The sequence below is a fragment of the Sorex fumeus genome, unplaced genomic scaffold, assembly GCF_029834395.1.
Source record: "Sorex fumeus unplaced genomic scaffold, SorFum_2.1 ptg000273l, whole genome shotgun sequence".
In the NCBI taxonomy this organism is placed as follows: domain Eukaryota; kingdom Metazoa; phylum Chordata; class Mammalia; order Eulipotyphla; family Soricidae; genus Sorex; species Sorex fumeus.
Genome location: NW_026606330.1, coordinates 2,362 through 144,755, shown reverse-complemented (window position 1 = coordinate 144,755; position 142,394 = coordinate 2,362). Strand labels below are relative to the sequence as shown.

The 142,394-nt window shown below is 57.2% G+C and overlaps 1 protein-coding gene across 1 annotated transcript; it reads right to left on the bottom strand.

The window, feature by feature from the left end:
• Window positions 1-45,704: 45,704 nt before the first annotated feature.
• Window positions 45,705-125,746, bottom strand: LOC130018813 (vacuolar protein sorting-associated protein 33A-like; the record flags this gene model as incomplete). Its single annotated transcript, XM_056109504.1, is given in 16 exon segments — window positions 45,705-45,866; window positions 47,595-47,741; window positions 48,792-48,849; window positions 95,991-96,026; window positions 98,412-98,448; window positions 98,451-98,555; window positions 98,558-98,570; window positions 99,737-99,874; window positions 100,520-100,657; window positions 101,286-101,353; window positions 101,985-102,105; window positions 111,826-112,037; window positions 114,918-115,092; window positions 119,174-119,290; window positions 124,292-124,478; window positions 125,625-125,746. Coding segments are annotated over 16 exon segments (1,836 nt in total), but the record flags the coding sequence as incomplete, so codon positions are not given.
• Between the last annotated feature and the right edge of the window lie 16,648 nt (window positions 125,747-142,394).

The window sequence follows — 142,394 nt, the reverse complement described above, 5'->3', positions numbered from 1 at the left end:
TGCTGCCGACCCCAGGGCTTAGCTCCGTGGCACACGCGGGCCGAGGGCTGGGCCCCGCGCCAGGGCCGCCCCGTGCCCATACCGACACTCGGCTGCGATCCAGACCGCTGCTGACCCCGGGGCTTATATCCGCGGCACCCGCCGGCCGAGGGCCGGGCCACGCGCCGGGGCCGCCCCGCGCCAGTACGGACACTCGGCCGCGCTCCAGACCGCTGCCGACCCCGGGGCTTAGATCCGCAGCACCCGCCGGCCGAGGGCCGGGCCGCTCGCCCGGGCCACCCCATGCCCGGCCCAGCCCTTGGCCCCACTCCGGGCCGCTGCCGACCCCGGGTTTTAGCCCCGCGGCATCCGCCGGCTGAGGGCCGAGCCGCGCACCTGAGCTGCCCCACTCCCTTCCTGACCCTCGGCCGCGTTCCGGGCCGCTGCCGACCCCGGGGCTAAGCTCCGCGGCACCCGCGGGCCGGGGGCCGGGCCGTGTGCCCGGGCCGCCCCGCGCCGGTATGGACACTCGACCGCGCTCCAGACCGCTGCCGACACCGTGGCTTAGCTCCGCGGCACGCGCCGGCCGAGGGCCGGGCCGCTCGCCCGGGCCACCCCACGCCAGGCCCAGCTCTCGGCCCCACTCCGGGCCACTGCGGACCCCGGTGCTTAGCTCTGCGACACCAGCGGGCCGAGGGCCGGGCCGCGCACCTGGGCCTCCCCGCGCCCACCCCGGCCCTTGGCCACGCTCCGGGCCACTACCGACCCAGGGGTTGTTGCCGCGGCACCCGCCGGCAGATGTCCTGGCCGCGCGCCCGGGCCGCCCGCACCTTGCCCGGCCCCCGGCCCCGGCACGGGCCGCTGCTGACCCTGGGGCTTAGCTCCGCCGCACCCGCGGGTCAAGGGCCAGGCTGCACGCCCGGGCCGCCCCGAGCCCAGCCCGCCCTCGGCGCTGCACCAGGCCGGTGCGACCCTGGGGCTTAGCTACGCGGCACCCACCGGCAGAGGACCGGGACGTGCACCTGAGCCGCCCTGCTCCCGTCCCGACAATCGGCCGCGTTCCGGGCCGCTGCCAACCCCAGGGCTTAGCTCCACGGCACCCGCCGGCGTAGTCCCAGGCCGCGCCCCTGGCCGCCCTGCGCCCGGCCCGGCCCTCGGCCCCGCTCAGGGTTGCTGCCGACCCTGGGGCTTAGCTCCGTAGCACCCACTGGACAAGGGCCCGGCCACGCATATGGGCTGCCCCGCTCCCGTCCCGACACTCGGCCGTGCTCCGGGCTGCTGCCTACCCCGGGGCTAAGCTCCGCGGCACCAGCGGGCCGAGGGCCGGGCCACGTGCCCGGGCTGACCCGCACCCGGCCCAGCCATCGGCCCCGCTCCTGGCCGATGCCGACCCCGTGGCTTAGCTCCGCGGCATCCGCCGGCGGAGGACCAGGCCACGTGCCTGGGCTGCCCTGATCCCGTCGGGACCCTAGGCCACGCTCCGGGCCGCTGCCGACCCCGGGGCTTAGCCCCACGGTACCCGCCGGCACAGGGCAGGGCCGCGCGCCCTGGCCAGCCTGCATCCGCCTCGGCCCTCTCCCCGCCCCGGGCCGCTGCTGACCCCGAGGCTTAGCTCCGCGGCACCCATGGTCCGAGGGTCGGGCCGCGCGCCCGAGCTGCCCCGCTCCTGTCCCGACCCTCGGCCGCGTTCTGGGCCGCTGCCGACCCCGGGGCTTAGCTCTGCGGCACCCGCTGGCGGAGGGCTGGGCCGCGCACCTGTGCTGCCCCATGCCCGGCTCTGCCCTCGGCCCCGCTCCGGGCCGCTGCCCACCCCAGGGCTTAGCTCCGCGGCACCCACGGGCCGAGGGTCGGGCCGCGAGCCCCGGCCGCCCTGTTCCCGGCCCGGCCCTCTGCCCTGCTCCGGGCCGCTGCTGACCCCGGGGCTTAGCTCTGCGGCACCTGCGGGCTGAGGGCAGGGACGCGCACCCAGGCAGCACCGCGCCCGACTTGGCCCTCGGCCCCGTCCCGGGCCGCTGCCTATCCCGTGGCTCAGCTCCGCGGCACCCGTGGTCCGAGGGCCGGGCCGTGCGCCCGTGCCGCACCATGCCCGGCTCGGTCCTCGGCCCCGCTCTGGGCCGCTGCTGACCCCTGGTCTTAGCTCCGCGGCACCAGCGGGTCGAGGGCGGGGCCGCGTGCCTGGGCCTCCCCGCGCCCGGCCCGGCCCTCGGCCACGCTCCTGGCCACTGCTGAACCCGGGGCTTAGCTCCGCGGCACCCGCAGGCCGAGGTCCGGGCCGCGCGCCCGGGCCGCACCGTGCCCGTCCCGGCCCTCGGCCCCTCCCCGGGCCGCTGCCGACCCCGTGGCTTAGCTACACGGCACCTGCCAGCAGAGGACCGGGACGTGCACACGAGCCACCCCGCTCCCGTCCCGACCATCGGCCGCGTTCCGGGCCGCTGCTGACCCCAGGACTTAGCTCTGCAGCACCCACCGGCGGATGGCCGGGCCGCGTTCCCAGGCTGCCCCACGCCCGGCCCGGTCCTCGGCCCTGCTCCGGGCCGCTGCCGACACCAGGGCTTAGCTCCGCGCCACCCGCCAGCGGAGGGCCTGGCCACGCACCGGGGCTGTCCAGCACCCGTTCTGGCCTTCAGCCCCGCTCTGGGCCGCTGCCGACCCTGGGGCTTAACTCCGCGACCCAGGCGGGCCGAGGGCTGGGCCGCTCGCTGGGGCCGCCCCATGCCCGGCCCTGCCCTGGCCCCGCTCCGGGCCACTGACGACCCCGGGACTTAGCTTCGCGACACCCGCCGGCGGACGACCAGGCTACGTTCTGGGCCGCTGCGAACCCCAGGGCTTACCCCGCGGCACCCGTGGTCCGAGGGTCGGACCGTGAGCCCGAACCGCCCCGCTCCCATCCTGACCCTCGGACCCGCTTTGGGCTGCAGACGACCCCGGGGCTTAGCTCCATGGCACCCCCCGGCGGAGGGCTCAGCCGCGCACCCGGGCCGCCCTGCGCCTGGCCCGGCCCTTCGCCCCGCTCCGGGCCGCTGCCGACCCCGAGGCTTAGCTCCTCGGAACACGCGGGCAGAGGGCCGGGCCGCGCCGGTGCCATCCTGCGCCCGGCCCGGCCCTGGCCCCGCTCCGGACCACTGCCAACCCCGGGGCTTAGCTCCGCGGCACCCGCCAGTGAAGGGCCGGTCCGTGTGCCCGGGCCGGCTGCGCCCGGCACGGCCCTCAGTCCCGCTCCGGGCAGCTGCCGCCCCCGGGGCTTAGCTCCCCGGGACCCACTGGCCGAGGGCCGGGCCGCGTGCCCGAGCCGCCCCGCGCCCGACACATCCCTTGGCCCCGCTCCGGGCCGCTGCCGACCCCGGGGCTTAGCTCCGCGGCAACCCCCGGCCGAGCGTCGGTCCGCACGCCCGAGACGCCCCGCTCCTGTCCCGACCCTCGGCCTCGTTCCGGGCTGCTGCCGACTCCGGGGCTTAGCTCTGCAGCACCCGCCGCTGAAGGCCGGGCTGCGCGTCCAGGCTGCCCCGCGCCCCGCCCGGCTCTCGGCCCCTCTCCAGGCCGCTGACGACCCCGGGGCTTAGCTCCGCGGCCCTTGCAGACCGAGGGTCGGGCCACGCACCCGCTCGGGGCCCGGTCCTCGGACCCGGTTCGGGCCGCTGCCGACCCCGGGGCTTAGCTCCGCGGCACCCGCCGGCCGAGGGCCAGGCCTCGCGACTGGGCCACCCCGCGCCCTGCCCGTCCATCGGCCCCGCTCTGGGCCGCTACCGACCTCGGGGCTTAGCTCCAGGGCACGCGCCGGCAGAGGGCTGGGCCGCGCGCACAGGCTGCATCACTCCTGGCCCGACCCTCGGGCCTGCTCCGGGCCGCTTCCAACCCCAGGGCTTAGCTCCATGGCACCCGCCGGCAGAGGACGGTGCCGCGCGCCTGGGCTGCCCCGCGCTCTGCCCGGCCCACGTCCCTCCTCCGGGCCGCTGCCAACCCCGGGGCTTAGCTCCGCGGCACCTGCCAGCGGAGGACCGGGCCACGTGTCCCGGCCGCCCCGCTCTCGTCGGGACTCTCTGCCGCGCTCCGAGCCGCTGCCGACCCCGGCACTTTTTTCCGCGGCACCCACCGGCGGAGGACCGGGCCGCACGCCCGAGCCGCCCCACTCCCGTCCTGAACCTCGGTTGCGCTCCGAGCCGCTGCAGACCCCTGGGCTTAGCTCCGCGGCACACGCAAGCCGAAGGGCGGGCCGCGTGCCTGGGCTGCCCCACGCCTGGCCCGGCCGCGCGCCGGGGCCGCCCCGCGCCTGGCCCGGACCTGGCCCTCTCCAGGCCGCTGGCGACAACGCGGCTTAGCTACGTGGCACCCGCCGGCGGAGGAGCGGGACGCGCACCAAGGCCGGCCGCGCCAGGCACGGCCCTCGGCATCTCTCCGGGCAGCTGCCGACCACCGGCCGAAGCTCCGCGGCACCCGCGGGCCTAGGGCCGGGCCGCGTGCCCAGGGCGCCCCGCGCCCGGCACGTACCTCGGCCCCGCTCCGGGCCACTGCTGACCCCGGGACTTAGCTCCGTGGCACCCCACTGCCGAGCGTCGGGCGGCCGGCCCAAGCCGCCCCGCTCCCGTCCCGACCCTTGGTCGCGTTCTGGGCCGCTGCTGTCCCCGGGGCTTAGCTCTGTGCCACACACTGGCGGAGGGCCAGGACGCGCACCCAGGCTGTCCCGCTCCCGTCTGGACCCTCTGCAGCGCTCTGGGCCGCTGCAAGCCCCGGGGCTTAGCTCTGCGGCACCCGCCATCGGAGGGCCAGGACGCGCACCCGGGCTGCCCGGAGCCCAGCCCGGCCCTCCGCCCAGCTCCGGGCTGCTGCCGAACCCGGGGCTTATCCCCGCAGCACCCGCTGGCCGAGGGCCGGGCCACGCGCCCGGGCCGCACCGCACCCGGCGAAGCCCTCAGCACCACTCCGGGCCGCTGAGGACCCCGGGGCTTAGCTCCGTGGCATACGCGAGCCAAGGGCCGGGCCGGGTCGGGTGGCGGGGCTGCCCCGCACCTGGCATGGCCATGGACCGGGGCCGCCCCGCGCCCAGGCCGGTACTGGCCCCGCTCCAGGCCACTGGCGACAACAGGACTTAGCTCCGCAGCACCCGCTGGCGGAGGACCGGGACACGCGCCCAGGCCGGCCATGCCCGGTACGGCCCTCGGCACAGTTCCGGGCAGCTGCCAACCGCCGATCTTAGCTCCGCGGCACCCGCTGGCCGAGGGCAGGTCGTGCGACCGGGCCGTTCCACGCCCGGCATGTCCCTCGGCCCCGCTCAGGGCCCCTGCTGACCCCGGGGCTTAGCTCCGCGGCACCTGCCGGCGGAGGAGGGCCACGTGTCCTGGCTGCCCCGCGCCCGTCGGGACCCTCGGCCGCGCTCCGGGCTGCTGCCGAACTTGGGGCTTAGCTCCGCGGCACCCGCGGACCGAGGGCGGGGCCACGAACCCGGGACGCACCCTGCCTGGCCCGGCCCTCGTCCCCTCTCCGGGCCGCTGCCAACCCCAGGGCTTAGCTCCGTGGCACCCGCGGGTCAAAGGCTGGGTCGCGTGCCCGGGCCGCCCCTTGCCCGTACCGACACTCGGCTGCACTCCAGACTGCTGCCAACCCCGGGGCTTAGCACCGCGGCACCAGCCAGCGGTGGGCCGGTCCGCGCACCCGGGCCCGCCGCGCCGGGCCCGGCCTTCGGCCCTGCTCTGGGCCGCTGGCAACCCCGTGGCTTAGCTCCACAGCACCCGCCCAGCGCCCGACCCGTCCCTCGGCCCCGCTCTGGGCCACTGCCGACCCCGGCGCTTAGCTCCGCGGCCCACGCAGTCCATGGGCCTGGCCCGCACCGGGCTGCTTCCGACCCCGTCGCTTAGCTCCGCAGCACCCGCCAGCTGAGGGCCTGGCCACGCGCCCGGGCTGCCCAGCGCCCGGCCCGGCCCTGGCCCGCTCTGGGCCGCTGCCGACCCCAGGGCTTAGCGCCGCGGCATCCACGAGCCGAGGGCCGGGACGTGCGCCCGGGCCGCTCCGCACCCGGCACGTTCCTCGGTCCCGCTCCGGGCCACTGCCGACACCTGGGCATAGCTCCGCGGCACCCGCCGGCCGAGGGCCGGGCCGCGGGCCTGTGCCGCTCCGCACCCGTCTGGGCCCGCGGCACCGCTCCTGGCCGCTGCCGACCCCGGGGCTTAGCTCTGCGGCACCCGCGGGCCAAGGGCCAGGCCGCATGCCTGGGCCGCACCACACACGGCCCGGCCCTCGGCCCCGCCCTGGGCCGCTGCCGACCCCGGGGCTTAGTACCGCGGCACCCGCCGTCGGATTAACGGACCGCGCGCACTAGCCGCCCAGCTCCCGTCCCGACCCTCGGCCGCGTTCTGAGCCGCTGCCGACCCCGGGGCTTAGCTCTGCAGCACACGCCAGCGGAGGGCCAGGCCGCGTGACAGGGCAACTCCGAGCCCGGCCCGGCCCTCGGCCCCGCTCCGGGCAGCGGCCGAACCCGGGGCTTAGTTCCGCAGCACCTGCTGGCGGAGGGCCGGGTCGAGCGCCAGGGCCGCCCCAGCCCGCACGGCCCTCGGCCCGCTCCGGGCCGCTGCCCACCCTGGGGTTTAGCTCCGTGGCAACCGCGGGCCAAGGGCTGGGCCGCGCGCATGGGCCGCCCCGCTCCCGTCCCGACACTCGGCCGCGCTCCGGGTCGCTGCCGACCCCGGGGCTTAGCTCCGCGGCACACCCCTACGGAGGGCCGGGCCGCGTGCCCGGGCCGCTCCGCGCCCGGTACGGCCCTCGGCCCTGCTCCGGGCCGCTGCCGACCCCGGAGCTTAGCTCCATGGCACCCGCGGGCCAAGGGCCGGGCCGCGAGCACAGGCCGCCCCGCTCTCGACTCGACACTCGGCCACGCTCCGGGCCACTGCCGACCCCGGGGCTTAGCTCCGCACACCCGCGGGCCTAGGGCGGGGCCACGCATCCGGGCCTCACCACGCCTGGCCCGACCCTCAGCCCCACTCCGGGCCGCTGCCAACCCCGGGGCTTAGCTCCGCAGCACCCGCGTACCGAGGGCAGAGCCGCACGCCCGGGCCACCCCGCGCCCGGTACGGTCCTCGGCCGTGGTCCGGTCCGCTGCCAACCCCGGGGCTTAGCTCCGCGGCACCCGCCGGAGGAGGGCAGGTGAGCGCTCCCGGGCTGGCCGCGCCCGGCAAGGCCCTCGGCCCGCTCCAGGCCGCTGCCGACCAAGGGGCTTTGCTCAGCGGCACCTATGGGCCTAGGGCGGGGCCGCGCGCCTGTGCGTCCCGCCTCCTGCCTGGCCCTCAGACATGCTCCGGGCCACTGCCGACCCCGGGGCTTAGCTCTGCGGCAAACAACGGCGGAGGGCCGGGTCAATCGCCGAGGAGGACCGGTGCCCGGCTAGGCCCTCGGCCCCGCTCCGGTCCGCTGCCGACTCCGGGGCATAGCTCCACAGCACCCACCGGCGGAGGACCGGGCCGCGCGCCCGAGCCGCCCCGCTCCTGTACCAACACTCGGCCGCGTTCTGTGCCGCTGCCGACCCCGTGGCTTTGCTCTGCGGCACCCGCCGGCGGAGGGCCGGTCTGCACGAATGGGCAGCCCCAAGCCCGGCCCTGCCCTCGGCCCCGCTCCGAGCCGCTGCCGACCCCGGGGCTTAGCTCCACGGCACACACCAGTGGAGGACCGGGCCACGCCCCCGAGCCGCCCTGCTCCCGCCCCGACCCTCGGCCGTGTTCTTGGCCGTTGCCGACCCCGGGGCTTAGCTCCGCGGCACCCCCCGGAGGAGGACGGGGCAATGTGCCCAGGCCGCCACACTCCCGTCTCGACCCTCGTCCCCGCTCCGGGCTGCTGCTGACCTCGGGGCTTAGCTACGCGGCACCCACGGCTCAAGGGCCGGGCCGCACGCACGGGCCGCCCCGCTCCCGTGCAGACACTCGGGCGCGCTCCGGGTCGCTGCCGACCCCGGGGCTTAGCTCCGCGGCACACCCCTACGGAGGGCTGGGACGCGCGCCCGGGCAGCTCCGCGCCTGGTACGGCCCTCGGCCCCGCTCCGGGCCGCTGCCGACCCCGGGGCTTAGCTCCGTGGCACACGCGGGCCAAGGGCCAGGTCGTTCGCATGAGCCGCCCCACTCCCGTTCCAAAACTCGGCCGCGCTCCGGGTCGCTGCCGACCCCGGGGCTAAGCTCCGCGGCACACCCCGACAGAGGGCTCCCGTCTCGACACTTGGCCGCGCTCCGAGCAGCTCCCGAACCCGGGGCTTAGCTCCGCGGCACCCGCGGGCCGAGGGCGGGGCCACGCCCCCGGGCCGCACCGCGTCCGGGCCGGCCCTCGGCCCCGCTCCGGGCAGCTGCCGACCCCGGGGCTTAGCTCCGCGGCACACACAGGCCGCGGGCCAGACCGTGCGCCGGGGCCGCCAAGCGCCCGGCCCGGCCCTGGACCCGCACCAGGCCGCTGCCGACCCGGGGGCGTAGCTCCGCGGCACACTCCGGCAGAGAACCGGGCCACGTTCCAGGGCCGCCCCGCTCCCGTCGGTACCCTCTGCCGCGCTCCGGGCCGCTTCCGACCCCGGGACTTAGCTCCGCGGCACACTCCGGTGGAGGACCGGGCCACTCGCCCAGGCTGTCCCGCTCCCGTCGGTACCCTCGGCCGCGCTCCAGTCCGCTTCTGACCCCGGGGCTTAGCACCGCGGCACCCACTGACTGAGTGCCGGGTCGCAGGCCGGGGCTGCCCTGGGACCGGCTCGGCCCCACAACGGGGCCGCCCTGCGCCCGACCTGGCCCTGGACCCGCTCCAGGCCGCTGTCGACCACAGGGCTTAGCTCCGCGGAACACGCCGGCAGAGGCCAGGTCCGCGCGCCCGGGCCGGTCGCGCCCGGCACGGCCCTCGGCCACGCTCCGGGCAGCTGCCGACCACGGGGCTTAGCTCCACAGCACCCGCGTGCCGAGGGCAGGGCCGCGCACCCGGGCCACCCAGCACCCGGCACGGTCCTCGCCCGTGGTCCAGGCCGCTGCCAACCCCGGGGCTTAGCTCCGCGGCACCCGCTGGTGGAGGGCAGGTGCGCTCCCGGGCCGTCTGTGCCCGGCACGGCCCTCGGCCCACTCCGGGCCGCTGCCGACCAAGGGACTTTGCTCCGCGGCACCCATGGACCTAGGGCGTGGCCGCGCGCCCACAGCGCCCCGCCTCCTGCCTGGCCCTCGAACACGCTCCTGGCCACTGCCGACCCCGGGGTTTAGCTCCGTGGCAAACAACGTCGGAGGGCCGGGCCAATCGCCCAGGACGACCCGTGCCCAGCTCGGCCCTGGGTCCCGCTCCGGGCCGCTGCCGACTCCAGGGCATAGCTCCGCGGCACCCACAGGCAGAGGACCGGGTCCCGCGCCCGAGCCGCCCCGCTCCCGTCCCGACACTCGGCCGCGTTCTGTGCCGCTGCCGACCCCGTGGCTTAGCTCTGTGGCACCCGCCGGCGGAGGGCTGGTCCGCGCGAACGGGCAGCCCCAAGCCCGGCCCTGCCCTCGGTACCACTCCGGGCCGCTGCCGACCCCGGGGCTTAGCTCCGCGGCACCCGCCGGCGGAGGACCGGTTCACGCGCCCGAGCTGCCCTGCTCCCGTCCCGACCCTCGACTGTGTTCTTGGCCGCTGCCGACCCCGGGGCTTAGCTGCAAGGCACAAACAGGCCGCGAGTGGGGCCGTGTGCCGGGGCCGCCCAGCACCCTGCCCACCCCTGGCCCCGCTCCAGCCCGCTGCCGACCCCGGGGCTTAGCTCCGTGGCACCCCCCAGAGGAGGACCGTGCAATGTGCCCGGGCCGCCACACTCCCTGCTCAACCCTCGTCCCGGCACCGGGTCGCTGCCGACCCCAGGGCTTAGCTCCGCGGCACCCGCGGGCCGAGGGCCGGGCCGCACGCACGGGCTGCCCCGCGCCCGGCCCGGCACTCGTCCCAGTTCCAGGCTGATGCCGACCCCGGGGCTTAGCTCCGCGGCACCCGACGGCGGAGGACCGGGCCAAGGGCGCCCGAGCCACCCCGCTCCCGTCCCGACCCTCGGCCGCGTTCTGGGCCGCTGCCGACCCCGGGGTTTAGCTCCACGGCACACGTGTGCAGAGGGCCGGGCTGCGCGCTGGGGCCGCCCCGCGCCTGTCCCGGCCGCACGTCGGGGCCGCCCCGCGCCCGGCCCGTCACTGCCCCGCTCCAGGCCGCTGCTGACCCCGGGGCTTAGCTCCGCGGTGCCAGCCCGCGGAGGGCAGGTCCGTGCGCCCGGGCCGGCCGCGCCCGGCACTGCCCTCGGCACCGCTCTGGGCAGCTGCCGACCCCGGGGCTTAGCTCTGCGGCACCCGCCGCGGAGGGCCAGGCCGCACGTCCGGACTGCCCCGTGCCCAGCCCGGACCTCGGCCCCGCTCCGGGCCGCTGCCGATCCCGGGGCTTAGCTCCGCGACACCCGCGGGCCGAGGGGAAGGCCACGCGCCTGGGCCGCCCCGCGTCCGGCGCGGCCCTCGGCCATGCTCCGGGCCACTGCCGACCCCGGGGCTTAGCTCCTCGGTACATAACCATGGAGGGCCGGGCCGAGCGCCCGGGTCGACCCGTGCCCGGCTCGGCCCTCGGCCCCACTCCGGGCCGCTGCTGACCCCGGTGCTTAGCTCCGTGGCACGTGCCGGCCGAGGGACGGGCCGTGTGCCCGGGCCGCCCCACGTCTGGCATGGCCTTCGGCCCCGCTCCTGGTCGCTGCCGACCCCGGGGCTTAGCTCCGTGGCACAAACGGGCAGACGGCCGGGCCAAGCCACCAGGCCGCCCCCCGCCCCCATACCGACCCTCGGCCGCGCTCCGGGCCGCTGCCGACCCCGGAGCTTAGCTCCGTGGCACCCGCCGGCGGAGGGCCTGGCCGTGCGCCCGGTCAACCCACGCCCAACACGGCCCTCGGCCCCGATCCGGGCAGCTGCCGACCCCGGGGTTTAGCTCCATGGTATCAGCGGGCCGAGGGCTGGGGCGCGAGCCGGGGCCGCACCGCGCCTAGCCTGGCCCTCGTACCCGCTCCGGGCCGCTGCCGACCCTGGTGCTTAGCTCCGTGACACCTTCCGGCGGAGGGCTGGTCAACACGCCCGGGCCGCCCCGCACCCCGTCCGGTCCTCGGCCCCACTCCGGGCCACTGCCGACCCGGGGCTTAGCCCCACGGCACCCGCAGGCCGAGGGCAAGTCTATGTGCCCTGGCCGCCACGCTCCCGTCGCAACACTCGACCGCGCTCCGGGCCGCTGCCGACCCTGGTGCTTAGCTCCGCGACACCTGTCGGATGAGGGCCGGTCAACGCGCCTGGGCCGCCCCGCGCCCCGCCCGGCCCTCGGCCCCGCTCAGGGCCACTGCCGACCCGTGGCTTAGCCCCACGGCACCCGCGGGCCGAGGGCAAGGCCACGTGCCCTGGCTGCCGCGCTCCTGTCGCAACACTCGGCCGCGCACCGGACCGCTGCCGACGCTGGGGCTTAGCTCCAAGGCACCCGTGGGCCGAGGGCAAGGCCACGTGCCCCGGCCGTCCCGCTCCTGTCTCGACCATCGGCGGCGCTCTGGGCCGTTGCCGACCCTGAGGCTTAGCTCCGCGGCACACGCCGGCGGAGGGCCTGGCCGCGCGCCCGGACCGCCCCGTGCCAGGACAGCTCTCGACCCCGCTCCGGGCCGCTGCCGACCCCGGAGTTTAGCTCTGCGGCACCCCCCGGCCGAGGGTCGGGCCGCACGCCCGAGCCGCCCAGCTCCCGTCACGACCCTTGGCCTCGTTAAGGCCGCTGCTGACCCCGGGGCGTAGCTCCGCGGTACCCGCGTGCCGAGGGCCGGGCCGCGTGCCTAGGCCGCCCCGCTCCCAGCCCGGTCCTTGGCCCCGCTCCAGGCAGCTGCTGACCATGGGGCTTAGCTCTGCGGCCCCCGCGGGCCGAGGATCGGGCCGCGAGCCCGGGCCACCCCGCGCCTGGCACAGCCCTCAGCCAAGCTCCGGGCAACTACCGACCCTGGGGCTGAGCTCCAAGGCACCCGCCGGCGGAGGACCGGGCCACGTGTCCCGGCCGCCCCGCTCCCGTCGGGACCCTCGGCCGCGCTCCGGGCCGCTGCTGACCCCGGGGCTTAGCTCCGCGGCACACGCAGGCCAGGGCGGGGCACGCGCCCGGGCCGCACCGTGCCCGGCCCGGCCCTCGGCCCCGCTCCGGTCCGCTGCCGACCCCGGAGCTTAGCTCCACAGCACCCGCTGGCGGAGTGCGGGCCGTGTTTCCGTGCTGCCCCACGCCCGTACCGACACTCGTCCACTTTCCAGACCGCTGCTGACCCCGAGGCTTAGCTCCGCTGCACCCACCGGCCGAGGGCCAGGCCAGCGCCCTGTCAAACCCGCGCAAGGCCCGGCCCTCGGCCTCGCTCCGGACCGCTGCCGACCCCGGGTCTTAGCTCCGCTGCACCCGCGGGCCGAGGGCCGGGCTGCATGCCTGGGCCACACCGCGACCGGCCCTGCCCTCGGCCCCGCTCCAGGCCGCTGCCGACACCGAGGCTTAGTCCCGCGGCACCCGCCGGCGGAGGGCCTGGCCACGTGCCCGGGCCAACCCGCAACCTACCCGGCCCTCGGCCCCGCTCCGGGCCGTTGCCGACCCCGGGGCTCATTTCCGCGGCACCCGCCGTCGGTGGACCTGCCACGCGCCCGAATCGCCCCACTCCAGCCCCGACCCTCGGCCGCGTTCTGGGCCGCTGCCGACCCCGGGGCTTAGCACCGCGGCACCCGCCAGCGCTGGGCCTGTCCCCGCACCCGGGCCGCCCCGTGTCCTGCCCTGCCCTGGCCCCGCTCTGGGCCACTGCCGACCCTGGGGCTTAGCTCCACGGCACCCGCAGGCCAAGGGCTGGGCCGCGCACCCGGGCTGCGCCGCGCCCGGCAACGCCGTCGGCACCGCTCCGGGCCGCTGCCGACCCGGGGGCTTAGCTCCTCGGCACACTCCGGCAGAGAACCGGGCCACGTGCCCGGGCCACCCCGCTCCCATCGGTACCCTCGGCCATGCTCAAGGCTGCTTCCGACCCTGGGACTTAGCTCCACGGCACACTCCGGCGGAGGCCCGGGCCACTCGCCCGGGCAGCCCTGCTCCCGTCGCTACCCTCGGCCTCGCTCCGGGCCGCTGCTGACCCCGGGGCATCGATCCGCGGCACCCCCGGGCCGAGGACCGGGACCCGTGCCCGGGCAGCACCTCGCCTGGCCCGGACCTCGGCCCCGCCCCGGTCTGCTGCCGACCCAGTGGATTAGCTCTGCGGCACCCGATGACAGAGGACCGGGCCGTGCGCCCGAGCCGCCCTGCTCCCATCCCGACCCACGGCCGCGTTCTGGGCTGCTGCCCACCCCGGGGTTTAGCTCCGCGGCACACATGTGCAGAGGTCCGGGCCGCGAGCCGGGGCCGCCCCGCGCCTGTCCCAGCCGCGCGCCAGGGCCGCCCCGTGCCCGGCCCAGCACTGCCCCGCTCCAGGCCACTGCCGACCCCAGGGCTTAGCTCCGCGGCACCCTCCGGCGGAGGGCCTGACCGCGTGCCCGGTCAGCCCCGCGCCTAGACCGCCCTCGGCCCCGCTCCGGGCCTCTGCGTACCCCGGGGCTTAGCTCCGTGTTATCTGTGGGCCGAGGGCCGGGGCGCGAGCCAGGGCCGCACCGCGCCCGGCCCGACTGTCGACCCCGCTCTGGGCCGCTGCCGACCACGGGGATTAGCTCCGCGGCAACCTCCGACGGAGGGCCCGGCCAATCACCCGGGCCACCCCGCGCCCCGCCTGGCCCTCGGCTCCGCACCGGGCCACTGCCGACCCGGGGCTTAGCCCCACGGCACCCGCGGGCCGAGGGCAAGGCCACGTGCAATGGCCGCCGCGCTCCCGTAGCAACACTCGGCCGCGCTCCGGGCGGCTGCCAACGCCGGGGCTTAGCTCCTCGGCACCTGCGTGCCGAGGGCAAGGCCATGTGCCCCGGCCGTCCCGCTCCCATCGCGACCCTCTGCCGTGCTCCGGGCCGCTGCCGAAGCCGGGGCTTAGCTCCACAGCACCTGCCGGCCGAGGTCCGGGCTACGAGCCCGGGCCACCCCGCGTCCGGCACAGCCCCCGTCCCAGCTCCGGGCCGCTTCCGACCCCGGGGCTTAGCTCCGCGGCACCCAAGAAACGAGGGCCGGGCCACGTGCCCGAGCCGCCCCGCTCCTGTCCCGACCCTCGGCAGCCTTCCGGGCCGCTGACGACACCTGGGCTTACTTCCGCGGCACACGCCAGCGGAGGGCCAGGCCTCGCGCCTGGGCTACCCTGCTCCCGGCCCGGCCCTTGGCCCCGCTCCAAGCTGCTGCCAACCCCGGGGCTTAGCTCTGTGCTACCAGCGGACCGAGGACCGGGCCGCGCGCCCGGGCTGCCGAACGCCCGTACCGGCCCTCGGCCCCGCTCTAGCCGCTGCCGAACCCGGAGCTTAGCTCCGCGGCACCCGCAGGCCGAGGGTCCGGCCGCGTGCCCGGGCAAACCCGAGCCCGGCCCTTGGCCCCGCTCGGGCCGCTGCCGACCCCGGGGCTTAGCTCCGAGGCACCAGCCGGAGGAGGTCCGGGCCGCGCGCCCGGGCCGCCCCGCGCCAGTCACGGCCCTCGTACCTGCTCTGGGCCGCTGCAGACCCCAGGGCTTAGCTCCGTGGCACACGCCGGCAGAGGACTGGGCCACGCGCCCGGGCCGCCCCACACCCTGCACAGCCCTCGTACCTGCTCTAGGCCGCTGCCGACCCCAGGGCTTAGCTCCGCGGCACCAGCAGAACCGAGGCCAGGGCCGCGCCCCTGGGCCGCCCCGCGACCATACCGGCCCACGACCCCGCTCCAGGCCGCTACCGACCCCGGGGCTTAGCTCCGTGGCACACGCGGGCCGAGGTCCGGGCCGCTACACCGGGCCGCCCCGCGCCCCTAACGGCCCTCGGCTGCGCTCCAGGCCGCTGCCGACCCCGGGGCTTAGCTCTGCGGCACACGCTGGCCGAGGGCTGGGCCGCGCTTCCGGGCCACCCCGCGCATGTCCCTGCTCGCGGCCCCACTCCGGGCCGCTGCCGACCCCGGGGCATAGCTCCGTGGTACCCGCCAGCGGAGGGCCGGGCCACGCGTCCAGGCCGCCCCGCTCCTGTCCAGAACCACGGCCGCCTTCCGGGCCGCTGACGACACCTGGGCTTACTTCCGCGGCACACGTCAGCGGAGGGCCAGGCCTCGCGCCCGGGCTACCCCGCTCCCGGCCCGGCCCTTGGCCCCGCTCCGGGCTGCTGCCAACCCCGGGGCTTAGCTCTGCGCCAACAGCGGACCGAGTGCCGTGCCGCGCGCCCGGGCCACCCCACGCCCGTATCTGCCCTCGGCCCCGCTCCAGGCCGCTGCCGACCTCGGAGCTTAGCTCTGCGGCACCCGCAGGCCGAGGGGCAGGCCGCGGGCCCGGGCAACCTCGCGCCCGGCCCTTGGCCCCGCTCGGGCCACTGCCGACCCCGGGACTTAGCTCTGCGGCACCAGCCGGCGGAGAGGGGGGCCCCGTTCCCGGACCGCCTCGCGTCCTGCATGGCCTTCGACCCTGCTCTGTGCCGCCGCCGACCCCGGGGCTTAGCTCGGCGTCACCCGCCGGCGGAGGACCAGTCCGCGGGCCCGGGCCACCCCGCGCCCGTCACGGCCCTCGTACCTGCTCCGGGCCGCTGCAGACCCCAGGCCTTAGCTCCGCGGCACACGCCAACGGAGGAACGGGCCGCGCGTCCGGGCTGCCCGGCGCCCAGCACGGCCCTCGTACCCGGTCCGTGCCGATGCGGACCCCAGGGCTTAGCTCCGTGTCACCCACCGGCGGAGGACCAGGCCGCGCGCCCGGGCCGCCCGGCGCCCGGCACGGCCCTCATACCCGCTCCAGGCCGCTGCCGACTCCAGGGCTTAGCTCCGCGGCACCAGCGGAACCGAGGCCAGTGCCGCGCGCCCGGGCCGCCCCGCGCCCGTACCGGCCCACGACCCCGCTCCAGGCCCCTACCAACCCCGGGGCTTAGCTCCATGGCAAACGTGGACCGAGGTCCGGGCCGGTACACCGGGCCGCCCCGCTCCCTTAACGACCCTCGGCTGCGCTCCGGGCCGCTGCCGACCCCGGGGCTTAGCTCAGAGGCACCCACCGGCGGAGGACTGGGCAGCGAGCCCAGGCCGCCCCGCGCCCGTCACGGCCCTCGTACCTGCTCCGAGCCGCTGCAGACCCCAGTGCTTAGATACGCGGCACACACCAGCGGAGGACCGGGCCAGGCGCCCGGGCAGCCCGGCGACTGGAACTGCCCTCGTACCCGCTCCGGGCCACTGCCGACCCCGGGGCTTAGCTCCGCAGCACCAGCGGACCGAGGCCAGGGCCGTGCGCCCGGGCCGCCCCGCGCCCTTACCGGCCCTTGGGCCCGCTCCAGGCCGCTGCCGACCCTGGGGCTTAGCTCTGCGGCACACGCTGGCCGAGGGCTGGGCCACGCACCCGGGCCGCCCTGCGCGCGTCCCTGCCCGCGGCCCCACTCCGGTCCGCTGCCAACCCAGGGGCTTAGCCCCACGGCACCCGCTGGCCGAGTGCCGGGCCATGTGCCCTGGCCGCCCCGCTCCCGTCGCAACCCTCGGCCGTGCTCCGTGCTGCTGCCGACCCCGGGGATTAGCTTTGCGGCACCCGCGGGCCGAGGGCCGGGCCACGTGCCCTGGCCGCCCCGCTCCCGTCGCGACCCTTGGCCGCCCTCCGGGCCGCTGCCAACCCTGGGCTTAGCTCCGCGGAACCCGCCGGTGGTGGGTTTGGCCTTGCGCCCGGTCCGCCACACGCCCGAAACGGCCCTCGGTTCTGCTCCGGATCACTGCCGACCCCGGGGCTTCGCTCCGCGGCACCCGCGGGTCGTGGGACTGTCCTTGAGCCAGGGCCACCCTGCGCCCGACCCGGCCCTCGGCCCTGCTCTGGGCCACTGCCGACCCCGGGGCTTAGCTTCGCGGCACCCACCGGCCGAGGGCCGGGCCACGTGCCCCGGCTGCCCCGCTCCCGTCGCGAGCCTCGGCCTTGCTCCGGGCCACTGATGAACCTGGGGCTAAGCTCCGCGGCACCTGCCGGCGGAGGGCCTGGCCGCGCGCCCGGGCCGCCCAACGCCCGTGACGGCCCTCGGCCCCGCTCCAGACCGCTGCCGACCCCGGAGCTTAGCTCCGTGGCACCCGCAGGCCGAGGGTCAGTGCGCGGGCCCGGGCAACCTCGCGCCCGGCCCTTGGCCCCACTCGGGCCGCTGCCGACCCCGGGACTTAGCTCCACGGCACCAGCCCGCGGAGAGGGGGGCCCCGTGCCCGGACCGCCCCGAGTCCGGCACGGCCTTCGACCCTGCTCAGGGCCGCCGCTGACCCCGGGGCTTAGCTCCGCGTCACCCGCCGGCGGAGGACCGGGCCGCGTGCCCGGGCCGCCCCACTCCCGTTACGGCCCTCGTACCTGCTCCGGGCTGCTGCAGACCCCAGGCCTTAGCTCCGCGGCACACACCAACAGAGGACCGGGCCGCGCGTCCGGGCCGCCCGGCGCCCGGCACGGCCCTCGTACCCGGTCTGGGCCGCTGCCGACCCCAGGGCTTAGCTCCGTGTCACCCACCAGTGGAGGACCGGGCCGCGCGCCCGGGCCGCCCGGCGCCAGGCACGGCCCTCGTACCCGCTCAAGGCCGCTGCCGACTCCAGGGCTTAGCTCCGCGGCACCAGTGGAACTGAGGCCAGGGCCGCGCGCCCGGGCCGCCCCGCGCCCGTAGCGGCCCACGACCCCGCTCCAGGCCCCTACCAACCCCGGGGCTTAGATCCGCGGCACACGTGGGCCGAGGTCCGGGCCGCTACACCGGGCCGCCCCGCGCCCCTAACGACCCTCAGCTGCGCTCCGGGCCGCTGCCGACCCCGGGGCTTAGCTCCGAGGCACCCGCCGGCGGAGGACTGGGCAGCGAGCCCGGGCCGCCCCGCGCCCGTCACGGCCCTCGTACCTGCTCCGAGCCGCTGCACACCCCAGGGCTTAGATACGCGGCATACACCAGCAGAGGACCGGGACACGCACCCGGGCAGCCTTGCGACCAGATCTGCCCTCGTACCCGCTCCGGGCCGCTGCCGACCCTGGGGCTTAGCTCTGCGGCACACGCTGGCCGAGGGCTGGGCCACGCACCCGGGCCGCCCCGCGCGCGTCCCTGCCCGCGGCCCCACTCCAGGCCGCTGCCGACCCAGGGGCTTAGCCCCACGGCACCCGCTGGCCGAGTGCCGGGCCACGTGCCCTGGCCGCCCCGCTCCCGTCGCAACCCTCGGCCGTGCTCCGTGCCGCTGCCGACCCCGGGGCTTAGCTTTGCGGCACCTGCGGGCCGAGGGCCGGACCACGTGCCCTGGCCGCCCCGCTCCCGTCGCGACACTTGGCCGCCCTCCGGGCCGCTGCCACCCCTGGGCTTAGCTCTGCGGAACCCGCCGGTGGCGCGTTTGGCCTTGCGCCCGGGCCGCCACACGCCCGAAACAGCCCTCGGTTCTGTTCCGGATCACTGCGGACCCCGGGGCTTCGCTCCGCGGCACCCGTGGGCCGAGGGATAGGCCTTGAGCCAGGGCCACCCTGTGCCCGACCCGGCCCTCGGCCCTGCTCTGGTCCACTGCCGAACCCGGGGCTTATCTCCGCGGCACCCGCCGTCCGAGGTCCGGTCCGCGCCACCGGGCCGCCCCACGCCTGTACCGACCCTCGGCCGCGCTTCGGGCCACTGCCGACCCCGGGGCTTAGCTCCGCGGCACCCGCCGGCGGAGGATCGGGCCGCGCGCCCAGGCCGCCCCGCGCCCGGCACTGCCCTCGTACCTGCTCCGGGCCGCTGCCGACCCCAGGGCTTAGCTCCGCGGCACCCACCGGCGGAGGACCGGGCCACGCGCCCAGGCCGCCCCGCGCCCGGCACAGCCCTCGTACCCGATCCGGGCCGCTGCCGACCCCGGGGCATAGGTTCGCGGCACCCGTGGGCCAAGAGTCGGGCAGCGCGCCCGGGCAGCCTCGCTCCCGTTCTGACCCTCGGCCGCCTTCCGGGCCGCTGCAAACACCGGGGCTTAGCTCCGTGGCACCAGCGAACCGAGGGCCGGGCCGCGCGCCCGGGCCGCCCCACGCCCGGACCGCCCCTCGGCCCCGCTCCAGGCCGCTGCCGACCCCAGGGCATAGCCCCGCGGCACCCGCGGGCTGAGGGCTGGGCCGCGCGCCCGGGCTGCCCCGCGCCCTTACCAGCCCTCAGCCCCGCTCCGGGCCGCTGCTGACCCCAGAGCTTAGCTCCACGGCACCCGCCGGCGGAGGACCGGGCCGCGCGCCCGGGCCGTCCCGTGCCCAGCACGGCCCTCGTACCCGCTCCGTGCAGCTGCCGACCCCGGGGCTTAGCTTCGCGGCACCAGCGGACTGAGGCTGACGCCACGTGCCCAGGCCTCCCCGCGCCCTAACTAGCCCTCAGACCCGCTCCAGGCCACTGCCGACCCCGGGGCTTAGCTCCGCGGTACCCGTCGGCGGAGGGCCGGGCCACGCGCCCGGGCCGCCCCGCGCCCGACCCAGCCCTCGGCCTCGCTCCGGGCTGCTGCCGACCCCAGGGCTTAGTCCTACGGCACCCACTGGCCGAGTGCCGGGCCACGTGCCCTGGCCGCCCCACTCCCGTCGCAACCCTCGGCCTCGCTCCGGGCCGCTGCCGACCCCGGGGTTTAGCTCCGCAGCACCCGCCGGCGGAGGACCAGGCCGCGCGCCAAGGCTGCCCCGCACCCGGCACGGCCCTCCTCCCTACTCCGGGCCGGCTGCTGACCCCAGGGCTTAGCTCCACGGCACGTGCTGAAGGCTGGGCTGCGTGCCCGGGCCGCCCCATGCCCGTACCGACACTCGGCCGCTCTCCAGACCATTGCCAACCTTGGGGCTTAGCTCCACGCACACTCCGGAGGAGGACCAGGCCCTGCTCCAGGCCGCTGCCGAACCAGGGGTTTAACTCCGCGGCGCCAGCCGGTGGAAGGCAGGTCCGCGCGTCCAGGCCGGCCGCGCCCGGCACAGCCTTCGGCCCAGCTCCGGGCAGCTGCCGACCATGGGGCTCAGCTCCACGGCACCCGTGGGCCGAGGGCCGAGCCATGCGCCCGGGCCGCACGCGCCCGGCTCGGCCCTTGGACCTGCTCCGGGCCGCTACCGACTCCGGGGCTTAGCTCTGTGGCACGCGCCGGCGGAGGGCCGGACCGCGCGCCCGGGCCGCCCCGCGCCCACCCCGGCCCACGGCCCGCTCTGGGCCGCTGCCGAACCCGGGGCTTAGCTCCGCGGCATCCGCAGGCCTAGGGCGGGGCCGCGCGCCCAGGACGCACCGCGCCTGTACCGACACTCGGCCGCTCTCCAGATCGCTGCCGACCCCAGGGCTTAGCTCCGTGGCACCCGCCGGCCGAGGGCCAGGCCACGCGTCCGGGCCGCCCCGTGCCTGTACCGACACTCGGCCGCTCTCCAGATCGCTGCTGACCCCAGGGCTTAGCTCTGCGGCACCCGCCGGCGCAGGTCGGTGCCGCACGCCCGGTCTGCCCCGCGCCCTGCCCGGACCTCGTCCCTGCTCCGGGCCGCTGCCGACCCTGGGGCTTAACTCCTCGGCACACTCTGGCGGAGGACCGGGCCATGTGCCCGGGCCAAGCCGCTCCCGTAGGTACCCTCGGCCGCGCTCCGGGCCGCTTCCATCCCCGGGTCTTAGCTCCGCGGCGCCAGCCAGCGGAGGGCAGGTCCACGCGCCCGGGCCGGCCGCGCCCGGCACGCCCTTCGGCCCAGCTCCGGGCAGCTGCTGACCACGGGGCTTAGCTCCGCGGCACCCGTGGGCCAAGGGCCGGGCTGCACGCCCGGGCCGCCCCGCGCCCGGCACGGCCCTTGGACCCGCTCCGGGCCGCTACCGACCCTGGGGCTTAGCTCCAAGGTACACGCGAGCCTAGGGCTGAGCCGCGCCCTGGGGCCGCCCCACGCCCGGCCTGGCCCTGGCCCCGCTCCAGGCCGCTGCCGACCCCTTAGCTTAGCTCCGCGGCGCCAGCCGGCGGAGGGCAGTTCCGCGCGCCCGGGCCGCCCCGCGCCCGGCACAGCCCTCGGCCCGGCTCCGGGTTCACTGCTGACCCCGGGGCTTAGCTCCATGGCAACCCACGGCCGAGCGTCGGTCCGCATGCCCGAGCCTCCCCGCTCCCGTCCCGACCCTCGGCCTCGTTCCGGGCTGATTCCGACCCCGGCGCTTAGCTCTGCGGCACCAGCCGCAGAGGGCCGGGCCGTGCATCTGGGCTGCCCCGCGCCCGGCCCGGCCCTCGGCCCCTTTCCGGGCCGCTGCCGACCCCGAGGAATAGCTCCGTGGTCCCATAGGACCGAGGGTCGGGGAGCGCGCCTGGGCCGCCCCACTCCCGGCCCGGTCCTCGGCCCCGGTCCGGGCCGCTGACGACCCCGGGGCTTAGCTGCGCGACACCAGCGGGCTGAGGGCTGGGCCGCGCGCCTGTGCCAACCCACGCCCGGCTAGGCCCTCGGCCCCACTCTGGGCCGCTGCTGACCCCGGGGTTTAGCTCTGCGGCAGCCGCGCGCCGTGGGCGTTACGCGCTCCAGGGCCACACCGCGCCCGGCCCGGCCCTCGGACCACCTCCAGGCCGCTGCCGACCCCGGGGGTTAGCCCCGCAGCACTCGCCGGCGGAGGGCCGGGACTCGCGCCCGGAACACCCCAGGCCCGTCCCCGCCCTCGGTCCCGCCCCGGACCTCTGCTGACCCCGGGGCTTAGCTCCACGGCATCCGCCTGCCGAGGCCGGGCCGCGTGCCCGGGCCGCCCCGTGCTCGTACTGACACTCGGCCGCGCTCCAGACCGCTGCCGACCCCGGGGCTTAGCTCCGCGGCACCCGCCGGCACATGATGGTGCCGCGTGCCCGGTCTGCCCCGCGCCCTGCCCGGCCCTCGTCCCTGCTCCGGGCCGCTGCCGACCCTGGGGCTTAGCTCTGATGCACGTGCCGGCAGAGCACCGGGCCACGTGTCCCGGCCGCCCTGCTCCCGTCGGGACCCTCCGCCGCACTCCGGGCCTCTGCTGACCCTGGGGCTTAGCTCCGCGGCACCCGCCGGCGGAGGACCGGGTCGTGCACCCGAGCCGCCCCGCTCCCCTCCTGACCCTCGGTCGCGTTCTGGGCCGCTGCCAACCCTGGGGCTTAGCTCTGTGGCACCCATCGGCGGAGGGCCAGGCCTCGCGACCGGGCCACCCCACGCCCGGCCCGGGCCTTGGCCCCGCTCCAGGCCACTGCCGACGCCGGGGTTTAGCTCCTCGGCACAGAACAGCGGAGGGCAGGGCCGAGTGCCAGGGCTGACCTGTGCCCGGCTCAGCCCTCGGCCCTGCTCTGGGCCGCTGCTGACCCCGGGTCTTAGCTCCGCGGCACCCACCGGCGCAGGACCGTGCCGCATGCCTGGTCTGCCCCGCGCCCTGCCCTGCTCTCGTCCCTGCTCTGGGCCGCTGCCAATCCCGGGGCTTAGCTCCGCGGCACCTGCCGGCAGAGGACCTGGCCACGTGTCCCGGCTGTCCCGCTTCCGTCGGAGCACTCGGCCGTGATCCGGACCGCTGCCGACTCTGGGGCTTAGCTCCGCGGCACCCGCGGACCGAGGGCGGGGCCGCGCGCCTGGGCCGCCCTGCGCCCTGCCCGGCCCACGGCCCGCTCTGGGCAGCTGAAGACCCCGGGGCTTAGCTCCGCGGCACCCGCAGGCGCAGGACGGTGCCGCGCGCCCGGTCTGCCCCGCGCCCTGCCCGGCCGTCGTCCCAGCTCCGGACCGCTGCCGACCCCGGGGCTTAGCTCCGCGACACCCGCCTCAGGAGGACCGGGCCGCGCGCCAGAGCCGCCCTGCTCCCGTCCCGACCGTCGGCCGCGTTCTGGGCCGCTGCTGACCCCGCGGCTTAGCCCTGCGGCACTCGTCAGCGGAGGGCCAGGCCTCACGACCGGGCCACCCTGCGCCAGGCCCGGCCCTTGGCCCCGCTCTGGGCCGCTGCCGACCCCGGGGCTTAGCTCCGCGGCACCCTCCGGCGCAGGGCCTGGCCACGCATCCGGGCCGCCCAGAGCCCTGCCAGGCCCTCGGGCCCGCTCCGGGCCGCTGCCGACCCCGGGGCTTAGCTCTGCGGGACATGCCACGGAGGGCCGGGCCGCACGTCCGGGCCGCCCCGCGCCCGGCCCGGTCCTTGGCCCTGGTCGTGGCCGCTGATGACCCCGGGACTTAGCTCCGTGACACCAGCGGGCCAAGGGCCGGGCCGCGCGCCTGGGCTGCCCTGCGCCCCTGCCCGGCCCTCGGCCATGCTCTGGGCCGCTGCCAAACCTGGGGCTTAGCTCCTCGGCACACAATGGCGGAGGGCCGGGCCGAGCGCCAGGGCCGATCCGTGCCCGGCTCGGCCCTCGGCCCCGCTCTGGGCCGCTGCTGACCCCGGGGCTTAGCTCTGTGGCAGCCGCGGGCCGAGGTCAAGACCGCGCTCCTGGGCCGCACCGGGCCCGGCCGTGGCCTCGGCCCCACTCCGGGCCGCTGCCGACCCCGGGGCTGTGCTCCGCACCACCCGCGGCCCGAAAGCCGGGCCTAGTGCCCGGGCCGCCCCTTACCCGTACCGACACTCGGCCACTCTCTAGACTGCTGCTGACCCCGGGGCTTAGCTCCGCGGCACCCACCGGCCGAGGGCCAGGCCGCGCGTCCGGGCTGCCCCGCACCCATAACGACACTCGGGCACTCTCCAGACTGCTGCCGACCCCGGAGCTTAGCACCGCGGCACCCGCGGGACGAAGGCAGGGCCGCGTGCCTGGGCCAACCAGTGCCCGGCCCGGCCCTCAGCCCCGCTCCAGGTCACTGCCGACCCCGGGGCTTAGCTCTGTGGCACCAGAGTGCCGAAGGCCATGACGCGTGCCTGGGCCGCCCCGCGCCCGTACCGACACTTGGCCGCACTCCAGACCGCTGCGAACCCCAGGGCTTAGCTCCACGGCACACTCAGGCGGAGGACCGGGCCACGTGCCCTGGCCACCCCGCTCCCCTCGGTACCCTCGGCCGCGCTCCGGGCTGCTTTCTACCCCGGGTCTTAGCTCCACGGCGCCAGCTCTGGGCAGCTGCTGACTGCAGGGCTTAGCCACGCGGCACCCGCCGGCGGAGGGCCAGGCCACGCACCCGGGCCGCCCCGCGCCGGCCCGTCCTTCGGACCCGCACCAGGCCGCTGCTAACCCCGGGGATTAGTTCCGCGGCACCTGCCGGTTGAGGGCAGGGAGGCGCCTGGGCCACACCGCGCCCGGCCCAGCCCTCGACCCCGACCCAGGCCGCTGCCGACTCCGGGGCTTAACTCCGTGGCACCCGTGGGACGAAGGCCGGGCTGCGTGCCTGGGCTAACCTGCGCCCGGCCCGGCCCTCGGCCCCGCTCCAGGCAGCTGCCGACCCCGGGGCTTAGTTCCGTGGCACCAGCGTGCCAAAGGCCAGGCCGCGTGCCCGGGCCGCTGCCGACCCCGGGGCTTAGCTCCGCGGAACCCGCCGGCCAAGGGCCGGGCCGCGCGCCCGGGCCGCCCCGCGCCTGGCACGTCCCTCGGTCCCGCTTTGGGCGACATCTGACCCCGGGGTTTAACTCCTTGACACCCCCCAGCCGAGCGTTGGGCCGCACGCCCGAGCCGCCCCGCTCCCGTCCCGACCCTCGGCCTCGTTCCGGGCCGCTGCAGACCCCGGGGCTTAGCTCTGCGGCACCCGCCGGCGGAGGGCCGGGCCGTGCGCCGGGCCGCCCCGCACCCGTGCCAACCCTCGGGCCTGCTCCGGGCCGCTGACGACCCCGGGGCTTGGCTCCATGGACCCCGCCGGCGGAGAACCGGGCCGTGCGACCGGGCCACCCAGCCCCCAACCCGGTCCTCGGCCCCGCTCCTGGCCGCTGCAGACCGTGGGACTTATCTCCGCGGCACCCGCGGTCCGAGGGCTGGGCCACGCGCCCAGTCCACCCCGCGCCCAGCACGGCCCTGGCCCCACTACGGGCCGCTGCCAACCCAGGGGCTTAGCTCCGTGGCACCCGCCGGCAGAGGCCCGTGCCGCGCGCCAGGGCTGCCCCGCGCCTGACCCGGCCTCATCCCCCCTCCGGGCCGCTGCCGACCCCGGGGCTTAGCTCGGCGGCACCCGCCGGCAGAGGACCGGTACGTTTGCCCAACTGCCCCGATCCCGTCCCGACCATCGGCCGCGCTCCGGGCCGCTGCCGAACCCGGGGCTTAGCTCCGCGGCACCCACGTGCCGAGGGCCAGACTGCGTGCCCGGGCCGCACCGCACCCGGCATGGCCCTCGGACCCGCTCCGGGCCGCTGCCGACCCAGGGGCTTAGCTCTGCGGCACCCGCCAGTGGAGGGCCGGGCCGAGAGCCTGGGCTGCCCTGCGCCCGGCCTGGCCCACCTCCCCGCTCCTGGCCGTTGTCGACCCCGGGGATTAGCTCCGTGGCACACGCTAGCGGAGGGCCTGGCCACGTGCATGGGCCAACCAGCGCCCGGCCTGGCCCTCGGTCTCACTCCGGGCCGCTGCCGACCTCCAGGCTTAGCTCCGCGGCACCCACAGGCCTTGGGCAGGGCCGCGTGCCAGGGCCGCTGCGTGCCCCGCCCGGCTCTGGCCCCGCTCTGTGCTGCTGCCAACCCCGGGGCTTAGCTCCGCGGCACCCCCAGGCGGAGGGCTAGGCCACGCGCCCGGGACTCCCCGCGACCGGCCCGGCCCTAGGACCCGCTTCAGGCCGCTGCCGACCCCGGGGCTTAGGTCCGTGGCACCCGCGGGACAATGGCCGGGCCGCGCGCATGTGCCGCTCCACTCCCGTCCCGACACTTGGCCGCGCTCTGGGCCGCTGCCTACCCTGAGGCGTAGCTCCGCAGCACACGCCAGCAGAGGGGCTGGCCATGCACCTGGGCCGCCCAGCGCCCAGCCCGGCCCTTGGCCTCGCTCCGGGCCGCTGCCGAACCCGGGGCTTAGCTCCGCGGCCCATGTGGCTGAGGGACAGGCCGCGCGCTGGGGCCACCCCGTGCCCGGCCCGGCCCTGGCCCCGCTCCGGGCCGCTGCCGACCCCGGGGCTTAGCTCCATGGCACCCGCGTGCCAAATACCAGGCCGCGCGCCCGGACCGCACCACGCCCGGGCCGCTGCCGACCCCTGGGCTTAAGCTCCGCGACACCAGCCGGCGGTGGGGCCGGGCCGTCCGCCTGGGCCGGCCGCGCCCGCCACGGCTCTCGGCCCCGCTCCGGGCCGCTGCCGACCCCTGGGTTTAAGCTCCACGGCACCCGCGGGACAAGGGCCGGCTGCGCGCACCGGCCGCTCTGCTCCCGTCCTGACACTCGGCCACGCTCTGGGCCGCTGCCGACCCCGGGGCTTACCTCCGCGACCCACGCGGGCCGAGGGACGAGCTGCGCGCCGGGGCGCTGCCAACTCCAGGGCTTAGCTCCACGGCACACGCGGTCCAAAGGCTGTGCCGCGGGCCAGCGCTGCCCCGCACCCAGCCCTGCCCTGGCCCTGCTCTGGGACGCTGCGTACCCTGGGGCTTAGCTCTGCGGCACCCGCGTGCCGAGGGCCAGGCCGCGTGCCTGGGCCGCACCGTGCCCGGCCCGGCCTTCGGCCCCGCTCCGGGCTTCTGCCGACCCCAGGGCTTAGCTCCGCGGCACCCGCGGTCTGAGGGTCGGGCTGCGCGCCCTAGCCACCCCGCTACCGTCCTGACCCTCAGCCGCGTTCTGGGCTGCTGGCGAACCAGGGGCTTAGCTCTGCGGCACCCGCCGGCGGAGGGCTGGGCCACACGCCCGGGCAGCCCCGCGCCCGGCCCAGCCTTCGGCCCTGCTCCGGGCCGCTGCCGAACCCGGGGCTTAGCTCCGCGGCACCCGCGTGCCGAGGGCCAGGCTGTGTGCCCGGGCCGCACCGCGCCCGGCCCGGCCTTCGGCCCCGCTCTGGGCCGCTTCCGACCCGGGGCATAGCTCCGTGGAACCACCCGGCGGACGGCTCGGCAGCGTGCCCGTGGCGCCCCGCGCCCGGCCCGGCCTTCGGCCGCTGCCGTCCCCGGGGCTTAGCTCTGCGGCACCCGCGGTCCAAGGATCGGTGGAGGGCCGGGACGAGAGCCTGGGCGCCCCGCACCCGGCCCGGCCCACCTCCCCGCTCCGGGCCGCTGCCGACCCCGGGGCTTAGCTCCGCGGTACCCGCCGGCCGAGGGACGGGTCACGCGATTATGCCGCCATGCACCCGTCCGGCCCTAGGCCCCGCTCCGGGGTGCTGCCGACCCCGGGGCTTAGCTCCGCAGCACCCTTGGGCCGAGAGTTAGGGGCGCCCCGTGCATTGTCCGGTCCTCAGACACGCTCATGGCCGCTCCGGACCCCGGGGCTTACCTCCGTGGCAACCGCCGGCGGAGGACGCGGCCGCGCGCCTGGGCCGTACTGCGCCCGGCCCGTCCTTCGGCCCCGCTCCGGGCCGCTGCCGACCCCTGGGCTTAAGCTCCGCGACACCAGCCGGCGGTGGGGCCGGGCCGTCCGCCTGGGCCGGCCGCGCCCGCCACGGCTCTCGGCCCCGCTCCGGGCCGCTGCCGACCCCTGGGTTTAAGCTCCACGGCACCCGCGGGACAAGGGCCGGCTGCGCGCACCGGCCGCTCTGCTCCCGTCCTGACACTCGGCCGCGCTCCGGGCCGCTGCCGACCCCGGGGCTTACCTCCGTGACCCACGCGGGCCGAGGGACGAGCTGCGCGCCGGGGCGCTGCCAACTCCAGGGCTTAGCTCCACGGCACACGCGGTCCAAAGGCTGTGCCGCGGGTCAGCGCCGCCCCGCACCCAGCCCTGCCCTGGCCCTGCTCTGGGACGCTGCGTACCCTGGGGCTTAGCTCTGCGGCACCCGCGTGCCGAGGGCCAGGCCGCGTGCCTGGGCCGCACCGTGCCCGGCCCGGCCTTCGGCCCCGCTCCGGGCTTCTGCCGACCCCAGGGCTTAGCTCCGCGGCACCCGCGGTCCGAGGGTCGGGCCGCGCGCCCTAGCCACCCCGCTACCGTCCTGACCCTCAGCCGCGTTCTGGGCTGCTGGCGAACCAGGGGCTTAGCTCTGCGGCACCCGCCGGCGGAGGGCTGGGCCACACGCCCGGGCAGCCCCGCGCCCGGCCCAGCCTTCGGCCCTGCTCCGGGCCGCTGCCGAACCCGGGGCTTAGCTCCGCAGCACCCGCGTGCCGAGGGCCAGGCTGTGTGCCTGGGCCGCACCGCACCCGGCCCGGCCTTCGGCCCCGCTCTGGGCCGCTTCCGACCCGGGGCTTAGCTCCGTGGAACCACCCGGCGGACGGCTCGGCAGCATGCCCGTGGCGCCCCGCGCCCGGCCCGGCCTTCGGCCGCTGCCGTCCCCGGGGCTTAGCTCTGCGGCACCCGCGGTCCAAGGATCGGTGGAGGGCCGGGACGAGAGCCTGGGTGCCCCGCACCCGGCCCGGCCCACCTCCCCACTCCGGGCCGCTGCCGACCCCGGGGCTTAGCTCCGCGGTACCCGCCGGCCGAGGGACGGGTCGCGCGATTGTGCTGCCATGCACCCGTCCGGCCCTAGGCCCCACTCCGGGGCGCTGCCGACCCCGGGGCTTAGCTCCGCAGCACCCTTGGGTCGAGAGTTAGGGGCGCCCCGTGCATTGTCCGGTCCTCAGACACGCTCATGGCCTCTCCGGACCCCGGGGCTTACCTCCGTGGCAACCGCCGGCGGAGGACGCGGCCGCGCGCCTGGGCCGTACTGCGCCCGGCCCGTCCTTCGGCCCCGCTCCGGGCCGCTGCCGACCCCTGGGCTTAGCTCTGCGGCACCTGCCGGCGGAGGGCCAGGCCACGCGCCTGGGCCGACCAGCGCCCAGCCCGCCCCTCGGGCTCGCTCCGGGCCGCTGCCAACCCCGGGGCTTAGCTCTGTGGCCCACTCGGGCCGAGGGACGGGCCGTGCGCCGGGGCCACCCCATGCCTGATCCGGCACTCGGCCCCGCTAAGGGCCGCTGCCAACCCCAGGGCTTAGCTCCGCGGCACATGCCAGCGGAGGGCCTGGCTACGCGCCTGGGCCGCCAAGCGCCCGGCCCGGCCCTCGGCCTCGCTCTGGGCCCCTGCCGACCCTGTGTCTTAGCTCCGCGGCACCCGCCGGCCGAGGGCAGGACCACACACCTGGGTCGCCCAGCGCCCAGCCCGGCCCTCAGTCTCACTGTCGACCCCGGGGCTTAGCTCCGCGGCCCCCGCGCCCGAGGACAGGCACCATGCTGGGGCTGCCCCGTGCCCGACCCGGCCCTCGGTCCTGCTGCGGACCGCTGCCAATCCCGGGGCTTAGCTCCGTGGCACCCACCAGCGGAGGACCGGGCCGCGCGCCCGGGCCACCCGCCCCCGGCCCGGTCCTCGGCCCCGCTCCGGGCCAATGCAGACTGTGGGATTTATCTCCGCGGCACCCGTGTTCCAAGGGCCGGACTGCGCCCAGGCCGCTCCGTGCCCGGCACGGCCCTGGCCCCACTACGGGCCGCTGGCGACCCTGGGGCTTAGCTCCGAGGCACCCGCTGGCGGAGGACCGTGCCGCACGCCTGGGCTGCCCCGCGCCTGACCCGGCCTTCGTCTCCCCTCCGGGCCGCTGCTGACCCCGGGGCTTAGCTCCTCGGCACCCGCCAGCCGAAGGCCAGGCCGCACGCCTGGGTGACCCAGTGCCCAGCCCGGCCCTCGGCCCCGCTCCGGGCCGCTGCCAATCACTGGGCTTAGCTCCGCGGCGAACGCCGGCGGAGGGCCAGGCCACGCGCCCGGGCCGCCCCGCGCCCTGCCCGCCAATCGGCCCCGATCCGGGCCGCAGCCGCCCCCGGGGCTTAGCTCCGCAGCACATGCGGGCTGAGTCCCGGGCCGCGCGCCCGGGCCTCCCCGCGCCCGACCCCATGCTCGGCCGGGCTCCGGGCCGCTGCCGACCCAGGGGCTTAGTTCCGTGGCACCCGCAGCTGGAGGGCCAGGCCGCGCGCCCGGGTCGCCCCTTCTCCGGCCCGGCCCTGGGCCCCACTCCTGGCCGGTGCCGACCCCGGGACTTAGCTCCGCGGCAGCCGTGGCCGAGGGCCGGGTGCGCACCGGGTCGCCCCGCGCCGGTCCCGAAACTCGGCTGCGCTCCGGGCCGCTGCCGACCATGGGGCTTAGCACCGCGGCACCCGCCGTCGGAGTGCCGGGCCGCGAGCCCGGGCCGCCCCACACCCGGCCCGGCCCTCGGCACCGCTCCGGGCCGCAGCCGACCCCGGGCCTTAGCTCCGCGGCACCCTCCGGCGGAGAGCCGGGCCTCGCGTCCTGGCCGCCCAGCGCCCGGCCCCGCCCTCGGCCCCGCTCCTGGCCGCTGCCAATCCCGGGGCTTAGCTCCGCAGCACCCGCCGGCGAAGGGACGGGTCGCGCCCCCGTGCCTCCCCACGCCCGGCCCACCCCTCGGCCCCACTCCGGGCCGCAGGCGACCCCGGGGCTTAGCTCCGCGCACATGCGGGCCGAGGGCCGGGCCGCACGCCCTGGCCGCTCCGCGCCTGGCCAGGCCCTAGGCCATGCTCAGGGTCGCTGCCGATCCCAGGGCTTAGCTCCGAGGCACCTGCCTGCCGGGGTCTGGGCCGCGTGCCTGGGCCACCCCGAGCCCGGCCCGGCCCTAGGCCCCACTCCGAGCCGCTGCTGACCCCGGAACTTAGTTCGTGGCAGCCGTCGGCGGAGGGCCGGGCCCGCTCAGGGCCGCTGCCGACCCCGGGGCTTAGCTCCGTAGCACCCGCCGGCGGATGGCAGGGTCGCACGCCCGGGCCGCCCCGCCCCCGGCCTCGAATTCGGCCCCGCTCCGAGCCGCTGCTGTCCCCAGGGCTTAGCTCCGCTGCACCAGCTGGCCGAGGGCCGGGCCACGCGCCCGGGACGCCCCGCTGCCCCGCTCAGGCCCGCTGCCGAACCCGGGGCTTAGCTCCGCGGCACCAGCCGGCCGAGGGCCGGGCCACGCGCCCGGGCCTCCCCGCTCCCCCACTCCGGGCCGCTGCCGACCCCGGGTTTAGCTCCGCGGAACCCGCAGGCGGAGGGCCGGGCCACGTGCCCGGTCCGCCCCTCACCCGCCCATCATTCGGCCCTGCTCCGGGCCACTGCCGAACCCGGGGCTTAGCTCCTCGGCACCCGCCAGCCGAAGGCCAGGCCGCATGCCTGGGTGACCCAGTGCCCGGCCCGGCCCTCGGCCCCGCTCCAGGCCGCTGCCGATCACTGGGCTTAGCTCCGCGACACATGCCGGCAGAGGGCCAGGCCGCGCGCCCGGGCCGCCCCGCGCCCGGCTCGCCCCTCGGCCCCGCTCCGGGCTGCAGCCGCCCCTGGGCCTTAGCTGCACAGCTCATGCGGGCCGAGGGCCAGGCTTCACGCACAGAGCTCTCTGCGACCCCTCTCCGGGCCGGTGCCGATCCCGGGGCTTAGCTCTGCGGCACCCACCATCGGAGTGCCGGGCCGCGCGCCCGGGTCTCCCCGCACCCAGCCCGGCCACTGGCACCTCTCCGGGCCGCGGCTGACCCCGGGCCTTAGCTCCACGGCACCCGCAGGCCGAGGGCGGGGCCATGCGCCTGGCCGCCCCGCGCCGGTCCCGACCCTCGGCCGTGCTCCGGGCCGCTGCCGTCCCCGGGGCTTAGCTCCACAGCACAAGCCGGCGGAGGGCCGGGCTGCCCAGCACCCAGCCCGGTCCTTGGCCCCACCTAGGGGCGCTGCCGACCCCAGGCCATAGCTCCGCTGCACCCCCCGGCAGAGAGCCGGGCCTCGCACCCTGCCCACCCAGCGCCCGGCCTCGGCCTCGGCCCCGCTCCTGGTCGCTGCCAATCCCAGGGCTTAGCTCCGTGACACCTGCCGGTCGAGGGCCGGGCCACGCGCCCGGGCGACCCCGTGCCTGGCCCGGCCCTCAGCCCCGTTCTGGCCACTGCCGACTCCGGGGCTTAGCTCCGCAGCATCCGCCAGTGGAGGGACGGGTCGCGCGCCCTGGCCGCTCCGCGTCTGGCCAGGCCCTCGGCCGCGCTCGGGGAAGCTGCCGACGCCGGGGCGTAGCTCCGTGGCACCCGTCGGCAGAGGGCCAGGCGCGCGCCGGGCTGCCCCGCGCCGGTCCCGAAATTCGGCCGTGCTCCGGGCCGCTGCCGACCCCGGGGCTTAGTTCCGCGGCACCCGCCGGCGGAGGGCCGTGCCATGTGCCTGGGACGCCTCACGCCCGGCCCGCCTCTTGGCCCCGCTCCGGGCCGCAGCCGACCCCAGAGCTTAGCTTCGCGGCACATGCGGGCTGAGGGCCGGGCCGCGTGCCCCGGCCGCTCCGCGCCTGTCCAGGCCCTTGGCCGCGCTCGGCGAAGCTGCCGACGCCGGGGCGTAGCTCCGTGGCACTCATCGTCGGAGGGCCGGACCACGCGCCCGGGCTGGCCCTCGGCCCCGATCTGGGCCGGTGCTGACCCCGGGGCTTAGCTCCGCGGCACCCACGGGCCGAGGGTCGGGCGCGCACCGGGGCGCCCCGCGCCGGTCCCGAAACTCGGCCGCGCTCCTGGCCGCTGCCGACCCTGGGGCTTAGCTCCGCGGCACCCGCCGTCGGAGTGCCGGGCCGGCGCCTGGGCCGCCCCGCACCCGGCCCGGCCCTTGGCACAGCTCCGGGCCGCAGATGACTCCGGGCCTTAGCTCCGCGGCACCCGCAGGCCGAGGGCCGGGCCATGCGCCTGGCCACCCCGCGCCGGTCCCGACCCTCGGCCGTGCTCCGGGCCGCCGCCGTCCCCTGGGCTTAGCTGCATGGCACAAGCCGGCGGAGGGCCGGGCCGCCCCGCACCCGGTCCGGTCCTCGGCCCCTCCTCGGGACGCTGCCAACCCCGGGACATAGCTCTGCTGCACCCTTCGGCGGAGAGGCGGGCCTTGCGCCCTGGCCGCCCAGCGCCCGGCCCCGCCCTCGAACCCGCTCCTGGCCGCTGCCAATCCCAGGGCTTAGCTCCGCGGCACCCGCCGGCCGAGCGCCGGGCCACGCGCCCGGGCGACCCCGTGCCTGGCCCGGCCTTCAGCCCCGTTCCGGGCCACTGCCGACCCCGGGGCTTAGCTCCGCAGCACCCGCCGGCGGAGGGACGGGTCGCGCGCCCGGACCTCCCCGCGCCCGGCCCGCCCCTCGGCCCCGCTGTGGGCTGCTGCCGATCCCGGGGCATAGCTCCGAGGCACCCGCGGGCCGAGGGCCGTGCCACGCTCCCGGCCGCCCCACACCGGTCCCCACCCTTGGCCGCGCTCTGGGCCGCTGCCGACCCCGGGGCTTAGCTCCACGGCACAGGCCGGTGGAGGGCCGGGCCGCCACGCACCCGGCCCGGTCCTAGGCCCCGCTCCGGGCCGTTGCCAACCCCGGGGCTTAGCTCCGTGGCACCCACGGGCCGAGGGCCCAGCCGCGCTCCCGGGCCGCCATGCGCGCGGTCCGGCGCTCAGCCCCTCTCTGGTCCGCTGCCGAACCCGGGGCATAGCTCTCGCTTCACCCGCCGGCAGAGAGCCGGGCCTCGCGCCCTGGCCGCCCAGCGCCCGGCCCTGCACTCGGCCCTGCTCCGGGCCGCTGCCGATCCCGGGGCTTAGCTCCGCGGCACCCGCCGGCAGAGAGCCGGGCCGCAGGCCCGGGCCGCCCCACGCCCTGACCAGCCCTCGGCCCCACTCCGGCCAGCTGCCGACCCCGGGGCTTAGCTCCGCGGCAACTGCCGGCTGGGGCCCGGGCCGCTCGCCCGAGCCGCCACACGCCTTGCCCGGCCCTCGGCCCGCTCCGGGCCGCTGCGGACCCCCTGGCTTAGCTCCGCAGCACCCGCCGACGTAGGGCAGTGCTGCGCGCCCGGGCCGCCCTGCGCCCGGCACGGCCCTTGTCCCCGCTCTGGGCCGCTGCCAACCCCGGGACTTAGCTCCGCGGCTCCCGCCGGTAGAGGGCCAGGCCGTGTGCCCAGGCTGCCCAATGCCCGGCCCGGCCCTTGGCCCCGCTCCGGGCCGCTGCCGACCCAGGGCTTAGCTCCGCGGCACCCGCGGGCCGAGGCCCGGGCCGCAAGCCCGGGACACCCCACGCCTGGCACGGCCCTCGGCCCCGCTCTGGACAGCTGCTGACCCCGGGGCTTAGCTCCGCGGCACCCGCCGGTGGAGGGCCGGGTCTCGCTGACACGCGCCTTTTGGTTTACAATACGGATATTGAAAGTTTATTATGTGTATCTCTTTACCTACTTTCAACAACCAGTTCCTGTCCAAAGTGATTTCCAACCATTTCCAAGCATTATTGCCAGACTGGTCCCTTCTCTATCCTAACTACCCTCTGTCCCCGATGCTTGTGGGAGCTTCCAACCATTGACCAGTCCTCCTGGCCCCATTTTCCTAACCTTGGATATCAATCTCATATATATGTATGCATGTATATTATTATCATTTCTGCTCAGGGGACGCAGCTGTCAGCAAAACACCTGTGAGTGATCTCTCGCTGTGTGTGTGTCTCTCTCTCCCCAGAGTTCTGGAGCCCAGCAAGCACCGGACTGTCATCAGTGATCATCAGAGAAACTGGCTCCCTGCAGCTGCCCCATTTAGGGGCCCCCGAGAGCAAGAAATCAGACCTTCACCCGCACCCCTCAGCTCAGAATGCCCACGCCTGGCAGGGGGCAGGGACGTCCCAGACACACAGGCATCCATCTCGGCACAGCGGCACTCATCATGGAGGGAGGCACCCCCCCAGCACATCAGTCACACTCATGGGGGGCACTGGGATAGGCTGAGCTGGTGGAACGACAACGGTGACGGTTATTGAGGCAGCAATGGCAATGCCAAAGATTGTGGCGGTGGTGATGGTGGCAGGAATAGCTGTCGCATGGTGCTGTGGTGATGATGCTTTGGTGGTGAAAATGGCAGCTTTGTTGGGGATGTAGTTGCGGTGATGATGGTGACATGGTGATGCGGACAGAGCTGGCGGGACGCTCTGCCGATCAGATCATGCTGGTGATCTGGTGATCATGGTCTGAGGCTGGTCATGGTCATTTTCATGGTGGTGGTAATCATGATGTCGGGCATGAAATGAAGTCATGCACAAGTTTGATGAATCTTGGTGACGATATGGTGAATTTGGCGATGAGATGGCAAGTTTAGAGACTTTTGGCATGGCTATTATGGGGACATTTCCGTTTTGGTTGACTGTGGCACAAATTTGGTGAATTTGACAATGCTACGGCAAATTTGGTGACTTTGGCACTAGTGCTTTTGGGGTAGTTTGGTTTTGGTTGGCTGTGGCACAAATCCGGTGACTTTGGTGATGATATGGCAAATTTGGTGACGTTTGTCTCTGCTGTTTTTTGTATTTGTTTTGGTTGGCTGTGGCACAATTCTGGTTAATTTGGTGAACTGGTACATTCAGTGAAGTTTGGCATTGCTATTTTTTGCTATTTCTGTTTTGATTGGCTGTGGCACAAATCTGGCAAGTTTAATGATATTATGGAAAATTCGGTGATGTTTGGCACCACTATTTTGCTATTTGTGTTTTGTTTGAATGTGGCACAAATCTGGTGAATTTGGCACACGGTGCTAAAATTTGGTGAGGTTTGGCACTGCTGTTTTATATTTCCGATTTTGGTTGACTTTCACAGATCTGGTAAATTTGGTACACTGTGGCACAAACATGGTGAATCTGGTGTTGGTATGGTGAATTTGGTAAGGTTTGCCACTGCTGTTTTGGGGGAGGTGTTTCCGTTTTGGTTTGCTATGGCACGAATTTGGTGGGCTTGGTAACATTGGGACAAATTTGGTGAAATTTGGTGGCTGTATGGTAAACATGGCCATGATACTGGCAACGTCGGCAATCTAATGCAAGGATTATGATGTCTTTTTATCGAAAAAAGATTTTCAATAAAATTCTTCAGTAAAATGTTTTTATTGAAAGAAAGTTAGAGAAATGTGAGGGGGTGAGAAAGAGATCACGGGGGGCTGGATGAAACAAGGCAGACAGGGTCACCTGGGGGCAAAGGCAGGGGTGGCCGGCCAGATTTTGACTCCCCGGCCTTTGACTAAGCTGCAGTTCTCGCAAGCTGCCACAGGAGGGCGCGCTTCTCGCCGGGGGGGGGGGGGGGTGATCTGGCCAGATCTTGATTTGATCCAGCTCTTGTCTAAGCTGCAGTTCTGCCGAACTGCCACGGGAGGGCGCCCTTCTCGCTGGCGGGGGTGGCCCTGGCCTGATCTTAATGTTCCAGCTCCTGTCTTAGTTACAGTTCTCCAAAGATGCCACGGGAGGGCGCGCTTCTCTCTGGTAGGGTGGCCCTGGCCTGATCTTGATTCTCTAGCCTGCGTCTGAGCTGCTGTTCTCCCAAGATGCCACAGGAGGGCGCCCTCCTCGCTGGCGGGCTGGCTCTGGCCTGATCTTGATGATCCAGCTCTTGTCTGAGTAGAGTCTCCTGCCCCTGCGCCTGGCTCTCCTCATCCGGGCCCCTTGGAGTGGGGAGGGTTGAGTTTCTCTCCCCCCGCCCCGCCCCGCCCCGAGCAGAGCCATAGCAGCTGAGGACCTCTGGAGCCAGCCACGGCCATGCTGGGCCCACTCTCCACACGTCCGGACGGGCCTCATGCATGAAAGAACTGGCAGAGGAACCCAGGCATGCGGGTCCCAGGGCTGAGGTCTCCAAGTCTACTCAGATCGGGACTGGGCCTTCTCCACCCAGACCCCTTCCCCATCTTCCAGTAGGTAAACGTCACACCCACCAGCTGCCGCAAGGGCCAGGTTGGTCCCATCAACGGCCAATATCCAGAGACTATAAAACCCAGCTCCCGGAATAATGACATCTTATTATCGCGTTCTTACTTTGGAGAACCCGGCAGGATAACCGAAAGTATCCTGCCCACATGGCAGAGTCTGGCAAACTTCCCCTGTCGTACTCAATATGCCAAATACCAGTAATCATGACGGGGCTCATTCTCCTAATCCTAAAAGAGCATTGAAATGGCTCTTTTAAAATCTCAGGGCTAGGAAGAAGGAGACGTTACTGGTGCCTGCTCAAGGAAATCGACGGACAACAGGATGATCCTGATCCTGGTGTATATTATGGGCTGGAGCAATAGCACAGCGGGTAGGGTGTTTGCCTTGCACGCTCCGCCCCTCTCGGAGAGCCCGGCAAGCTGCTGAGGGTATCTCGCCCACATGGCAAAGCCTGGCAAGCTACCCATGACGTATTCAATATGCCAAACACAGTAACAAGTCTCACGATGGAGACGTTACTGGGCCCGCTCAAGCAAATCGATGAACAGCGGGAGGACCATGACCATATATATTATATTCCACAAAATGGGTGTTTACTTATATTTGTGAAGGGACTCGGGAACCATATCCAGCAGTGCTGAGGCTCCTCCGAGCTCTGCTCAGGCATCACTCCTGGAGGGGATGCTGGGGACCATATGAAGTGCCAGGGAAAAGAATCTGGGTTTGCTGCTTGCCAGGGCTCTCTCTCCAATCTAGAGTTTGCTGACTTACAACGTAGTATTACAGAATATACACAGTACGATGTAATATTTGGATATCCTGCAAAGTAACCATGATTCATGTATAGACCATTTGAATTCCCTACCATAGATTCTAAAGTCAAGGACTGCTATTGGGGATTATGTAGGCTAAAAGTGATGGTCTTGTTCAAGCTCTTTCTCCAGAAAAATCAACCTGAGGACACGTGCGTCAAACGTACAGGAGTTGGTGTTTATAAACATCTTTGGATCTGTTCATTTTGTGTTAAAAATATAGCAACTTCCAGTTTCTTTCCCAGATTTTATGGATTGATGCTGCTTGCACTGCATGGTGTCCCTTTAATTTCTTCTTGTGAAATAGCTATGGAGAATCACTGAAGGTATTCATTTTAGGCTACGTTGGTTAGGAAGCTTTGCAATAATACAATAAAGATTTTGTTTTGGTTTTTTTTTTTTTTGCTTTTTGGGTCACACCTGGCGATGCACAGGGGTTACTCCTGTCTCTGCACTCAAGAGTTATTCCTGGCGGTGCTCAGGGGACCATGTGGGATGCTGGGAATAGAACCCGGGTCCGCTGCGTGCAAGGCAAATGTCCTACCCGCTGTGCTATCTCTCCAGCACCCTGTGTAGGGTTTTTTTACCTTTAAACCTCACCAGTGGTTCTTTTTTTTCATTTTTTATAATTTTATTTATTGAATCACCATGATAGCAGTTACAAAGCTTTTGGGTTTAAGTCTTGGTCATAAAATGAAACACTGGTACCTTCACCAGTACCCATTCTCCACCACCAAAACCCCTAGTATACCCCCACCCCACACCCTCCACTTACCTGTGGAGGAGATGATTTCCACATTACTCTCTCTCTACTTTGATTACATTCAATATTTTGACACTGGATCCACTATTGTTATTTGGGATTTTTATCCCCAAAACTCAGATCTCCTGAAAAGGCAACAGTAGACAATTTGTTTTCTATTCCTGGTTATGAATAACATATGATGTCGTGTGGCTGTAGTAGTGCCTGCGATATTTTGAAATTCCAAAATTGTAACAATGAAATCTGGAGGGATTTCCTACCAAAACCTGCTGGGTTCCGAGACTTGTTCCTGAGTCTCGGGGATCATGGCCGTTAAGCAGATTGATCGGGGGCCAGAAAGGCCGTCAGTGGGCGGCGACTAGGGGTCTTGTTGGGATGGGGAGGAAAGGGCTGGTCCCACCCCCATCCCGTGAGGCTCCACGTGTCTCATCACTGAGGGCCCAAACCTGACTGTCCAGTGGCCTCTGGAGGATGGCGGCCACCGAGCTGCCAAGGGGGAGCAGGTGGAGGGACAGCACCCTTTCCTCCCCGGAATGGCCGGGCGACAGTAACCTACTGCAGGGTCTGGATGAATTTCTGCCAAAAGCCACTGGATTCCGAGATTTGTGTCTGAGTCTGTGGGATCATGGCCGTTAAAGAGATTGATCAGAAGCCAGAGAGGCCGTTTGTGGGTGACGACTTGGGGTCTTGTTGGGGAGGAAAGGGCCAGCTCCACCCCCATCCCATGAGGCCCTACGTGTCTCATAACTGTGGGCCCAAACCTGACTGTCCAGTGGCCTCTGGAGGATGGCGGCCAGCGGGCTGCCAGGGAGAACAGGCCAAGGCACAAAATCTATTCCCACCTGGGGTGGCCCAGCGCCTCTAACTTACTGCAGGGACTGGACACATTTCTGCCAAAAGCCGTTGGGTTTCGAGATTTGTTTCTGAGTCTCTGGGATCATGGCCATTAAGCAGTTCAATCAGGCCATGCCTCCAATTATATAGCTGAACTGGAAGTGGTTTGTGGGTGTATCTCCCACATACCTAACTTTTGCCTGTTTACTTTCTTGGTCAACTCTGCCCCAAGTTATTGGGGTCTGGCCAAATGCACGGCAGCAATTTGGGGGTACCTGGAAGTCTGAAGGCGCCATCAGGCTGCTGATGCACTCGCCTCACAGGTACAGACTGACCTGCTGGTGGCACCATACCCCCAACCCAGTGCTTCTTAGGGTTTACTCCTGCCTCTGCACTTAGAGATTACTCCTGCCAGGGCACAGATGACTGGATGGGATTCCTGCCATTGAACCCAGATCAGCCACATGCGAGGTAAGTACCCTACTCACTGCACTATCTCTTTAGCCCAAGATAAACGCTTTTAAGAAAATGGTTTACAGACCCAGAGCAATAGTGCAGCTGGTAGGGCATTTGCTTTGGCCAATCTGGCTTCAATCCCTGACATTCCATATAGTCTGCCTGAGCACTGTCAGGAGTGATTCCTGAGTGCAGAGCCATGAATAAGCCCTAAGACATCACGAGGTGTGGCACAAACATAAAGAAACAAAAAGAAATTGGTGTATCAGAATTCCATTGTAGAAACTGTTTGACTAATTTGACTCCATATTTCTTGATTGCTAGCCAAAAATCTTTTATAAATGAACCTGAGCATAATCAGTTATCACTGGCAAAAGGGAAATAATGTTATTAATGTAGATATAGAACACCTGTTTGCTCAAATTTTAATACTGCTTTACATAGTTTGTGAAACAATTTCAATCATGTTTATTACTAAAAATTTCAATAGTTTACAGATCTTTGACTGGTGAGACACCTGATAATCTCCAGAGGAAAATACATCAAAAGCATATATACAATTATAGAAGTTCTTATTATACATGTCGCCTGGATGGTACATTATTTATCACTTTTTACAGAACTAGAAAACATTCAAATGAAGATAAATAGATTCAAACTGGATGATAAACTTCTGATGGTTGAGGTCCTTCATTTAATTTTTTTGTGATAAGAAAATCCAAAAGTATTAATGTTGAATTTCTCATCATACATTCATCTAAAAGCACAGTGAAAAAAGAAAACTGTAAAGACAGTAAATTGGTTATTTTAGGTGTTTCACAAGTAGCTTGTTATCTCATGCATCAACAGCTGGAGATTTCTGCACAGTGCAGAGAATGGTGTGGCCGGGACGAAACTGTTGTTGTCATAATTGTTGAGGTCGTCCCAGTTCCCGTCGAGAGCCGCCTCGGACATCATCTCCACTTTCATCTTGAGGTTCTGATTCTTTCTTTGGAGCTCCACAATCACGGAATTCAGGAAATCAATCTGTGTTAAAGGAGAGCGTGAGATGGTGAGCCATCTGCGGGAGCCATTGGAGCCCACCACAGAGGTGGCTGGGCCCCGGTTCCAGTCCCTGCCCCAGGGTTTGAGGCAGCCAGAGCTCCCCTCTCCCTTCCTGAGCGCAAGCTCCTGGGTACCCCAGGGAAGACCCCAGGAGGACATGCTGGGCCCCCTCGGTTCCTCTCAGAGCAGGGAGTCAAGAGGGCCTTCCCTCTCCTACAAAGACAGACTCACTTCTTTAAAATCCACGGGGGGAAAAAAATCCCACTTTACAAAAGCAAGCATTACTGTAGGCACAATCATGTTTCATTTAAAAAATGGCGGGTTTGTGTCTGAGTGATAGCACAGCGGGAAAGGTGCTTGCCTCGCACTCAGCCAACCCAGGTTTGATCCTTGTCATCCCATAGGGGCCACCGGAGAGCTGCCAGGAGTGATTCCTGAGTGCAGAGCCAGGAGGAAGCGCGGAGTATCGCCAGGTGTGACCCCCAAAGGAAGTGTAAAGAAAACCAGAAAAACAGACTGATTCTTTTTCTCCCTCGGGGCAAGTTCTGATGAGGAGTCTCTGAGAGGGCCCAGGCCCTCCCACACTGGAGCCAAGAAACGATTCCCACTTCCTCCGAGACATGGTCCTGTTGGGAGCTACCGTTCAGGAAGAGGGAAAGGCCAGAGCAGGGATTCAAATCTAGAGGGGAAAGCCAGACACGCTTACACGTGGACACACCCGGACACACACACAGACACGCTCCCCAGTGCTTGCGTGAGCACACACACATGTTCACACATGCACACACACTCACAAATGAGGAAGATAACAAAGCATTTGCTGCTTAGGAGGAAAGTCTTGGCGGCAGCAGGAGGCACAAGCAGAAGCGGAGGCAAAGGAGAGAGAAAACAAGGCCAGCGGGTGCTTAAAGGAGAGAGAAAACAAGGCTCGCTGGGCTCCTCATGCCCAGGACAGTGAGACACCCCGGGCAGCTCCGGGCTCGCCGCCCCCACTGGGCAGAGCTAAGTCCCAGGAGCCGTTGGGTGTCTGGGACAGAAGCTGAGATGGCCCCTCCATTAAGCACAGGAGACATGAAGTCAAGTAGCCCAATATAAAGGAAATTTCAGGTGGAGCAATTCTGTTTCTAGGGGTTTATCCTGGATTAATTTCAAATTTGATGAAATTACAGCAATCCATAGAATAGAATAGTAAGCAGCTATTAAGAGAGCTAAGCTCAGACCATTTCATGTAAAATGAAAATATTTAAGTCAAAAAGAAAACATTTAGGGCTTGGCTTACATATGATTATAAACATATACATCTACTTTTATGAAAAAATAAAAAATGATGAAATAATTGTTTACTTGTCTGTGGGGTACTGGAGAAGGACAGTTCAGAGTGAGATTATATAATATACATAGACTTAACACACTGGCTAATGGTTTTCTTTTTTGAGCAGAAATAATTTTATTGGGAATGTCCAAATAGCTTTTCTTCTGAAACTGTGAAACCAAGAATCTTCCCTCCAGAAATACACAGATGCATGGAATGTGCACGGAATGCCCAAGGTTTCAGAAGCAGACGCTGGAAGGACACACCTCATCCTTAAGTCCAGTATCCCAGACCAAAAGGGCGAGGATTCAAGAATGAAGTGAATCGGGTGTTTGGAGGATCCACTTGGGTTGTGAGATGCATGCTGAAAGTAGACTATAGACCGAACAGGGTGGTGAACTCAATTCCTCTTTTGCAAACCACAAGATCCAAAAGGAGAGAGAGAACAAAAGGGAATGTCCTACCACAGAGATGGGATGGGGGGGATGAGGTGAGGGGGGTTGGGGGGTGGGAGGGTTACTGGGATCATAAGTGATGGAGAATGGGCACTGGTGGAGGGATGGGTACTTGATCATTGTATAACTAAAATCCAAGCACAAAAACTTGTAAGTCCACAATCGTACCTCATGGTGTTTCACTAATAAAACTTTAAAAAGAAAAAGAATGAGGTGAATCTATTTAATACTCATTGCAACGAAAACTCCTATGAGCAAACAAACAAAAAAAGCCCCCATTTTATTCCTAAATGCATAAACTTAAACATAAATGCATTTTATTTATTTATTTATTGATTTTTGGGTCAGACCTGGCGATGCACAGGGATTACTCCTGGCTCTGCACTCAGGAATTACTCCTGGTGGTGCTCAGGGAACCATATGGGATGCTGGGAATCGAACTCGGGTTGTCTGTGTGCAAGGCAAAAGCCCTACCCGCTGTGCTATCACTCCAGCCCCCATAAATGCATTTTAAAGAGGAAAAGAAGATGCTGAGATAATGGTCAATATTTAATGTTCAAATAAAAAAACAATCTGTCTGATTTGCGTTTCATTTTGCGAGGGATTGGGGGGTGGCCGTGCTTGGAGACACGGGGACCAAGTCTGGAGAGTCTCTGTCAAGACCAGGCCCGATGTCTCGATGCCACCCAGCCGACCTGCCAAACGGGCTCTTCCATCACCCCTTTACACCGCTCTAACGGTGAGAAAGGACAGGCCTGAGATCAGCAACCTCTGACCCGAAACTGGATCCTCAGACACTCGGACACACTGCCTTCGCCTTCATGCTGACGTTGACTTGCTCTGACCCTCGTCTTCACTCTGTTCTGAGACTTTCACACACCTCAGGAGGGTTCAGAAGTGGCAAAGTGTGGGTTGGCGATGGGGCCCAACATATCAGGTGCCTCCGTGTGTATGCATGTTGTGGGGGGGGGCACTGGGTTCCATCCCAGCCCTACACCCCAGAGACATCAAAAGATGGTGAAGTTCGTACAAATAACCGTGTCGAGAAACAGAACTCAAGCCCTTTAGTATAAAACAGACTCAGGAGCACAAAGTCATTCTTCCGGTCAAAATTCTTATTTTGGGTGGTGAGGGCAAAGTAGATTCACAATTCAACTCTTTTAACTATGAAAAGCAAAAGTGCAGTCGAGAGATGGGCTCAAGTGGTAGACTCATGTGGGGAACGGCTCCAGTGGCCCCAGAACCCCAAAGACTAAACTTGAACCCCATGTCGGTGGAACAGTTTCCTTCTTTCCTCTTTTTTTTTTCTAGGCCTCACCAGGCGGTTCTCAGAACTTGTTCCTGACTGCACTCAGGGGTCACTCCTGGAGGCCCTCAGGACCCTATGCCAGGCCAGGGATCAAAGCCCCATCAGCCTCAGGCAAGGTGAGTGCCCTACCAGCTGCTCTCCTAGTTCTCGGGCCCCCATGTTTGCATTGTAATCCACAGACAAACGCTTCGCGCGGGCAGGATGAACCTCTGGACCTCCGAGTCCAAGCTGCGCCTGGGAGCATGCAATCAGGCAGTTACGTGTTCTGGCTGCGAGGCTGATGCTGGTGGTGCCAGCTGGACTCACACAGAGACACAGTGGGAGGCGACAGGGAGGGGAGGAGTTACACCATCACAAAGCAGTAATAAGACACACTGGAAAAGGTCCCTTTTCCTTCTGAAACCACTCAGGAGACAGAGAACCGCAAAGCACATGCTGACTCCGGCATGGGCCTTCGCTCACACCCAGAAGTGTCACACTGCTGAAATGAGGCCTCTGGCAGAGCTCACCGCGGGCACCGCGGCTGGCCTGGGATGCGACTCCGGTTCCAGGCACAAGATGTTCTCAGACACAGCAAACACACAAGCCCACGGAATCTGGGACTCAGGCAGCTGATTTTTCTCCTGGTGCCATGGCAGCGGCAGCGGGGACACAGACAGGAGAGTGATGACATTTTTGCCAAATCAGAGCCTAAACCGAGGACATGGAAAAACAGGATAAAATATCAGAGGGACTGCATTAGTTCATACTTCACCCTGAACAGAGACAAAGCTTGTTCGTTATAAAAGCCAACAACTTCAGAAGTACTCGTGTAGGTCATTGAGAGAAAAGAAATGAGGACTGAGCAGTGCCTGCCCAAACAACCCCCCACAGCCACACACTCCCACAGTCCGAAATTGCTGCCACGGCCCCCATGGGCAAGACTCCATCTTCTCGGGGTGGACCCCGTGGAGAAATTAAATGGATGCAAACTCAGGTATACAGGATTTGTGACTGAAATCTCCAGGCTTTTTCAGAGTTGGGATGGGCTACCTCCCCCCTCCCCCATGTCCTTGTACTTCCAGAAGCCTCAGCAGCTTTTGGACATCCACAATCCAAAGCTGCCACCCAGACAAAACATCAACTCCAGTAGTACCTTCCCGACAAAAAGACTTAACTTTCTGACATCTCAAACTCTAAAACACTGATAAACCAGTAGTAGCACACCAGATTGGAGAAGGAACCAATCTCGGTTAACAAAACAAACACAGGAGGCTGAACCTATCACAACATCTTACAAGGACTCAATGTCCCCATAAGATACAACAATTTATTGGTTGGTCCATGGCTGGAAGCCTGCCCCAAGCGCTGGGGAGAAGGCAGTTGGGAGAGAGAAGGGATCATAGGACAGTGACAGGAAGAAATGATCACTGGGTAAGATCTGAGTGCTGAAAGTCCTGTAAGGAACAGAACACGATGACCTCTCTGTGCCTGTATTGCAAAACATCACACCCCAAAGGAGAGAGAAAGAAGAAAGGTGCCTGCCTCTAAGGCAGGGTGGAGGGGTGTCGGGAGGGAAACTGGGTGGGAAAGGTATGCTGGTGGAGGGATAGGGGCGGGAACATGGCGCGACTGAAACCCGATCTTGAACAGCTTTGCAATGGTGCATCTCATGGTGATCCTATGAAAGGAACTTCAAGAAAATAAGTGAGGGCTGGGAGGGTCGGCCCCCTGGGGTTTGCATGGGGCGGGGGATGCAGGTTCCACCCCGGCACCGCAGTAGTTCCCCCCATCACCGCCAGGGGTCCGTAGTGAGCGGAGCCAGGAGCAGTACCTGCGCTCCAGGTGTGCCCCGGTCCGCAATACAAAGAGAGAGAGATGAGAAGAGTGGGGTGGCCAGGGCGATAGGCGACAAAAGCCGAAGAAAAACAAAACAACAAAACAAAACAACAAAAAAACACCAAACTGCGGGAGAAAGGAAAACAGTCTGAAAGAGCCCGAGAGAGGGGGGTGCACCCTCTGCGCCCTCGGAGCCCCGGGGCAGGGCTCTGCACGGAGGCGGGCCTGCAGGCACGGAGGGAGATGGCCAAAGGGAAACAATGTTTTAGCGGGCAGGGCACTAGCCGGCTCGCTACTCTCAGCACGCGGCCCGCCGATCTCCCGGGATCCCTCTGGGCTGAGCTCTGTCCCAGCGCGCGGCACAGGTCAGCCCTGCGCGTCCTCGCGCTGCCCCGCCTGCACTTGCACAAAGGGCCACTCTGAGCCCCCGCGATGCCCCGCGATGCCCCGCGAGCGGGCACCAAAGGGACCGCGTGGTTTCCCGACAAGACCCCAGAAAAATCCTTTCTGGTCTTCCCGGAGCAGGGACTGCGGGTGGGGAGCGAAGGGGGTGGCGGGGGTGGGGAGGGTGGTGTTGGGGGGGATCTGGCCTTTCTGCAATTTCTCCAGGAGGGTCCAAAGCCCCCACTCCCCACCCCGGCAACCACTGGGTCAAAGTTCCCTCCCGCAGAGCAGTGGGGGTGGCTCCCTCCCGGGGCGCCAAGTTTTGGAACTCTGAGCTCCACCTGGGAGCTGGAGGGCGAGGGCTGAGTGTTGGCCCTGAAATCAGGAAAAGTTGGGGCGGGGGAAGGGGGGCGGGGGCAAGCAGCCTCCGGGGCCCTCCTGCGCCCCTGCCCGGCCCGGAGAAGTCCCCGGACACCCTCCACCTCGGCATGAGGCGTGACTCACGGGTGCCACCGGCCACCCCCCACCCCTCCTCCGGGCTGAAGCTGGGGGGCTCGCCCGCTCGCCCCAGGCACGCGGGGGTCACTTGGCCGGCCCGGGAGGGCACATGGGAATGAGCAGATGGAGCGGGAGCCCCCGCCCCCCCTGCCCCGAGGCGCGGGGAGGGGGGCTATGCCCTGGCCCTTAACGCAGCAGCCCCGTTGGGCTATTCTTCGGGCCCATCCCGGGGCGCTGGGTCCCGAGGAGGCCAGAACTGGCTAATGTTTTAAATGCTGAATGTCTTAGTCAAAAGTGAAGCGTCATGAAAACACAAGGGCCACCCTCTCACCGCCCACTTGGGGTCCTGGCTGTCACGCCCCTGATCTGCCTCCAGGCACCATCTCAGGCCATCAACAGCCTTGATCCTGAGACGCCCAAAGGAACCTCAAAATAGATTAGCTCCCTACAGAGATGTCTCTGGACCCTAACCATTTACAATTTTAGAATTCCAGAAGACCTCTCATGATATTCATAATAGGCAATAGAAAATAAATGATCTAGCATCTGCCTCTGGCAGGCAGGCTTGAATGGTGGTGGGGAAATTTGAAATAAGCGTGGTGAGAAGGTGTAAGAGTGGTGGGATTGGTGTTGAAATATTGAATGTCAATCAAATAATGTGAACAACCTTTTGAAACAACAAAAACAACAACAACAAAACCCAACAAGGGCCAGAAAAATAGTATAGGTATTTGCTTTGTACCCCACTGACCTGGGTTGGATCCCCGGCACCCCACATGGTTCCCCAAGCCTTACCAGGAGTGATTCCTGAGTGTAGAGCCTGGGGTAAGCCCTGAGCACCACGGGGTGTGGCCCCAAATTAACAACCAAAATAAAACATAACATGGAAGCAACACAGCAAAGAAATATTACCTGATTCTCCTGGGCCCTTTCGTCCTCATCTGCTTGAGAATCAGAATTACCTTTTAGTTGAAAAAAAAAAGAGTGAGTGTAGGTCTTTGAAAATATGCCTTTCTAGGGCAGAAACAGTTCAGCAGGTAGGGGCTTAGATCTCTGGTCCCCTGATTGTCCCCTGAGCAGGGTGATCCCTGAGCAGAGCCTGCAGTAAATTCTGAGCACTGCAAGGTGTGACCCCAAAACCAAACTGATCCCCATCCCCAAAGTGCCTTTTCGCCTTGTTTTGGGCTCTTATTTTGGCGCCGGTGCTTGCGGACCCAGGGACGCGACCGCGAGCCCATGCTCCGGGCAGGTGCCCAAGTTCACCCTCCTGAGCAGCCAGCTGGGGGAGGGGCGGCGGGGCAGGGGGGCTGGTGCCCCTGGAGGTGTGGGGGAGGGCGGAGAGCAGGCACCCCTCAGCGGTAGCATTTTACCTGCCCAGCTCTGGAGCTGCCTTTTATTCTCTTTGAGTTGAAGCTCCAAGATTTTGACCTTGAGCTCCAGCTTCACCTTGTCAGATTCCAGGGACTGAAAAACTGAATGTAAGGACTTGGTAGAGGCATTTTCTCCCCTGAGCAAGGAGACCTGCAACACAGGGGTGTGGCTTAGGCCCTCGTGGCCGTGGCTGTGACCCTCATGTGGGCGGGGCCTGGGCCGACATGGGAGTGGCTCAAGGCGGAGTGGGCATGGCTCAGGCCAATGTGGGCGTGGTTCAGAGTGAGATGGGCGTGGCTCGGCCCATGTAGGCGTGGCCCGGGCGGGGATGGGCGTGGCTCGGGTCCACGAGGGCGGGGCCGGGACTTGACCCCCATTTCTCAGCTTCTCCAGCTCTGTGTCCCTCTCCGTGAGCAAGGCACTGGTAATACTGATGAATTTCTGCAGGGAAGCTTTCTCTTCATCGGAGTCTCTTATGAACTCGGATTCTCTAAAAGACCAAAGTTTTCAAAATGCCAGAAATCAACCCAGAGAGAGGCCAGTGCACAACTGCCCTAGAATGGACGCTCAACGGCTCCTAGGACTATTACAGGGGGAGGGGCCCAGGCTTTTACGTGTGCAAAATATTAGTGAAATTTTACTGACTGTGAGGGAGAAAAAGTTTGCCTATGTGTACATGCCAGAACCTGCATATCATTGTGTCCATGTGAATTTAAAGAAACAAGTTAATAACTTTGGGAGATGGAGAACACAAAGAAAAAAGAAAAGAAGGACTTGTTGCATCCCCACCCCACGCCCCCAAAAAAGAATTCTTTTAAACACCTAATCCCAGGTTGAAGTGCTATTTCTTGAATAAATTATTACCAAGCAATGACAACAATGAAAACACACACACATGCAAAGCAATTATATGAATGTCATGCAGAGTGGCTTTATGCTGGGAGTATCCATTGGTTCTCACTCATTTCAGCAACTTTCAGCAAGTTTGGAGAATGTGTTTTTGAAACCTTTCTGAGCAAGAACGGGGCAAAGATTGTTACGACTAATCCAACAGAGAATGATTTTCATCCTGACTCTGGAGAGGACCAAAGTGAGTTGCTCTTAAACAAAATGGCAATTCGCAAAAGGCCAGAACAGAAAGATGAACAGGGTTTCTAGTAGAGGATGAGAGCTCGGGGCACACGGAGCATGTGGCCTCACACCCTCGGCCAGATTCTCCTCCAGGCTGGCTTGCAGAGGAGGAGATGGAGGACCTGGCCTGGGGAGAGAGGGGGGCAAGACAGGGAAGGAGCAAAGACACAACAGATACAACCCAACGGGTGCGTGTGTGGCTGTGTGTGTGTGTGTGAGCATTTACACCACAAAAGGATGTGTGTGGGGGAGCACAGGGCGGGGACGGACAGCCAGTCAAGACTGAGCAATGCCACAGTCTGGAAAGGACATGAGAGGGGACAGAAGTGTGGCTCCTGGGATGCATATTTGGAGAGAGACAGAGGTGTGTGTGAAGTGGGGAATCTCATTAAAGTCTGGGGTCCAGGACAGCAGTGGATGTTCGTGTCATACTCACTGGTTCAAATCAGTTCAATATTTGTTTTAAAATTTTTTAATAGTTTTAAAATTTTTTACTCCCACAAAAAAAATAAAGTCATCATTTGTTCCTTTGATTCACTGAACGTTTTTTTTTTCTTTGGGGTGGATGTGTGTACACCTGGCCATGCTCAGGGTTTACCCTGGCTCTGGGCTCAGGGTACCACATGGGGTGCCAGGGATTGAACCCAGCTCAGCTGTGTACAAGACATGATAGTACCAGTTCTACGACTTCCGCGGCCCCTGAAGGAGTGACTTTCCATGGATGGCTGCATAAACATTCCTGGGACATAGGGGGGCAAGGGGAACAGAGGTGATGAGACAGCAGAGGGAAATGGACAAGTGGTTAAATGGGCCATTTATTTTTTAAAATTTATTTGTGTATTTATTTTAACCGGGGGTCACGCCCAGCGATGCACAGGGGTTACTCCTGGCTCTGCACTCAGGAATTATCCCTGGTGTTGCTCAGGAGACCATATGGGATGTTGGGAATCAAACCCGGGTCGGCCGCGTGCAAGGCAAACGCCCTACCCCGCTGTGCTACCACTCCAGCACTAAGTTGCATGCCAAGACGAGTGTCTTAAAAAACAAAACCAAAATGAAACAAAAAACTGCTTCGCCTTCTGATGGATGGTTGCCTCCTCAAGCCAGGGCACCAGTCATGATTCTGGGGGGATGTGCGCTGTGGGGAGCGCAGGGGAGGATGGGACTCTGGTGTCTGTGTGCCCCCAACTTGGGAGCTGTCTCCTGCTAATAGCACCAGGGATGAACCGACCATTTCGGACCAGCTCTGGGGGGCTGGGAGGATGAGCGGATGGAAAGAGCCGAGACAGACGGCAACCATGAATGCGCAGCAGACCCCGACAATCGCCACTCAACAGTACAGAGGAGGGGGTCTCCCCGCAACCAGAACTCACAGTGGGGTGGGGTGGCGGGTGCGCTGTGTCACAGGGAATTACAGCACAGTAGAATTCATGGGAAACGCATTTCCCTTCCTTGTGTCCTCCATCTTCAGCAGCCTGGCAGTGGGCTGGCCTTGGGGATACTCCTGGCTCCTTGCTGGGGGCTGGGTGGAGGGAAGGAACTCTGCCTCCTGCAAAGTCTGTGCTCCCTGCGGCCCCAGACTTCAGAGCAAAGCTCAGATATGCTTAGGCCCATCTGCCTCTTTCTTTTCTTTTGTTTTGGGGCCGCACCTGGTGATGTGAGAGGCTTAGTCCTGGCGTTGTGCTCAAGGATCACTCCTGGCTGGCGGAGGATCCACCTGGGATGCCGGGGATGGACCCTGGGTTGGCCTCAAACAAGGCAAGTTCCCTGCCCGCTGTGCTATCCTGCAGCTCCCCTATTTGTCCTTTTCATTCTGACTTTCGTTTGCATTTCTGCAGCAAGTTCAAATTCTGGGTTTATCTGCTCCACCTCAGTTCAAGATGTTTTCCATCCTGTGGAACTATGTCTTTTTCTCCTGGTACTCTGGTTGAAGTTTTTGTTCTCCTGAGTCGTAACAGTAAATGCAGAAAACGAATCTGTAACAAGATAGTTCTTTTTGTTTGGTGGCACATTTGGCGGTGTTTGGGGCTTACTCCTGGCTCTGTGCTCAGAGAGCACTCCTGGCGGTGCTCGGGGGACCATACGGAGTGCGGGAATCACACCTGAGTCAGACAAAAACAAGGCAAGAGCCTTCCCGCTGTGATATCACTCCAGCCCCATAGAGTGATAAAAGTGAAAAACAACAACAACAATGTTTTTACATGCAAGGGAATATGTAGTTTTTAATTAAAATAACACTAGCACGTTACTCGTTTTTTAATTTTATTTTATTTTTGGCTTTTTGGGTCACACCCGGCGAAGCTCAGGGGTTACGCCTGGCTCTGCACTTAGGAATTATTCCTGGTGGTGCATGGGGGACCATATGAGATGCTGGGGATTGAATATGCAAACGCCCTAGCCGTTGTACGTTGTACTATCATTCCAGCCCCTAGCATGTCATTAAAAAAAAGAAAGAAAAATTTGAGTAGAGAAAAGTGGTTATTTTCTTCCCCTTCCAGATCTGGTCACTGCAGAATTTTTGGTCGTCACTTTTTTGGTTGGTCGTACGGTCTTCTTACTGAAGTAATAAGACTGCAGATTCTACTGCTGCCACTGGGTTCAAAAGTCTGTATTGCTAAATAATGTTTGACTTATAATTTTTTTTTTGCTTCTGTTTATGGGTCCTACCTAGTTGTGCTCAGGGCTTACTCCTGCCAGTGCTTAGGGACCACATGGGATGCCGGGGATTGAGCCCAGGTCAGACTCAGGCAAGGCTGGGCCCTCCCCGCAGTGCCATGGGTTCTGCCCCACGTTTAGACATTATTCCTGTCTTAGGCATCCTTTGTGCTGACTCTCCTCTCCTCTGCTCTTCCAGTACAATTGTCCAAAGCCTTTGCTTGGCAGTGTTTTAGCGCAGGGGCTGTTTCAAGAGCAGATGAATTTTTAGATTGCAATGCCAGACATCAAACCACGTGGGGCGGTGGGCGGGGTTATCGGTACTTCCACCCCCACGGTCCATGTTCCCTGACCCCAAGGTGCCGGGAACAAACTCAGGAATGTCTCGCACTTCCCCCATTGCTGCATACAAGAGGCTCTTTTCCAATAAATAAAGCCCATTTGTGTCAAACTCTTGTTCTGGGGCCCCACGGCAAAGCCAATGGGGTGAAGGGGTGAAGGTTGTTTCTGCAGCTCAGGGTCTTGGGGAGGGGGTGGGGCAATTTAAAGAGGAGTGAATCTGTGGGTTAGTTTGTTCTTTTTCTTGAGTGCCACTCCAGGTGATGCACCAGGCTTCCTCCTCCTGGCTCTGCACTCAGGGGTCACTCGCCGTGATGCTTGGGGGACCATGTGGGGTGCAAGGATGGAACCCGGGTTGGCCGCATGCATGACACACACTTTCCCCTGTACTGTACTATCGCTCCAGTCCCAAATTTGAGTAATTCTTAACTTAAAAAGAAAAAGGGAGATGGTAGCCCTGGCCTCCTAGCTTTGCGGCCTAGGTAAAACAATCCTTAAGCAACCGAGTAGATTTCTCTGCGGTCACATGCCTGATAGCATCCATCATATCAGCAGGAGGGGTTGGGCCGCTGAGTCCCACATGGCCCACAGCGTGACGCCTTTTTAAGCGAGTGACACCCTTCACTCGTGCACCCCGCCTGGAGAGCATTCCTACTGCTCGAGAGGGGCCGTGGCCGGGGCTGGCGCTGGGCCTGTCTGGGTCTGTGGAGCTCAGGAACGCTCCATGCTGAAAATGGGGATATTCTGCACCCCAGGAGAATTTTTTTTCTTTCGGCAAAAATAAACTGTCCTATTTGCCACTGTCTGTCCACTGGCCAGACTGCACCTGACTCAGGTGAAACACCTGAAGGAAAGGCGGTCAGCTCACTCCCCAGCAGGTGGGTGCCAGGGTGGAGTCGGGAAAAGTACCTCCAGGAGCCTGGGCCAGAGCACAGCGGGGAGGGTGTTGGCCTTGCACACAGCAGACCTGGGTTCCATCCCCGGCACCAGAGAGGACCCCCCCAACCCCACCAGGAGTGAAACCTGAGCGCAGAGCCAGGAGTAAGCCCTGAGCACAGCCAAGTGTAGCCCCCCCCCAAAAAAAATAAAATAAAACAATGATTTAAAAAGAGAGACCCTGCAAGGCCAATGCACGCAGATCCAATGTGAACGGTGTAAATAAATTCAAACAGCCTCCCATTATTGATTATTTCAAAATACACATCCCAAAATATTGGGGGTGGGAGTGGCATACACACAGCTGTGCTAGGGGTCAGGCCCAGGGTGGCTGCACGCAAGGCAAGTGCCTTACTCACTGTCGTGTGTCTTGGCCCCACTCCTCCCAAACTACTGTTCTTACAAGGATGTTACAAAGACTTCATCTGAGGGTTGCATTTCTGGTTTATTCCATAAAAGGTTGCGGTGACGGTGAGACTGTCTGTGTTGGCTGAACCCCATGCGAGCTGTCACGCTGACTGTGGGCCGATCCAGTCACCGAGGGATGGATCCATCTGTCATGCCTGAACACAACTATTTTTAACCTGCAGTGTCTAATGGGTGGTGGCGTTCGTTCGGCACCTTTCAGTTCTCTTGATTTATTAATTCCCATCCCCCATACTTTGCATACTAGGGTGACCCCATGAAGATTTAGGGGGTCAAATCCACATCAAAATGCTCTCAATGATTAAATTAGGCATGTTTCAGAGCTATTTATTTAGTGATGGGCGGGGGGAGGTATTTCAGGCCTGAGCTAATTAGTCATTTAGGAGCTGGGAGATTTAATTTTAATTATGGATGAAAAATCTCCCTCCCTCCCTTTCTCTCCCCCTATCTACATCTTCTGACAAATGAGCAGCTTTCACTTAGCAAATGGTCACCAGCAAACCTGGTTGCAGGCGGTGCCTGCTTTGGGGAGACTGCTCAGTCTCCCGTGGGAGCCACACAGTGACTCCCGATCCACTTGCAGTTCCAGAAGGATCTTTGGGTCCCCAAGGCCACCAGTCATCCCCTCAGCCACATTCGTGTCTCTAGTTCGCACGGAGCTCTGCTCCTGAACGCCCACGGGGAAGGCTGCCAGCGCCCCCACAGGTGTGTCCATTCCACTTTATGAACCTCCCATATATATTTTTAAAAACCAGCATTGGAGCTGGAGTGGCAGTAGGGCAGGCAGGGTGCTTGCCTTGCAGGCTGTAAACGCGCGTTAGATCCCTGGCACCCCATATGGTCCCCGAGCCGTCCAGGAATGGTGCCTGAGCACTACTGGGTGAGTCCCCCCCCCCAAAAAAAACAAACAAAAAAACCCAGCAATTGATTTCACTTTAGCTGCCTAAAATAAAGTGTTTTTTTCTCTTTTTTGGGTCACACCCAGAGATGCTCAGGGGTTACTCCTGGCTCTGCAATCAGGAATCCATCCTGGGGGTGCTCGGGGGACCACATGGGATGCCAGGGATTGAACCTGGGTCAGCCACTTGCAAGGCAAACGCCCTACTGGCTGGACTATGGCTCCGGTCCAAACTGAAGTGATTTAATTAAGCAATTTCTCTCATAGGACATAAACTTACATTTCTTTCTTGAATTCTTCCATCTCTTGATTCTCTACAGTCAGACGCTCTTTCGATTTCTTCAGCTCTTCCACATTCTTCAAGTTGTTTTCTTTAAGGGATCCAACTTCGAGACCAAGAGAAAAGAAACCTGGTCAAATGCTTCTGTTTTCCAGTGGCATGGATGGTGACACAAATCAGACGTGAAGACGCAAGTTTGAATAGCAAAGGGCCGGAGACACGTGGCTCAGGGGCGTCCTGCAGCGCACCCGTGCAGGAAGTCCCGTCTGTAGGAAGCAGACCCTGAGCACTGTTGGTGGTGGCTTAAAAGACCAAAAAAGAACGGACACTAGAGGCTCCTGACAGAGACAAAGAGGACTCGGAATGAAGAATGCTCCTCCCAAGCCCTGAGTGTATTCGCTGAGTGACTAAGGATATGGTTTTTCTTTCTTTTCTTTTTGGGTCACACCCAGCAATGCACAGGGATTCCTCCTAGCTCTGCACTCAAGGAATTACACCTGGCGGTGCTCAGGGGATCATATGGGATGCCGGGGATTGAACCTGGGTCTGCCGTGTGTGAGTCAAACGCCCTCCCCGCTGTGCTATCGCTCTGGCCCAGGATATGGTTTCTCTCAAGGCTGAGGCCGGGCCTACACAGCCCTGGTCATCACCATCAACCACCTCACTCTGCAACTTTGCATTGGTGTTCCTGGCGTCCTCCAGGGAGGCCAGAGTCTCTGTCTTCTCTTGGGTCATTTGCTCCATGAACTGTCTGGCATCTTCCGCTGTCTGCACAGCCTGGAGGGAGAAACCTCGTTGAGCCACGCCGGGGGGGGGGGGGGGGGGGGGGGGGGGGGGGGGGGGCAGGGAGGGGTTGGCCTCAGTGGCAGAGCACAGCGCGAAACGCCACACAAACCAGCCACAGTGGTTCCGGGCCCCGCTGGGCGCCGCTCACCCTGTGGGGACTCGCTGGGCGAGCCTGAGATTGGTCCACAAGCTGAAAAGACCCACTACTGCTGGGCGGGAGGACCCCAGAGCCGAGAGCATGGCTTGGCGAGGAAGAAGGAAGTAAGCAAGGGAGGAGGGAGGCTAAGGATAGGAAGGAGGGAAGGAGGAAACAGGGAAGAAAGGGAAAGGGAGGCGAGGGAGGGAAGAAAAGGTTATCTTTTTTTTTTTTTTTGGTCCGCTCGAGCTAATCGATGAACAACGGGAGGACAGTGACAATGACAGTGACCCTATGGGATCCTGGAGATCGAACTCACGTAGGACGTGTGCAAGGCAAATGCCCTTCCCACTGTACTATCACTCTGGCCCCCAAGATTTACTTTCTTGTAGTTTCTTTTTTTTTTGTTTCCATCTTTTTTATTTATTTATTTTTTTACAGTTGTAGATTTACAATTTTCTTTTGTGCTTGGGTTTCAATTATACAATAATCAGATACCCATCCCTCCACCAGTGCTCGTTTTTCACCACCATGGATAATATCCCTCCCACCCCCATCCCCCCATCCCCCCCTGCCTCTGTGGCAGGACAATCCCCTGTGTTCTCTCTCTCTGTTTGGGTGTTGTGGTCTGCAAAAGAGGCATTGAGTGGCAAACATGTTCAGTCCATAGTCTACTTTCAACATGCATCTCCCCTCCTGGGAGGATCCTCCAAACACCCTTTATTTGGTGCTCCCTTCTCTATCTGAACTGCCCTTTCCTCTAGGATACCCGGCTGGCCTCTAAGTTATGGAGTAATCCTCCTGGTGCTGATCTCAGCTATTCTTGGGTATTAATCTCATACTTTGTTACTTTATATCCCCCAGATGAATGCAATCTTTCTATGTCTATCCCTCTCTTTCTGACTCATTTAGCTTAGCATGATACTTTCCATATTGTACCACTTGTATGTAAATTTCATGACTTCATCTTTTCTAACAGCTACATAGTACTCCATTGTGTAGATGTACCAAAGTTTCTTTAACCAGTCATCTGTTCTTGGGCATTCAGGTTTCTTCCAGTTTCTGGCTATTGTAAAGAGTGCTGCAATGAACAAACAAGTGCAGATGTCACTTCGACTATACATTTTTGCTTCTCTGGGATATATTCCCAGGAGTGGTATTGCTGGGTCAAATGGGAGCTCAATTTCTAATTTTTTGAGAATCGTCCATACTGTTGTCCAGAAGGGCTGAACCAGTGGACATTCCCACCAACAGTGAAGGAGTGTCCCTTTCTCGCCACATCCACGTCAGCATCGGTTGCTTTTGTTCTTTTGAATGTGGGCCAGTCTCTGAGGTGTGAGATGGTATCTCATTGTGGTTTTGATCTGCATCTCCCTGATGATTAATGATGTAGAGCATTTTCTCATGTGCTTTTTTGCCATTCGGATTTCTTCTTTGAGAAAGTTTCTGTTCATTTCATTGCCCCATTTTTGGATGGGGTTGGATGTTTTCTTCTTGTGGAGTTTAACCAGTATTTTGTATATCCTGGATATCAACCCCTTGTCAGATGTGTATTCGGCGAATATCCTTTCCCATTCTGTAGACTGTCTTTGTATTTTGGTCACTGTTTCTTTGGAGGTGCAGAAGCTTCTTAGTTTAAGATAGTCCCATTTATCTATCTCTGTTTTCACTTGCTTGGCCAGTGGCGTGGCATCTTTGAAGATACCATTAGCTTCAATATCATGGAGGGTTTTGCCAACTTTATTTTCAATGTACCTTATGGTTTCTGGTCTGATGTTGAGGTCTTTAATCCATTTTGATCTTACTTTTGTACATGGTGTTAGGCAGAGTTCTGAGCCTATTTTTTTGCATGTAGCCGTCCAATGATGCCAACATAATTTATTAAAGAGGCTTTCCTTACTCCACTTCACATTACTTGCACCTTTATCAAAGATTAGATGATCATATGATTGAGGGGAGATGTCAGTGTATTCAACCCTGTTCCATTGGTCTGCAGTTCTGCCTTTGTTCCAGTACCATGCTGTTTTAATTATTACTGCTTTGTAGTACAGTTTGAAGTTAGGGAGGTTGATTCCTCCCATTTTCTTTTTCCCAAGAATTGCTTTAGCTATTCGTGGGGGCTTATTGTTCCATATAAATTTCAAGAGTGTTTGCTCCATTTCTTTGAAGAATGTCATGGGTATCCTTATAGGGATTGCATTGAATTTATACAATGCTTTCGGTAGTATTGACATTTTGACAATGTTAAGTCTCCCGACCCATGAGCAGGGGATATCTTTCCATTTCCTCATGTCCTCTTTTATTTCCTGAAGTAGCGTTTTGTAGTTTTCTTTGTACAGGTACTTTACTTCCTTAGTTAAGCTGATTCCTAGGTACTTGATTTTCTGGGGCACAATTGTGAACGGGATTGTTTTTTTCATGTTGCTTTCTTATCTCTCACTGTTTGCGTATAGGAAAGCCATGGACTTATGGACTTTTGGGTATTGATTTTATAACCTGCAACTTTACTATACGAGTCTATTGTTTCTAGGAGTTTTTTGGTGGAGGTTATTGGGTTCTCTAAGTAGAGTATCATATCATCTGCGAATAGTGAGAGCTTGATTTCTTCCTTTCCTACCTGAATGCCCTTAATATCTTTTTCTTGCCTAATCGCTATTGCAAGTACTTCCAGTACTATATTGAACAGAAGTGAAGAGAGTGGGCATCCCTGTCTCGTCCCTGATCTTCGAGGGAAGGCTCTCAGTTTTTCCCCATTGAGGATGATGCTTGCTGTAGGCTTGTGGTAGATGGCTTTAATTATGTTGAGGAAGGTCCCCTCTATACCCATTTTGGCTAGGGTTTTCAACATAAAGGGGTGCTGGATCTTGTCAAATGCTTTCTCTGCATCTATTGATATAATCATATGCTTTTTATCTTTTCTTTTGTTGATATGATGGATTATGTTGATTGATTTTCGAATGTTAAACCATCCTTGCATCCCTGGGATGAATCCTACTTGGTCACGGTGTATGATCTTTTTGATGAGTAGTTGGATTCTATTTGCTAGTAGTTTGTTGAGGATCTTTGCATCTGTGTTCATCAGGGATATCGGCCTGTAATTCTCTTTCTTTGTGGTATCTCTGTGTGCTTTTGGTATCAGTGTGATATTTGCTTCGTAGAAACTGTTTGGAAGTGTTTTTGATATTTCAATTTCATGGAAAAGCTTAAAGAGCATTGGGAGTAAGTCCTCCTTAAAGATTTGGAAGAATTCACTAGTGAATCCATCCGGGCCAGGACTTTTGTGCTTGGGTAGAATTTTTATTACCAGTTCAATTTCCTTGATGGTGATAGGTCTGTTCAGGTATTCCAGGTCTTCTTGGTTCAGCCTTGGGAGTCTGTAGGAGTCTAGGAATTTATCCATTTCCTCGAGGTTTTGATGTTCCGTGGCATAAAGCTTCTCAAAGTACTCCCTGAGGATCCTCTGAATTTCTGTGGTTTCTGTTGTAATGACCCCCTTTTCATTTCTGATTCGGTTTATTAGGGTTTTCTCTCTCCCTTTCTTTGTGAGTTTTGCTAGCGGCTTATCGATCTTGTTAATTTTCTCAAAGAACCAGCTTTTGGTTTCATTGATCTTTTGGATTGTTTTTTGGGTTTCCATCTCATTAATCTCTGCTCTGAGTTTTATTATTTCCTTTCTCCTGTTCGGGTTGTGCTCCTTTTTTTGGTCCTTCTCCAAGCTCTTAAGCTGTGAGGTTAGGTTACTTATGTGTGTTCGCTGCTCCTTCCTGAGGAATGCTTGTAGAGCTATAAACTTTCCTCTTAACACAGCCTTTGCTGTGTCCCATAAGTTTTGGTAACTCGTGTTCTCATTTTCATTCGTTTCTAGGAATCTTTTGATTTCCTCTTTGATTTCCTGTCTAATCCACTCGTTGTTCAATAGTGCACTGTTTAATTTCCAGGTGTTTGATTTAGTTTTCTGTTTTTGTGTGTGATTTACTTCTAATTTCAGCGCATTATGGTCTGAGAAGATTGTTGATACAATCTCTACCTTCTTAATTTTATGGAGGCATGTTTTGTGGCTCAGCATGTGGTCTATCTTGGAGAATGTTCCATGGACGCTTGAGAAGAATGTGTATTCAGCATTTTGTGGATGAAGTGTCCTGTATATATCTACTAAGTCCCTTTCTTCCATTGTTTCCCTCAAATGAAGTATGTCCTTGCTAAGCTTGAGTCTGGTTGATCTATCAAGAGGTGACAAAGCAGTGTTGAAGTCTCCCACTAGTATTGTGTTGCTATTGATGTCTTTTTCCAAATCTATGAGTAGTTGTTTTAAGTACTTTGCTGGTCTCTCATTAGGTGCATATACATTTATTATTGTAAGTTCTTCCTGTTGTACAGATCCTTTGATCAATAAGAAATGGCCTTCCCTGTCTCTTATGACCTTCCTCACTCTGAAATCGATGTGATCTGATATAAGGATGGCTACCCCAGCTTTTTTATGGGAGCTGTTTGCCTGTAGGATTGTTTTCCAGCCTTTGACTCTGAGTCTGTGTTTGCTTTGACTATTGAGATGTGTTTCTTGCAGGCAGCAGAATGTTGGGTTCAATTTTCTAATCCATCCTGCCACTCTATGTCTTTTAATTGGTGCATTTAGCCCATTGACATTGAGAGAGTATTGTTATGTGATTTTGTCCCATTGTTCTGTTAAAATTTGGTGTATTTGAGGGGCCTTTCTTGCCTTAAAGTAGCCCATTTAGTTGTTCTTGTAACCATGGTTTTGAGTCTATGAAGTTCCTGAGCTGTTGTTTGTCTGTGAAACTGTGTGTTGTTCCTTCTATTATGAATGAGAGTCTCGCTGGGTAAAGTATTTTTTGGAGAGGCATTTATTTCATTGAGTTTTTTCACTATGTCCCACCACTGTTTTCGGGCCATGAGGGTTTCATCAGAAAAATCAGCTGTGAATTTTAAGGATGCTCCTTTGTAAGAGATTTCTTTCTTCGATCTTGCTGCTTTCAGAATTTTGTCTCTGTCTAAGGTTTTGGTCATTTTGATCAGAATGTGTCTTGGGGTATTTTTATTCGGATTTCTTCTAGCTGGTACCCTTCGGGCCTCCTGAATGTGGTCACAAGTTTTCTTCAGCTCTGGAAATGTTGTAGCAATGATTTCTTTGACAGTTTCTTCTTCATCGAGGTTTTCTTCCTGTACCTCTGGGACTCCAATAATTCTTATGTTACACCTCTTGGTTTCATCACGATCTTCTCTTGCCATCTGTTCCCGAATTGTGAGTCTCTTTTCCATTTTCTGCTCTTTTCTGAAGAGTCTCTGAACTTCATCTTCGAGTTCACTGATTCTGTTCTCAGCAGCTGTTACTCTGCTGCTGAGGCCTTCCACTGAGCTTTTCAATTTGCCTACGAGATTTTTCAGGTCTGATATTTCTGATTGCATTTTCCTCATTTCTGCCTTCAGATCCTCTTGTCTTCTATTGGCATTGCTTTCCATTGTTTCTTTTAATTCCCTAAGCATCCTAAGTAGCTCCCTCCTGAATTCCTTGTCAGAGAGATTGTCTAACACTACAGTACTGTTGGTGTCATCTGGGCTAGACTCTTCAATATGAAAAATTTGGTGGGCTTTTGCGTTGCTTTACCATTGTGAGAGGTGTGGTTTAGTCCTTCACGTTCACTGTTACTATTCTGCTTGATATGCAGTGTGAGTTAAGATAGGCTTATGAGTTATTGGCTACTGTGTTTCTAGTGGCTGAGCTAAAATAGAAAAGTTTCCATCTAAGAAGGTAGCTTATGGTTCCTAAGGCATATTTAGTGGGAAAACATTTCGCGGCCTCCGGAAAGAGTCCCTGGCACTGGCAAGGAGTTGGGAATGTCTCCTGTTTGGAATTGGAGCCGTTCAGCTTTGTTACCCAGAGCTGGGCCTCCGTGCCCGTCCCGCGCAGCTCAGGGGTTGAAAACCGGCTGTCTAGGGGCTGGATCTACGTGCGCATGCCCAGAAAGGGTCCCAGGCCCTTGGAGGCGGGCTGTACCTGTTTGAAATTGGAGCCGTTCAGCTTTGTTGCCCAGAGCTGGGCCTCCGTGCCCATCCCGCGCAGCTCTTGTAGTTTTTTGTCTGTGACTTTAAAAGTTTGAGGGGTTTCAATATGAAAATTAAATTGAAGAACCTCTAATCCACTAGACAGCAGTCACCAGAACTTGATGTTTGTTACATCTTGATGTGAAAGTGGGTCAACTATCCCCTGCTGTGTCCTAGGAATTGATTCCCTTTGTTTCTGGAATGCCAGCTAAGGAGTCCTGAGTCCTGAGAGGAACTCCCGGGGGTCTCTGGGTCCTTCTGTTATGTCTGTCAGTCCTGTCTACAAATCCCACAGCCCTTCCAACTTGGCCAACAGAGAACTTTCTCCAAGCCGGGGGGGGGGGGGGGCTGGGAGGGCGCGTCCCTGCCACCACAATCCTATAGGAGGAAAAGGGCTCTTCTCAGGGCTCCTTGGTGAGAAATGCAGCTCGCTTGGCTTGGCCCAGAACTCACTCTCTTGTCCTTCCCCAGGGTCAGGGCTACTGATGTAGAAAAGTAGATAGGGAAATGCCCTTTGCAATGAAACACAGTTTCATGGAAGAAGAATTCTAGGAATGACCCACCTTGTGGATACAGAAAGCAAAGGCCTGATAAGACCATACACAGTCCCTCAGGATATAGGCCTCCCCATGAAATTCCTCTTTTTGGACCTCCCTGGTAATCTCCTTAGCAACCTGACTTTTACCCGGGAAGAAGTTTCACGTGGTGACAGGCTGGAGAAACCCTATAAAGGCCACCTGGAAGAAAGGCAGGGTGCGCACATGCTGCCTTAGCCCATGTGTGGTACGTCCACGTGGCTGAGCACATGTGTCGCCCGCATCTCCCCTCTTGAGATGTGTACTTTCATGCTTTTGTGTCGAATGCTGGGATGTGTGGAGGGGCTCTCTCCACCCTCGGAGAAGCCCGCGTTCTCTCTGGACTTGTTACTCTCTCTCTTACTCTCATTCCCCCGCTTATCTGCTTATCCCTTTCTCTCCCTCTCCAAAAATCCTCCAAATAAAATCTATTTGTTTCACTGCTTGTCTACTCCTGAAATTCCTTTCTGTGAGGCGAGACAAGTACCCAGTAACGCTGGGTCCCGGGTGGCACAGGCGGGTGGGGAGAAAGTGACCGTCTTTCTCCTCCCCACTTCACTAAGTCACCCTTGGGGACCACCGACATCACTACCATGAGAGTCCATGCCCGTGGCCAGCAGGAGGCCATGCTGGAAGGCGGACTTGGCCCAAGCACCCCTTAGAGGCTGAAAGGGCTGAAATCTCTGCAGGGCTGGGTGGGGGCTTGTGCTGCAGGCAGGGAGGGGTCAGCAATGAGAAATACCAAGATGGGCCACGTCACCAGCCCTGAGGGAGCTCAGAGGTTCAGAGGCATTGAGCACCAGCTGGAAACTGAGGCACCTCGGGGAGAGGACAGCAAAGCCAGTCACACGAGCAGGTGGTCAGCAAGGTCAGGGAAAGACCCCTGCGGCCAGCCTCGAGCCCAAGGGTCTGGGCGGAGTCGGCGAGTATGCAGGGGGCCCAAGGGGGGGGCAGAGGTTTGCTTTGGGGGCTCCTATCTTGTTTTCTCACTGGCCTTGTGAAGAGTTCTCAGTTTCAGAAAGACCCCAGACGGGCCCGATTAGCCGAGGCCAAGGCTAGCACGGCATGCGGGTGCTGGGGACCAATGACCGCCCCAGAATCGTGCCGACACATTCTGAGTCCCATCAGAGGGAACCGCACGGGACGTGACCGGGAGACCTGTCAGCACCAAGCCGGAACACGGCGGCGAGCACACTAACACACAGCATGCAGGGAGCGAGCGTGGAAGTGGGCGAGGGTGCCCGGGTACAAACCTGCCGCTCTCGGCCCGCTTTGCATTCTCTAACTCCTGAATCTGCCGCTCAACCACCTGGAGCTGCTGCCTGAGCTTCTCCATTCCCAATTTACCTCGGAATTGGCTTTCCAGAGCCCATCGAGCTGCAAGAGCTTCTGCTGGTTGACCTCTAGCTGCGCCGTGGCGTCGGCCAGGGCCTGGGCTTGCTGACTACACATGGCCCGCAACCCCTCCAGGTGCTTTACCTTCATCTCCCCCTCCTGCAGCTTGTTCAGGGCGTCCTCCATCTCCACTAGGTGCTGGTCCTCAGTCTGGTCGAGCTTGGCCCACGCGGCCTCCAGGCTGTTCTTCTGCTCCTGGGCCGTCCTGACCAGCCGCGACCTGAGCGTCTGCAGCTCAGAGGCATGTGCCGCACGCTCAGCCGCCAGCTGGGCCTTCAGGCTCTCTACCTCCTGCTGGGACTCGAACTGTAGCCTCTCCATCTGCATCTTGAGCTCGGCCAGCTCAGCCGCCTCGGCGCCCACGCCCCGGCTCACGGCCGCCTTCGGCTCGCCCATGGCCTGTTGGTGCGGGGCGATGGCCGTCTCCAGTTTGGACTTCCACGGGGCGATCACGTCCGCGTTCTCCTTGTTGGCATGGTCCAGTTTGGTCCTCAGCCACTTGCTCTCCTTGGCGAGCTTCTCGGAGGCCGCCTGCAGGGCCTTTGCCTATTTCTGGTGGGAAAACAAAATTTCTATGAACTTAAAACAGGAAGGAAAAGAAGCAGACATAGAAATTTTTCTTTTGCAAACTGACTGCTTTGTTAGGGTCGGAGCTCAGGACAGCCTCACCTGTCAAGGAAAACTCTGAGAGACCAAGTCCATGCAAAAGCAAGAGGTTTATTCGAGCATGCTCGGGCTCACAGCATGACCGCAAACTGTCAGTGGCTGAGAGCCCCGAGCCTCTTCAGAGGGAACTTTTTATAGGGCAACTTCCCGCCATCTCAGAAAAGCCAGCGCACAAATCACCCAATACCTTCGAATGATCACATTAGATGCTGCACGCAGGCAGTCAATCAGGCCTTCTCTGGCCCCATGACCTTATTTGGTGAATTCCAGGGGCAACAAGAAGAAGATGGGGGTCCTTGGTGCTATCCACAGGATGCAGCTGCAGGGCAGGATATGGGCTGGGACTTGCTTTTCTAGGGCCCAATTGTCATGGAGCTATCTTTTAGGTATTCAATTATGTAGGTTAAAAGTAATGTTCTTGCTCAAGTTCTTTTTCCAGAAAAATCAACCTGAGGACACATGTGCTTCAAACGTAAAGGAGTTGGTGCTTATAAGCATCTTTGGTTCTGTTAATTTTGGGTTAATAATATAGCAACTTCCAGTTTCTTTCCCAGACTTTATGGATTGATGGTGTCTGTACTGCATGGTGTCCCTTTATTTTCGTCTTGTCAAATAGCTATGGAGAATCACTGAAGGTATTCATTTTAGGCTACATTGGTCATGAATCTTTGCAATAATGCAATAGAGGTTTTATTTGTTTTGGGTTTTTTGCCTTTAAACCTCACCCAGTTGTTCTATTTTTTTTCATCTTTTATAATTTTATTTATTGAATCACCATAAGAGCAGTTACAAAGCTTTCGGGTTTAAATCTTGGTTATAAAATGAAAGACCCGTACCTTCACCAGTGACATTCTCCACCACCAAAACCCCCAGTATACCCCCATCCCACACCCTCCCCCTACCTGTGGAGAGATGATTTTCACATTACGCTCTCTCTACTTTGATTACATTCAATATTTTGACACTGGACACACCACTATTATTTGGGATTTTACCCCAACACTCAGAGCTGCTGAAAAGGCAACAGTAGACAATTTGTTTTCTATTCCTGGTTGTAAATAACATATGATGTCGCGTGGTTGTAGTAGTGGCTGCGCAATTTTGAAATTCCAAAATTTTAACAATTAAATCTGGAGGGATTTCTTGCCCAAACCTGCTGGGTTCCAAGATTTGTTCCTAAGTCTGTGGGATCATGACCGGTAAGCAGATTGATCGGGAGCCAGAAAGGCCGTTAGTGGGCGGTGACTAGGGGTCTTGCTGGGGTGGGGAGGGAAGGGCTGGTCCCACCCCCATCCCGTGAGTCCCCACATGTCTCATCACTGAGGGCCCAAACCTTACTGTCCAATGGCTTCTGGAGGATGGTGGCCACCGAGCCACCAAGGGGGAGCAGGTGGAGGGACAGCACCCTTTCCTCCCTGGAATGGCCCAGCAACAGTAACCTACTGCAGGGTTCAGATGCATTTCTGCCAAAAGCCACTGGATTCCGAGATTTGTGTCTGAGTCTCTGGGATTATAGTCATTAAGCACCTTAATCAGGAGCCAGAGAGGCCGTTCATGGGCGGCGACTTGGGGTCACATTGAGATGGGGAGGCAAAGGCTGGCTCCACCCCCATCCCATGAGGCCCCACATGTCTCATTGACTGTGGGCCCAAATCTGACTGTCCAATGACCTCTGGCGGATGGTGGCCACTGAGCCCCCAAGGGGGAGCAGGCGGAGGGACAGCACCCTTTCCCCCCTGGGGTGGCCCGGCAACAGTAACCTATTGTGTGAGCTGGATGCATTTCTGCCAAAAGTTGCTGAGTTTCGAGATTTGTTTCTGAGTCTCTGAGATCATGGCCGTTAAACAGCTCAATCAGAAGCCAGAGCGGCTGTTTGTGGGTGACGACTTGGGGGTCTTGTTGGGGAGGAAAGGGCCAGCTCCACCCCCATCCCATGAGGCCCTACATGTCTCGTCACTGTTGGCCCAAACCTGATTGTGGCCTCTGGAGGATGGCAGCCAGCGGGCTGCCAGGGAGAACAGGCCAAGGCACGAAATCTATTCCCACCTGGGGTGGCCCAGCGCCTCTAACCTACTGCAGGGACTGGACACATCTCTGCCGAAAACCATTGGGTTTCGAGATTTGTTTCTGAGTCTCTGGGATCATGGCCATTAGGCAGTTCAATCAGGGACCAGAGAGGCCATGCCTCTAATTATATAGCTGAACTGGAGGTGGTGTGGGTGTATCTCCCACATACCTAACTTTTGTCTGTTTACTTTCTTGGTCAACTCTGCCCCAACATTTTGCGGTCTGGCCAAACGCACGGCAGCAATTTGGGGGTACCTGGACGTCTGAAGGCGCCATCAGGCTGCTGATGCACTCGACTCACAGGTACAGACTGACCTGCTGGCGGCACCATACTCCCAACCCAGTGCTTCTTAGGGTTTACTCCTGCCTCTGCACTTAGAGATTGCTCCTGCCAGGGCACAGATGACTGGATGGGATTCCTGTGATTAAACCCAGATCAGCCACATGCAAGTACCCTACTCACTGCACTATTTCTTTAGCCCAAGATAAACACTTTTAAGAAAATGGTATACAGGCACAGAGCAATAGTTCAGCTGGTAGGGCATTTGCTTTGCAGGTGGCCAATCTGGCTTCAATCCCTGACATTCCATATAGTTTGCCCAAGCACTTCCAGGAGTGATTCCTTAGTGTAGAGCCATAAATAAGCCCTAAGACATCACCAGGGGTGGCACAAACATAAAGAAACAAAAAAAAAATTGGTGTATCAGAATTCCATTGTAGAAACTGTTTGACTCATTTGACTCTATAGTTCTTCATTGCTAGCCAAAAATCTTTTCTAAATAAACCTGAGAATAATCAGTTATCACTGGCAAAAAAGAAATAATTTTATTAAAGTAGATATAGGACACTTGTTTGCTCAAGTTTTAATACTGCTTTACATAGTTTGTGAAACAAATTCAATAATGGTTATTACTAAAAATTTCAATTGATACAGATCTTTCACTTGTCAGACAGCTGATAATCTACAGAGGAAAATACATCAAAATCATACATATAATTATAGAAGTTCTTATTATACATGTAGCCTGGATGGTACATTATTTATCACTTTTGACAGAACTAGAAAACATTCAAGTGAACAAAAATAGATTCAAACTGGATGATAAACTTCTGATGGTTGAGGTCCTTCAATTAATTTTTTTGTGATAAGAAAATCCAAAAGTATTAATGTTGAATTTCTCCAGAACCAGCTTCTTGACATGCTCCTCCAGCTGGCCACTCTCCTCCAGGCCTTTCTTACACTCGGCCACCAGGCTGCTCTTGCTCATCTGCAGCTCCTCCACCAGGGCCTGCAACCCCACCTTGGCGACCTGCAGTGACCTGCAGTGCTTCGTTCTCTGTGCGCACCCTCTGGAGCTCCTCCTGCACCGCCCTGCCCAATTCCAGCACTTTCTCTTTCTCCGCCTCGAGGGCTTCTTGGCGGAGCCCCTCCTCCTGCCAGAGCTTCTCTGCGGCCCACCTGGCCTCGATGACCTTCTCTTTTTCTAATTGAATCGCTTGGCTCAACAGCCAGAGCTTCCTCTGCTCTTCCTGCAGCGAAGAGTTTTTGGCCTCGGCTTCTGTTTGCTTCAATAGCAACGACCCTCTCTCTGACTTCAGAGAGAGCTTCTCCTTCGCCAGCAATTGATTCTCTGACCTCAGGGCCCTGCGATCCTTCGACATCAGCTCAATTTCCTCTGATGTTATTAGGTAAGTTAATGACTACAGAAACAAAAAGCGGGGAAGAATGGAAACAAGAATGAGATCAAGCAGGCACAAGCAAGCCAAGCACGTAATGTGGCCTAAATACCAGAAATGAAAATGGCAGAGTAGTCTTACCTGCACACGCGTGTATACGCACGCGCACACACTCACACACTCACACACGCACACACACACGCAGGATGGAGAGGCTCTAACACAGTTAGCTTCTTAGGGTTAACATAACTACCTACCTTTTTTGTGGATGGGGGCCCCACACCTGGTGGTGTTCGGGTCTCGCTCAGTGTTCTGTGCTCAGGGATCACTGCTGGCAGGGCCGGAGGACCATACGGGATGCTTGGGATCAACCCAGGGTTGGCCGAGTACAAGGCTGCACCCTACCCATTCTACTATCAGCCAATTTTATTTTTGAAATGCCATCTGAAATTATTCCTGACAGCTCCCCGGAAGTTTGGACAGTTGGATCTTGACAATGGGGCATAAGATTTTTTCCCCCCACTTCAATTCTTCTATTACAAAATCCATCACTCTGTCATAGAAGGAATGCATTAAAAAACTAGTTTTCAGTACAATTCAAAGAACTACAAAAAGTATTTTGTTTTTGAACTTTGTGCAGGAGGGGAAGGGAAAAGCAACCACTGCTTGCCAAACGATTTTCACAGGGACAAACAGAGGCAGGAAATGGACTTAGTCCCAAAAGTTTTACACTTTATAGAAAATCCAGACTAATCCACCAGATTTGGAGACTGAAGCCAACAGGTTTTGCTTGCGAAACACAGTAACAGCAAGTCTCAAAATGGAGACATTAGTGGGCCCGCTTGAGCAAATCGATGAGCAATGGGAGGGCAGTGTTTGCAGTAATTTGGGAGGGGCCCAGGGGCTCCAGGAGGAGTGGCCGCACACGGGCCAGAGTCTCCCTCACCTGCTCTCCCTGCCTGTCAGCAACGGGTTGTGCGTTTTTGTTTCTGAGTCTCAATGCACACCATAGTTTAACCGCCATGTACTTTCCAGAACTTTCTGCAGCAAGGGCTATCTTCTCTGTCCAGCTCAGCAGCCATGAGCTGCAGCAGGCTACTGGCATGCGCTGGGCAGCTGACCGCTGACGGTCAGGTTACCGGAATGGGACTGACCTGAGCATGCACACGAGGCTGCTGGCCACAGAACTGGGCCGTGCAGGTGGTCCAGAGAGGAGATGTAGCCCTGGCTCTGGTACGTGGTGGAAAGAGCCCGGGCACCAACACACACGCGGGCCATGGCCGCCACTCAGCAGCCCTGGTTTCCTCTGATGTAAGCTCGCTTCCGTTTTCTTTCCATTGGCTTATAGATATGTATTCACACACATATACCTACAAGCATATATATGTATAGGCATACACATATATGTATAAACTATACATGGGACCAAGCGTGTAAAACTAAAAATGTATCAAAATATGTACATATGAATTAAAATACACTTATTATATGGATATAAAGATGTACACATATGTACATGTTATGTATGTACACACATATATGTGTGTGTACATTATTTTCCTTCTTGTTTTGGGGTTCACACCCGGCAGAGGTCACGGCTTCCTCCTGGGTGCTTGGGGGACCCTGGGGGATGCTGGGGATCCCCCGGTGGGTCACGTGCACAGCAAGTGCCCTCTCACTGCACTAGTTCCAGCCGCTCTATTTCTCCCCACTGAGCTTCGAACCTTAACATTTCTCTGATACACTAAAAAATGCCTTTGAGCAATCAAGTGAAAACATGAAGGCCTGAACTTACCAAAAAAGCTAAAAACAAAACGGACAACCCAAGCTGGGGTCCCTGGGCTTCTATGTGCTCTGCCCGGCGCCCTGGGAGCAACCCCCTTCCGACTCTCACAGGCGCCCACGGGCGGAGGAAGTGTCTGAGGCTGCAGGCCGAGGCCCCCAACAGAGCCCGACCCCGAGACGGCGGCCTTGCGCCTACACACCTTGGCCTTGTCGGCTTGCGTCTTCAGCTCGGCCACCTCCCACAGCAGGCTCCCGTTCTCCGCCTGCACCGCCTGCAGCTTCTCCTCCGCCTGCAGCAGCAGCTTCTGCAGGGCCTGCAGCGCCTCCTCGTGCTGCGCCTGGCTCTCCGTGGTGGACTTGGCGTGCTCGGCCTGCAGAGCCTGGAACTGGCTGCGGCTCACATCCACCTTCTCCCCCTGCGGGGAGCCGGGGGCCACCATCAGCCGCAGGCCCCCTGCCTGCACCCAGAACACATGCGGACACGTGCGCGCGCGCGCACACACACACACACACAACGCACACAAACAAACATACCCGCACACACATGGCGACTCTGCTCTGCTCAACAGCACACACACAATGTTCATGAAAATGAACTTGCACTTAGAACATAGATATTGGGGCTGAAGGGCTGGCACAGGGTCCAGGTGCCCGAGAACAGCCAGCCGGTTAGACCCTGAGCCAGGAGTACCACCGACTTTGGGGGGAGCCCCAATAAACATGGTGATCATCTGGGGGCTGGGAGAGAGAAAGCACTGAGTAAGGCTACTTGGCCCCGGTCTGAATCCCGGCACTAACAGGAATATCCTGAGCACAAAGCCAGGAGTCGCCTCCAAGGACTGACAGGCATGCCACTAGTCCCCCACCACCACCACCAAAAAAAAAAAAAAAAAAAAAAAAAAAAATATATATATATATATATATATATATATATATATATACACACACCAGGGCCAGAGCAATAGCCCAGCGGGGAGGGTGTTTGTCTTGCACAAGGCTGACCCACCTTTGATCCCCAGCATCCCATAGGGGATGCACCATCAGTAGTAATTCCTGAGTGCAGAGTCAGGATTGACCCCTGAATGTCCCCAGCTGTGACCCAAAAAGACAAACAACAACAAGAACAACAAGAACAACAAGAACAAAAAAACCCAGAAAACAAAAATAATCCATCCCAAACTTAGTTATCAATGCCCAGTGTGTATCTGCCTGGCAAACATGAGTGAGTTGTGCAAGTATGTATGTACTTGCTTGCATGTCCAAGGACATGTATGAGTCTGCACATGACAGAAGCCCATGTGTGTATACTGGGGTGTGTGCATGGCTGTGGACACACGTGTTTACACATGTTCTCGAGCATACACAGATAGACTATGATGCTGCGTTGCTGGGCCCATGCTGCCCCGGCAAGGACGATAGGACGATTCCCTTGGAAACCTCCCGCAGGGTTCTGAATGGCTCCTTCAGGGCTCAGTCTCGGGTCCTGACGGGACCCCGTCAGTACTGTCTCAATGGAAAGGCCCAGTTCATCAAGGTCCAGCTCCGGAGTGATGGGACAGTGGGGAGGGCGTTTGCCTTGCACGTGGCTGACCCAGGTTCAATCCCCCGAATCCCATGTAGTCCCCCAAGCTCCGCCAGGAGTAATTCCTGAGTGCAGAGCTAGGAGTAACCTCTGAGCATCACCAGGTGTGACCCAAAAAGCCAAAAAAGAAAACAAAAACAAAAACAACCAGATACTTTAGGTGTTTTGCTTTGTATGTGCCCAACCCAGGTTCAATACCCAGCATTCCACGTGGTCCCATGAGGGCCACCAGGTGAAGGTCTCAGCACAGCTGAATAGTAAAAAGCCCAAGACACAAACAAACACGCACACACACACACACAAATCCTAAAAAGAAAACCAGAAAACACACTTTGATCCAGTGCAGGAAGGTGTCTGGAAGGTTCCAGAAAACCGGACTTACCAGCGCATGTCTCTCACCCCCTCCCCTTGCTGTGAGCCCCCAGTGTTCCCGGCTGGCAGGGGAGACAGAGCCGAGGGGGCAGGGGGCACGGGAGAGGAGCCTGAGGCGCTGCTGAGGGGAGGAAGGAGCCCGGCACTCCGGGAGCATCGCTGGCCACTCACTGATCAGGCAGAGGCGGAGGACACAGAGGGGACAGAGCAGCGCACCAACCTTTGCTGCCCCAATGGGGGCTCGCACAGCCCCTGGGGCTTTCTAGCTGACACGCTCGTGAGCCTCAGAGGCGATAGGGCTGAGCTCGCCTGAGGAGGCTTCGCTTTGCCCTCAGCAAGGTGAAGATCAGCGTCCGACTGGTACTCAACAAACTCCGAAGCTCTTTCTCCAAAGCCTCCTTCACTCGGCCGGCTTCGTTCAAGTTCTCCTGAAGACTACGAAGCGCTAGCTCCTTCCCCTGCAGCTCCTCGGCCAGGCTATCGGCCTACCAGAGTCACAAGGATGGAGTGAATGGACCAAGGGGAAGGGGAACAGAAACAGGAAGGGGAAAACAAAACAGAAAACACGTATGAGAAGCCCATGACCCAACACAACCCCAAAGAACAGAGGCGTGAGGTGAGCGTGATTGCCTGAAGCTCTCGAAGCCAAGGCCTTGGCGCCATCAGTTCTGGTGATGACTGTCTAGTGGTTACTGAAAACGGCTCAAACAGAGGCGTTTTCTAGACCTTAATTTGGAGCGACCAGAAAATAAGAAAGCCTATGAGAAAGACTGACTTTCCAGGGGTGGGGAGATGGCACAAAGGGCTGGAGTACACACCAGGCCCGAGTTGGAACTGCAGCACCACTGGGCGAGCCTGAGATCGGTCCACAAGCTGAAAAGACCCACTACTGCTGGGCGGGAGGACCCCAGAGCCGAGAGCATGGCTTGGCGAGGAAGAAGGACGTAAGCAAGGGAGGAGGGAGGCTAAGGATACGAAGGAGGGAGGGAGGAAACAGGGAAGAAAGGGAAAGGGAGGGGAAGGAGGGAAGAACAGGTTATCTTTTTTTTTTTTTTTGGCCCACTCGAGCTAATAGATGAACAATGGGAGGACAGTGACAATGACAGCGACCCTATGGGATCCTGGAGATCGAACTCACGTAGGCCGTGTGCAAGGCAAATGCCCTTCCCACTGTACTATCACTCTGGCACCCAAGATTTACTTTCTTGTAGTTTCTTGTCTGGACTTTAAAAGTTTGAGGGGTTTCAATATGAAATTTAAATCGAAGAACCTCTAATCCACTAGACAGCAGTCACCAGACCTTGACGTTTGTTACATCTTGATGCGAACAAGTGGGTCAACTATCCCCTGCTGTGTCCTAGGAATTGATTCCGTTTGTTTCTGGAATGCCAGCTAAGGAGCCCTGAGTCCTGAGAGGAACTCCCGGGGGTCTCTGGGTCCTTCTCTTATGTCTGTCAGTCCTGTCTACAAATCCCACAGCCCTTCCAACTTGGCCAACAGAGAAGTTTCTTCAACAAAGCGCACAGCGCCAGGGGGGTGGGTGGGGGGTGGCTGGGAGGGCGCGTCTCTGCCACCACAATCCTATAGGAGGAAAAGGGCATTTCTCGGGGCTCCTTGGTGAGAACTGCAGCTTCCTCGGCTTGGCCCAGATCTCACTGTCTTGTCCTTCCCCAGGGTCAGGGCTACCATGAGAGTCCATGCCCGTGGCCAGCAGGAGGCCATGCTGGAAGGCGGACTTGGCTCAAGCACCCCTTAGAGGCTGAAAGGGCTGAAATCTCTGCAGGGCTGGGCTGGGGCTTGTGCTGCAGGCAGGGAGGGGTCGGCAATGAGAAATACCAAGATGGGCCACGTCACCAGCCCTGAGGGAGCTCAGAGGTTCAGAGGCATTGAGCACCAGCTGCAAACTGAGGCGCCTCGGGGAGAGGACAGCAAAGTTAGTCACACGAGCAGGTGGTCAGCAAGGTCAGGGAAAGACCCCTGCAGACAGCCTTGAGCCCAAGGGTCTGGGCGGAGTCGGCGAGTATGCAGGGGGCCCAAGGGGGGGGGGCAGAGGTTTGCTTTGGGGGCTCCTATCTTGTTTTCTCACTAGCCTTGTGAAGAGTTCTCAGTTTCAGAAAGACCCCAGATGGGCCCAATTAGCCAGGGCCTAGGCTAGCACGGCATCCGGGTGCTGGGGACCAATGACCACCCCAGAATCATGCCGACACGTTCTCAGTCCCATCAGAGGGAACCGCACGGGAGACCTGTCAGCACCAAGCCGGAACACGGCGGCAAGTACACTGACACACAGCATGCAGGGACCGAGCGTGGAAGTGGGCGAGGGTGCCCGGGTACCAACCTGCCGCTCTCGGCCCGCTTTGCATTCTCTAACTCCTGAATCTGCCGCTCAACCACCTGGAGCTGCTGCCTGAGTTTCTCCATTCCCAATTTACCTTCGGAACTGGCCTTCCAGAGCCCATCGAACTGCAAGAGCTTCTGCTGGGTGGCCTCCAGCTGCGCCGTGGCGTCGGCCAGGGCCTGGGCTTGCTGACTACACATGGCCCGCAACCCCTCCAGGTGCTTTACCTTCGTCTCCGCCTCCTGCAGCTTGTTCAGGGCGTCCTCCATCTCCACCAGGTGCTGGTCTTTGGTCTGGTCGAGCTTGGCCCGCCCGGCCTCCAGGCTGTTCTTCTGCTCCTGGGCCATCCTGACCAGCCGCGACCTGAGTGTCTGCAGCTCCAAGGCGTGTGCTGCACGCTCAGCCGCCAGCTGGGCCTTCAGGCTCTCTACCTCCTGCTGGGACTCGAACTGTAGCCTCTCCATCTGCTTCTTGAGCTCGGCCAGCTCGGCCGCCTCGGCGCCCCCGCCCCGGCTCACGGCCGCCTTCGGCTCGCCCATGGCCTGTTGGTGCGGGGCGATGGCCGTCTCCAGCTTGGACTTCCACAGGGCGATCACGTCCGCGTTCTCCTTGTTGGCATGGTCCAGCTTGGTCCTCAGCCACTCGCTCTCCTTGGTGAGCTTCTCGGAGGCCGCCTGCAGGGCCTTCACCTCCTTCTGGTGGGAAAACAAAATTTCCATGAACTTAAAACAGGAAGGAAAAGAAGCAGAAACAGAAATTATTCTTTTGCAAACTAACTGTTTGCTTCTTCTTGTTTTAAGGAATACCTTCAAAAAACTGGGGTTCTAAAGGATTTGATTTGTGCTGCTCGACTGAAAATCAAAGCTGAGGCAAACTCGTAGACCCAACTGTCAGAACAAGAGAAAAACGCTCATCAACAGCAGCCTCCAGCCCCAAGGAGCAGAGGAGCCTCAGCCGGGCCCTGCCAGGTGCATGATCCTAGGTATCCCTGTCTGATTCGGAGTCTCCAGCAGAAGTGGTCCTGGCGGGGGTCGGCCAGGCCACCCCGCATCCTTGCCTGCACCCTGCAAGCCTCTGGGACCTGCCCGGGCTTTACCTCCAGGTCGCCTTTGGTGATGGACTCCTCTTCGACTCGGAACTGGAGGTCCTCCACTTTCCTGTGGGGGAGAGGGAGAGTTGTGAGGGGCCCACTGCTGCCCCCCATGAGGGCCACCATCCTGTAGATGAGCGCCCGACCCAGCCCCCGGCTCCACACACAGGAGGGCTGAGAGAGTCAGCGAGGGCCAGATCGAGAGTACAGCGGGCAGGGCGTTTGTCTTGCACGTGGCCGACCCGGGTTCAATTCCCAGCATCCCATTATGGTCCCTTGGGCAATGCCAGGAGTAATTCCTGAGTGCCGAGGCAGGAGTAACCCCAGAGCATCGCTGGGTTGACCCAAAAAGAATAAAAAGAAAGTCGGTGAGTCCCCTCGGCTGCGAGCACTGGGTGGGACCCGCAGGCTACAGGAGGAAGCTCTTTCGAGCCAACACCAGGCACAGTGTCATATCAGCCTTATCTGCCTCGCAGCTAACAGAGGTGGTTAAAGACTGACCCGGGGCACATACTAGTTCCTGTCAGCCAGCTCCTGTCCCCACATCGGGACAACAACAGAGCCCCTGGGGGAGAAGCAGCAAATGACTCGGGGCTGGGGGGGCAGGACGGGCTCCCAGGGGACGTGGAGTGTTCGGCATGTGCAGCTGAGGAGCTGAGCCGGGCACTGGCAGTGCCCCTGGACAACACACTGCCAGAAGACCATCTGAGAAGGCGGTCTTGGCGGGCATCCCGTGTCCGTCTCTCTGCAGCCAGGCCTGAGGCCCGCGTCCATCTGTCTGCAGCCTGGCCTGAGCCCTGCCTGTCTGCTGCCGTGCCCCATGGGTGCTGCGGGTTTCCTCCCGCCCAGGACTTAACCCCAGGGACTCCCACAGGGCCCCACTGGGATACGACAGTTCCCAGCCACCCAGCACAGGCCTCTGGAATACCAGGCCACGTGGACACAGCAGTGAGGGCCGGGGGTGCCTGGGCTCCAGTGAGCTTCCCCCATTCCCCCCGGTGAGGCCACGCTCAGGACTGGGCACCCGGTGGTTTCTGGTCCTCACAGCCCTGGAAGGCCGGGGGCGCCCCGCCCGAGGCAGTTCCCCAGCTTGGGGCACGGCCTCACCTCTTCTCCTCCTCCAGCTGGTTCAGCAGCTCCACCTTCTCCCGGTCGCTCGCTTCCAGCATGGCCCGCTGCTTGTCCATCTTAGCCCCTAGCTCCAGGACGTGCTGTGGAGGCAACTGCGCGTGAGTGTCCTCGCCCGCCCCCGACAGCCCTCTGTGGGCTGGCACCGCCACCTGCCACCACGGCACACTGAACGCATCTCCCACCTAAGCTGCAGCATTTCTGGAAGGCCGGAAGGGAACCACACCACGAAAGCACCAGCAGGGACAACTTGGCGCTCCTGGAACCCCCACGGGGTGAGGATAAGGGGTATGTGATAAAACCACGCGCCGGATGCCACCGCAATGACGGCAGACGGGGACCCACGGCCTCTCCCTGCACTGCCTGCACCAAGGTCGCGCCCAGCATTTGCCGCAAGCGTCTCTTGGGCCCGGCAATGTCGTCTGCACAGACGTCACCTGGTCGTGCCCGTCCCGGCCAGGGCCAGCTCCTGATCTATCACCCCCTCATGGCTCGTGGCCTTGGCCACCTCCACCCTCTCCAGGTCCCGCTGGGCCAGCAGCTGGTGAATGTGCTGCTGCTTCTCCTTCAGTGCCTCTTGGAGGGCGGTGGTGCTGGAGATCTTGCAGGCATAGTGAGAGGAGGTTTCTGGCAACTGCAAAGGAAAAAGAGACGTGAAGGGGGTGGGGGTGGCGGATGCGGGCATGCACACGGCTATCCTCAGCAAAGCAGATGGAGTAGCGCTGCATCCGTGCATATGGGCCAGCGACTCTTAGCAGAAGCGTCTTGAAACCTTCCCAAAGATCCTTGGACAGGACCTGAGCTCCACTGACGGGCTTCGTGGGAATCCAGAGACTCTTCTGGAGAGCCGGAGGCAGCCCCCTCCACAGCCTGCTCTGGCCTGAGCTTCCTTAAGGCTGAGCCCTTGGCATGAGCTTGAGGCCGGCTCCAGCATCTTCAGCCTTGCAGGTCCGTCTGGGTCTCCCAGGGCAGCCTGGCCCTTCTCTCTTCCTCTTCCTTCCAGCTCACCTCGCTCTCCCCAGCACCCGCCCCAGGCCTGAATAGCACTAACCAGAGACTCTTGTTTCTGGGAATGGCCCCGTGCCCCTGAGGGTCACTAGGTGTGACCCCATAAAAGACCCCTGTGCCATCTGCCTTCGAAAGTGGGGGATGAGAGGCTAGAATGGTAAAGTTGCGGGGAAGGCGCTGGCCTTGCACGCCGCTGACCCGAAATGGATCCCAGGTACCCACCCCATAGGGTCCCGAGCCCACCAGCAGTGACTCCTGAGTGCAGAGCCCGGAGGAAGTCCTGAGCATTGCTGGGGTGTGGCCCAAAATCCAGGGAAAAAAGGAACAAGTGGTGGGTGAGCATTGTGAGGGCTCACGCCCAGCGAGCAGGACAGCAAGGGCAGCTCAGGGGAAGACCAAGCACAAAGGAAAGGAGAGAAGAGACAAAGACAGTGAGGAGGGGAGGGGAGTGGGCTGGAGGGCCGCGGGGACTGGGGGTCCTGTCCGTTCTGTCCTGGGCTCGTGGTCACTCATGGTCGCTCTACAGACCCAGTTTCCTTGCGGCACAACGGCCCCTGCAGGCGGGGACACAGCGGGACCTGGTCTTCATTCTTCAGGCACACGGTGGCGGGGGCTGGGGTGGGGGTGGCCGAGGACGTCCGCTCCTTCTGCCCGGCCACGCCTGACCCATCGCCCTGGTCTTGCCGCTTCCCTGCATCATCTGAGCTGCTGCCAATTGCCTGCTGACTGACGGGCCCAGCAGGGCCCAGGCTGTCCACTGCTGCTTTGCCTGCTGGGAGCTCTCGAGCTACCTGGTTCTGTCCGGGGAGCAGCTCATCCTTGCCTCTGCGTAAGGATCTGGCTGTGACTTCCCAATACACTTAAAGTATATTGGTCAGATTAAAAGCCCGGCAAGCTACCGAGAGTATTCGATATGCCAGACACAGTAACAATAAAGTTTCCAATGGAGACGTTACTGGGCCCACTCGAGCAAATCGACGATCAACAGGAGGGCCTTTACTTACTTTACTTACTAAATGCTCTCCCCAGGGCCAAAGAGTCTATTGTGGGGTGGGGGGGGTGGGGGAAGGTACTTTCAGAGGTTCAAGATCCAGCAACATCAGGAGTGACACCCCCCCCCTGCAGAGAGCCAGGAATAAGCCCTGAGCACCCCTGAGTGTGGCCCCAAAACCAAATAATAAATAAATAAAATTTCTAGGAGCACACGAGCTCTCGGGCCCAGCCATGTGCAGTGCTGCAGTCAACTCTGATTTCAAGGGGTGGCTGGGAAGAACTTGACAGCTTTGGGGGTCTCCACCAAGACCTGGGCTCAAACCCCCTCCACCGGGAGCAGCCCCCAAGCACCACGCCTGGAGTCCCTGAGCACTGCCAGGTGAGCCCCAAAACCAAAGAGCAAAAATAAAAACTAGGAAAGGCGGGCGGCGGTGTTCCCTGAGCCTCCTGGCCTGAGTGGTGGGGCACGCATGCGCTTCCTGGGCCTGAGACAGCTCCCTGAGGAAACCAGCCCGGGAGCGAACAGCTTCTTTCAGCCAACCGTGGAGACGAACGAGACTGTGAGTTCAGGCGCCGGAGCAGAGAGAAAGCAGCACCCCTGGCATGGGGGGAGGCGGGCGCTGAGGGGCTGGGCAAGGTGGGGGCCACGAACTGAACTCAGGATGTTGATGCCAAAGCCTCTGCCATATGCGTGGTGTGTGAGGCCCCAGGCTCCATGCCAGCAAGGCCAGACCCTCTGTGGGAGCCTGGTACCTCAGAGAGCAACTCAGCCAACAAGCGAACCGAGAGGCTCCCACAGGGCACGCACGGACCTGTGTGCATGTATGTATGCATGCACGTACGTTCCTCTGGGCATGTGTACACACACCTGTGTGCACACGCGCATTGTGTCTATGCAGGTACGTGCCTGTGTGTATACACCCATAAGCCTGTGTATATACGGTATGCACTACGTGTACATGTATGAGTCGCTTTGTGTGTGTGAACGCTTGTGTGTGCATGTATGGAATTACATTGTCGAGGTATACTTCCATGAAGTCACACAGAATCATTCTATATTCCTGTCATATGTGCTAACGGTGACGTGCAGTGTAGGAGTGAGCTCCACCCTGCATAAAGATATGCAAGGCAGGGGCCAACGGGCTGGAGAGCGAAGCCCCAGCGCTGCCCAGGCTCAATCCCAGAGGCCCGCCAGGAATAATCCCGAGCACAGAAGCGAGAGAAAGCCCTGGGCTCTGCCAGGTGTGACCCCAGAACAGAACAAAACAAGACAGCGGGGGGAGGCTGGAGATACGGCTTAGGCGTGGGGCTCTTGCTCGGATGTGGGAGGCCCCGGCTCAACCCCAGCACTGCAAACGGCCCCTTGAAGCACTGCAGGGTGTGGCCCACAGTCAAGCAGAAAAACAAAACCAAATTCCACAAATGGGCTGGCTCGCAAGGGAAGGAGAGGGGTTTCTGAGTCTGCTCCCCTCCTGAATGGCGAGGCGAGGGGAAGGAGGAGTCGGACATGAGGATGGAGGCAGGGCAGGGAAACCTGGTGGTGGTCGAGCAAGACAGGACTGGCCCCAGGCCTGTGCCCACGGCGCGTGGCCTCCTGGCTCCCGTTCCCATGTCATCTGTTTTGTATCTTCCGTTGCACACACACTCACTCCCTCCTCTTCCGCATCGAGGGTCAATGCACGGAGCAGAGGAGGTGGCAGGAAGCGCAGCCCCCAGCAAAGCCAGCCACCTGGGACACGTCTCCATCGTGGGCCCGTTTCCCTGTGGACAATATCTCAGGACACCCTTGCACATTCGGACACACTTTAGTGTTTAGGACTCAGAGAGACGTGAGGGGAGAAGCCACGAGGCCCCAGCTTTGACTTGCGGCCCCGCAATGGACAGAAGTCGAGGCCCCTCTGCATGTCGACAGGGGTGCAGAGGGACAGGAGGGAGCAGGGAGGGACGGAGAGAGCAAACAAGCAACGCCAAGCACCAAGCGTTCCCCAGAGTCTCTGGGTCCCGCTCTGACCCTCCGAAGCCCCCTTCAGCTCCCCCACTTCATCCCTAAGGCGGCATGAGCCCTGAGCACCCGAGGAAAGGCCCATCCCTGCTCCTGTCACCGGTGGTGGCTGGGAAGCCACTCGGCTGCCCCCCCGGAGCTGCTCAGCCCACCCAGTCCTGCTCCGCCTCTCACCCCTGGGGCCGTGGGAGTCTGTGGGGGCGTGAGCACCGCGCGGGGTAGGGGGAGCTTCTTACTAGTCCCACGCGGCTGAGCCTGCTGCTCACGGATGAGGCCACGGAGCTCACGGAGCTGAGCGAGGAGGCCGACGGGCGGCGCTTCAGACTGGCGGGGGTGGTGGCCATCACATGCCTCATGGGGGCCGCCTTGGCCTTGGCCGGCGTCGTGGAGGGGAAGCCGATCTTGGTGACTTTGTGAATGGGAGCAAACAAGCCGTACTTGGGCTGAACTGGAAGTACCTGCGACAACGAGGAGGGGGGGACAAAAGACCCCTTTGGCAAGAGAGACAGGCGCCGACCGAGGCGTCCACTGAGTCCCACAGTCTCACACGCCCACAGACTAACACGCTCCCACAGCCCCACACTCCCACACACTTACACCCCAACAAACACTCCCACATTTCCACAGCACCACACTCACACACACTCACTCCGCAACAAACATCATACCCTCACACAGCCCCCCCACACACACTCTCACCCAACAAACACACACTCACACCCCAACCAACACAAACTCACACTCATACCCCAACCAACACTCCCACACACTCACACCCCAACCAACACACATTCACATCCGAACAAACACTCCCACACTCACCCCAAGAAACACACACACTCACAACCCAACCAACATTCCCACACTCTCACATTCCTACCCCAACAAACACACACACCACAACAAAGACTCCCACATTTCTACAGCCCCACACTCACACACACTCACTCCCCAACAAACATCATACCCTCACACAGCCCCCCACACACACTCTCACCCAACAAACACACACTCACACCCCAACCAACACAAACTCACACTCATACCCCAACCAACACTCCCACACACTCACACCCCAACAAACACATACTCACACCCCAACACACACTCACATCCCAACAAACACTCCCACACTCACCCCAAGAAACACACACACTCACAACCCAACTAACATTCCCACACTCTCACACTCCCACCCCAACAAACACACACACCACAACAAAGACTCCCACATTTCTACAGCCCCACACTCACACATACTCACTCCCCAACAAACATCATACCCTCCCACAGCCCCACACTCACAAACACTCTCACCCAACAAACACACACTCACACGCCCAACCAAAACTCCCACTCACACCCCAACCAACACACACTCACACTTACACCCCAACCAACACTCTCACACACACCCCAACAAGTACACACTCAGCCCCCAACCAACACTCCCAAACTCTCACACTCCCACCCCAAAAAACACACACTCACACCCCAACAAACACTCCCACACTCACCCCAAGGAGCACACACACTCACAACCCAACCAACATTCCCACACTCTCACACTCCCACCCCAACAAACACACACACCACAACAAACACTCCCACATTTCCACAGTCCCACACTCACACACACTCACACCCCAACCAACACTCCCACATTCCCAATGTCCCACACTCACAAACACACCCCCTAAAAAACACACTCACACTCACACCCCAACCAATACTCCCACAGTCCCACAGTCACACACTCATATACACACCCCTCATACATACATATTCACACCCCAACAAATACTCCCACATTTCCTCAGTCCCACACTCATACCCCAATAAAAATACACTCACACTCACACCCCAACCAACACTCACACACTCCCACAGCCCCAGTCACACACACGAACACCCCAACCAACACTTGCACGCTCTCAAACCAACAATGACACGCTCTCATTCCCTCACAAACATGCTCACACCCCCACCAACACTCACATGCTCATGCCCTCACCAACACTCTCACAGCCCCACACTCACATGCTCACATACACACACCCTCATACATACATATCCACACTCCGAAGCACACACATTCAAACATTCACACACACACACTCCCTCGCACGCCGCCCACCCCCACCGCGCAAACCAGGGGCGATTCCAAGCAGCCTCCCCAGCATCTGAAGGGCGACAGCAGGCCTGGGGGGTTCCTGCGGGCCGAGCACAGCTGCATGTGGGAGCCCCAGGCTGTCCCCACATCCCTGCAGGGTCCCCGAGTGCCACCGGAAGTGGCCCCGCCTAAGAACCAAGTGAAGTGGCCTGCAGTCCCCTCAGCGCCTCCCTGGCACCGTGCACTGCCCCATGCTGTCTGGAGGGGGGGGCAAGAGGACCCACATTGTTCCGGCCACGGCACCATCGTTCTTGCCCAGCGGCTTGTCCAGCTCCACGCCACACCAATCCCCCTTGGCGAAGTCCATATCCCCGAGGAAGCGCACCACACCGGCCTTCACGCCTCCCACCTGCCGGAGGGACGTGGGTCAGGCACCCTGGACTGCGCACAGTGCCCCCACCCCCGCAAAGGAACATTCTGGCTTCAGAGTAGGGATTTCCGGAAGAAACCCCAAAGGTCAAGGTGCCACTTCCCCCCCCCGCAACCCCTACAGCGTGAACAGATGCTCCTGCTCAGTATCCATGCAAGGCAGCAGCGTTCACACCCACTCGCTGACACCGGTGGCCTGTCTGACCATAACCCCGGGAATCTCTGACCCAGGCCAGCCACCTGGTGTGGCGAGGGGGTCGCTGCCCCGCGGGTGTGGGAGCAGTGCCGTGGCAATCCCACCGCTGAAGAACAATTAAGCCAGAAACCAGCTAAAGGAAAATGACTGTTCTCATATCTTAGCGGACTTCCATTTTCCAGTTCTCCTTCACTATGCCTTGGCTTCACGCTTGGCCCCTGGGACGCAGAGCAAAACAGAATCACAGCGTTGGACACTGACGGGAATGCTGACAAATAGGGCTGGAGCACTGGGGGAAGGGCACTTGCTCTGTGTGTGGCCACCTTGGGTTCAATCCTCAGCACCCAAGATGGTCCCCCTAGCCCGCCAAGAGTGATTCCTCAGTGCAAAGCCTGAGTGACCCCAAAACCAAAAAGTCAAAACAGAAAGGAGAGAGAGAGAGAGAGAGAGAGAGAGAGAGAGAGAGAGAGAGAAACCTCAACTAATAATGCCCGAGAGCGCAGTTTTCTTTTTTCGGGTCTGGGGTAGGACTGGGTTCACGTGCTAGGGGGTCACTCGCAGCACGAGGGGTAGCAGCGTCACCCAGGACTGTCTCTGCGAGTCCTGAAGTGCCATCTGCAAAGGCCCTGGCACAGCCTCCGTGGCCAGGCGTGGGCCCTGGGCACTGTGAGTGTGACAAGGAATAAAAGAACAAGAGACAGGTGGCTGGGGTGGCGGCCCTGCGCTGAGAAGAGGCTGCAAAGTTCCTGTCTCACAGCTGGTCATCGGCGAAGAATTTGGCACAGAACATTCCGTCCCCGACCTTGAAACAGCCTCCTCTAACAGCACAGCTGGAAGCCAGTCAATTCTCTCAAGACACTGACGTCATATCCTGGAAATATCATCTGCCCAAAACTGCTGCAAGCCTGTCTCCAGAACATTCTGTCAGAGCTCAGCTGGAGAGAAGGGAAGTGATCTCACAAGGTCAGGAGAACCACCGCACATCAGCCCGGAGAAGCTCTTCACGGTTGGACTCTGAGATGCCACAGGACGGACAGAGTGACCTCCCGCTCTGAGACACCATAAGACTGACCAGAGCGACTGACTGTCCCACTCTGCGACCCCTGCCTACTTGCGAGCACAGACGGGACTTGAGGTCAGAGCTGGGCATTTCCAGTGACCCCAATGAGGGTCCCTGAGTCTCCAAAGAGAACCAAAGTAGCACAAGCATGGGGGCAACCTGTCCACTGCCAGGGATGGGGAGTGCCAGGGGCAGGGGACCGCCTTCCACAGGCCTAAGTCTGAAACAGCTATGTCAGAGCCTTCGAAGGGCTCCTCGGAGATCAGTCCCGTAAACATCGGGGCCAGCTGGCGCAGAAACTAGACTTCCTGTGAGCAGGGAAGAATGGGGCAAAGGGCAGGAGGCCCTTTGGAGAGCCGGGAGGGCGCCAGCCCTGCATGGGAGCTTCGCCTCAGTGCCCCGAGGCCAGCCCCCACTCGCCACGGCCTCCTGACCACGGCTCCGTTAGGCCATGGAGCGCCAAGCAAACCTTCCTTGAATTAGGAAAAAGACCAAAGAAAGTGTTTGGGTTTTCTTTTTTACCCCTTCTTCTTTCAGAAAACAGCCATTATGCTGGTTGTGGTTCCCCCAAAAAAACCTCAAAAACTTTTTTTTGAAAGGCGTGCTCTAGCTGAGGTATGGAGCGATGGAACAGCACAGCAGGCAGGGCGTTGGCCTTGCACACACCTGCCCAGATGTGGTCCCTGAGCACAGGGCCAGGACTCAGCCCTGAGCACCACCACCAATAAATGAATAACTGATCAGAGTTATTCACCACAGAGCCAGTGGCGGTGTCCCCGCTCCCTTGTTCCAACGACATGGTGTCCCTGTGTCCGGGTGTGGACGGTTGTGAATGCAAGTTAAAAAAAAAAGTCTTTTTTCTTCTTTGGGTCTTTGGCTCACACCTGGCGATGCTCAGGGGTGACTCCTGGTTCTGCACTCAGGAATCATTCCTGTGATGCTTGGGGGACCCTATCGGATACCGGGGAACCCAGGTTTGCTGAGTGCAAGGAAAACGCCCTCTCTGCTGTACTAGTGCTCCAGCCCCCCAGTCTTTAAACCGTGAGTCTCCTCCAGCTCCAATTCCCTCCCCGTGTTACTCTTTGGCCATCCCCGAACCCCGACCGTGACCCTCCAGGACTCTCCGAGGGCCACCCTGCGCCTGCAGGTGGGTCACCTCACTGCTCTCCTCTCCGGCCTCCACAGCTCGGACACTGGCCTGGTGGTGGCCATCCCTCTGGTCCCCGGGAAGCCACTGGCTCCGGGCCAGCCCCCAGTCTGTCCAGAGCCGCCCGCCTCAGACGTCCCCGAGGGGACTTTTCCCGGCCGCTTCCCACGGGTTCTGAAAGCGTTAGTGAGTGCTTCTGCTGCGGGAGAACAGTTGTCTACAGCCAAGCGCCTCTGCTTTGGGGACCTGTGCAGAGGAATGGGCTTGGGGTGGACTGAGGATGCCACGTGCAGGGACCTGGTGACCCCCACCAGAAACTCATCTCATGGGGGTGCCCCTTCACCCCCACCTTCCAGTAGCTGCTCAGAGAAACACAAGAGCAGGTGCTGTGTCTGAAGATCGAGCAACCAAGACAGCAAAACATACTCCTGAGAATGTTCCGGAGACGGGTCCCGACCCGTGGCCTACTCAGGGTCCATCCCTGACACCCCAGATGGTCCACTGAGCCCTACCAGGAGTGATCCCTGAGTTCACCACCAGGAGGAAGCACGGCCAGGTGTGGCCCAAACACCAAACCACACACGTTTGGAGAGACGGCTCAGGGCTTGCGCACAGCCGGGCACGGAATGGCCCAGAGCGGCTCGGGGTGAGCCCTGTGACGCCCCAAACATAAACATCACAAACCAGAGAAATGGAACCGATTTCCAAATTTGTTCGTTGGTTTGTTTTCTGAGTCACAGTCAGAGTGCTCAGGGCTTACTTCTGACTTGGTGCTCAGGGATCACTACGGGATGTGCTTGGGAGACTGTACATGGGACCAAGACGTAAACCCCGGGTCAGAGGCGTGCAAAGCACGCGGCCTCCCCACGGCATGACCCCTCCACCCTGTTTTGGCTAAACTGGTAAAACTGGCAGCATCCCCGCACGCATCCATCACGCTGGAAACTGCAGGACCAGGCGTCCTGGCTGCTCGTCCTTCCACCCAAACCGCGAGTCTGCAAAAACTGATGGACCAGACAGGTGAATGGACACCCACCCGCGACCGCTGCCCTCGGCACTCACCAGCACCTGGTCCCCGAGCTTCAGCTCCTGCTCCCCGTTCTTGAGGGAGCCAGCCTCCGAGAGGTTGGAGATGGACTCGCTGGCCATCCTGGTCAGGTTGCTGATGTGAGGGGTGGCCGGTGCCTCCTTTGTGGAGGGCTGGGGCGCCTTCGGGGCGGCGGCAGGGGCCGGGGAGGCCAACAGGGGCGGTGTGACCCGGGAAGCAGGAGCTGGCTGCAGGCCGTTGGTCTCATCGTCGGCCTGCAAGCTCCTGCTCAGCTTGGACGGCCGGGTGAAGATGCCCTTCAGCGGCTCGCACTGGAAGTAGCGCACACCCGCCACCGAGCCGTCGTTCTTGCCGATGGGCTCGTCCAAGACGATCCTGGCCCACTGACCAGGGGCAAACTGGGTCTCCCCGAGGAACTGGATGAATCCAGGCATGTTCCCCTTCACCCAGACTCATTCCCCGACCTGGAAGTTGTCCACAAACTCCTCCTGCATCTCCGAGGAGGGGACGCTGGGGGTTTTCTCCCCAGGCACGAACTTCTCAACGGGAGCAGCCGCTGGAACAGCAGAAAGGGTCAGAAGGGTCAGAATGGTCAGGAAGGGCCTGTCCAGGTCCAGTTAAAGTGTGGTGGGGGGGGAGGGACACCCAGCAGTGCTTGGGGCTTCTCCCAGCCAATGCCGGGGGCTGCTTGTGGCGAAGCCTGGCCGGGCCCGCCGTGAAGGGGATGTGCCTACCTACTGCAGCATCCCAGGCCACAGTCATATTTGGGCAGCTGAGGGGAAATCTTTGGACACACCCCGTGATGCTAGGGACCAAGCCAGGCGAAAGCTCCAACCCAGTGTCTTATTTCTGCTGTGTCCACTGGCCCATCTTCTTTTCCTTTTAGGGGGGAGCACCCCAGCCAGTCCTCAGGGGCCTATTTCTGGCTCTGCGCTCAGGGTCACTCATGTGAGGTTGAGGCTGGAGAGTCCCATGGGGTGCCGGTTGCCCTCCCCACTGTACTGTGGCTACGGCCGGCAATGAGGCCCTTTAGTCCAGGTGAGTCCACCTCCCTCAGCCTGTCCCCAAGCCCGAGCGGGGGGGCTAGCAGTTAGGAGGGAGCGTGTTGGTCGCCTCAGCTGACACCAGTTGCCGTGACACTAAAGTCACAGAACGTGACACTCGTGTGTGAGAGCTGTCCCCAGAGCCATGAACGTGCCTACAGCTCAGGGAGCCCTTCCCGGGCTAAGGACTCGGGAGGGGGTTCCCGGGTGGGAATGAGTCTCCCCTGGCCCGGGCTGAGCGCACTTACCGGCCGAGGGCGCCTTCAGGGCCCAGCTCCCATGCTTGAGGATCTTGGTGGCGGCCTTCAGCCTGCTGGGCCTCAGCAGACTCATGGTCAGGTGGTCAGACGCTGCCGCGGCCACTACCGGGCCCTGACCATTGAGCCCACTGTGGGACCTTCTGAGGCGCACTCGTTCTCAGGGATAAATCTCTGAAGAGCAGAGGAGAGAGTCTGTCTCAGGGGAGCAACCACGGCAGCTTCCGGAGCCCAGAGAGCTGCCAGTCTGACACTCGCCACCCCGAGTGCGACTCCCAGCCTCCCGCACAGCCCCCTGAGCCCACCAAGTGTCATTCCTGCGCAAAAACTCAATCCCAAACAGACAAGCAAACAATTGCAGATTCGGGGCCAGAGGGCAGAGGGGACAGGTACTTGCCCTGCGGGCAGCTGACCCTCACGCCCTCCCTGGCATCACACCCACCCCCAAACACATTCAGGAGCCAGAAATCGTCCCTGAGCACTGCGTGTGTCACTGACCACCTCCCCGTCCAGACACTGACTAGCTGGGAGGCGACTCAGCAGTGATCACTGGACTTGTGTGTGAGTGTGTGCGTATGTGTGTGTGAGAGAGGCCCGGGGTTACACACAGAAGCTAAGGCAAGCAACACACACACTTTTTTCTATGGGCTGAGAACTGCCAGGGGAAAGGGCCCAGCAAGACTGCGCCAAAGGGGGGCTGGAGAGTGATAGCACAGTGGGTAGGGCATTTGCCTTGCACGCGGCCGACCCAGGTTCGATTCCCAGCATCCCATATGGTCCCCTGAGCACTTCCAGGACTGATTCCCGAGTGCAGACCCAGGAGTAAATCCTGTGCATCACCAGGTGTGACCCAGAGAGAAAAAAAAATTGCGCCAAAGGGGAGCGAAGGAGGTTTTGGCGTTTCCTTCGTTCCCTGTGACGCTGCCCAAGTTTGATAACCACAAGCCAGTATTAACTCCATTTCTTAACCCACAGAACTGAGGCAGACATGTGGATGGGGGAAGTGTAGCCATGGCCATGGAACTCCGAGGAAGTCAACAAAAGCTTTATGGCCACCAAAAGACCACCTGAGGGCACGGGACCCAAGGTCTGGTCAAAATTAACCCACATTAGGAGGCCCAGAGCAGGCTGGACCCCCCGAGGGAATAGGAACAAAGGCTAGGAAAGGAATTTCTAAGAGGACCTTGGACCACTCAACTCTACCCCCTTGGCAACCACCCTAGCAACGGACTCTAGGTAGCTAGAAACTCCCACCAGGGGCAGCCTGGGGAAAACCCGAGATTAGCCACCTTGAACCAAGGGAGGGCGCTCATGTGTGCCCGAGCCCAGGGACTGCTCTTGCCTACAAGGTCGGTCATGTCACGGGCTTCTCCCCTCCTGAGGTGTGGACTTTCTCGGACCGAACGCAACCTAGCAACCTAACGTGTTCAGTGGCTTTCTGTGCCTCTGGAGAAGCCGCACTCTCTCTCGAGCCTGTTACTCCCTCCCTCATTTCCCCTTCCTAAAAGCCTCCAAATAAAATGTTCCTGCTTCAAGCTCATCTCCTGAAATGCTTTTCTGCGAGAAGGACAAAGGCCCGGGGACCTGAGGAGGTCGAGAATCGACTCCCTTTCCCTGAAAAGGGCAACCCCTCACTCCGGCCCGAGACCCCGGGAAGGCCTAGTGGGCGTCGTGTGGCTGGTAGGGCTCGTCGCGCTCATCAGTGCCAGCGCTCCAACCAGTCCCGGGGGAGTGACATCTTCTCCTCTGCTTCTCATCAGCCCCCCATGAGGGCCCACTAACTTCAGAGTCATTCCATATTTAATAGAAAAGTCCGCAGGGGGCAGAGAGGCAGGACAGTGGGGAGGGCACTTGCCTTCTATCCAGTTGTCCTGGGCTCGATCTCCATCAGCACAGGGACGTTATCCGGCCAGGGTGACCCCTGGGCACAGCCAGGTATGGCCACCCCACCCCACCCCCCAAAAATATATATATAACTACTAAAAAAACTTAAACAAACTAAAGATTAAAAACTATCATACACTAAAGAACTGTTAGAGAAAAAAGCCGCCCGCACGTGGGCAAAAAGCCCAAAGACTCAGATTCACCTGTGTCACACTGCACTCGCAGCTTAGAGAACTGAGCTCTGACAAACAGGCTCGTGCCAGTCTCCTGCAGAGACTGAAAATGGCACTTGGAGTCTAGAACGTTCCAAGGTAGAATGAGAATTCAGCAAGGAGGAGGGCATCATGGGCCCTTCTTAAAGAGGCAGGCGCCACCCTTCGTGACGCCAGGGTCCGGCTGAGGCTCCGGAGGGCTGCCCTGCAGATGCCAGCACTAGCTGGCCAATGTGCCTCTGGTCCCTGCGGGGCCCAGTTCTGGACCCCTGGGCCCTGAGAAAGTGGTTTCAGAAAACGTTTGACAAATGTTTGGCAGTTACAGATCTCCAGCTGAGGTCATTCGGCATCCCCCGAGTGGGACCTGGACCCAGTGACCGTGCCCAGGGCCCTCCTCAGGAGCCGGGCCATAAAATCTGTGGATGGGAGGGGGGACGAGGGGCAGGGCGACAGGGCAGAGGCCCTGAGCCCGACCCTGACAGCCCTGCTCTCTGTGACCCCAGTGCTGTGAGCAACACCTGCCGCACCGTGGCCAGGGAGTGGCCCGGCCCACTAAGGCCTGAGAGCTGTACAGAGGCATATGGCCTGGCCTGCTCCGATTGGGAGCACAAGCTGAATGAGTGCGGGTCCCCTCGAGGATGAGTGAGCAGGAACGGGGGAGTGGTGGGGAGTAGGGGAGGGCGGAGTGACCTAACCTAGGGGCTGAGGGCCGACTCTGATGCAGTCATCGGGGCTCATCCTGGCAGGACCTGGCGGGGGGGGGGTGACGTACAGGGTGGGGTGGGGTCAGCCACAGGCAAGGCAGGCTCCTTGGCCCTGGGCTACCCTTCTGGGCAAGGATACCTATTTTCTTTCTTTCCTTTTGTTTTTTGGGACACCCGGCAGTGCTCAGGGTTACTCCTGGGTCTGAACTCGGGAATCACTCCTGGCGGTGCTCAGGGGACCTATGGGGTGAGCCATGCACCAGGCAAGCGCCAAGTCTTGATGCCAAGGTACCCACGAAACACAGTGTGCAACAAGGGACTCTACAGAGAACGTCAGGGCCAGCAAACGCTACGAGGAAGTCAATCAATTCTGAAAAAACACAAAAAGATGCAAAAGGAGGGGCTGAAGTGAGAGCACAGTGGGGAGGGGTTTGCCTTGCTCTCGGCTGACCAAGATTCGATCACCAGTCCTGAGCACTGCCAGGAGTAATTCCTGAGCATCACTGAGTGCGACCCAAAAAGCCAAAAAAAAGAAAAAAACAGCGCGAAAGAAAATGTGTTTGAGCTTCACGCCCTACTGAGCGGCTCTCCGGCACGGCCACGGCCCCAGAAGCACAAGGACTTAACACAGAGAACCAGCAGCTTGGAGCAGAAAAGCAAATGGACTATGTGTTAAACCGCGCCATCATGACTGACCGGAGGGGAAAGGGTGTTGCCCCCTTCGCCCTCTCCTCTCTGGAAAGAAAGGTGGCGGCCGCACGGGAGCCTGGTGGACAGCAGGTTTGAGCCGGGGGTCGGGGGCGGCAAAAACCTCACAAGAAGGGGGGCGTTCTGGCCCGTCCTTCACGCCCTACCAAGGTCGCCAGTTGCCCCCCACGAGCGGCTCTCCGGCACGGCCACGACTCCAGAGCACAGAAACCAATCTCTTAATTATCTAACTTTTAATAGAAATACTTCCAGGGTTAATAAGTAAAATAGCAGATATCCAAACCCAGCTGTAGAAAGCAAATCATTTCACAATGCTTTTTCAGCATGTCTGATTTGGGGGGGGTTGTAAACTCTAAATAATAATGGTGCATCTTTTATCAAAACAATGAATCGAGTCAAAGTAGACAGAGTGTTAACTAGAACTCATCTGCCTCACAGGAATTGGGAGGGGTGGGAGGTGGGGTTCTATTGGGGTTCGCGGTTAAAAATAAGTATTGGTAAAGGGAAATGTGTTTGATATTTACACGACTGAGACCTAAACCTGAAAGCTCTGTAACTTTTCCCACAGTGATTCAATAAATAAATAAATTATTAAAAAAAAGAAAAAAAAGAAAATGTGTTTGAGCCTCACTGTCTCCCTGAGACTTGAGCACTCGGTGCCGTGTGTGAGCCCAGTAGAGTCTCCGGCCTGAACAAGCCCCGTCCCCCTCACCCCCATGCTCCTGTGTTTGGACCGTGACCCTAAATCCTGTGATGGGATCACGTGTGTCCATGACAAAGACGCTAGCAGGCTCATACCCTAGAACATCCCTGCTTCACACAGGCTTGGCACACAGGTCCTGGCCTGCTAGCGACCGGCAGTGATTCGGCAGGAAGCAGACGTGTGAGCCTGAACGTGGGTCAAGTCCGTTCCTTCAGCTTGGAGGGGAGGAATGTCCGAGAGGGGGTTTTGAGCACTGCCTCACAAGCATGAGGTCCTGGGTCCAAGCCCCTGGGGTCACACGTGTACCTGGTACAAAGCCGGCACCAACCAGGCAGCTCTGCTGTCCCAGCACCACGCAGGAAGGGGGGTGGCCCCAGGGGGAGGGCCACCGAGAGAGGAGGTGGACACCACAGAAAAGAGGAGGGAACACAGGGCAGGAGTTGAGGGCTGCAGGACCGGGAGCACTGGGTAGAGAGCAGCCCTGGGGAGCAGGAGGCCAGGAGGGCGCCCCTTGTCACTGGCCACTCGAGGCAGTCACACAAGCCGTGTGCAGACCCACGAGGCTGACAGGGCGCCAGGGACAGGGCAACCCCAGCAAGGATTTTTCTTTAAGTTTTGGGCCATGGGGCCAGAACTCTAGTACAGCGGGGAGGGCGTTTGCCTTGCACACAACTGACCCGGGTTCAATCCCGGCATCCCATAGGGACCCCAGAGCACTTCCAGGAGTAAGTCCTGAGTGCAGAGCCAGGAGTGACCCCGGAACATGTCCAGGTGTGACCCAAAAACAAAACAACAGCAGAGCAAGCGGAAGGGCCCGGAAGCTCCGAGCCATGGAAACGCCAAGGTTGGTTGGTGCCCACTCGCCCCCCGCCCCCCGCCAGGCCAGGCCGGCCTAGGATCAAGGTGTGCGAGCGTCTCCAGACAGGATCTGCCTCAGTGGTTCGGTGCGTTATCTCAGCCTATCACCCAACTCGACTGGGACTGACTCTGGTTATCTCCTTGACTGGTTATCTTGGGCATCTCCGGGGCCAGCCCCCAATCTTCATCCTCCCACCTGGCCAGGGCGGGATCTGGTGTCAGCAGCTGGGCCCTGAACACCCCATCTGCCCGTCCAAACGCCACGCAAGCACAAAGGCCAGGCTCGCCCCCAACTCGTAGGACACGACCAAGCTAGGGGCCCCGGAGAGCACTGGGCCCGAGGACGGGTCCCAGAGATCCCCAAATTTCCCTTGCTCGACGGCCCGGCCCAGCAATCTGCATCAACCACTGGGCCCGAGCTCTCTGCTTTCCTTCTGCTTGCTCAGCGAAACGCAGCACCTCACACCTGTGTTTGGAGGGGAGGAACACCAAACTTTTTTTTTTGGCTTTTTGGGTCACACCTGGCGATGCACAAGGGTTATTCCTGGCTCTGCACTCACAGGGGTTACTCCTGGCTCTGCACTCAGGAGTTACTCCTGGCAGTGCTCAGGGGACCATATGGATGCTGGGACTCGAACCCGGGTTGGCCACGTGAAAGGCACACGCCCTACCCGCTGTGCTATGTCTCCAGTCCCGGAACTCCAAACTTTATATAGAAAACAATGTATTTCACAATGCCTTTTCAGCCATTCTGATTGTTGGGGGGTAAATTCTAAACAATCATGGTGCATCTTTTGTTGAAATAATGAATGTAATCAATGTAGAGGAGAGTTAAGGAGAAATCATCTACCTCACAGGCATTGGGTGGGTGGGAGGTGGGGTATATTGGGATTCTTGGTGGTGAAAAATGAGCACTGGTGAAGGGTGAAGGGAAAGGAGTTTGATCATTGCATGACCGAGACTTAAATCTGAAAGCTTTGTAACTTTTCCCACAGTGATTCAATAAATAAATATAAGAAGAAAAATAATAAATAAATAAAATTATGAAAAACAAAAAAAAGTAAGGTGGAGTTCAAGCCCAATTCAATCAGCTAATCAGTGGCTGAATAAATAGCAGTACTCCTACATTAAAAGCAAACAAACAAACAAACGAAAAACACTACTTGTTAGGCGAGTGCATCAGCAGCCTGATGGCACCTTCAGACTCCAGATACCCCAAAATTGCTGCTGTGCCTTTGGCCAGACCCCAAAAACTTGGGGCAAAGTTTACCAAGAAAGGAAACGGCCAAAAGTTAGGTATGTGGGAAACACACCCACAAGCCACCTCCGGCTCAGCTATATCCTTGGAGGCAAGGCCTCTCTGGTTCCTGATTGAACTGCTCAATGGCCATGATCGCAGAGACTTAGAAACAAATCTTGAAACCCAGTAGATTTTGGCAGAAATGCATCTGGTCCCTGCAGTGCTGGGCCCATGGTTTCATGCCTTGGCCTGTTCCCCCTGGCGGCCAGGTGGCCGCCATCCTCCAGAGGTCACTGGACAGTCAGGCTTGGGCCCTCAGTGACAAAACTTGTTGGGCCTCACAGGATGGGGGTGGAGCCAGTCCTGTCCTCCCCGTCCCAACAAGACCCCAAGTCATCGTCCCTGAACGGCCTCTCTGACTCCTGATCAAGCTGACCAGGATGCCAGAGACTCAGGAGCAAATCTCGGAACCCAGCAGGTTTGGGAAGAAATCCCTCCACATTGAAGTGTTCAAATTTGGAATTTCAAAATCGCGCAACCACTACTGCAGCCACATAACATCATAGGTTATTCATAACCAGCAATAGAAAACAAAGTGTCTACTGTTGCCTTTTCAGCAGATCTGAGTGTTGGGGTAAAATCTCAAACAATAATGGTGAGTCTGGTGTCAAAATACCGAATGTGATCAAAGTCGAGAGAGAATAATTTGGAAATCATCTGCCCCACACGTAGGGGGAGGGTGTGGGATGGGGGTATATTGGGGTTGTTGTTGGTGGAGAATGGGCACTGGTGAAGGTACGGGTGTTTCATTGTATGACCGAGACTTAGACCTGAAAGCTTTGTAACTGCTCTCACGGTGATTCAATAAATAAAATCATAAAAAATGAAAAAAAAAAGTTAGGTGGAGTTCATGCACAATTCAATCAGCTAATCAGTGGCTGGATAAATAGCAGTACTCCTAAATAAAAAAAAAAGAGAGAGAGAGAAATCCAGAAAAACACGGCAAATCTGTACTCCAAGCACACTCCTCCCCAAACGATCCATTTTCCCCCACCCGAGATAAAGCCGACATGCTATGGGTCACATCCTCCTGCCACTGACCCCCAAAACCCGACGCTCCCTCCTCCCACCCCAGGGACTGATGGCACAAACTCCATCTTTGTGTCACGCCGTACATGAGACATTTGTCACTAGAACCTGATGACTCACTTCAGAACGTCAACAGAAGCCACAAAGATGGGGAGCACTGCTCGGGGAGCACCATGCAGAGGCTGCTCAGACCCTCTCTGCCTCTGTCCCCCACCTGCTCTGGGGACGATGCATAGACAAGTGGCCAGGGCTTGAGAACAGAGGAACCAAGCCTGGAGGAAGCGGGTGCTTGTGTTTTGTTTTCTCTGGAGGCCTCTAACTACGGCTCCTCTTAAGAGACAAAGAAGGCCGCAAATAGGCAAACACTCTGAACTCGGTTAGCACCCAACTCTGATCTACCACCAAGATCTGCTCTAAATGAACCTTGAAAGGGTACGCCAAATATCTCTCAGGGAAGCAAATAACCTTAGGGGATTATCTGCTCTGGTACTAAAAATGGGGAAAAAAAAAGTCTGCTTTGTATTTCTTGAAAATGTCAGCTGGACTCAAAGCTGGGGTTTCCGAAGGCAGTTCTGTTTCATCCCGCAGCACAAATGCTTCCTCCCTGGTAGAGCTTTGGCTCACGTCTGTCCAGCGTCTTCTGGACGGGGAAACACCAGCCCTGGGAGGTGTGGCGTGATGGGACACTGGCACACAGGAAGCACCTCAATTTGGGTCATTTTCCCCTCTTAGGACTCCGAGGACCCCTTACCCCTCGGGCAGCACCGCATGACATTCTATCAGGAAGTTACATAAAAATCAGTCTTCCGTTCCAAACAAAATTTCAGGAGCTGCAGACACAGTTCAAGACTATATACAGCCTGAAGGCACAGGACATATGCAAACGGCATCTATTCACTGTCATCAGTGAGCCCCGTCACCCACCTCACGCTGGCATTCAACTTCAAAATATCCAGATAGAGGAAATTTTTATGTGTCAGGGGGAAAAATCAGAGTTAGCAAGAGCTCAAAGAGAAGAGCAAGCCGGCAAACAGGACTGAGAGAAGGTGACCGGAGGTGAGGCTGGTCTCTGGCCTAACCCGGGTCCCAGCCCCAGCTGCCCTGCAGAACCCACCAGCGGACACCCCACATGCCTCGGAAAACTCACAGACACCCCACATGACATGGAATCCCCCCAACGCTCACAGCCGCTCAGTACTGACTCACACCCGCCCTTCCATGCAAAAGACCTGAAGGAACAAGGATCCCCAGGTCGAAGCTTCTAGTGTCGGGGCTGGAACGATAGTACAGCAGGGAGGGCATTTGCCTTGCATGCAGCCAACCTGGGTTCAAATTCTGGCATCCCATATGGTCCCCTGAGCACCACCAGGAGTAAATCCTGACTGCACAGTCAGGAGTAACACCCGTGCCTCTCCGGGTGCAAAAATTAACAATAAAAAGATAACACCGTGGAGGTGTGCAGACTGGGGGCGGGGTGCAGAGGGAGACCTCCCAGAGAGCCTGGCCCAGAATGAGCATAACATCCCCAAAGACCCCGTAGGATGGCTCCGCCAGGTCTGGGGTGCAGCCTCACACTTGAGTCTAAGCCACCCTGGTCAGGATGTCCAAAGAGTCCTCAGAAAAGAACCGGAAACTCTGCATTGGAGCAGACCACAGAGGATGATGCAGGGGAAGGAAAGCATTACGGGGCCTCTTTCGAACTGCTCAGGGGCCCAGGTGACTGTTCAGAGCAGGAACTGTGTCTGCCTGCGGACAGCTAAGCCGGCTCCTGCCCGGTCCTGCCCAGCCCCGAGCACCCAAACAAAACATTCATGTTTAAAAACGGCATATTACTACAGAGACACCTCTAACAACTCCCACCCGGCGAGGCTCAAGGGATAGGCTCTGCACTCAGGAATTATTCTGGTGGTTCTTTGGGAGCCCCCCAGCTCCTTGAGCCCAATCTAACTGCTCACATGACACACGCCAGGGTGCCCAAGTTCTGGGGTCCCTCGAGCAGAATACCCGGAGTGAGGGCCACTGCGAGCAGCTCAGGTGAGCAGAGCCATGGCTACCCCTGCCGGGATGCTGACTTGGGGGCCATCGTGGCTCAGGGCGGGAGAAAAGACGTGAATGCAGCATCCACGGGGGGATGTGGGGTCCTTGGTTCCGACCTGTGTTGGGTCTGCCTGTTGGGATGGCCCCACCCCACCCGCACAGGGCCAGGAACGACCCTGGGTGTGACCGAGACAGCCCCTACCCTCAGCTGGGGTGACCAAGCCGCTTCCTCAAAGCTTCCGCACTGCTGACTGGGAACAGAAGGAGCAGAGAGGCCTCTCCCAGACATGCAATGACTCGCGTGGAAGGTGAACCCCAAGTCCTGTCACCACACAGGGTCGGGCAGGCCCCTGTCCTGTCACCACACAAGGGCATGCAAGCCCTTCCCTGCTCCAAGACTGGGGTGGGGAGAGACCATCGGGGGAGCCCAGGAAAGTTCTGGATTCCACAGGCCGAAGCCCAGGGATGTGAGCAAACCCACGGGGAGCTGGGTGACAGCAGCCCAGAAACCAAGCGAGCCCCAGGTTCTTTCTCTTAAGGTGCTGCTGAGACCAACATGCTGAGGGAAAGGGGGCCTGGAAATCTGGTGATGCACCTGCGTTCTGAAAGGTCAAGTCTTGAGACCAGCAGCAGCAGTACCACAAATCAACTCACACGCCCAAGAACGCAGGGAAATGCGATCGTGTCTCAAACACACCTGCACAAGCTTCCAATGGCAGAGGGTGCAGACAGGCACCGGGAGCGCTGGGGCCGTGCACGGGTTCAAGCTGACTCCCTGGCTTGGCACTGGGGGTCACACCAGGCGGGGCTTGGAGGACCATATGGGGTGCCAGGGAACGAACCCGGGTCTGCCAGGGGAAAGGCAAGTGCCCTACCCACCTTACTATCTCTCTGGCCTTGGTATGCCATTTTTAGAGGACATTATCAAGCTGATGTGTTTACCCCTTGCATCTTCCCCTTCATTCCGGTATTTATTTTCCCTTTCCCTCCCTTTCTCGCTGAGGCTGAGGGTCGCACACTCTAGGTTGTGGTTACCCACTTTGGGGGGGGGGGTTCCACTCGGCCTGCCAGAGCTCCAGCCATGCCCACTTTTCCCTATTTCCAGTGAAAAGTACGTCATAGGAAAAGCATCTGGTTGAAAACTCACATAAATCAATGCTTTTGGGTCTAGAGATTGTCTTAATGGACTAAGCATGGAGAAACCTCGCCGCACAGAAGAAAGAGCCAGAGTTCTGGCCCGGGCGCCCCTAAGAGCCAAGCTGACACTTTGAAAGAGAAATTTTTCAGATGTGCTCCCTGACATAAAGATAGTAAAGAAAACATATAAAATCATATTTGCAAACAAAAAACCACCTTTCAGAAAAAGACAACATTTAAAAAAGAAAAACTCTGGGGGGCCAGATAGACAGTTCAGTGCGAAGGTGCTTCCCTGATATCAAAGAGTCAAATATGGACCCCTGAGGACCCCCAAGAGTAATCCCTGAGCATCACCAGGTGAGGCCCCAAGCAAAAACCAAAGCAAAACAAATAAATATGTGCTGAAAATAACCAGTAGGAAACAGGCTGGGACGGGCGTGTGGGAGAAACAGGATTTCCCGCACACCCTGCACTCGGCCCTGAGGTCACACTGCAGAACCTCAAGAGTTTGAATGAAAAATGTAGGCAATTGTATTTCTAGAAAATGAGAATGTAAGATTAGAGTCTTCAGGTCTTGCCAAGACTCAATCAAGGGGAAAGGCGGTCACGAAAACAAAATCACTCACAAACCTACGTTTCTTCTGCAGGCACGTGGGCAGCGGCTGCGCTCCTCGAAGTGGGGGCCCGGGAGAATGCTCAGAACTTCCTCGATTCTGCGCCAACCAGTCCAGGAGAGCAGCTGGGCCAGCCACATGCTGACAGGGGCATAGCCAAGATGTCCGTGGGGTTCTGCGGAGGATTTGAGAGGAACACCCGGAGTCAAGCAGCTCCTCTCTGCCTAATGGGCCATGGGATCTTTTTTTTTTTTGGCGGAGGCCATACCCTGCGGTGCTCAGGGCTCCCTCCTGGTGCTGCACTCAGGATCACAACCTGGGTTGGCCGCATTAAAGGCAAATGTCCTCCATGCTGCCGTCCTGGATTTTACTTTGGGGAGGAACACAGTGTGCTTCAGCCTATCCCGCTGAGCCCTGCCATCTCCACCCTCTACCCAATTCCCAATCTCTCTCTTCTCTCCTTCTCTCTCTCCCCCCCACCCCCACCCCTACAGCTTTATGCATCAGACCTGGTGGTGCAGAGCTGATGCATGACTCTGCCCTCACCTCTCCTGGCCCTGAGTCCTTCTGTCTCAAACCAATCTCAGAAAGCTGCTTGGTGCCCCTGTGTGCTGGAAGGTGCCAGTGCCCAGCAGCCCGTGCAGAGGGCAGGGGCGTGGCCAAACCCCAGCACCGCTGGGTCTGAACATTCAACGGTCTGCCCGGGAAAGATTCCATCCAACCCCCACAGAAGAAAAACTGTTCATCAATTTGGTGAGAAACTTCTCCTATGGAAACTTGGCCCACTGGGGGGAGGGAATGTGGAGAGCTCTAAGCCCAGCCAAGCTACTCTCAGGCATTCTTCCAGGGGCCGAGGCCCCAGGGCACAGCCACGCCCAAATCTCCCAAGGGTGAGAGTGACATCCCCTAGCATCACAGTGACCCCCAGTCTGAAACCCCCCTCTCTCACAGTGACTCTGAGTCCAGCAGCCCCAACTGCCCACGGTGAGTCAGTTGTGTTGGTCCCCAATCCTCTTACTTGAGGCTGGCCTTTTCGCTGACCAGAGGCTTCCTTGAGCCCAGACCAGCCTCCCCCGCCCTGAGGCCTAAGTGGACAAGGGCCCCCGCTTCCCACCACCAGCCCCCATCTTCAAAAAGTGTCCCCCAACAAGCCCCACTCAGTCCTGGCTTCTGCAAGGGCAGCGCCTTCCCACCAGCAAGATGCCACACCACTGGGGAAATGTGTGTGTATGTCTATGTACGTGTCTGTGTGTGTGTTGGCGCGCATGCATGTGCGTGAAGGCTCGGCTCGCCTATTAGATGGCGTGCATGTGACTGCGTGTGCACGAAGACTCGGCTCACCTGCTCATTCACATCGTCCATCCAGAGGCGCAGGGTCTTCCAGATGGTGGGGTAGCTGTTCCTGCCCCCCTGCTGGGGCCGCAGCAGCCCGGCCTTCTCCAGGTTCTGTAACGTCAGGATGTGCTCGTAGCCGTATGTCTGCAAGAGAAGTTGGGGAGCCTGCTAGATCTCCCACTTCCGAAGAGGGAGCGAACATTTTCACTCTCATTTTGATACTACTGTTTTTGAGTCATACCTGGCAGCATGCAAGACAAGTGCCTTACCCCTTTCTAGCTCTTGGTTTGTTTTTGTTTTTTTTTTCTTTTCGGGTCACACCCGGCGATGCTCAGGGGTTACTCCTGGCTTTGCACTCAGGAATCACTCCTGGAGGTGCTCGGGAAACCATATGGGATGCTGGGAATTGAACCAGGGTCGGCTGCGTGCAAGGCAAACGCCCTACCCGCTGTGCTATTGCTCCAGCCCCTTTCGAGCTCTTTGGACCCCACATTTTCACTTTAAAGTCAGAATGCATTGGCCCAACGTAAGGAAGATAGATGACAGTGTACTCAAATAACTGAGTAGGAAAAGGAGGCCAACCACACCTCGTGACGTGCTATTTTCCAGATGTCTCCTTTGTTTTGTTTGCTTTTGCCCCCCCACTTCCTGTGCTCAGGGATCAGTGCTGGTGGGGCTCAGGGGACCCACATGGGTGCCGGGGATCGAGCCTAGGTGGGCCACGTGCAAGGCCAACTGCCTTTTAAAAAATTTTCTCCCTTGGCAAATTAGTCACTTAGAAACACTGACCTGGAGAATTTCTCTTTTGTAATAATCCAGAACCTTCTGCTTGACCCCACTGTTGCACACCGACTGCAGGCAAATGAGCCTGAGCACCTTGATGAGTGGATGCTTCTGGGCGATGCAGTCCTCCATGTAACTGTTGACCTTGAGTCGTGGCAGATTCATGCGTGAGAGCTGGGTCTGGGTCTGCAGGCCTGGGCGTTCCCGGGACCCTGAGAGGCCCAATCAAGGAGAGGCTGGAGACTGGCTCACGCTCCTGCCCACACTCCCTGGACAACCTAAGCTCCAGGGGCTGCGGGCGGGTGCAACTGTCCCACTTGTCAGCGACACCTCAGCAGCATCAGTAAAGTAGCAGGGACTGTGGGGAATTTGGGTGCTTGCTTGCTGCAAGTGAGAATGCGGGATTTATTGACGGGCAGACAGGAAAAGCGATCATATAACCCACACTCTTATATTATCCGTGATGGGCTTCAATAGTCTTGGGCTTCAGGGCTGGGTCTTGTTTCTCTGAGGACAGCGAACAGCAATGGAACACATGCGCACACACACACACACACACACACACACACACACACACACACACACACACACACACACACCACCCCCGGTCAACAGAAACCTATCCCTTGGCAGAATCTCTTTCCGCACATTTTGCACTGCCCTGGCAGGTATTTAGGCCAGCAACGGAAATCAAAGTGATTCCTTTCCTACCTCGAGTTCTGTTTGCCAATCTGGTTAACTATCGGCTAAAACGGTTTTATTGTTCACGTACCTTATCGGTGTCTATTCCGAACATAAACTCCTGCTCCACGGTTAACTGATCAAAGAAGTCTTTAGACGCTGAAACATAATTAACGCACGAGCATTTCAGAAGTGGGAGAAATGAGCATTTCTCCCAGAGGCATGCAAAGTAGCAAGCAAGCACCAAGTTTAAGTCATCACCGGGAAGGCACCTTCCAGAACAGTGAGGCTGACAGCCTGTGCCCCGAGGTGCGCCTAGACACAGAGCCCCGGGGCCTGGGCCCTAGCAGCTCCCCCTTCACACTAATTAAAGCAATTTCCCAAGGGCATTTTACTTTGGTTCGTTTGGGGGCCACCCCCGGTGGTGCTCAGGAATCACTCCTGGCAGGCTTTGGAGACCATATGGGACTCTGGGATCCAACCCGGGCCGGCTGTGTGCCAGGCACTGCAGTACCGCTGCAACTCCAGCTCCTTGCAACATCCGACTGAAACCAACCTCAGCAAGTAGTGCCAGATCTGGCGAAGCAGTGCTGGCGCCACCCGGAGCCTGGGAGAGCACTGCTGCACCACCTGACCCCGCAGAACCCAACAGTCACACTCGGAACATTTCTGCGAGGACACAGCGGCTAGCACAGGGAACAATGCACAAGTGAAACAGTAGCCGGGGCCCCCAGAAGTAGCAGGGAGCCAGTGACACACCCTGAGCCTGAGCCCGCGACAGGGCACTCACTCGTCACGTCCTGGATGAGCTCGGCGATGGAGGTGTGGTTGGCCAGGGAGCCCCAGGCTGCCTGCATGTGGGGTAGCTGGGAGACGAACTGCTTGATCTCGCCCACCGTCTTGTGCCTTTCCTGAGGGAGGGGAGAAGGTCACGACAGTACTGGGGACAGCACTCAGGGCCACACACACACACACACACACACACACAGGGCGTGACCCAGTCACAGCCACAGCAGTGCTGGGAAGGTACCCAAGGCCACACACACACACACACACACACACACACACACACACACACACACACTGTGCCTCAGCCCCAGCCCTGGCTGCCAAGAGTGCATTTCTAAGAGTTTAGGTCTTTGGGTTGCCCAGGGCACGTTTGAATCACGTGCAAGGCAGTGCCCCGGGCTTCCTCCTGGCCTGGAGCTCAAGGATCACTCCTGGCCTGCACCGGGACCACATGGAATGCTGGGGAGTGAACCCAAGTCAGCTGCATGCAAGGTAAGCGCCTGGCCCGTTGTGCTATCCCTCCGGCTCCCCCAAATTAATTTTTAGTGTGAGACACGGACACAAAACGAATTAGGCTATAACCAGATCCCACAGCCACACGAAAATAGAAAAGGCAGGTTGGTGGGTCCAGGGACTCCGACAGCCACTTCCTGCAGCACTGGGAGACCATGTGGACAGGGAGGGAGCCCAGGGCCCACGCAGGCCACACCTGACACTGCATGGTCCCTGCCAGGGATGTGGAGCTCAGCAAACTGCCTTGAAGCCACAAAAGCTAACGCTCGTATAGCCTGAGACCTCAACAACAGCAAATTGTTAGGTCCCTAGGGACCCTGAGGGAGATTCCAGAGTTAAAACTCTATAAATTAGTAACTCTCCCTTTCCTGTCCTCCTTATCTGTTACCTCCCTTAAGAACTCTTCCCTTATCCACCTCCGGAATGCAGGGCTGAGAATCAGAGGAAGCAAGGTGATAACCAAATGTCCAAGTTACCTGATGCCCACTAGTCACAATGCCTATGTACGTAAATGCTGGTCTTTGAATCTATAGGCTAAGGAGTGATGTACTTCTACATGGATTGGTTAAGAAAGCATATGTTGTTACAAATCTATTGGCTATGAAATGCGCGGGCTTTGCTGTAACGGCCAGTGAAGGCCTATATAAGATCCCCTTTGAAGAAGTTCGGGGTCTTGCCTCACCTAACTGACCTGCGTGTCTGTGTAGGCGGCTTGACCCTGGCTAGCCAGTCTTACAATAAACCTTGCTTGCTGTTTGCAGTCTCTGGAGTTTCTTTGTCGTTAAAGGGAGATCACGATCCGTGCCCTAACATTTGGAGGCCCCAGCGAGATCTCCCGACGGCAAACGGGCCCAGAGAGCGGGTTTTGAAAAGGCCTTAAAAAAAAAAAAAAAAAAAAAAATTTCTGGGGAATATTCCGTCTGTTCTGTGGGGGGACAGTGTCCCCTTCTGGACCGCGGCAGGGAAGTAGCTAACCCTGTGAGGACTTGGGGGGACATAGGGTTTCCTCGGGTCCTCGTCTGTCTGTTCTGGAGGCCTCGTCTGTTCTGGACCGCGGCAGGGAAGTGGCCAACCCTGACTGGGAGGACTTGGGGGGACATAGGGTTTCCTCGGGTCCTTGTCTGTCTGTTCTGGAGGCCTCATCTGTTCTGGAAAATCCGGCGCCGGGAGAAGACCTGGAAGAGCTGAACCCTCCGGAGGTGAAAATCACGTGCACGCCCTTTGGGCATATTCGGGAGTCCCAGGGTGACTGGTGAGTGTGGTGCGCACCCGTGTGAGAGAGTGGACCGGTCCGAGCGAGTGCAGGAGTGTGATCTGTGCGTGTGTCCTTAGTGTGTGTATTTGTCTTATTATCCTTCTCTTAGTTCTGTTTATTGAGATTGTTTAATATGGGTCAGAATCAATCGACCCCCAAAGCTTTAATTCTTGATCACTTCTCTGAGATCCACAGGAAAGCTCAGAATCTGGGCTTGATGATCAAGAAAGGTAAGTTTGCCAATTATTGTTCATCAGAATGGCCTTCCTTTGGTGTGGATTGGCCCCCAGGAGGTTCCTTCTCTCCAAACCTTGTGGCTCGGATAAAGGAGGCAATCTGTGGAAGATCTGCTGTGAAGGTATGCTCCCTTGGAAATCTCTAGGGGGACTGGGGGAGGAATGTGATAACCTCTGTGTGAATGTGTGTGTGTCTGAGCACCCTGATAGGTCCTCCTATCGGGCGTGATTTTGTAGCTCCACGACCTGGCACTCTTAAAGTCCCTCTAAAGTCACGGAGCTCGAGTGGGCTGCCTGCGACTCCACGGAGAACATACGGTCAATGGTGGCACTGGTATAGCTACCGGTCGCAAGTCACAACGCTGAACCACTAAGGCTAAGTTCTCCACCGGGCAGGCAAGCATCTGAATGGTCTCTGCAAAGAGGCACCCCTCCTTTGTCTGTCTCGCGTCACCGTCCACTATGGGAGGAATGGGAGGAGAGCCCACTAGTGAGAAGATCCTGGGAAACTAAGGCAGATCAATTTCTAGGTAGAAATCCCTTTCTTAAGCATTCTAACCAGCAGAATCAGCTAGAGGTCAATTCAAATGCTAATAGAGGCAGTCAGCAGGTTTAGCCCTAGGCAAAGTGAAGCAGAGAAAAAAAAAAAGGTAAAAAGACAGACAAGAAGTTTGTGGAAGAAAGCGTCAGCAGGGAACATTGGAATATGTGGCAAGCTAAGAAAGGCAGAACTTTTCTCTTCTCCCCTTAATAGGCTTATTGGAAACCCATGGCACTCTAGGTATGGCTCCACATGTGCAAGCCATGGTTGTGTGGACGCTCGGGAGGCAGGACCCAGGGATTCCTAGGGTGACTCAGAAATCTCTAAAGGAGACATCCTTTAAAGAGAGATTTTTCTGATGGGCTGGCATGCAGTTGTGGTCGTGTCCGTGCTCTCTCTAGAACCACAACACTAGAAACTATTAGGAGGAGAGCTTGCTAAGGAATTATCCTACCCTAGATTTTTTTTTTCCCTCCCTTTCATAGGTTATTGCTGACACTTAGGAGATATGGGAAATTCTACATCAGTACCTAAATATTCTCCTTTGGGTTGCTCGTTAAAACACCAGAAGAGCTTCCAAGTAGGTAGTTTAGATAAGGAATATCTTGTTGACCTCTGTAACACCACGTGGCCTGAGTATAAGTTAGAATATTGGGAAGGATATACAGTGAATGGCAGTTTGCATTACCAGATCATTCTGCAGTCAGATCTTCATAGGTAACAAAAGAAATAGGATTATCAAAGCAGAGGAGGCAGGAAAATGCAAGATCATGATACTAGCTCCCTGCCTCAGATTTAGCCTTGGCCAAAATATGGTAACATCTTTGTCATAGTTTATTTTGCCGGCTTATATCAACAAAAGCGCTTTCTTGACCCATTTTTAACAAGCGGGAGACTGGGAAATGGGGAGCAGAGTTCCCAATCAGCGATAAGGTTTCTTCGCCCTGGGGACAGTCCCTTCCTTTCTCAGTCCATCAGTTTCTCCCTGCCATTTTTTGAAGGGTCAGATTGATCGATCAACTACAGATATGTGCACATGTATGTGTGGTGTTTTAGTCAGTTCATTGTCTTGTTTGTCTGTCTGTCTGTCTGTGTCTGTCTATCTGTCTCTCTATGTGAAATGCTAGAGTGTTGGGACCAGGCTGAAATCAGAAGTAGAAATTCTAGAGAAGTCAGTGATATGCAACTCAGTGATTTAAGGAATGCAGTTGTTCTTGGAACTTGCTAGACAAGGTGGTTTAAACGAAGATTTCTTATCAGAAGTTTGAGCCTACAGAGAAAGCAGAATTCTCAATCTTGATTTCTTATTAGAAGAACGTTAATGATTATGTGATTAACAGTTGAAATCCTTTTGAACTTAAGAATCTTGTACTATCTAGAAGAGCTATGGAACTAGAGCCTGAAACTTAAGTGAAATAAGAGTTCAGAGAAAGCAAGACCTTATCTTATCAGCCTCAGCTAACTTTAATGAAAAATTAGGCCACTTTTACAAACTACAGAGGTACAGAAGCCATTAAAATTAAGTTTCCTTGTTTTCCTAAACTGTGGCAATTTATAGGATAACAATTGGACTTGTCCATTCCTCCTTGACAGAAGGAGCTAAGGTTTATCATGTTACACCCATCACAGTGCTCCTGAGTCACTTCCATTCCTTTGTTTTTCTGTAACCACTTCTCTATGCTCTCCTCCCCAACCAGATAATCAGCTTTCACCCTAGTCAGAATCTGTTATTTTGTAAGATCAGATCCTTCCAGGACACTGAACTTGTATTGTAAATTGTGAGTCGATCTGTTAAGTAAGAATCTGTCCTAGAAGAATGTCCTGACTAGTTTGGATGAGGTTAAACATTTTTCCCTTTCAAACTGCCTTCAGTAAATAATTTCAGTATACTGCAAGAGGCAGCTTCCCTTATCTCACAGAGCAGATCTCAGGTGCTAGCCAGGCCTGATCTTTGGGATGTAGATTCCCAGCTCTAGCCAGGCTAGTCTTTGGTACTGGCCTGCAGATGTAAAGAAGCAATGTATGTTTTGCTGCCTCAATGGTCTTTCTCCTTTTTGCCCCTTTAGAAGTACCATGAGATTTTGGGGCTCTCTACTAGGTCTGAGAGAACAGGGGAAAACATGCTTGAGAGAACCTGAGTTCCTTTTATGGGATATAATGAGACTGTAAGAATGGGTGGCTAGGAGAGGCAGGAGAGATACGGGAGTGAATGGAGAGAGGATTGGAATAAACTGCAACTAAGATCAAGCAACCTGGCCATAAGATTTCCTTCCTTTTCTTGCCCATCTCCATCTACCTCCCTGGAGTGGGGGAAACTACCGAACGCGGGCGGTGGGAAAGATAGATTGTTGCCATCCTTTTTGTGCTCACACAGCAATTCAAATATTTTCTTATGCTGATATCAAAGTTTGGTAAAAAAAAAAAAAAAAAATCCAAAGGGCTTTTTCTGTGTCTGAAAGCATGTTTGTATTTTTGTGGAATTGTTAAAAGTGTCTGGTATAGAGAGCTCATGATTTTAAATAATTAAGGTACAAGAACTATTGAAATTAAGCCAAAGAAAGTTTTATCATGTTCTATAAAAATTGATTGTTTATAGGCCTTTTGCTGTTATGTTAATGCACATATTTGTATCTGGATTGGATTAGAATATTTGACATAGAAGGAGTTAAAATGACACATGAAAACAGGTTCAAAAAATAATGGTTTAGTTTAAACATGAGTTTCTAGAGTTATAAAATTGGTTGCAAAGTTTGTCCTACCAGTGCTCTATATGATCTCTGAGACTCTTGGTTAACTAAAATTTCTAGAACTACTAAGAGTTATAAAATGGGTTCACCTCAGATGTCAGCCTTCTGTAATAGTTTCTGAGAATGGAGAATTGCATGGAAAATGTGGGAAATTTTACTAACTATCAGCCTGTCTATTGCTTAAAAGTGCATGCTATTATTTTGATAATTTTATTTCATGCCAAGCTTTGTCTCCAGATATCAACCTAGTCCTGACCTGAGAACTTTGTACCTAAATGTAAAATGCTTTCTGTTTCATGATAATCTATGAGTGTTTTAATCTTTTTGTATTTGTGTTTTCCTGTAAATCAGAATTTTAAGATGTCTCCTGGTTAATTTCTAATGTAAAGTGATCTTTTGCCCAGTGAATATACCTTGTAAGAGCTTTAATTGTGAGCATTTTAAAGGCTTTTTGAATATCTATAGAACTGATCTAATGCTTCTGAAATAGCAATGCAGAGTACAGCTTTGTCATGTTAAGTGAGATGGTTGGTAACTTGTGTCTAAATTTGGGAGATCACATTGTACATTGTACTACTATAGATGTATGTCATAAATCAGAAAGATAATGGATGGAGATATCATCAGTGGAGAAAAAAGGAAAGGAATTCTGTTAAAGTGAAGTTGATTTTAAATGAATGAAAGTTACAGAATGTATGTAAAGGAATGTGTAGAAGGTTTGAGGTTGTTTTAAAGAAAAGGAACTGATCAAATTGTTTTGTTGTAAGAAACTCTTTAAATCACATGCAGAATTGTTCTAGTACCTTTTTGTAAGATCTACGGGAAAGACACTGGACGGATTATCTGGACTCCTGTTATAGTGCTCTTAAGATAATTGAATTTTTCAAAAGTTGCAGGACATCAAGGGTTTTTGACATGGGGTTAAATGAATTAGACATGTTAAACTGTACACTGGACTCCTGGTACAGTGCTCTTATTAATGGGAAGTTAAAGTTTTTCCATGTGGGATTGAAAAACATGTTAAACGGTATGCTTTATGTCTACAGATTTTAGCTTCTCTGACTAGGACCCACAGCAAATGGGTGTATTACATCTCTGTGAGTAAAGTGAAATGCTTGCTTTTCTCTTCTTTTGTACCTTCAGTATGTTTTTTGATGTTTCATGGCACTATGTTGGTTTGCATAAATCCAGATAAGTCTTTCCTCTCTGTAATAGGGTCTACCCCTCATGCAGACAGGAAAAACCAACTATGGGACCCCAAAGCCCTCTTTCAGGGAACAGTCAGGGGATCTGTCTAAATGACAGGAGCAGGGATTTAACGGGTACTGTTTCAAGTACCCTACAAACCTCAGGGCGACCCTACAGGCAGGCCAGCTCAAGGAAAGACCGGAAATCATCACTGCTATGGAGAATGAGGAATCCAGGACTCTGCAATGACTATCTCAGTCTGGGCCTACTCTCAGCGTCAAGGAAAAACCTGGAAATCAGGATTTCTCCCAGCCCTGAAGAAGGGATGGGATGGACTCCTTTCTGCCAGGACATCTCTGTGGAAAATGAGGCCCGAAGGCTCGAGGCCATCCAGTTCGTCGTGGGACATCTTCTGGCCAGGCCTGGGTAGCTCTGACGTGCCAAATCAGATTAATGCCACTATTGGTGTGTCTCCTGTCTTTAGCCGATCCCCAGGACTTCTCAGTAAATAATGGGGTATCCCAAATGGAGAGTTCTCTAATCTTACTGTGTTTATGCAAAAGAACAAGCTAGATTTGTTAAGCTATCTTGCAAAGTTTTAAAATGAAGGTGGAGAGAAATGAATGCTGTCACTAGTTCGATCAGAGCTTTACTAGGGTGAAGCTCATCCCAAAGTGCAGAATTGATTTCCCCCAGTCTGTGAATTGGCCAAAGTGTCAAGAAAGGGCATCTAAACTGGTTAAGTTAGAATGGATTAATAGCTCGTTCTAAAATACTGTGAATTTTCTTTCTATACTTTCTGTATTGCATCTCATTTTCTGTGAACAGTCATTTGAGAGAACAAGGATGTTAACAGCTCTTAATTTTTGTTGCATCATGGGATTAACACCAGAGAATGTTTCCTCTAAGCAAGAATGCTCTGCAGAAGAGGAACGACGGACATTGGAGGTTTCCAAAAGGAAGATGATGGATGATTTACCAACAAGGAAAGTTGCTAACTCCTGGACCAATGCAGTGGAATATTATTAAAGGGACTCAATAGCAAGTAAGGTAGAAGTAACTCAGAACTGTGCTTTCTGTGCCATTAATGAACCTAGTGGAAATCTTGATCCTTCTCTCCTAACACCTGTTCAGCATCAAGGAACTTAGAGGAGGATCGCAGCTTGGCTTTATGCAAATGATCAAATGCTCATATGTTCAAGGTATAAATATCTGTTGGTTCTTATTGATAGCTTCAGTGTATGGGCAGAAGCTTTTCCAATCTGCACTGAGAAAGCCAGAGAATGGCTTGGTGTTTCTGTGTCCAGTAGAAAAATCTGGACACAGGAAGTCATTTTTCTATCAGCCAAACCTGTGGGTAGAGAACTCTGTCCTTACTGGGTCAGAAAGGAACTTCTACTCCTCCAGGGTCTAACCCTTTCAAAGTGATATCCCTCAGTCTAATCGAACTGATCTTTTCTTTCAGATAACTTCAGGAACCCAACCAATTCATTGCTGAGGGCCACTAAAAAGCTGAGGTAGCATGAGATTTCACCCCTTGTGTAGGCAGGGCCAGCGCCCCATTGTCAGCATGAAGCAGCTCCAGAAGATGGACCTTCTGCCATTCTCCCTTAAAGATTCAAGGTGGTGGAATCTCTGGGGGGGTGGGCAATAGGATGTAGGCAGGTAGATAGGGAAGGCCCCCTCCCAAGGCAATGAAGAATGGGGATTTATGTGTGGTGTTGGGAGAAAAATGCTGCTACTCTATACTGATCACACAGGGATGGTCTGAGACTTCACGGCCAAGCTCGGGGAGGGCCTTGAACAACGTCGGAGAGAAAGGGAGGCCTGGGAGAATTGGTTTGAGTCTTGAAAATCCTCCTAATTCTGGGTAACAATACTGGACCCTGCCCACTGAGGAAATTACTCCTCTGTATGAAGAGCCCACTGAGGAAGATTCCTCAATATGAAGTAGAGAAAGGGAGGAATGTTAGGTCCCTAGGGACCCTGAGGGAGATTCCAGAGTTAAAACTCTATAAATTAGTAACTCTCCCTTTCCTGTCCTCCTTATCTGTTACCTCCCTTAAGAACTCTTCCCTTATCCACCTCCGGAATGCAGGGCTGAGAATCAGAGGAAGCAAGGTGATAACCAAATGTCCAAGTTACCTGATGCCCACTAGTCACAATGCCTATGTACGTAAATGCTGGTCTTTGAATCTATAGGCTAAGGAGTGATGTACTTCTACATGGATTGGTTAAGAAAGCATATGTTGTTACAAATCTATTGGCTATGAAATGCGCGGGCTTTGCTGTAACGGCCAGTGAAGGCCTATATAAGATCCCCTTTGAAGAAGTTCGGGGTCTTGCCTCACCTAACTGACCTGCGTGTCTGTGTAGGCGGCTTGACCCTGGCTAGCCAGTCTTACAATAAACCTTGCTTGCTGTTTGCAGTCTCTGGAGTTTCTTTGTCGTTAAAGGGAGATCACGATCCGTGCCCTAACACAAATCAAGTGTAAAACGTTTCCTGGGTCCAAGCTATACAGTGGGGGAGGCGCTTGCTCAGTGCCCGGCCTCCCCACAGAACCCCGAGGCCTGCCAGGAGCCAGCCCTGAGCACTGGCAGCGGGAAGGGAGGGAACTGGACACCACGGCGAGCTCGGAGCTGGCACAGTGAATGCCCGACACTTCTTATCCATATCTTTATAAGTCACGGTGAGGAAATAAAAAATTGAGGAACAAAACCCAAGTGAGACAAAAGCAACTTCAGAAATACAACAACAATGGGGTCAGAGTGACAGAACAGTGGCGAGGTGCTCGCCTTGCATGCGGCCAGCCTGGGTTCGATCCCCAGCATCCCATGGGGTTGCCTCAGCCCACCAGAAGTGATCCCTGAGCGCAGAGCCAGGATTTAGCCCTGAGCACCTCTGGGTGTGCCTCCCCTCAAAAAAAAAAAAACAACAACAAAAACCCCAAAGAAATACAAATACTGATACAGTAGAGATAACTCCTAAAAAAGATGAAATCAGGAAGTCCATCCTTCAAGGGAAAAAGTGATTTTTAAAAACTTCCCCAGAGTTAAAAAATTCAGCTTCTATCATTTTACTGATTCAGGTTTCAAAAGTGAGCTGAACCCAGAATAAAGAGCAGCAGGAGGGCGCGAGGTGCTAAGGAAGCTGGGGGCCGGGGACTGTGCTCTCAGTATCACCCGCCGTCCCAGCCTGCTCGGGCTGATCCCGGATTCCCTAGATGCAGGAGCTAGCGGAGATGCCGCCACCACCAGCGGCTGGGAGGAAGGAGAGAGGGACAGGGAGTGCGGACGGTGACTGGCAAAGGACCGGACACCTGGCACCACCTTTCCCCAGGCGCCCGCAGCCCGCCTGCCACCTGGCCCCAGGCCCCAGTCATCTCAAAGGCAGCCGAGATGACCTTGGCCTTCTTGCTGAGCACGGCGCCCACGGCGTTGAAGTTGCAGTCTCGGATCTCGGCGTGGAGCTCCTCGGCTGAGTTCAGAGGCAGCTTCTTGGCCTCTGTGGGCAGGTCCTGCCCGTCACCCTGCCTCTTCGGGGCGAATTTCTCGGGTGGCAGCTTTACATGACCTGCACGGGAGGGGACACCCCAAGTGAGACTCCAGAGACTTCCTTTCAGGGGAGAGCACTGGGCTTTGAGTCACTAGCTGTGCACGAGCGCAGGACGTTCACGCTTTTCACGCACGGGTTCCCTGGCCTGGCCCATGGGCCGCCTTCTGCCACTGCCAGCCCGAACCGAACTCAGGATGGGGCCACCCGAGGAAACATGCCCCAGGGCGGCTCAATGTCTGTCCTGCTGGCCTGTGCAAGTGCATGCAGTCTACACCGACATCTCAACAAGCCAAGAGGAGCCCAGGATGGGGCTGGAGTGATAGCACAGCAGGGAGGGTGTTTGCCTTGCACTGGGAAGACCCTGGTTCGAGTCCCAGCATCCCATATGGCCCCCTGAGCACCGCCAGGAGTACCTCCTGAGTGCAGCGCCAGGAGTAACCCCTGTGCATTGCCAAGTGTGACCCCTGTCACTGTCCTCCCATTGTTCATCGATTTTGCTCAAGAGGGCTCAGTAACGTCTCCATTTTGAGACTTGTTACTGTGTTTGGCATATCGAACACGTCACGGGTAGCTTGCCAGGCTTTGCCGTGCGGGCAAAATACTCTCCGAAAAAGAAAAAGAAAAATAAGATCCCAGGAATCACCTCAGCATGGAAGTGTGCATGAGGGCGGGAGACAGCTCCGAAGGCTTCTTTCCTTTCTTTTTCCTTTCTCTGATATTTGGGCCACACCTGTCAGTACTCAAGGCTTATTCCTGGCTCTGTGCTCTGGGCTTATTCTTGGCAGTGAGTGGGGGAACCATATGCGGTCCTGGGGACCAAACTCACCCTAATTGCTGCACTGCCTCTACCTCCAAGTTGGTTCCTTTTAAAAAAACATCTCCTCCAGTTTCAACACAAATCCCGACGTGTCTACACACCATCAGCTCCCCTGCTGTGGGTCCAGAGAGACGGGTCATCAGGGGCAGCTCACGCTCAAGTCCAGCTGTCTTCCTCTGAGCACTGCCCTGTGTGGGCCCTGAGCACTGTGGGGTGGGTGCTGAGAATCATAAAGCAACAACAAGAACTCCTGCACCGGAAAATGTGGGGAGAGAAAGGGACCGACGGAATAAAAACACTTCTCGGATGCTTTCCAAATCCTAAGCCGCTCCGAACAGCCCGGGCGCCAGTGTCTGGAGACAGCACGCCACGGTGGCCGTGGGACCCGGGGCCTGAGCACATGCTGAGATACACGAGGTCGGCAAGACCTCGCATTCCAGCTCAAAGCTGAGGGGCAGCCGCTGGCCCAGGCAGCCTGCACGCAGCTCCTGCACAGGCCTGCCATCGCCCTCGGTCCAGCCACGGGCACAGAGCTGGGGGGTTATGGGGAAGCCCAATTTCCCCTTGTTTTTCAGATTTCTCTTAACGGTTTCTTTTGGTGGGGGGGGGGGGTTACACCCAGCGATGCACAGGAATTACTCCTGGATCTGCACTCAGGAATTACTCCTGGCGTTGCTCAGGGGGCCATATGGGATGCTGGGAATCGAAGCCGGGCTGAGCCGTGTGCAAGGCAAACGCCCTACCCACTGTGCTATCACTCCAGCCCTCTCCCTTAATTAAATGTTTGATCAACAGGAAGTGTGTGATGTGAAGAGACTGTGAGTTCCCGAAACTCCTTCCTCCCGGAGGCACCCCTCGAGCCCCATCTCTCACACCTCCGCACCCCCAACCCCAGCACCTCTGCCAGATCCCCCGAGAGACTTGCAGAAGCACCGGGAGGTGGGGACCCCTCGCCGGGGTGCTCCTGTGCCAGTGACAGCTCGGAGCAGGAATCTGGGGAGGGGCTGTGTGTGTGGCATCACCCCACAGCTGCTGCCAGGCACAGCCCCGGTGGCCCCAGGGCCATGGACTGGCCCCACAGAGCAGAAAATCACCGAGATCAGCCCCACAGTCCCTTGGGCACTGCTTACGAGTGTCCCCACAAAAGGAAACAACTTAAGAAGTTATCCTTCGGAACAACTGGTAAAAAACAAAACGGAAACACCTCCATAATTATTAAAGAGCAGGGAAACACTCTGTTGTGTGGAAATGCCTCCATGTGTGGTCCTGTTCTGCTTCCGTGGCCGCTGTCACTGAGCCATGCATTCACCACTGCAGTAACATACACACTAACACACATGAACACACACATACACACACGCCATCGCAATCCACTCTGCGATAACCAGCTTGGCACACTGGACAGACAGCACTGTCCGGACTCGGCCAGCACTCAGCAGCTGCAGGGCTCTGTGTCCCCAGAGAGACCCCATGCAGTTAGCTGCATCCCCGTCCTTTCAGACCGGGGCTCTATCCCCAGGGCTGTTCCCGGCCAGGGCCACTCCTAAAGGCGCTGGAGTTACCCCTCTTGCGGCCTGGGGCTCCCTGTTCTGAAGAAAAGACATGAATCAGACTGTGGGAAACTTCTCAGACTATATCCCAGCAGGAGCTACTCCTGGCTCAGTGCTCACCGGACAAGGCAGGAGCGCAGATGGAACTGAGCTCTGGCTGTGCACCTGGCACTAGCTCCGTGCGCTTTCCTGGCCCCCACTCAGATCTGAAGTGCTACAGAATCTAACATCCGGGGCCAAACCCCCCTGACCTCGGACCCAGGCAACCCTCAGAAACACTCTATTCCTCACGCCTCCCTGGACGGCCTGAGCAGCGGGGCTGCACACCGCATGGACCTCTGCACAAGGCCTTCGCCTCGGTTTCCCCGATAGTGTCCTGGCTCGAGCTCACTTTAACCTTGGGCTGAAAGTCAGTGCCTGACATTTTCAAGTTTTCTGACTTACACACAAAGGCCGCACCTTCGAAAACAGACACTTTTGAGATTGATTTTACTCAGCTAACCTATTAGTAACTGATGTCACTTCACTTACTGTTCTGGATGCCATAAATTTCATCGATGAGTCCCTCGTATGTCAGCTGAGTCGCAAGGGGCGTTAATAAATCCACATTTCGATCAAGCAACAAGAGGTTATCAAAAACAGGAAATATGGAATTCTGGCTTCCTGTAAACTCTCTCTTCATCCTGATCATCATATTGGCCACTTGCTGGAAACAAAGTACAGGAGCCTTTTTAGCAATGGGCGGATTTTAAAATGAAGCTAAAAAAGAGTCCAGCAATCCAAAATTTAAAAATAAGACGGAAAAAAATCGAACAATAAAATAAAACAAGACAGGCCTGAGACAGTATGGTGGGTAGGATGCTTGCCTTGCAGGTGGCTGACCCAGGTTCAATTCCTGGCACCACATCACTTAATCACTTAATCACTTAACTTCCCGTTAGTCGTCGATTTGCTCGAGCGGGCGCCAGTAACGTCTCCATTTGTCCCTGTCGCGTGCTAGTGTAGCCCAATGGCATCTCTTCGCTCCGGGAACATGGAGGGCCTCAAACCGATCGTTCATGACCTTGACAAAGAAGTCTGACCATCTGGTAGGTGGGCGGCCACGTGGTCTCTTGACATCCCGTGGAATCCAATCAGTAACAGCTCTAGTCCAACGGTCGTCTTTAAATCTCATTACGTGACCAGCCCATCTGATTTTCGACAACTTGGCAAATGAGACAGCGTCCCTGATCCTTGATCGTCGACGGATGTCAGAACACCGGATTCGTTCTCTCATTTAAGTGAAACGTGATATTCCAAGCATAGCTCTTTCTATTCTTCTTTGGGAGACCTGAATGGCGTTCTCATCTTGTTTGCGTAGGGCCCAGGTCTCTGAGGCATATGTTAATGCAGGAAGAACAGTGGAATCAAAGAGATGTGCCCGGAGCCGGAGGTTCTTCGTCCTCTTAGCTATTTCTTCGACGTTCTTGAAGGCGTTCCAAGCCGCTCTCTTCCTCCTGCACAGCTCGGGTGCCAGGTCATTTGTCATGTTGACCTCTCGACCTAGGTACACATAGCTGTTGCATTCAGAGATGGTCGTTCCATTGAGAGAGAATGGGGCGTCAGGAACAAGGCTGTTTCTCATAAACATTGTCTTCGTAAGATTCAGCTGTAGTCCTACCTTTCCACACTCACGGTCAAAGTCGGCCAGCATTTGTGCCGCGTGGCTGATGTTTGGTGTTATTAAAACAATGTCATCAGCAAAGCGGAGGTGGTGTAGTTGCCGACCATCTATCTTCACTCCCATTCCTTCCCATTCCAGTCGTCGCATGATGTTCTCGACACTACTTCCACTACCCAGCCGTCGCCACACTCCAGGACGCTTTCCGGACCCGCGCGGCAGCTCCGGCCGAGACCCACGCACAACTGAAGACCCACAGAACAAGGTAAGCGGAACTCTCTGAGACCTTGGACTCCAGGCTCGGCGGACCCAGGGACAGAGCTTCTCGGCTTGCTCCCACCACCACAGGTGACAAAGGGATTCTAATCAGGAGCCCCACCCTACCCTGCCCTGTCTGCTTCCATCAACCACCCAGGGATCGAATTGTGCACAGGAGACCCACCCTACCCAGATAAATACCCCACTGGCAGACTTCCACTCTCGACACTACTTCCACTACCCAGCCGTCGCCACACTCCAGGACGCTTTCCGGACCCGCGCGGCCGCAAGCGACACATCATAAGACACTAAATACCCGTCCTCTGGAATTGTCGTACCATATTTGATAGGGTTCAAATATGGTAACACCTACAAGGGTGATTAGAGGTCACCCCAAAAGCCTCTATACCTCTCGGAAAGACTGGCAAGCTACCCAGAGTATTCCGCCCGCACGGAAGAGCCTGGCAAGCTATCCGCTGTGTATTCGATATGCCAAAACCAGTAACTACAACTGGTCTCATTCACCTGACCCTGAAGGCTTCACCGACATGGCAGCACTGAGAAGGATGAGAAAGGAGAGGCCGACAAAATCTCAAGGCCGACCTAGGCTGCCACAACGAAGGAAGACAAAAATGATCGTCTGTACTTTCAATGCACGTACGCTAGCATCAGATGCATCCATCGAGGACCTGATGGTACAAGCGCGAATGATCAAGTACGACATCATTGGTCTGACCGAGACAAGAAGACACGAATCTCACCATGCTGTTTTCGACACTGGAGAAGAATTGTTCCTAGGAACATGCGATAAAAGAGGTGTTGGAGGCGTCGGTGTCCTTGTCAACACAAACTTGGCCAAGAGCATTGATTCATTCGAATGCCTAACAACCCGAATCGGACGTTTACATTTGAATAGATGTGGCTCACTGCCTGCAGTTTCTATCTTCGTTGTCTACGCACCAACATCTCATTATGATGAAAGAGAAATCGAGAAGTTCTACATGGAGCTAGAGAAGTTCTATAAAGAAGACCACACCTTCTACAAGATCATTGTGGGTGATTTTAATGCCAAGATAGGACCGAGAAGATCAGCTGAAGAACTTCACATCGGAACCCATGGCCTAGAATGGAACGAACAGGGTGAGAGACTGTCTGAGTTCATCATGTCGACCAAGACCATTCATGGTAACTCACAGTTCCAGAAGGCAGAATCTAAACGATGGACATGGGAGTCTCCCGGTGGACGATACCACAACGAAATAGACCACATCATATTCAATCGACGGTTTTGCCTGACTGATGTCGCTGTTGTCCCAAAATTTCGAACGGGATCAGACCACCGTCTCCTTCGTGCAAAATTCTACTTCACAGAGCGGGGAGAAAGGGCTGCAAAGTTCAAAAAGAGAACTCCCAGAACGACCACCAACTGGGAACTCTTCGGTACTATTGCGGCAACATGGGAAGATGCCATTGTTGACAACATTGACGAGGAATACGATCGACTGGTTCAGCACCTCCATGAATGTGCGAGGAACGCCAAGAGAGAGATAGCCACAAAAAGTCGCCTATCTTCGAAAACTCCTGAGCTAATTCGCCAGCGAGGTTTGGCGCATGCCTCAGGCAACCGCAAGCTAACGTCCGAGCTTGCAAAGCAGTGCAGAGATGCGATCAAGGAAGACCTCAAAGAGAGAAGAGCAGAAGTACTGGTAGATGCGGCAGAAGCCGGGAAAAGTATTCGTAAGGCCCGCCTGTCCTTCGCCAACTATAAGACCAAGATGACTGCCCTCCGACGTCCTGATGGATCCATCACATCCTCCAGAACGGCAATGGAGAAGATTATCCATGACTTCTACTCAAATCTCTTCGATAGCCATGTCCACTTGCCGACATACCAAATTCCACAGGATGGGTATGTCGTTCCCAACGTTCTCCCTTCCGAAATCCGACACGCCATTTCGTCAGTAAAGAAGCAAACAGCACCCGGCCCAGACAAGGTCAGACCTGAACACCTGAGGAACCTGCCGTCAGTACTCATCAATACACTGGCTCGGCTCTTCACTCGCTACCTGTCTGAATGCAAGGTTCCATCTCAATGGAAAACCAGCAGGACCGTACTACTGTTCAAGAAGGGAGACATCCATGACATTGGCAACTATCGCCCGATCTGCCTATTGTCTGTCATCTACAAGTTGTTCACTCGAGTCATCCTGAATAGGATTGGCAGAACACTAGATGAAGGACAACCATGTGAGCAAGCAGGGTTCCGCAAAGGATTCAGCACCATCGACCATATCCACACGATAACCAAACTCATTGAGGTTTCTCGGGAGTTCAAGATGCCGCTCTGCTTAACGTTCATTGATTTAAAGAAGGCCTTTGATTCTGTTGAGACGGAAGCGGTCATTGAAGCCCTAGCCAATCAGGGCATTCAAGCCCAATACATCAGGATCCTCCATGAGCTGTATTGCGGATTCACTACCAGGATCTCACCATTCTACAAAGAAGTGATCGTTGATGTCAAGAGAGGGGTGCGGCAGGGTGATACCATTTCACCAAAACTCTTCAGTGCCTGGCACCACATACGATCCCTCAAACCCTGCCAGGAGTGAGCCCCAAGCACTGCTGGGTATGGAGAGGGTGGGAGGAGGGAGAGTGCGAGAGAGGGAGGGAGAGTAGGGATGGAAAAGAAAAGATAAAGAACAGAAAAGAGAAAAGGAAAGAGGGCTGGGAGACAGCAGAGGGGCCAGGGGTCACGCCTTGCACGCAGACAGCCTCAGTTTGGTGGCCCGAGCACAGAGCCAAGAGCACTGCGAGGTGGAGCCCCAATCCCCACCCGCAGGAGAGAGGCCCCCTCCCCGCCCTGGCTCACCCTGGCGCACTCGCCCTTGCCGAAGATCTGGGGGATGGTCCCGTACAGGGCCTGCAGCGTCATCAGGCCCTTGGCCGCGTGGTACAGGCTCGTCTGGTCGCTGTCCAGGTAGCACTCCTGTGGGAGAGGGCCGGGCGCGTGGGCACAGGCTCTGCGAGTCAGCACCGAGGCCCCAAGGCAGCGCCTGTACTGGGGGCCAGCATCGCTGGGCAGGCGAGGAAAGGCTGGCCTCTGCATGCCCGCGTGACCACACAGCAGAACACGCTGGGCTTGCAGAAGGGCAGGCAGCCTCTCCCACATACAGCAGCAAGTGTCACAGGGGACAGGAGCAGGGCAGCCACGGTCTCGGAGAAGGGCCACAAGGTCCATTTAACACACAGACAAAAAGAAACATCTTTGGCCCAGAAAGAGGGAAGAGCACGCACGCGCCCCCAGCCGGGCGGTTCAGCAGGTCTGACAGAGCACACACAGTCCCCAGCGGGGCCTCAAGATCACTCCTGCGCCTCAATCCCTTCATCCAGCAAGTGCAGAGAGCAGAGGAGGGAAACCACGCAACGCACTTCACCTGCACTCCACCTGATGGGACGGCACTGCTAGTGCCCATCGCAGGACTCTCTTTATTTTTTTCTTTTTGGGTCACACCTGGCAATGCACAGGGGTTACTCCTGGCTCATGCACTCAGGGACTACTCCTAGTGGTGCTCGGGGGACCATATGGGATGCTGGAAATCGAACCCGGGTCGGTCGCATGCAAGGCAAACGCCCTACCCGCTGTGCTCTTGCTCCAGCCCCTCATCGTGGAATCTTTGACCCTGACTAAAGCAGCGGCCTACGGGAGTGCACCCCAAAGGCGTGAGGACTAGGGGTGCAGAGTGGGGGCGGGGTGCAGAGGGAGACTTCCCAGATAGCCTGGCCCAGAGTGAGCACAGTATCCCCAAAGGTCCCATAGGATGTCTCTGCCAAGTCTGGGGTGCAGCCTCACACTTCAGTCCAGAACACCCTGGTTGGGATGTCCAAAGAGTCCTCAGAAAAGGACCAGAAACTCTGCATTGGAGCAGAGCAGAGAGGAAGATGCAGGGGAAGGGAAGCATTAGGGGGCCTCTTTCGAACTGCTCAGGGGCCCAGGAGACTGTTCAGAGTGGGAACTGTGTCTGCCTGCGGACAGCTAAGCCGGCCCCTGCCTGGCCCTGCCCAGCCCCGAGCACAAAAACAAAACATTCATTTTAAAAAATAGTTTATTACTACAGAGACACCTCAAACAACTCCCACCTGGCGAGGCTCAGGGGATACCCCTGGCTCTGCACTCAGGAATTATTCTGGTGGTGCTTCAGGAACCATATGGGTTGCCAGGAATTGAACCTGGGTCAGCTGCGTGCAAGGCAAATGCCCTCCCAATGCATATTGCTCCAGCCCTTGTAATTCCTCTTTAAAAGCCCCTAGGGCCATATCTGGTGGTGTGTGGGTCCCTCCTGTCCTGAACCCGGGGCTCCCCAGGTGATGCTGGGGCTCTAGCCCTCTAAGCTATATCCCCACCACCCATAATTCCGTATTAAAAAAATTTTTTTTGAAGTTAACCACAGGAGCCAATGGCACAGCGGGTAGGGCGTTTGCCTTGCACATGGCCTACCCGGGTTAGATTCCTCCGTCCTTCTCGGAAAGCCCGGCAAGCTACCTAGAGTATCCTGCCCGCACGGCAGAGCCTGGTAAGCTCCCTGTGGCATATTCGATGTGCCAAAAACAGTAACAACAAGTCTCAGAATAGAGACGTTACTGGTGCCCGTTCCAGCAAATCGATGAACAATGGGAGGACAGTGCTACAGTGCTAACAACAGAGGCCAGAGCGATAGTGACCAATGCCAGGCTACTAGAGTGCCAGGAGTACCCTCTGAGCATCGCCAGATGTGTCACTCACACACACCCACACCCACACACACACACGTTAACAACACATGTCTACCCTGCATGCTCTGCTCTGCTGTAACTGGGAGTGGGGTGAACCTTTGCATTATCAGCCGAGTTCTACTCTTCTCAGTGGATTTCACAGGGCCGTTCAGCCCCCAGGGCCATTTGTGAGGGTTCAGCGCTAAACCCACTGATACTACATACACACATTTTTACTCAGTCCCGCCTCTATGAGTGGCGCCGGGAACATTGGGGCTGGGCACGTTTTCAGGCTGACTTCCTGGCTTAGCACTGGGGGTCACACCAGGCGAGGCTTGGAGAACCATATGGGGTCCCGGGAACGAACCCGGGTCAGCCGGGGCAAGGCAAGTGCCCTACCCACCTTACTATCTCTCTGGCCCTGGTACGCTGTTTTTAGAGGACATTATCAAGCTGATGTGTTTCCCCCTTGCATCTTCCCCTTCATTCCGGTACTTTTTTTCCCTTTCCCTCCCTTTCTCGCTGAGGCTGAGGGTCGCACACTCTAGGTGCTGGTTACCCACTTGGGGGGGGGTCTCACTCGGCCTGCCAGAACTCCAACCATGCCCAATTTTCCCTATTTACAGTGAATAATATGTCATAGGAAAAACATCTGGTTGAATGTGTAAACACACAAAAAATAAAAGGGCCGGCGGTCTATCTCTCCCACAGCCCATGTTCGGTGGTCTCAGGCCGTTTCCCCACTCCGGGGAGGTGGATGGCATTGGTCAGGCGAAGGAAGGAAATGGGGACCAGGCTGGTTGGTCTTAGCAGCAGTTTATTACAGGGAAGAGATATATGTCATGGAGGCCCCAGGATCTCTCAAGCATGTGCTCCTTTGTTCTCTCAGCTTAGGTCCTCAGCCCCATCTTCCCAGGTTCTCTGATGCACATGTCCCCCCAGAGAGCCCTTAAATCTCCCTTACATAGATCACAGTACCTCTAAAGGGCGCAATATAGTGATGTCATCAAAAGGAGTTACAGAAAGAACATTGAGGCAGCAAACCATACATTGTTTCTTTACATCCACATTGTTTCAGGAATCCTGGCCTCACCTTTTACAAGCTACAACAAAGCACTTGGATTAGCAAAACAAAGACCAGTCCCTAGAGCTTGGAATCTACATCAGCCTGCCTGGAGCCAGGCATCTACATCCCAAAGATCAGGCCTGGCTTAGCACCTGGGATCTGCATACCTAAGGCCAGCTAGGTTCCTGTGAGATAAGGGAAACTGCCTCAATATACTGAAATCATTTACTGAAGGCTGTTTGAAGGGGAGAAAGTTCAGTCTAATCCAAACTAGTCAGGACACACAGGAAAACTGCTTCTAGGACCTATTTCTCCTCTCCTTGTCCAACCAACATATAAGCATACATAATATTAATCATTTTGTATGGACACAGTAAGAAATACTTTGAGCTTATAGAATTGCTCTCCTAGGGCCATCTCGATCTCAGACTGCAGTGCTCAGGCCAGATATCTTTCCTATTCCTAGCAGCAGGGTCCTAGTCTCGTCGTTACTTTTGGATCATGACAGCATTTGCCTATGATCAAACTCTTAACTTATAGTTAAGAACCGTGGCACCTTGGCCTGGCCCATCGCGATGCCAGGGTAGCACATAACTTACTGGCTTGCCCTGGTACCATCCAGTCCCTCCTCGGGACCCTGCCCTTGGGGTACTAGGAAGTGAGGGCAACTGAGGCTTAAGTTGGGAAAGCAGATGCCCGGGAGCGAATAATATCCAAAGCCAATTAAATTCTAAGTTATAAAGCATAATATGAATTAATTGTCTTCCTGTATCTATACAAAAGGACACTGCATTAAAGTAAACTGCTCAAAAGACATAAGGAGAGGAGAAAGGCAATATTAACTTACAGTACAGCTTCAGTGTCTAAGAAGGATGAGACCTTACAAATTGGTTGGGGAAGAGAGCATAGAAGTGGTTACGGACAAAGTAATGGGAGAGACTCGGGAGCACTGTGATGGGTGCAACCTGATAAACCTAAGCTCCGTGTACTCCAACAGTTGAAAACTCACATAAATCAATGCTTTTGGGTCTACAGATTCTCTTAAGGGACTAAGCATGGAGAAATCTCACCCCACAAAAGAAAGAGCCAGAGTTCTGGCCCAGGCGCCCCTAAGAGCCAAGCTGACACTTTTAAAGAGAATTTTTTCAGAAGTGCTCCCTGTCATAAAGATAGTACACAAAACATATAAAATCATATTTGCAAACAAAAAATCCACTTTTCAGAAAAAGACAACATTTAAAAAAGAAAAACTCTGGGGGGCCAGATAGGTAGTTCAGTGCAAAGGTGCTTCCCTGGCATCAAAGAGTCAAATATGGACCCCTGAGGACACCCAAGAGTAATCCCTGAGCATCACCAGGTGAGGCCCCAAGCAAAAACCAAAGCAAAGCAAACAAATAAATATGTGCTGAAAATAACCAGTAGGAAACAGGCTGGGACGGGCGTGTGGGAGAAACAGAATTTCCCGCACACCCTGCACCCAGCCCTGAGGTCGCACTGCAGAATCTCAAGAGTTTGAATGAAAAATGTAGGCAATTGTATTTCTAGAAAATGAAAATGTAAGATAAGAGACTTCAGGTCTTGCCAAGACTCAATCAAGGAGAAAGGCGGGTCATGGAAACAAAATCCCTCACAAATGGCTAACTGGAAAAACGCAGTGACAGACTTGACTATTTCTGGCTGGAGCGGCCCTGCCTTCCACTCTCGAAGCTTCCTCCACAGGCAGTCAAGTCAGGGTGGGACCGGCACCAGGACAAACATCGACCAGCAGCAGAGAAACACCAGAAATAAACACATTTAAGGGCAATTGATTTTTGAGAATTCAGTAAGGGCATTAACAATTTTAAGCGAATTCGTTGAAACAGGAGGGTCTCCATAAGCAAGAGGAGCAGCGGCCCGAGAGACAGCACAGGGGAAGGCGCTGGTCTTGCACGCAGCCAACCTGGGTTCTGTCCCTGGCACCACATATGTTCCCCGAGCATGGGCAGGAGTGATCCTTGAGCACAGAACCAGGAGTAAACCTTGAGCACTGCTGGGTGTGGCCCAACTCCCGTCTCTCCCCAAAAAGGAAGAAACTGGAGGCTTCCAGGAATCACTGAAATGCCAGTGTCAGTGTCACCATCACAAACGAGGCAGAAACGAGCGTCAAGTTCAAAGGGCAAACACTGAACTTACTCGGAAGGCACCCTCCGACTCCATGGAGAGAAGGTCCCCGTCGAAGGGAATGAGGTCCAGGCTGTACTCCTCCCTGTGGATGAAGGAGCCCAGAACGCCCCGGTCCTTCAGCCGCTGCTCACACAGCAGGCGACACCGAGGCACAAACAAGATGTGAAAATCTCTTGTGGGGCCACATCTGTCTTCACTGCAAGAGAAGGACCGTGCGTTAGCCCGAGGCCCCGAGGCGAGGACTGCTCCCCAGGGCCCCACATGTGCCTGACACACAGTGGGCCCTAAAGAGACGCTTATGAGCTAACCCCCACCACTGACTCGGCCCAAGATTCTAGTTTTCTTGCTCTCTTGATTTTGATGCTTTTTCTGGAAACCGCTGACCTGTGCTCTGCCATGGGGCAGTGTTACTTTCTCTTGGGCCATTGGTGGGACATGAAAACTCTCAGGGTTGGGGCTGGAGCAACAGCACAGCGGGTAGGGCGTTTGCCTTGCATGCGGCCGACCCGGGTTGGATTCCTAGGTCCCAGCATCCCATATGGTCCCTTGAGCACCACCGGGGGTAATTCCTGAGTACAGACCCAGGAGTAACCCCTGTGCATTTCCACGTGTCACCCAAAAAGAGGGAAAAAAAAACCTCTCAGGGTTATAGCAACGGACATCTGTTTCTTGCAGAAAAAAAATGTTTCTATTTAATCAAGCGATGTCTCTAGGAAAATAAAAGGTTGCTCCACACCATGCCCGATTTTGCTCAAATACCCCATATGCTTTTAAGTCCTTAGGGGCCACGTCGATCAAACGTAATGCAGACTGGGCTGGTGCACTTCCTCCATAGATGCTGCAACATTAAATTTTAATCAGCTTCTTCTGACTTTGCTTATGAAGTTTGAGCATATGGTATTCAGTACTTGAAAAAGAACCATTAGCTGTTTTTCTTTTTATAAAGAAATTTGGGTCCTTCTACTGAGACAGGCCGGAGCTTTCTACTGTCCTGAGACAGGGGGGTTATGTGGTTTGCCCTGACTCCCCAAGCCCCAATACACAAAGTTTCCCATTCTCTATTTATAGTTTTTGGACCACCCCGGCAGGTGCTCAGGGATAACTCCTGGCTATGCACTCAGAAGTCACTCCCGGGAGACTTGGGGACCGCACTGGGTTCCGAGGATCTATCCTTGGCTGACTGCAGAGTTTCCTGCTCCTGACCCCCCATTCTCCTCCGACACACTCTCACATCTGTCCAAAGATCCACTTCCCAAAGCGCTGGCAAGCAAAGGTGTCCTGATGAGCACTCAAACCACTAGAGGAATGATTCTGTATGGACCCAGCATCAGCTCTGAGATACCTAAGCACATTTTCAGCCATTATATCCATCAGTTCTAGCCAGGGTCTGACGAAAAAATTGATATTCTTGACATCGGCTGCTGGCAAGAGGCTTCCTTTGAGTGTGAACATTTTCTCCACCTCATGTTCCTAGGAAAGCACACATACAAATGGTGAACAGAACCCCTAAAACTTACCAGCCGACCCAAACTTGGGCATCACTGCAGGCAGCCAACCTGGGTTGGATTGCTGGCCTCCCACACCGTCCCCAAACACCACCAAGAGTCAATCGTGAGTGCAGAGCCAGGGGTAAGCCTGAGCACTGCCAGGGGTGGCCCAAACAAAACAGACCAACAACAAAAACTCAGGTGTTGTAACACTCCCACTCCAAAGCACAGTATACTTCAGTGTTGAGTCGGAGAGTGCAGGGGTTAAGGAACATGCCTGACACATGACTGCCAACTTCGCCCCCTGGCACCACAAGGCAGGAATCTTGACTTTCCTACGGCATGTGTTTGAGGGCTGGGCTGGGGTCTACACTTCACAGACAGGAGAGCTGGGTTGGTCCCCAGCACTGCATGGTCTCTGGAGGCGGGAATAACTGCAGAGCACTGCGTCCCCAAAGCAAAGCAAAACAAACTTATTTGGTAACTGATCCCACCATAAGATTATTTTAAGAGTTCCTTGCTCTAAATCTAACACACACTTAGAAAATCTGATTTTGAATGTTTATTCAAAGTGAAGGGGTTTAAGGAAGATGAGCAGATTCTAATTTTTGGGGGGTGGGGTTATACCGGGAGATCTCAGGGGTTCCTCCTGGTTCTGCACTCAGGAATTACTCCTGGCAGTGCTCAGGGGGACCATATGTGATGCCGAGGATCGAACCCAAGTTGCCCGTGTGCAAGGCAACTGCTCTCCACACTGGAATGTCGCTCCAGTCCCAGATCCCCATTCTTTGGTCAGGACTATCCAACTTGCCTGAGCCATGAGCTCTGAGGCAGGAGGAGAGGGCAGCTCCTTGGCGTGTTCCTGACACAAGCCTGGAACATTGCACAATCCCCCGGCAGGCTGTCCATGACAGGGCATGTGTGGCGACCCCTACATGGACATGGCCAAACACACCCCGGCAGCTGCTCCTGCTGACGAGTCCTCACGGCTAATTCCCTTGGTCTCCTCTCAGCTCTCACTTCTACCGTGCAAGCCACAAGTGGCTAGAGAACATCGGGCCTCTTTACCGATGCCCGGGTCACAAATACATGGGCCCCTTTAAAGCCACACGCTTTAGAGTTGGTGTCCTGAGCAAAAGCAGAGGGAGGAGAGCTGGAAGGGAGGTCTCCGGGGCCAGAAACCTTTCCCAAGGGATCACACTATCCAGATTCTTTCCTTACGACTTACATAATATCCAGATTCTTTCCTTACGACTTACATAAGAAATAAATCAGTCATGATGCAAACACCTTAAAGTGTTACTGGGCAACCTTTAAAAATGCAAATGACAAGAACCAAATATTAGAAATAGGAAGAGAAACGCAAATACAGCCAGGAGAACTAAATTGGCATTGAAGTTCTTGGCTGTGGCTTGATCTTAAAGGGTGCGTGCTTGTGTGTGTGTGTGTGAATGTGTGTTGTGTGTGTTGTCCAGAGTATTTTGCAAAACAAATGCAAGACACAGAGGGACGAAGGCAGCCAAAAATTATATATACAACGACTTGGTTTACTAAAATATATATATGAAATTTATTTATTATAACGTGGATAGACTTGCTTTAGTCTTACCATCAAAGACACAGAAAGAGAGAGAAGGAAGCAGGAGTGGGAGGGAAAAGAGAGGATGAGGTGAGCACGGCAGCGAGCGAGAGCGGAGACAGCCAGACATCAGCACCCACAGTGAGCTCAGGACCGCGGAGACTGCCTCCCGGCCCGCAGAGTTCCTGACCAAAGGCCGCGCCTGACATTCTGGTTCTGGTATCCTGCCGCAGACTGGCTCGGTCGGGAACCACCAGGCTGAGGGACGTGGGAGAAGGTTTACAGGAAAACAGGAGATTCGGCGATGACAGACAGACACCAACACAAGTGAGGTTGAGTGCTGCTGCGATTTTACTGAGCACAGAGTTCCTTTTTTATACAGTCAAGGCAAAATCATAGAACAAAGGGCCAGAATACAATCGGACATTACATCATATCGTGGTCACTTATTGGTGACATATTCCAAAAAATATCGAGGGACAAAAACACTTTCTTAATACACTTCCTGCTTCAAATTAGGACAAAACATTTACCTATGAATTCTTTACAGTGATTACACAGGATTTAATGTCTAACCATGGTTCCCCTTTCTACAGAGTTCTTTATCATTGTTTTTCTTCAGCAACTTTTGTTTTCATCTGACAGGGTCTTAACCACACATCACAATCCAGGAAGGGTCTTGGACCTTCCCATATATTGGTTTGCAACACTTTGTTTTTCTGTTAATAAACTCCAGGGTGTATGTGCTTGAATCAGTTTTTGTATGGGGGGATAGAGGTTTCACAATGTCCCTCATTCTCTCATATGGTAGCTTATTGTTTTCTTTTATGTTAGGCACCCTTGCTTGAAATTGAGGGCTGTACTGTATGCTAAGGATCTAATTGTTTCAGCCACAATATTTGGCGGTTTTTCTGGCTCCTGTTATTGTTTGGTTTCACTTATGACTCCTGACCTTTGTCAAACCTAACATCTCCTTAGTTTCCTACAGATTTCACAATGATTAAAAGCAAACTATAACTACAAAGCTTCTACTTATTAATTCTAAATACCTAACTTATAAGTAAAATTGGCAGGCAACCATTATAAACTCCATCCGGGATGCAGAAGAGCCACATACCAAAGTGCCACAGAAGCACACAAAGCTGGATAAGAAAAAGGGGGCGCCGGAGGCATAGACCCAAAGGTCGCGAACCTCCCTTTCCCGCGGGACCTGGGCCAGGCCCAGGTCACCTTAGCAGGTTGCTACGCGGGCGACACCGTTGACGGCGTGGCAGTATCCGTCCTTGGCCGTCAGGGAAGTGGGGGATGCAGAACAGGACTTCCCCCCACCGTCGTCTGCTCTGGGCTTTAGCAGTGGTCGGAGCAGGGCAGGACTGGCCCTGCCTTCTGCAGCTGGACCTGTTTTGAACCTGTCTGAAAACCTAACTTGGAGACAAGCTCCCAAGAGAAACGCTGACTTTCACAATGTGCAGAGACACACGTTTGGCACACATTGCGTGCAGCTAAGCTGGAGATAACAACAGTCTGGGGAAAACCCGCAGCAAACCCAGGGGCCTGGTGAGTGCAGCCGACTTCCTCACTCAGAGGCAGCAGTTCTGCGCCTCCGTGTGGGAGCCCAGGATGGAGAGAGCCTCCGCCATCAGGACTGGACGCCACCAAGGCCCTTGCGGGCAGGCAGCAGTTTCTGCATGAACCCAGGGAAACTGGACCTAGACCCTTCCTGGGCTTTCAACCTGAGAGCAGAGCAAATTCCTTTTAGCTTTTTATCTACCATCACACTCAGACCTACATCTGAGTCCTTTACAATCTCTACCTGTCGATTAAGATCCTGGGATTAGCTACAATAGAGTCGTCTTCAGATTTCTAAATCAGACACAACTTGCCATGAATAAGGAGAAGAAACAGTTCAATATTTGAGACCACGTTTTAATTTTTTTACTCCCACACACAAAGAAAATAAAGTCATCATTTGTTCCTTAGATTCACTGAAAGTTTTTTTTTCTTTGGGGTGGAAGGGTGCACACCTGGCCATGCTCAGAATTTACCCTGGATCTGGGCTCACGGTATCACATGGGGTGCCAGGGATTGAACCCAACTCAGCTTTGTACAAGACAAGATCATACCAGTTCTAGGACTTCCCCGGCCCCTGAAAGAGTGACTTTCCATGGATGGCTGCATAAACATTCCTGGGACATCGGGGTGTGGGTGGGGGGCGGGGAGCAGAGGCAATGAGACAGCAGAGGGAAATGGACAAGTGGTTAAATCGGTCATTTATTTTTTAAAATGTATGTATTATTTTTTGCCGGGGGTCACGCCCAGCGACGCACAGGGGTTACTCCTGGCTCTGCTCTAAGGAATTACTCCTGGTGCTGCTCAGGAGACCATATGGGATGCAGGGAATCGAACCCGGGTCGGCCGCGTGCAAGTCAAACACCCTACCCCGCTGTGCTACCGCTCCAGCACTAAGTTGCATGCCAAGACGAGTGTCTTAAAAATCAAAACCAAAATGAAACAAAAAACTGCTTCGCCTTCGGACAGACGGTTGCCTCCTCAAGCCAGGGCACCAGTCATGATTCTGGGGGGATGTGCGCTGTGGGGAGCGCAGGGGAGGATGGGACTCTGGTGTCTGTGTGCCCCCAACTTGGGAGCTGTCTCCTGCAAATAGCACCAGGGATGAACTGACCATTTGGGACCAGCTCTGGGGGGCTGGGAGGATGAGCGGATGGAAAGAGCCGAGACAGACGGCAACCATGGATGCGCAGCAGACCCCGACAACCGCCACTCAAGAGTACAGAGGAGGGGGTCTCCCTGCAACCAGAACTCACAGTGGGGTGGGGTGGCGGGTGCGCTGTGTCACAGGGAATTACAGCACAGTAGAATTCATGGGAAACGCATTTCCCTTCCTTGTGTCCTCCATCTTCAGCAGCCTGGCAGTGGGCTGGCCTTGGGGATACTCCTGGCTCCTTGCTGGGGGCTGGGTGGAGGGAGGGAACTCTGCCTCCTGCAAAGCCTGTGCTCCCTGAGGCCCCAGACTTCAGATCAAAGCTCAGATATGCTTAGGCCCATCTGCCTCTTTCTTTTCTTTTGTTTTGGGGCCACACCTGGTGATGTGAGGGGCTTACTCCTGGCGTTGTGCTCAAGGATCACTCCTGGCTAGGGGAGGATCCACCTGGGATGCCGGGGATGGACCCTGGGTTGGCCTCAAACAAGGCAAGTTCCCTGCCCGCTGTGCTATCCTGCAGCTCCCCTATTTGTCCATTTCATTCTGACTTTCGTTTGCATTTCTGCAGCAAGTTCAAATTCTGGGTTTATCTGCTCCACCTCAGTTCAAGATGTTTTCCATCCTGTGGAACTATGTCTTTTTCTCCTGGTACTCTGGTTGAAGTTTTTGTTCTCCTGAGTCGTAACAGTAAATGCAGAAAACGAATCTGTAACAAGATAGTTCTTTTTGTTTGGTGGCACATTTGGCGGTGTTCGGGGCTTACTCCTGGCTCTGTGCTCAGAGAGCACTCCTGGCGGTGCTCGGGGGACAATATGGAGTGCGGGAATCACACCTGATTCAGACAAAAAGCAAGGCAAGAGCCTTCCCGCTATGATATCACTCCAGCCCTATAGAGTGATAAAAGTGAAAAACAACAACAACAACAATGTTTTTACATGCAAGGGAATATGTAGTTTTTAATTAAAATAACACTAGCACGTTACTCATTTTTTTATTTTATTTTATTTTTGGCTTTTTGGCTCACACCCGGCGAAGCTCAGGGGTTACGCCTGGCTCTGCACTTAGGAACTACTCCTGGTGGTGCATGGGGGACCATATGGGATGCTGGGGATTGAATATGCAAACGCCCTAGCCGTTGTACGTTGTACTATCATTCCAGCCCCTCGCATGTCATTAAAAAAAAAAAGAAAGAAAAATTTGTGTACAGAAAAGTGGTTATTTTCTTCCCCTTCCAGATCTGGTCACTACAGAATTTTTGGTCGTCACTTTTCTGGTTGGTCATACGGTCTTCTTACTGAAGTAATAAGACTGCAGATTCTACTGCTGCCACTGGGTTCAAAAGTCTGTATTGCTAAATAATGTTTGATTTATAAATTTTTTTTGCTTCTGTTTATGGGTCCTACCTAGTTGTGCTCAGGGCTTACTCCTGCCAGTGCTTAGGGACCACATGGGACGCCGGGGATTGAGCCCAGGTCAGACTCAGGCAAGGCCTGGCCCTCCCCGCAGTGCCATGGGTTCTGCCCCACGTTTAGACTTTTATTCCTGTCTTAGGCATCCTTTGTGCTGACTCTCCTCTCCTCTGCTCTTCCAGTACAATTGTCCAAAGGCTTTGCTTGGCAGTGTTTTAGCACAGGGGCTGTTTCAAGAGCAGATGAATTTGTAGATTGCAATGCCAGACATCAAACCACGTGGGGCGGTGGGCGGGGTTATCAGTACTCACACCCCCATGGTCCATGTTCCCTGATCCCAAGGTGCCGGGAACAAACTCAGGAATGTCTCGCACTTCCCCCATTGCTGCAAACAGAGGCTCTTTTCCAATAAATAAAGCCCATTTGTGTCAAACACATGCCCTGGGGCCCCACGGCAAAGCCAATGGGGTGAAGGGGTGAAGGTTGTTTCTGCAGCTCAGGGTCCTGGGGAGGGGGAGGGGCACTTTAAAGAGGCGTGAATCTGAGGGTTAGTTTGTTCTTTTTCTTGAGGGCCACTCCAGGTGATGCACTAGGCTTACTCCTCCTTACTTACTCCACAATTTTGGACTGGTACTTTTATTTCTTGTTTGGATTGGTTTGTGGATTATACCTGGTGTTCAGGGGCTACCACCAGCTTGATGCTCTGGGAGTCAGTCCCAAGAGTTCTTGAGGGGAACATGGGGTGCTGGGAATCGTATCCGGTCTCCACATGCAAAATATGTGCTCCAGACCTTTGGGCTATTGTCCTGGCCCTAGACTTATTTAAAAAGATCATCCCATTGCAGGAAAAATATTTAATGCTAGAGAGCCTGTCTGTTTTTGCACTTCTGTACTAACTTTTCGTGCTAACTCATTTTGTTGTGAAGCTTCTGGAAATAATGTTGGAGACAATAGAAGTAATTGTTATTTTGATGGAAATACTTAGAAAGCTGTAATTTATTTCAATTTCTCTTTCAAAAAAAGTATAATCCTCAGTCTTGCAAGCAACTGCAAAGAAACTACCATTTTTCTCCAAATTGCTGCCTCAGACTTATTCCTTATAATTTTCTCTTCATATTTTACAGCCGGGATTTTCAGTCTCACTATTCACTAAAGTGCGACCTTTATAAGCACCCCCTCATAGTCGAACAGCATACAGCACTCCCATTTTCCACCTAAATTCCCAATGACTGTGGTTGGATAAAGAAGCTGGGCTAGATATACTCAAAGGCAAACTAAAGAATTTGTGCCATTTGGGACAAAGCAGATGGAACTTGAGGTGATTATGCTAAACTAAATACATAAGAAGGTCAAAGACAATTAAGGAATAGTTTCACAAATAGGTAGAATAGAAGTAACTAAAGCCAATGAACTGGCAGAAGAATACAACAAGTTCCTGGACTTGGTGAAAATTACAGTGGGCAATAAGATGAGGTTTGATTCTAAACAGCAAAAGCAACCAGTGCTGGCATGGATGTAGGGAAAAAGGGACGCTCTTTCACTGTTGGTGGGAATGCCGACTGCTCCAGCCTTTCTGGAAAACAATACAAACATTCCTTCAAAAACTAGAAATTGAGCTTCCGTATGACTCCACAATACCACTTCTGCGAATATATCCCGAGGGTACAAAGAAGCACAGAAGTAATGACATCTGCACCTATACGTTCATTGTAGCACTGTTCACAATAGCCAAAATCTGGAAACAACCTGAATGCCCGAGAACAGACGACTGGTTAAAGAAACTTTGGTACATCTACACAATGGAATACTATGCAGCTGTTAGGAGAAGTTGAAGTCATGAAATTTGCTTACAAGTGGATAGACATGGAGAGTATCATGCTAAGTGAAATGAGTCAGAAAGAATGGTATCGACATAGAAGAACTGCACTCATTTATGGAGTATAAAACAAGATAACATGAGACTGACACTCAAGGACAGTAGACACAAGGGCCAGGAAGATTGCTCCACAGTTGGAAGCCTGCCTGATGGTGGGGGGAGACGGAGGGGGAAGGCAGCTGGAATAGAGAAGGGATCACTAAGAAAATGACGGTTAGAGGGATTGGTCGGGATGGGAGATGTGTGCTGAAAGTAGATAAAAGACCAAACATGATAACCTGTCAGAATTGTATTGCAAACCATAATGCCCCAAAGTAGAGAGAGAGTATGGGGAAACGGTCTGCCATGGAGGCAGGGGGAGGGTGGGAAAGGGGGGATGTACTGGGGCGATTGGTGGTGGGGAATGTGCACTGGTGGAGGGTTGGGTGTTTGATCATTGTATGATTGTAACGCAAACATGAAAGCTTGTAACTCTATCTCATGGCGATTCAATAAAATAAAATAAAATAAATTGAAAAACTATGAAGTTTGGCTGGCCATTCTGGACTGACCCTGATCCTGCGTGCTCCACCAAGTACTCCCAGGGGTGCAATGGATTAATTTTTTTCTTTTTTCTGAAAGGGGACAACAGGTCAAATTAGTATAGAAACCCTTGTTATAATATACCTTTATTAATATAGGACCCTTTGTTAAATTAGTATAGAAACCTTGTTAGTGTGAAAACCTTTGTTTAACCATTCCAAAGCCTGCTGGGCAAAGAGTGGGCATAAGACCCAAGAGAGGCCAATCTTAGCTTATTGATTGAAATCTGAATCTTCAAAGGATGATGGAGGACTCCACACAGAGAGCAGCTAAAATGCAGCCTCTCTAATATTCAGGCCTTGGAGAAACCTTTGTGAGTTAGTTCTTAGTTCCTCAATCCTTGGATCTGTGTTGTCCTTTCCAAAATCTGATTAAAAGCCTTCCTTTGGAAAAAAAATCTTCCTTTGTTTCCATTCCATTTGCAATATTCATTTCTGCGGCAATTGGCCAAGATGAATAATTTCTGTTGTTTATGTTACAATTATGCTGAATGGACAGAACTCCTAAAATCAAATCACGCAGTAACTTTATATTTGTTTAATATCTCATTATTTCTCTCTCTCTTTAAGGTTATTTATTGACTCATCATGAGAGCAGTTACAAAGATTTTGGGTTTAAGTCTCGGTCATAAAATGATGAAACACCCGTCCCTTCACCAGTGCACATTTACCACCACCATACCCCCCACCCACTATACCCCCCAGCCCATATCCTCCCCCTACCTGTGTGGCAGATGGTTTCTTCATTACTCTCTCTCTCTCTCTCTCTATTTTGATTACATTCAATATTTCGACACCAGACCCACCATTATTATTTGGGATTTTACTCACATCTGCGGAAAAGGCAACATTAGGCAATTTGTTTTCTATTGCTGATCATGAATAATGATTTCGGATTTCTGAAATCTTAACAATTAGATCTGGAGGGATTTCTGCCAAAAGCCGCTGGGTTCCAAGATTTGTTTCTGAGTCTCTGGTATCATGGCCAAAGCAGTTTGTTGAGTAGCCAGAGGGTCCACTTGTGGGCAGTGACTCGGGTCTCTTTGGGCTGTGGGAGGGAAGAGCCAGCCTCACCCCATTCCATCTCATTATCTCTTTATAGCTACTCATGAGCCTTGCTCTTCTCTGACTCCTATAGAGCTACTCCAGAATTTGAGAGAGATGGCTCTGTAGTCAAGATTTTGGGCTCCATTTCTATCTCCTTCTCCTCTTAACTATGTGAGTTGATGCACCCCAACCTCAGTTTCCTCCCCTGCAAGATGGAGAAGAACAATACCTACATTTTTAAGTCATTATAAAACGTATATGAATTTCCAAAGGTAAACTGCCAGGGCTCTTGGCACACAGTTCAGTCCTGAGAAGTGCTTATGGAGATGATGGCAGTGGTAGTGAAGCGAAGTTGCCTGGCTTAGGAGGCCATGATTGCTCTCAAGGATCTTTTCTCTCCTTATCTAAATCCCTGGAAAGAGTTCAAGCACCACCATTTCCATAAGGTTCACACAGGTCTGCCAAGTGCACATTCAACTAACACTTGACTTGCAGAAATTATAATCTGGCGCAGACCCATAAGTCATGATTATGGGTCTTTCTTTCTTTCTTTTTTATTGTGAAAAGTGTGTAAAGCATCACTACCCCAAAGATAAAATCATTCCTTGAAGGTAAGAATGTTATTTTACATACTGAGAGGTTGGGGGTGGAGAAGCCTCCCAAGCAACGCTCAGGGGACACTCCTGATAATATCAATCAAGTGGGTAGTACGGTGCTGTGCTTGGACTCAGGAATACAGCTCTGTTCAAGCCTCGCAGTACTCACAGTCAGCCTTAAAAATCACCACTTTATTCTCTCTCTAACCCCTGCCCAAGAGCCAAAGTAAACCTGGGGGTAAAAGAAGGTGGGAGGCATTACAAACCTTCAAAAGGCACTACAAAGCAGCAGCAATTAAAACAGCATGGTACTGGAATAAAGACAGACCCATCAATCAATGAGATAGGGTTGAAAATTCAGAAACAGACCCTTGAGTATATATATGGTCAGTTAATCTTTGATAAAAGGTGCTGAGAAAACTGGTCAATCTTGTGCAAAAAAAAATAATAAACTCAGACCTCTTTCAATTGTCATGCACAAAAATCAAATCAAAATGGATTAAAGACCTTGATAGCAGACTTGAATCTATAAGACAAAGAAAACACAGGCAGAAACTCTCCACGACATTGAAGCTAGAGGCAACTTAAAGAAGGAAATGCCACTGACCAAGCAAGTGAAACCAAATATAAACAAATGGTAACACTGTAGCACTGTCCTCCTGTGAGCACCAGTAATGTCTGCATTGTGAGACTTGTTGGTGCTGTTTATGGAATATCGAATATGATATGCCATGCGGGCGTGATACTCTCAGTGGCATGTCGGGCTCTCCGAGAGGGACGGCCAGTGCAAGGCAAACGCCCGACCCACTGTGCTTTCGCAACAAATGGGACTATATAAAATTAGTACATAAAATTAGCTTCTGCACATCACAGGAAACAATGACCAGAACAAAGGCCCCCAGATTGAGAAATTATTTGCCCATCACTCATCTGATAAAAGATTAATATCCAGGATATATAAAGCATTAATAGAACTCTACAAGAAAAAATGTATCCGATTCTATCAAAAAATGAGAAAGAGAAATAAATAGAAGTTCCTCAAAGAAGAAATACATGTGGCCAAAATGCATGTTTTAAAAAATACACTACATCATCAATAATCAGGGAAATGTAAATGTACCTTGTTGGGTAAATCCATCAACTTCCTTTTGGAAACCTCCAATGTCCATGGTTCCTCTTCTGCAGAGCATTCTGGCTTAGAGGAAATATTCTCTGGTGTTAATCCCATGATGCAACAAAAATTAAGAGCTGTTAATATCCTTGTTCTCTCCAAACGACTCACAGAAAATTTTGTTCACAGAAAATGAGAGCAATACAAAAAGTGTAGAAAGAAAATTCACAGTACTTTAGACTAGATATTAATCCATTCTAATTTAACCAGTTTAGATGCCCTTTCTTGACACTTTGGCCAATTCACAGACTGGGGGAAAGCAATTAATTCTGTACTCTTGAGATGAGCCTCACCCTAGTAAAACTCTGGCTTCCAATGCTCTGATCAGACTAGTGACAGCATGTATAACATTGAGTTCCTTTATACATTAGGCTATTTACCTACAGTCAGTAAACCAAGTTTTATCTAAATTTCCCAAAGAGGGATACCTTTTAGACCAAGATTAAATACATTTATTCAATCACCTCTGTAGAATTGGAATCTGGTTCTTACAAAAAACGAGTTGCAGAAACATGGTTTTCTCTCCACCTTCATTTTAAAACTTTGCAAGATAGCTTAACAAACCTGGCTTGTTCTTTTGCATAAACACAGTAAGCTTAGAAAACTCTCCATTTGGGATACCCCATTATTTACTGAGTCCTGGGGATCGACTAAAGACAGGAGGCAAACCAAAAGTGGCATTAATCTTATCTGGCACGTCAGGGTTACCCAGGCCTGGCCATAAGATGTCCCACGACGAACTGGATGGCCTCGAGCCTTCGGGCCTCATTTTCCACAGAGATGTCCTGGCAGAGAGGAATCCATCCCATCCCTTCTTCAGGGCTGGGAGAAATCCTGGTTTCCAGGTTTTTCCTTGATGCTGAGAGTAGGCCCAGACTGAGTTAGTCATTACAGAGTCCTGGATTCCTCATTCTCCGTAGCAGTGATGATTTCCACTCTTTCCTCGAGCCAGCCTGCCTCTAGGGTCGCCCTGAGGTTTGTAGGGTACTTGAAAACAGTACCTGTTAAATCCCTGCTCCTGTCATTTAGACAGATCCCCTGACTGTTCCCTGGAAGAGGGCTTTGGGGTCCCATAGTTGGTTTTTCCTGTCTGCATGAGGGGTAGACCCTATTACAGAGAGGAAAGACTTATCTGGATTTATGCAAACCAACATAGTGCCATGAAACATCAAAAAACATACTGAAGGTACAAAAGAAGAGAAAAGCAAGCATTTCACTTTACTCGCAGAGATGTAATACACCTGTTTGCTGTGGGTCCTAGTCAGAGAAGCTAAAATCTGTAGAGATAAAGCATACCGTTTAACATGTGTTTTTAATCCCATGTCAAAACCCTTGATTTCCTGCAACTTTTGAAAAATTCAATGATCCTAAGAGCACTGTAACAGGAGTCCAGACAATCCATCCATCATCTTTCTGATTTAAGACACACGTCTATATTCCCAAGAGTCATCCCACAAGTTTAAACTCTTATTTTACTGAATTTAGCACAACATGATCTCCCAAGTTTGGACACTAGTTACCAATCATCTCATTTAACATGACAAAAATACTCTGCAGTACCTTTTCAAAAGCATTACATCAGTTCTATAGATATTGTAAAAGGCTTTAGAGATGCTCACAACTAAAGTTCTTACAACATAAATTCATTGGGCAAAAGTTCACTTTACATTAGAAATTAACCAAGAGACATTTTAGAATTCTGATTTCTAGGAAAACACAAAAGCAAAAAGATTAAACACTCAGATTACCATAGAACAGAAAGCATTTTACACTTGTGTACAAAGTTCTGTGAAGGTCAGGACTAGGTTGATACCTGGAGACAAAGCTTGGCATGAAATAAAGTTATCATAATAATAGCATGCATTTTCACATACAGGACAAGCTGATTAACAATACAGTTATCTCATACTTTCACCAAGGTGCAATGCTATGGCTTCAGACTATCAAGATGACATCTGAGATCACTCATAATTCTTTGCTAGGTACCTTTAGAAATTTTAGTTACCAAAAGTCTCAGAGATCAAATAAAAACCACTGGTAGGATAAGTTTTGCAACCAACTTTATAACTCTAGAAACTCATATTTTAAAATAAACATGAACCTGTTTTATGTACCACATTATTTCAACTCACAAGATTTTCTAGGTCAAATATTCTAATCCAATGCAGATACAAATATGTACATTGATATAACAGCATAAAACCTTTGAACTGCCAATTAATATAAAACATGGTAAACCCTCTTTGGCTTAATTTCAATAGTTCTTGTCCCTGAGTTATTTCAAGCATAAGCTTTCTACACCAGATACTTTTACCAATTCCACAAGAATACAAAGATACTTTCAGACACAGAAAAAGCCCTTTAGTTTTTACCAAACTTTGATATTAGCATAGAAAAAGCACTTGGACTGTCAATGTTTATGGTAACATAAGAAAACTATTAATTAATATGAGGAAACTTTATTTTAGTGGCTTATGTACCTCTGTTGTTTGTAAAACAGCTAAATTCCTCATTACAATTGGCTGAGGCTTGTAAGATAAAACCTTGCATTCTCTGAACTTTATTTCACTTTAATTTCAGACTCTAGTTCCACAGCTCTTCTAGATAGTACAGATTCTTAAGTTCAAAAGGATTTCAACTGTTACTAATCATTAATGTTCTTCTAATAAGAAATCTAGATCGAGAATTCTGCTTTTCCTGTAGGCTCAACCTTCTGATAAGAAATCTTCATTTAAACCTTGTCTAACAAGTTCCAAAAACAACTGCATTCCTTCTATCACTGAGTTGCATATCACTGACTTCTCAAGAATTTCTACTTCTGATTTCAACCTGGTACCAGCACTCGAGTGTTCCACACAGACAGACAGACAGACAGACAGACAATGAACTGACTAAAGACCACCACACGTACATGTACACACATCCGCAGCTGATCGATTGATCTGACCCTTCAAAAATGGTAGGGAGAAAACTGATGGACTGACAAAGGAAGGAGCAGTCCACAGGGCAAAGAAGCCCTGTCGGCCCCCGTTTCCCAGCTTGACCAGAGAGTCTCCTGTTTGTTAAAAATATGGGTCAAGAAAGCGCTTTTGTTGATATCAGCGGGCAAGATAAACTATGACAAAGCGGTTGAAACCTAAGGTTGTCAGATGTTACCATATTTTGATCAAGGCTAGTTCTGAGGCAGGGAACTGGTATCTTCTTATCAGACATGGGGATAGGCTGCATTAGTGACATACTTCTTTGTTTCTGATATCAAACAATTAATCACATGATCTTGCATTTTCCTGCCTCCTCTGCTTTGATAATCCTATTTCTTTTGTTACCTGCAAAGATCTGACTGCAAAATGATCTGGTAATTCAAACTGCCATTCACTGGCCATCTTTCCCCAAGTTCTAGCTTATACTCAGGCCACATGGTGTTACAGAGGTCAACAAGATATTTCTTACTTAAGCTATCTAGCTTCAGGCTCTTCCAGTGTTTTAACAAGCAACCCAAAGGAGAATGTTTAGGTACTGATGTAGAATTTCCCATATCTCCTAAGTGTCAGCAATAACCTATGAGAGGGAGGAAAAAGAAAAATCTAGGGTAGAATAATTCCTTAGCAAGCTCTCCTCCTAATAGTTTCTAGTGTTGTGGTTCTAGAGACTGCGCGGACATGACCACAACTGCATGCCGGCCCGTGGTGTTGTGGTTCTAGACAGAGGGCGCGGACACGACCACAACTGCATGCCGGCCCGTGGTGTTGTGGTTCTAGAGACAGCGCGGACATGACCACAACTGCATGCCGGCCCGTGGTGTTGTGGTTCTAGACAGAGGGCGCGGACAGGACCACAACTGCATGCCGGCCCATCAGAAAAATCTCTCTTTAAAGGACGTCTCCTTTAGAGATTTCTGAGGTACCCCAGGCGTCCCTTGGGGCCTGCCTCCCGAGCGTCCACACGACCATGGCTCACACGTGTGGAGCCATACCTAGAGTGCCATGGGTTTCCAAGAAGCCTATTAAGGGGAGAAGAGAAAAGTTCTGCCTCTCTTAGCTTGCCACATATTCCAATGCTCCCTGCTGACGCTTTCTTCCACAAACTTCTTGCCTGTCTTTTACCTCTTTTTTTTATTTCTCTGCTTCACTTTGCCTAGGGCTAAACCTGCTGACTGCCTCCATTAGCATTTGAATTGACCTCTAGCTGATTCTGCTTGGGAAAAGGGATTTCCACCTAGAAATTGATCTGCCTCAGTTTTCCCAGGTTCTTCTCACTAGTGGGCTTTCCTATCAGGGTGCTCATACACACACACACTCACACAGAGGTTATCACATTCCTCCCCCTTCCCCCCTAGAGATTTCCAAGGGAGCATACCTCCACAGCAGATTTTCCACAGATTACCTCCTTCCTCGTGGATTCCTTCACTGCTCTATCCCTTCGTGGTCGCCATCTGATGTCGGTGGGCCCCACGGGTGACTTATGTGAAGTGGGGAGGAGAAAGACGGCCACTTTCTCCCCACCCACCTCTGCCACCCGGAACCCTGGGTAGGCTAGGACCGGTAAAGTCTGCAGTGAGCACCTGCTCGGCACGGGCCTGAGCCCCGCCAGCCCCACGAGGTGGCCGTCAAGCCACACCTGAAGTCCGCTTGGTCTTCTCGGCACGGGAGTTAATCCCCGCCACCCGATTGCTCGGGGAGCCACGGACTCAAGCTGGGGCGAGAATTTGCTCTTTACAGGAAAGGAGGGACCAGTCCCAAGCCTTACCCGAGGTTTCTGGGGTTCTTGTCTCGCTCGCAGAAAAGAATTTCAGGAGTAGACGAGCAGTGAAGTAACAGGTTTTATTTGGAGGCTTTTGGAGAGGGAGAGGAAGGGATGAGCAGATAAGCGGGGGAATGGAGAGGAAGAGAGAGAGAGTAACGCGTCCAGAGGGAACGCGGGCTTCTCCAAGGGTGGAGAGAGCGCCAAGTGGGCTCTCGAGCTGGTTCTTATAGATCCTTCCGACTCAGAATGTTCTGGAATCTCCTTGGGGCTGGGTCACTGGAGTCAACCGGATTGAAAGCGGGTTCGAGAGTCATCTGACTTGGAATGTCCTGGGATCTCCTTGGGGCTGGGTCGCTGGAGTCAACCGGATAGAAAGCGGGTTCGAGAGTCATCTGACTTGGAATGTCCTGGAATCACCTTGGGGCTGGGTCGCTGGAGTCAACCGGATTGAAAGGGGGGTTCTTGGAAAGGAGGAATTTCATGAGGAGGAGGCCCATATCTTCAGGGTCTGGGGATGGTCTTATCAAGTCCTTATTCTCTGTCTCCACAGGATGGGTTGGTCCTAGAATTCTTCTATGAGACTTTGTTTCATTGCAGAGAGCCTTTCCCTATCTACCTGCCTACATCAAGGGGACCATATGGGATGCCAGGGATTAAACCCAGGTTGGTCGCATGCAAAGCAAATGCCCCCACTGCTCGACTAAGGCTCCGTCCCCAAATTCTTAAGTTTCTTAAGAGACCAAGTTGGGTGGGGGGTGTTGGGGCTATTGTCTCTATGAGGGTGCTTGCCTTACACGTGGGTAACCTGGGTTTGATTTCTGGCACCCTACTGGGTTCCCTGAGCTCCGTCAGGTCTGATCGATGACCACAGAGCCAGGGAGCTAGGAAGAAGCCCTGAGCA